Below are 144,179 nucleotides of genomic sequence, written 5' to 3' on the forward strand. Positions count from 1 at the left end.
GCACCTTTCAGAGCATCTAGCCAGCTCACCACCCTCGTACATGGGAAACCAGTCCCCTCTTCCCCATCCTCAGGGTAAATCTGTGCAGCCACAATGGGAACCCTGCCATTCTGGCTACTGCTGATGGGATTAGGAGTCCAGAGACATGGCACCCAAGCTACACCAATCAGATATTCTACCCAAGTGATTTAGAATTAAAGCTCAGAGGTGTTAACCAGTCTCTGCTGTCCACGGAATTAAGGGCGTATGAGCGCTGGTGTGGACATTTCTGATCACGCACCTGTGGCAATGCAGAGAAAGCCCATCTGGGGAGAAAGGGGGAAATGAAACAGGTATGTCAAGTGATCCTTGACATAGATCCTGCTTTTGGACTCATGGAATCCATAAGATTATCCTGCATTCACAGCCTTGATTAAAATGACTATAATATCATACCAGTATGAAGGCCAAAAAGTTGACTATACACATGACAAAAGGACACAAAGCAGCGAGAGAGAGTAATCAGGTTGTGGGGCAGGTAGGATTAGGAGTGGTAAAATATTTTATAAAAAATGTTGACATTTGAGTCTACCTTAAATGACAGGTGAGATTCTAATAGGAAGAGATGGGGTGAGAGCATTTGTAAGTGAAAGGAACCATATGAGGGATAGAAACTTGGGGTGTATGTGCTGAGATGAGTGGGGATGACTGTCTTCTCGTGACAATTCAAGACCTCTTTGAGCAGCTTCTGTCCTCGCATGAGCCGTGACACATATCAGCACATGCTAGGTCCTTTCTCCACTTAAAAATAATCACCAGCGAGTGTCGATCCATTCCTGTTGATCTCCGTCTAAGCTACTTTGCTTTTTAAAAAAATTAAAGAGGTCATTCAGAAAAACTCCTGTATTTCCACAGAAGACACCTACTCCAAAAAGATGTGAAGTAACTAGTAATGCAGTGCTGTAATTTTCAATATAATTTTCTTCTTTTCTTGTTTCAGGATAAGTGGTAAATAAACATTTTGCAACAGTTTGGAAATCTGTTTCTCTCTATTGACCCTCTTCTCAATATCTGTATGTATGGCCTTCAGATGTAGCAGGCCACCAGTTACTTTTCTGGGAAAAAAAGTTATTTTGCCAAATTTTAAACACACACCACAAATGGGACTGGGGAAAAAAGTGTATATATACCTACTGTGGTTTAAAGTACTATTTTTCACGAAATGTTAAATGTGAACCTACTTCTAAAACTTAAAAGAAAAGAACTATGCAATTATAAGCCATTGCGTAAATAAGTTTATTATATATTTGTGTATGTTTGTAAGCCCACTGATTAGTGAGAAGAATAAAAGTGAACTCAGGAAGAAAGTTCTGGAAACAAAAAATGAGAACTTGTACTTTATAGCTAATCTTGTTTACGTTATTTTGGGAGGGATCTGGTTTTTATACTAAGATAACTTTTAGGCAACCAATGTTTTAAACTTGAAGGTAGCCCATGTAACTTTCTTAACTATTGACTTGTTAATAGTTTTAAATATTATTTGTTCCCAAACGAGTGTTTATCATAGCCTTGTATTTAGAACTTATGTGAGCTTGAAATCCTGTTCTTCTTTCACCAAGTGTCTGACACAGATATAATCCTATTACAACAGATGCCATTGCAACATTTTCTGTATCACAAGATTTTCATATTATAGCCATGACTCTTCCTTAAAAGAATGTAGTCTGGATAAAAAGACAATTGGGATAGTGTCCTGTACATAATCTTAATGAGATTTGACTTTATGCCATCCAGTGTACAAAGTGTCTTCCTAAAAATGCAAATTGATTTTTAGCACAGCAGATGACATTTCAAAATGCACTTGGGAAATGCTTTCTTCAAGGGCTATGAGCAGCCAAGTAAGGGGTAGCGAGCTGTGACCAGGCGCTGTGCCGTCTGCTCTGTGCTCCTCCATTCTGACTCAGAACCTCACATGTGCACCTGTCTGCTTCTACGTGGTCCTAGAGTTAGTGGTCTTCTGAGTGGTTCCTTGAGCAGAGAATAGCTGTTTGTCAAAAAAATGGGGACAATCAACTTTAAATAGAGAAGGGAAGGTAGGAACTAGTCATTGGCATGGTTGGTTTGTGGTTTTAAACCTGAGGACTTCTAACTTTGTCAGCTAAGGATGACCTATGGGGAAATAGTAAAAATCCCTGGGAAACTGGTCTCTGAAAAAGAAGTCTGTTTGGTGAAAGTTGTAGTTAAGTTGGATGCAGCAGACTCCTGGTTGTCCCCCAGTACCCCTTCTCTTCTTCCTTAGAAGTGGGACCCCCATACTGAGTTTGGCACATGGTCCCTTGGCACAAAGATTTCATTTCCCAGTCTCCCTTGCAATGAGACATGGCCATATGACTAAGTTCTATTCAAAGGAGTGTAAGTGGAACTACCACATAAAATGAATGAGAAATGTCCTTGAAGGATGTGGACATGCCCTCTTCAGCCCTTTCTTTCTTCTTGCTGAAATGGAAACCAAATCTAGGATAGTAGAACTGTAAGAGAGGAGTTTGGATCTCAAGTGACTTCACATAGCCTCACCCCTCTCCGCACCCCAATCCTGGGCTATTTATCTTTGGACATCTTTAAATGTGTAAGATAAACATTTATCTTACACCAGTTATTTTGGTGCATGTCACTTTCAGCCAAATGCAATATTAACTGATAAAATGGGTAAGAAAAACATAATGCGAAAACTGCTCTGGGTCTAAATGTAGCTTTAAAATAAAAAGTAGTTTCTGATGTAGTTTCTCTCATTTTTCCTCTGAAATGTCTATGAAAACACAGGAAAAGATGAAATCTGCAACATTAGAAACCAGGACTGAGGCAATTTATTTGAGAGAATTTTAAAATAATGCCTTCTTTTGTCTATTCATATATTCAACAAGTATTTTTTTTTAAATACCTACCATGTACGAGGCTGTTCCCACCTGGGGAGTATAGTTGTGAACAAAAGAGATAAAGTCCCTGCCTTCATGGAGCTTCTATTCCAGTGGGAGGAGACAGTCTACAAACAAGATAAACAAAGAATTATGAGTAAATAGGGGTGGAAAAGTGGAAGGAACAATGTCTGAGAGCTGGTCAAGGGCCTGATAATGTGGGCTGAGTTGTTAGGAGGTCACATTTAACTGGACTTTAAGGTCCATTTTGAAAAGGAAATGTCTCTGTAAAAGTAGATAGGGAGACCTCTTGTCCCTCCACTCCTGCTACACTACCAGTACCATGCTGTTTCAAAGTCATAGCTTCTACCCCTTTCAGAGAATTGGGCAGCCAACCCTCTGTTGTCTGGGTGTCTTCCACCAAAATGCCTCTTCCTGTTTCCGTATGCAGTCAGAGGCCATCACCTCCAGAGAACACATCATCTCGCTTAATCCTTTGGCAGGATGCAAATTGGGGGTAGCATACACTGGCAGTGCACAGTGAATCTTGGGAGGGATCATCTTTATAAGTAAAGCACTACAGTTTGGATGGAGATGGAAGAACCCCAGATGCACTGGATGCTGCTATAACTTTTGTGATGCTGTTTCATAGTGACAGTTTAAGCACCAGGCAGTGACAGCAGGAGAAAATCCTGTCTCTGTCCAAGAGAGTCATAGTAAGTGCAAATATAGTAAATTTCACACAGGTAGGCCATAATTCCAAACCACATAGTTGTTTAAATAATCGAGTTACTTGGATTTAGCTTCTATTTCCATCTTTATTTTCTTTCAAAAATGTTATATAAATAACATCAGTTTACAAAGAAGTAAAATCTGATACAGCTTTCTTCATATACTGGGTTGGTCTAGATGTATTCTGTGGATTGTTTACCGAGGATCAACTGGTAAGTTATAAAAATGTATGAAAATGAAGAAGGATGGCTTGAAATAGACATATGCTGGAGCATATTTGGCCAGAGGGTCTATTTTAGAAGAAAAACCTGAGAATCACATTGTTTTACATGTTGTTAGTAATATTTCAAAGCAAGCCACTTAAAATAGGTCCTGAGTGCTAATACTGGAAATGATCTCATTTTCCATATGCTTTCACGTGTCTTCATTTAAGTGTACATAGTTGTACCTACAGTTAACATTTTTCTAAATTTGAACTCTGCAAGGTATATAGCCTTGTGATTAAGAAAACGAATTCTGATACCAGACCTGGATTAAAAATTGTAATGCCCACCATTTCCTTGGACAGGTGCTTTAATCTTTGTAAACCAGTTTCCTCATTGGAAAAATGGAGACGATTCTTGTATCAAGGGCAATAATAAGAATTACAGTGGTTAATGTATAAGGTACCAAGCACGTTATAAGTCATATGGTAAGGCTCATTAAATAGTAGGTATTATTATTATTATAGTAACTATCATTTGTGGGAGAAACTGTTGGGGATCAAAATTGTTTATTGAATGCAAACACAGGCAACCAATAGCAGACTTATTTCTCTCCTTTATAACCACTTACTTGCCTAAGGACTGGGAGTTCAGCTCACTGCTCACTGTCACCCAAATCGCACATTAATTTATCAAATAAGGCAGTCTAAAACTCCATGTGTATCTTCCTGTAAGGGCCCGGGTCTGTTGAAGTGAAAAGTTAAAAGTGAAGGCGGGACAGTTGCCCTTTGACCCACACTCCCCCATCGGTCACCTGCTCATTTAAATGGTGCGTCCCCTCGGGTGCCACTTGATAAAATCTTCTCTGAGCGCTCTCTGTGGACTCGCCAGAGGCAGCTGGACGTTCCAGTTCTCACCTGCCCAGGTGTCCGTGGCGCTCGGCGATCCGAGCCACCCTGGCCTGGCACCTGGTGAGAACGCAACGCGGCGTGGGTGTGGGGGTTGTCTTGAAGTCCCACTTCCAGGGCTCTGCTGGCTGCGGGGGGCGCGGAGGCTGCCGCCGGCGCGTACCCTTTTTCCTTTGCGGGACGCTGCGGGCCCGCGGGGACCGACACCTGCCGGACGCGTCTAATTACCCCAGGGCGCCACGCCCGCCGCGCTCGCGGCGCCCGGGAATAAGTGAGCGCCGGGCGCGCAGGTAAAGTTCCAGCTCCGACTGCGCGCCGCGGGACCGCCAGTTTGCGCGCAGGGACCCGGCGACCGCGCGGCCATGGAGGCACCGCGGGGCATCGGCACCTTTGCAGTGTGGGACTACGTAGTGTTCGCCGCGATGCTGCTCATCTCGGCCGTCGTCGGCATCTACCATGCCTTCGCGGCGGGCGGCCAGCAGACCCCCAAGGACTTCTTGATGGGCGGCCGCAGGATGACCGCCGTGCCGGTGGCGCTGTCCCTCACCGCCAGCTTCATGTCGGCGGTCACCGTCCTGGGCTCCCCGTCTGAGGTCTACCGTTTTGGGGCCATATTCAGCATCTTTGCCATCACCTACTTCCTTGTGGTGGTCATCAGCGCGGAGGTCTTCCTTCCGGTGTTCTACAAACTGGGAATTACCAGCACCTACGAGGTAAAGTGTGAAGGGGGTCTGGGGAGAGGCGGGGAGAGGGTGGTGGACTTTTCAGGCCCCTGGAGGGATTTTCCTGGTGGCAGACTCACCACCACATCGAAGTCTCTCCCTTTCCGAGTCCATCATCTCTCCCGCCCTCCTCTTTTAGGGAAAGATGTCCTATAAAGGTTGGAAAAAACCTAGGACTTCCTCTCATGAGCTCAGTGAAAAAGAGAGGTTCCCAAAGTAAACTGAGTTATTTGAACAAGTGCTCGCTAAGGCTCTTTCAGCTTTAACATCTTTGGTTCCAAGTCAAGGGGAAATATTTTGTAAACTTACTATCTTGGGGGCAGATATGTCATTCAACTCTCAGCTCTTTCTTGAAATGAATCCTCTCTTCATCAGGCTCCACTCACTTTTCCAAGATAGCGGAGAAGCCTGTGTTCTCTTCCCACCCTTCCCTCTCTGTACACACCTTCCACAGAGAGGCAGACACCTGAGTTTAGCTGCTGTTATCTCTTGTCCCAGTGTCTGAGACCAGATTCTACACTTAACTAGCTGGATAACCTGGGGTGACTTACTTAACCTTTTGTGCCTATTTCTTCATCTCAAAATGGAAATACCACCACCTACCTCATCCGGTTGTTGGGAAGATTAAATGAGATGCAAATGTAGCGGTTAGAATAGTGTTTGACACAGGTTAAGTGCTGAATAAGTGTTGGCAGTAAGTATTTGGGTAGTGATGGTAGAGGTGGTTACCTTGGAATCCTTGGGGAAATTTGGCTACAAGGTTCTTAAACAGCTCTTCCTTCTCTCCTTCTTTCTCTTAGAAAGATGGTTGAGGAAAACCGTCTTTCCAGTTGCAGGTCCACTGGTTACTGGTTTTCTCAAGTTGTCTGCCGGAAAGGGTTTTGTAAAGATAGTGCAAATGTTTGGTTTAGTTTAAAGAGCTATTGAATGGGAGTGTCAGGGGAGGATAAAAGCTCAGGGGAGTGGTCTGGCCCAGTTCCATGAGCTCCAGGAACAAATCTGCAAAGTTTTCCCTCTAATAAGCCATTATCCAGAGGGCTCAGAGCCTCATTCTCAGCAGCCAGCTTTGTCCTTGAAATTATGTAGTATTTGCCCCAACCCAGAGGCACTGGAAGGTGGTTTCTTAGTGAGGCTGGTTCAACTGGTGCTGGGGACAGAGCCCCAATGGCACAAGTGTTGGTGACAAATTGCCTGGGCTTTAGTGATGTCTTGCAGGGTGAGGTGGCCCTCGGGCAGCATTGCCTTCTTTGCACTCTGGTCACTGTGTTTGGGAAAGTTTAGTCATTACCCCAGAAGTGAGCAGGATGGAATTTCTGTATTTTGCTCAAAGGTTCCATATTGACTGCCCTAAACTAAACACAGTCTTAGTTCCTTTTTTTTTTTTTTTTAACCCTTATAGTGTTTTGAAAAAAGTTTATTTAGCATTTAGTAATGATGGGAAATCAAGTAAAATTCCAGATTCTGGGTTCTTTTGAAACTTAGAAGACTGGTGACACTGGGCTCATAGTCCCTGTGGCCATAAGAACCCCAGTTTATAGCCATTGCTCTCACTCCCTCTTAATTTCTGTGTTGAGGCCTCCTCATTGTATCTGCATGGTTGCTTTCTGATGATAGACAGATCTATCTGCATTCAGCTTTTTATCAAAAATTCAGAAGGGAAAATGGACAGGGGAGAAGGGAGTTCCTGTTTTGAGGTGATATGAGAGAACATACCTCTTAGTGGACATGAGAAATATTTCAGCCCATTAATAAATGAACACCTGGTCCATCCACTTGTGTATTTTACCAGATGAGATCTGTAGGCATTTGAGTCTGTGAGCTCTGATCTGCAGTTAACCAACTCCAAAACCCAGAAACCGTTTGAAGACCCTGGCAAGAGGACTTCAGTCTCCATAGATGAATGCTTCACACATAATCACTGACCCATACCTCTTCGGGGCAGCAACATTAACTCAGCCAGAAACTGATTTTCCACAAGTTTCCAGTGGTGGAGGCTAAGTTAGCAGGGTTCCAGCTAAAAATGGCAAAAGGCTAATGTTTACTGAATGCTTAATACAGGCTGGGCACTGGGCTGCCTGTTTTACATGCATTATCTGGCTCAATACTCAAAATCACCCTGATAAAGGAGATACTGTGAGAGCCCCACTTTGCAGACAAAGAGACTCGGATTAAGAAGCTAAGCTACACAAGAGAGTGTGAAGCAAAGTGAACACGTGCCTGAGGCTGTGCAGTGGTGCATACTGACTGCTTCTGAAGGGTCTGGGGAATTATAACCCGAGCAGAGCTTAGAACACATGCAGGACATGTGGAGTGGTGGGCACACTGGAGTTGTCTATGACCAGTGGATGCCAGGCAACTGGGGACAGAGAAATTAGGTAACATGCCATGTCCCTGATGGTGGGTCATGGAAAACACTTTCTTGAGGAATTTTTTGTTTGTTTTATCCTGAGAGGTAGAACCAACTCTACAGAGTAAGAATCCCAGCATTGAGGTACCCTGGTCTACTTACTCATGTATGGAATCTCTCCCTAGTTATAGTTTGTTAGCTACAATTAGCTGTTCAGAAGCATTTTTGATATCTATTTATTACCATTATTGCCTTCAAGGTATAGTCCTGATAGGTGTTTAGCAACGCGCATGCCCACAGATAAGAAATATCACACAGGAATCCAATTTCATTCACAGCTTCTTTCTTGAGGATCTTTCTGTATCCAGCAAAATCTATGTGTTTGAACTAAGTTGCCCAGACTCTTCTTCTTTTTTTTTTTTTTTTAATTCAGTAGAAGTCTTAGCATTCCTAAGTTATTCAAAGCACTGAGGACTATGAGAGATCTTGTCTGACCATAGGTATTACCGGATCCAAACCTTGTCCTGCTCGCCTGTGGACAGTAAAATCAATCTACTGACACCAGGTTGTGGTGAAGGAAGGTGCAGCGTTTGTTGTAAAGGTGCCAGACAAGGAGTCGGGGGAAGATGATGCTCAAAAAACCTGAACTCCCCAATGGATTTTAGTGGAGCATTTTTAAAGGCAGTTTGAGGGATAAGAGGGTCACAGGGTATATGATAAGCTTGTGCATCATTCTGGGATTGGTTGATGGTGAGGAAACAGGACAGTGTCACAGGGGTTAACATTATCCATCCTCAGGCTCCAGTAGGTGTGGGGCCACCTGCTTATGGTCATCAGGTATCTAACTTCTTCCATTTGGTGGGAGTTTTAGCATCTTGAAAACAACTCGGGAAATGTGTATCAGATACTGTTATCAAGGTACTTTGGGAGGAACCAGAGGCTCTGTGACTGCCATATGGCTGATTTACTGTTTAAATTGTTACCAGTTTTCCTGGCCCAACTGCTACATTTGTCTCTACAAGGTCACATCCTTTCAATCATTAATTTTTGAGCCAGGCTTTTGTGACTCAGGGAAGGCCTGGGGGATGACAGCTTTTCTACGAACAAGAGGCAGACAGAGGACTTGGGGGCAGGGGTCTGTCCCGGGAAAGTCCATTGGGTCCTGCTCAGTTACATGGGCACCTACTGTTATACTGTAGTTTTGTCTAGAAATCCTAGAGCTTTTCTCTGAGCTTATTGATCAGTGACTTAGTCTTCAGATATTGCTTAGCAGCCCAGTGATGTGGACAAAGAATGTCCCTGCCATTTCAGTAAACAAAGAATGTTGTAGCCAGAAAATTATCAACCACTGCAGCCACCCCCCATGGTGCGCCCTCAGAGGAATTTAGGAAGGAGAAAAGCAGGGTACTGATGCTAGGTAGTTAAGATGTTTATGAAAGGAATGATTTCAATAAGCCCAGAGCCTTGCATCTTCCCATGCATAGAAAAGCGTTAAAATCACTAACTTGGGATCTGTTTTTTGTGATTAGCGGTAATCTTTTGATGTTCAACTACATGTATGTGTTTGTTTTCAGCAAATACTGCTATATATCCTGGCTCCTTTCTTACCTCTTTGGAACAGTCCCACAGAGCTGTCCCAGAGCCTGCCATCCTGGGCCATAGTCCTCAGTTAGGCTTTGCAGTAAAACATAAGTCTCAACTTTTAGGTTGTGCACTTTTTTCAGTCAACATTGAGATGTGATAGAACTTCTTGGTTCTGTCTTGAGTTAGCCTTATGTGAGGAGGGAAATACATATATATATATATATATATATATATATATATATATATATATATATATATATATATATATATATATTTGGTTCAACTTGTTGATTTCTTGCCTCCATCACATTTTTCTCTGCAGTTTTCTTTAGTCTCCAGCAATTTGGATGCATGTGCCTAGAAAAGACCTTTTCTAGCAATTTATGTATATTTATTTTTAATAATTTTACTAAAACAACTTGGAAGAAAAAACAGTGTCCTGTTTCCAGGCTTCAAGACACTTCTTGGGTCTTCTGAAAAGTCTTCTAAAATATACTTGGATGATTTTGACACATGTTATTCACTGAGATTCAAAATCTCAAGGCCTAATGGGGATTTGGATACCAGCTTCTTAATGTCTTACTTTTAAGTGAACAGTTTACAACATTTCCGCATCCATTTCCATCATTTGGTAGTGTCCAAAACCCTGCAAAGTAAGAGGGGAAAGAATTATTACTGTGAGCCACATTGTCAGAAGGAGGAAATTGAGATTTTGAGTGACTGCCCCAAGACCGTGAAGTCAGGAATGAGGCTGGAACAAGGACTGCGACTCTTCCCCCAGTGCTCTGCACTGTACGCTTTTTACTCACCATTTATTTTGGGAGGTCTCGCTGTGTGTCAGTGCCACTCATTCACACTGGATGAATCTTAGCCATGTGGTTAGTTCACTTGTTATTTCAAATAACATAGCGGTTGCATGCACAGATTTTGACATCAGATAGTTCTAGATTTGCATTGTTCCTCTAACAGTTACTAGCTTGCAACCTTGGTGTAATCTCTGAAGCCCCAGTGCCCTGGTCTTTAACATGCGCTTATGCATAGTAACTGCCTCATGGAGTTGTTGGGAGGATAGTGCATCCAGCAAATACTCTGTAAGTTAGCTGGATTATGAAGCAAAAATATCTGGTATCTTTTCCTCTGAAAAGATATTTACCTAATGTCAGTTTTTCCTTCCTCTTTTTTTCTGCTAGATAAAAAGACTATTGTCAGCCTTAAAATTCTATGTGTACTAATAATATCTAAGTTAAAGAATGTCTTGGACCCTAGCTTCCTTCCAGCTCTGAAATCCTAGGATTCTAACTCTGTAATACATTATGATATATAAAATGGGAGATTAGCACCCTACTGACCTACCTCGGAGATATTGCGAGTTTGATTCCAGACCACTGCAGTCAAGTGAATATTGCAATAAAACGAGTCACATGAATTTTTTTGGTTTCCCAGTGCATATAAGAGTTATGTTTACACCATGCTGTAGTCTATTAAGTGTACAATAGCTTTATGTCTATAAAACAATATACATACTTTAATTAAAGAATTACCTTATTGCTAAAAAATGCTAACCATCTTCTGAACCTTCAGCGAGTCATCATCTTTTTGCAATAGTAACATCAAAGATCACTGATCACAGATCAACATAACAAATATAATGATAATGAAAAAATTTGAAATATTGTGAGAATTACTAAAATATGACACACAGACATGAAATAGCAAATGCTGTTGGAAAAATGGTGCCAATAGACTTGCCCAATGCAAGGCTGCCACATACCTTCAGTTTGTAAAAAACACAGGTTCTGTGAGACACAGTAAAGTGACATTCAATAAACCGAGGTCTGCCTGTATATCGTAAGATACCACAGATGTCAAGGTTGGCTCTGAACAGGAACTGACTTGAGCTGATTTAAGTTAAACATTTTTATTGAAAGGATGTGGGGATAGCTCATAGAATAGAGGGAAAAGCTGAGCAAACAGACTGTAAAAAGAACAGAAGCCAGGGCAGTCTCTTCAGGCCACCCTGTCAGGATCGTCTGCTTCTGCTCCAATCATTTTCTGTCTCTGTCTCTTGCCTCTAAGATTCAAATCGCCATTGAGAAGAGAATCTGATTGATTGAACTTGGGTCATGTGACCAGCCTTTGGTCAGAAGAGGCAGAGCGCCTTGATTGACGATTCCATCACAATAGCCTGAAGTGGGAAAGGGTTGATTCCCTAAGTGAATCAAGGGAAATGTATTGAGTAGATACCAAGAGAAAGGGGAGGACAATGCTGCTCACTATAAAAATGCAGAATATAATTCCATCTGTATGACATTCTAGAAAAGGCAAAACTTGGTGATTACAAAAGTTTAGGAGTGGGGGAGGGTTTGACTACAAAAGAGTGACATGAAGGAGGTTTCTGGAGAGGATGGAACTGTTCTGTCTGTGTTAAAATCCACTGAACTGCACTCTAAATCAGAGTACAAAACAAATTTTCTAAAACAAAAATTTTGCTACATGTAATTAAAAATAATAATAAAATAGAAATGCAGAGTACAAATTAGTTATGAAGTTGCTTTAAATTTCTAACTCCTTTACTTCTTAAGCTGCTGATTTTTAAAAAGTATCCAGAGGTTTCATGTATTAACCATTTTTTCCTTTTTTGGAAACAGTATTTAGAACTTCGATTTAACAAATATGTTCGTCTCTGTGGAACATTCCTCTTCATTGTTCTAACAGTAAGTAGCTTTCAGTTCAATTATTTTATCTTTTTTCATCTAAAATGTTTTTAAACAAGGCATCTGGGCCAAGCTTATTTGGTAAATACATGAAAGATATAAAAAGAGATATTGAAAATAGGAGGAAACAAAAAAGGAAAAACGCTTGTCACTACGTAGCATTAATCCTTAAGATCATTAAACACTGTTTTAGCAAATTAATTACTTCCCAGGAAAACAGTGATTTAAGTGAACACTGAATATTTTACTGATCAAGCAACAGTTTGTTGCTTTAGGAAAATATGCTTTTCCCTATTACACCTCCCTCTGTCCCCACCAAAGCAACCATAAGGGCATTACTGAGATGACAGAGATATTTGAAGGAACTATAGTAGCTGATAGTAGGAATTGTAATAAAGGGAAAGCAATTTGTATGTTTCATAGTATTTTTGCAACTTGTTGAGGAATAGGTTTGAAAAAATTAATTGAAATAGGAAGACATTAGGAAATAATTTTCTTTGTTTGAAAGCATACTTAAAAAAAATGAATCTGTGCTGTCTTTAAAAAAATTGTACCATAAGACTCAATTGAAGCAGTTGCTGAGTGTACAACAACAGAACCAAGCACTCTGGAGGAGTTTTTAAAGCCAAGTATATAATCCAGTGATTCAAGAATATGCAAGTATACATTCACTGTTTGGCACAAATGGAAAGCAAAGATTTGCCAAGCAATCAGTGACAAAGACTGCTTCCCACTCTTCAGCCAGACTGCTGGAAGCTTGGCACGATCATTGTCACGTGATTGATATCTGACATTTGGCAGCTAAGTGCTTTAGGGATGAGTTTGATAATGGAGTTAGAGGAAGGAGTTTTCATTCTCATCCCTATTTAGAATTCTGTTTCTCCAATCAAAAGCTACCCAAGCATTCGCTGCAGCATGAAAGAGTGCCTTTGTAAGTTATTTAACTCAACTGCATTTTATATCTTTATAAATTACATAGCTTAAATTATATCAGTCCTTAATACTTGCAGTGTAAAAGGAAAAAGCCCTTTGGGGTCTGGTAGAGAGAGATTCTGACACAGAGCTGAGGCTGGTAGCTTGCATTCAACAGTTCAGACCCTCTTTGGATTATTGTTAGAAACGCCAATAAAAAAGTGGCACAAGTGGTAGGAAGGCGACCTGTGTTCACATTTTCGAATCTTTAACTTGGACAGAATAATGACTGTGGGAAGCTTGTTCATTCTTGCAAAAAGAGGGGAGCTTTAAGATCTGCTGTTTGAAGGACTTACTTCCAGAGATCTCCCATGTAATTTAATCAAACATTCAAATACAACATATGTCTTTTCATAATATGCTTTGTAGAGTAGTCATAGATCTAGCTTCTGTGTGATACATTAGAAAGGTTAAGTGCAGTGAAAATGATATTCTGAGAAAAAAGACCATGTTTGTCTTACTAACTATTGTACCCCAGATTAATAAATATTTGTTAAATGTATGAATGAAAAATGGTAAAATAATATTAAAAAGATGGAATAGAGTTTTCATTGGCTTTCAGGAGATTTTAGGGCAAAATTGCACTTTTAATTAGTAGGCGTGCAAACTTTTAAAAACCAGTTTCCAAATTTTTTTCACTGTTTTCCCAGTTATTTCTGCAATGATTAACAATAATTTGAAAGCATATGAATGAGGGATTGTCCACTTTTAAATTTATATTCTTTCTAATGTTTTTAGATCTAGAAAAATGTATTTCAAGCTTGAATTGATGGATCAGTGACTATCCACACTATGCATTGCATTAAAAGTCCATATTTTTACACAAAATTGGTCATAAAAGGTTTTTGTAACCTATGATCACCCCATAAGTGGAAAAGGAGAGTCAACTTCACTTAAATAACATTTTTCAAGTTACAGGCAAATTTTGTTAAGTGTATTGAAGCTGCTGTTTTAATTCATAATCAAATTTATAAAAAAAAATTTCATTTTATAATTCATACCACTTATTTGATTTTCTTTCTTCCCACTAGATTCTGTATACTGGAATCGTTATTTATGCCCCTGCCCTGGCTTTGAATCAAGGTAAATTTTAGAGTTACCAATGTGTCACTCACATTTGGGGGTTCATTTTTAATAGAGCTTACTCTTATCTTATTCTCTCTTTGGGGAGATAAGGAGGTAGAAGAATGCTTCCAGTAACCTGTATCAGCTTGAGGGGGGCGCGGTAGGCTCAGTGTCTACACTAGCAGCTTCTTTGGGTTCCTGGATCGATAGCTCCAAAAGGTCTGTAGGTTAGTAAGTAGAAGGGTGGACTTCACTCACTGGTCATTGTTTCTCTGGGATGTGCCAACCAGCCATTCTCCATTCCTTCAGAACAGATGCCCCCTATAGTCTCAATCACAAATGACTGCTACTTCCTCCCTTTGTGGCTGTAACCTGGAACCCATCTCCAAGAGGCTTCTGTGTTAATTCAGCCTTGGCTCAGTCTCATTGTAAAATTTGGCAGGGAGAGAAGCTTTTCTTTTCCCCATTTCTACTGTGGCCAAAATACAAGAAAAAGAAATCTGTGAGGTTTGAAATATCAGATTGCTCCTAGTGACAAAAGTGACAGATGGCTATAGTATCCTTATAAACAAATGTGTGAAGGCTGTGCTGATCAACAAGTTACTCTCCTCGATTTGGATAGATAATAGCAGTGAGACAGAGATTGTTTATTGAGGCAAAGGTGTGTGTTAGTCATACTCTCAAAAGGCTTCAGGGAAACACTACATCCTTTGAATTCTTATCAGTCAGAAGTGACTTTATCTCTAACACTTCCTTGTAAAATGGACAAGTGGACTCTGTGATGGGAAGAATGTGGTGCAGTTCCCTAAGTTAATAGAAAATGGAAAACCCAGGCTAACTCCACATTCTTGATTTCATGGTATGTAGATAATAGTTGTTGCCTACATTTATCAAGTGCAACAGTATCATTACAGAGTGTGCCCTTGAATTCTGAATGTCGGGCATGTTCCATATTAGTATTACCAGCATCATGAATGGATCACTTCATATGTAAAGATATGAGCTATATACTGCATAGGTTACCTGTTGGCTTTAAGTGTAATTAAAGATGTTGGCTTGAGGGTTTTAAAGTACAGTTTGGGGAATAAGAAAGCACTGACTTCAATCTGTGAAGAAATCAAGGACTCTGTTTTCATCAGTATGTTGAGCCACTCCTTAGGAGTAAACTAGGATCTGAGAAATGGCATTTTGACTACTTGAACATCAGTTGTCCATCCTTACTGTACCAAGGCAGCAGGCACAGGCATAGACAGGGTACTTGGTGTACAACGGATGCTCAATAGAAACTCATTTGGCGGAATTGGAATTTAACATTCTTTAGGTACAAATTTTTAAAACTTTTGTTTAATTATGGAAAACTTAAAACATGCTAAAATAGAATAGTATATTGAACCTCAGTGTACTGCTAACTCTACACTAATAATTATCAATTCTTGGCTTAATTCACTCCCTGTTTCCCTCACTAGATTATTTTTCTGTAAATCTGAGATATTTCATCATTTCATCTGAATTCAATACGTCTTTTAGAGTAAGCATGTGTTTTTTTTATTGAGGTATAATTAACATAAAACATTAGTTTCAGGGATACCGTAATGTTCAATATTTGTATATATTGCAAAATGATCACCACAATAAGTCTAGTGAACATCCATCATCATACATAGTTACAATTTTTTTCTTGTGATGAGAGCTTTTAAGATTTACTCTCTTAGCAAATTTAAAAATATGCAATACTAGTACTATTAACCATGCTGTACATTATATTCCCGTAACTAATGTATTCTATAACTGCAAGTTTTTTACCAGGATGTGCTTTTTTAAACACAACTTTACCTTCATCATTTCTAAAACTTTAGTTCCTTAATGTCATCAATATGACGTCAGTGTTCAGATTTCCCTGATTTTTTTTCAGTGTCTGTCAGAATCAGGACCCAAATAAGTTTATGTAATTGTTATTAGTTTCGTTTGTCTTGTTTCTCTTTCTTGCATTTTAAAATAAAAACCACATTTTTATTGAGATATAACTTGTATATTATAAAATTCACTGTACCTAAGTGTATAGTTGGATGAGTTTTGAAAATTTTGTATACTTGTGTGACCACGACCCATCTTGATATAGAGTATTTCCATCATCAAATCCCAGAAAGAAAAAGTTTTTTGTGCTTCTTTCTAATAAATCTCCAAGCAGTCAGTGTCTGATTTTATCACCATAAATTAGTTTTCCCTGTTCTTGGATTTTATATAAATGGAATTATATAGTGCCTTTTTGCATCTGGTTTCTTTTGCTCAAAAAAATGTTTTTGAAACATTCATTCATGTTGCTGCATGTATCAGTAGTCCATTTTTTTTTCTATTGCTAGAATTTTATCATATACATCTACCAAAATCTTTTATCCATTCTGTTGTTGATGGATGCTTTTTCCAGTTATAGGCTATTTTGCATTAAGGCTGCTAAGACTATTCTTGTACAGGTTTTGTTTTGTCTTGCTTTCCTTTTTGACACATTTTCATTTTTAGGGGATGAATACCTGGAACCAGTGTAAATACCTTTTCTGACCTAGCACAGGGTAGATGCACATGTAAAATTTAAGAGAACTGCCAAATAGCTTTTCTAAGTGGTTATACCATTTTGCATGCCCATCCTATCCTACAGTGTATGAGAATTCTAGTTATTCCATATCCTTGTCAACATTTTATATTTTTCTTTTCAACTGTAGCCATTCTAGTTGTAGGATCTATTATCTTTTGTGGTTTTAATTTGCATTTTGCTAATGACTGTTGATGTTGAACTTACTGTTTCATGGAATAATAAAATGAATACAAAAAGACTAATAACCTAGAAAAAAAAGACTTGAACTGACACTTTACAAAAGCAAATATTCTTCCAGTCCATTACATGGTATATTTATCCATTTACATAGGCCTTTTACAATTACTCTCAGTAATGTTTTTCAGTTTTTGATGTTGAAGTCTTGTACATATTTCTTAGATTTATTTCTAGGTAGTTGATGTTTTTGGTGCTGTTGCAAATAGTATTGTTTTATTATATCATTTTCTAATTATTCATCATTTGCAAGTGTATAAAAGTATAATTGGCTTTTATATGTTGATCATCTAGCCTGAGAACTTGCTCAATATATTCACTAATTCAAGTAAGCTTTTGGCAGATCCCTTAGGAGTTTCATGTTGTTTATGAATAGAGACAGTTTTACTACTTCTTTGTCTATCTATATGTTTTTTCTCTCTTTTTTGCCTTACTTTACTGTTAATGTGGGAAATTATATATAAACCAATTTTCATTCTTGGGATAAACCTCACTTGGTCATAACCTTTTTATATATTGCTGCATTTGATTGGCTAATATTTTGTCTAGGATTTTTACAGTTTATGAGGAATATTGGTCTGAAATTTACTTTTCCTTTGTCAGGATTTTTATATCGGTTATACTGGCTTTATATGATTTGGGAAGTGTTCCTTCCTCTATTTTCTGAACGAGTTTATATAAAACTGTCTATTTCTTTCCTAAATGCTTCAAAGAATTCGTAATGAAGGCATCTGGCCTGATGTTTGTTTGTTTTTATAAAAAGGTTTTGGTTTATGGATTCAGTTTCTTTAATAGAATTACTAATATTTTCTAGTTCTTACTGAGTCAGTTTTGGTCAACTGTGTCTTTTAGGATTAATTCATTTTATCTAATTTGTCAAATTCATTGGCATAAAATTGTTTAAAGTGTCCTCTTGTTATCTTTTTGACATTTGTGGTATCTATAGTGCCATCCCTTCTTATTATATCTAATATTGATATATTTTCTGTGTTTTTTTTTTCTTGATGTATCTTGCTAGTCCTTTTTTGACCAGTTTTTGGCTCTGTGGATTTTGTTTGCTTTCTGTTTCATTAATTTGTGCTATTATGTTTATTGTTTCCTTTTCTTCTTAATACTTTGGGCTTAAATTTTCTAGCTTTTTAAGGTAGAAACTTAGATCATTGATTTTAAATCTTTCCTATTTTATAATAGAAACACTTAAAGTTATAAGTTTTTCTGTGAGTATTGCTTCATCTGCATCCCACAGATTCTGGGACATTGTGTTTTTATTATCATTCAGTTAAAATATTTTCTAATTTTTCCCTTGTGATTTCTTTTACCCTCAGGTTATTTAAAAGCATGTTACATAATTTTCAAATATTTAATGATTTTCAAACTTTTTTTTTTTTTTTTTTTTTTACTAATTTCTAAATTGATACTGCTTTGGTCAGAGACCTATTACGATAATTCTTTGAAATATGTTGAGATTTGTTTTATGGCCCAGATACGGTCTATCTTGCTGAACATTCCGTATACTTTTATAGTAAAGAATGTGTATTGTGTAGTTGTTGGGGATAATATTCTACAAATGTCAAAGGTTCAGTTGGTTAATTTTCCAGGCTCTTGGTTTTACTGATTGCATCACCATGGGGTCATTTAATGTTCTCCAGTCCTCTGTATTTCTTGTGAACTAGATCTAGAAGCTTTCTCAGACTTCATTTCAACTTTTTGGGGAGACTATTTCATACAGTTTCATACAGTTTTCAGCTCTTTTGAGTAAATATCAAGGAGCACAATTGTTGGATTATATGATAAGAGTATGTAAAAAACCATCAAACTGTCTTCCAAAATGGCTGTTACCATTTTGCATTCTCAATCCTTGTCAGCATTTGGTGTTGTCAGTGTTCCAAATTTTGGCCATTCTAATAAGTGTCTAGTGGTATCTCACTGTTGTTTTAATTTGCATTTCCTGCTGACATATGATGTGGAGCATTTTTTCATGTGCTTATTTGCCATCTATATATCTTCTTTTATAAGGAGTCTGTTAAGATCATTGGCGCATTTTAAAATCAGATTGTTTGTTTTCTTATTGTTGAGTTTTGAGTTGTGTGTATGTGTGTAATTTGGATAGCAGTCCTTTATCAGATGTGTCCTTTGCAAACTTTTCTTTCAGTCTATGGCTTGTCTTCTAATTCCTTGCTGTTGTCTTTCACAGAGCATATGTTTTTAATTTTAATGGTGCCCAGCTAATCAATTATTTCTTTCATAGATTGTGTCTTTGATGATTTATCTAAAAAAGCATCATTATACCTAAGAAGTCTTGGTTTTCTCCTATGTTATCCTCTAAAGTTGAATAGTTTTGTGTTTTACATTTAGGCCTATGAGCTATCATGATTTAATTTTGGTGAAGGGTGTAAGGTCTGTGTCTAGATTCATTTTTTTTGCATGTGGATGTCCAGTTGTTCCAGCACCATTTGTTGAAGAGACTGTCTCTGTCCATTGTATTGCTTCTACTCCTTTGCCAAAGATGAGTTGACCATATTTATGGAAGTCTATTTCTAGTTTCTCTATTCTGTCCCATTGATCTATATTCTATTTGTCTGGTTTTTTGTTTTGTTTTGTTTTACCAATACCATACTCTCCTGATTACTGTAGCTTTATAGAAAGTCTTGAAGTTAGATACAGTCAGTCCTTCAGCTTTGTTCTTCTCCTTAAATATTTTGCTGACAAACAATAAATTGCTAGAGAAAGGGTGTGGAGAAAAGAGAACCCTCCTACACTGTTGGCAGGAATGTAGATTGGTGCAGCCATTATGGAAAACAGTACGGACATTCCTCAAAAGACTGAAAATAGACTTACCATGTGATCCAGCAATCCCACTCCTGGGCATATATCCAGAGGGAACTTTAATTCAAAAAGATACATGCACCCCAGTGTTCACAGCAGCACTATTTACAATAGCCAAGACATGGAAACAATCTAAATGTCCATCGACAGATGACTGGATAAAGAAGCTGTAGTATATTTATACAGTGGAATACTACTCAGCTGTAAAAAAAGAATAAAATAATGCCATTTGCAGCAACATGGATGGACCTGGAGATCGTCATTCTAAGTAAGCCAGAAAGAGAAAGAAAAATACCATATGATATCACTTATATGTGGAATATAAAAAAAAAGACAAATGAACTTATTTACAAAACAGAAACAGACTCACAGATATAGAAAACAAACTTATGGTTATCAGGGAAGGAAGGTAGTGGGAAGGAATAAATTGGGAGTTCCAGATTTACAGATACTAAATAATATATATAAAATAGATGAACAACAAATTCATACTGTACAGCATAGGGAATTATATTCAATATCTTGGTGAAAAAGAATATGAAAATGAATATATATATGTTCATGTATGACTGAAGTATTGTGCTGTATACCAGAAATTGATACAACATTATAAACTGACTATACTTCATTAAAAAAATTAAGATTAAAACAAATAAAATAGGTAAACAACAAGTTTATGCTATGTAGCACAGTAAACTATATTCAATATCTTGTAGTAACCTATAATGAAAAAGAATATGAAAATGAATACATGTATGTATATGTATGACTGAAACGTTATGTTGTACACCAGAAATTGACACAATATTGTAAACTGACTATACTTCAATGAAAAAATACTGTATAGAGTATTCAGTCTTTTGCCTCTCCATATAAACTTGACAATCAGTTTGTCAGTTCTACACAGTTTGTCATTATCCACAAAATAACTTGCTGTAATTTTGATTGGGATTGCCTTGAATCTATAGGTTAAATTGGGAAGAACTGACATCTTGACAGTATTGAGTCTTCCTATTCATAAACATGGAATATCTCTCCATTTATTCAGTTCTTTCATTACATTCATCAGAGTTTGATAGTTTTCCTCATGTAGATCTTGTATACATTTTGTTAGATTTATAGCTAAGTATTTCATTTTGGGGGGTGCTAATGTAAATGTTAATGTGTTTTTAATTTCTAATTCCAGTTGTTCATTGTTGGTATAAGGAAAGCAACTGACTTTTGTATATTAACCTCTATCCTGCAACCTTGCTATAATCATTTATTAGAACCAGGAGATTTTTTTTGTCAATTATTTTAGACTTTCTATAAAGTTGATCGTGTTATCTGTGAACAAAAAGAGTTTTATTTCTTCCTTCCTTGATTTATACCTTATCTTAGTGGAAAAGTTTCAAGTGTCTCACTATTAAGTATGATGTTAGCTGTAAGTTTTTGGTAGATTATCTTTATCAGGTTGAGAATGTTCCCCTCTGTTTCGAGTATACTGAGAGTTTTTATCATGAATGGGTGTTGGATTTTGTCAAGTACTGTTTCTTCCTCTATTAATATGATAATGTGATTTTTCTTTTTTCAGTCTGTTGATGTGATGGATTCCATTAATTGACGTTTAAACTCTTTGAACCAGCCTTACATACCTGCAAGAAATCCCACTTGATTGTGGCATATAATTATTTTTATACTTATAAAATTCAATTTGCTAATATTTTGTTGAGGATCCTTGCATCTATGTTTCTGAGAGATATTGGTCTGTAGTTTTCTTTTCTTGTAATATGTTTTTCTGGTTTTGGTATTAAAGTAATGCTGGCCTCATGGAATGATCTATAAAGTATTCCCTCTGCTTCTATCCTCTGAAGAAGATTTTAGAGCATTGGTATAATTTCTTCCTTAAATATTCAGTAGAATTCACCAGTGAACCCCTCTGGGCCTGAGCCTTTCTGTTTTGGGAGCCTTTCTATTTATTCAATTTATTTAAAAGATACAGGCCTATTCAGATCTTCTGTTTCTTCCTGTGTAAATTTTGGCAGATTGTGTCTTTCAAGAAAGTGGTTCATTTCATCTAGATTATCAAATCTGCGGACATAGAGTTGTTATCTTTCCATTAAAAATAATATGCCCCTCCACCTCTTAGGTAAATGGTAATAAATTATATAGACTTTTCTATAACTTGGTCTCATTTTAGTAACACACACAACTTGTCTTTCAAAGACCAATAGAATAGTGTGTTTATTTGAACCTTGATGACAAATATCCTACAACCCCATTCAGTCTGGATAACCACTTTACAATATCAAGGGAGTGTCTTAGCTTAATTATAATACAGGTGCTTTTTCATGTATTTGATTTAGCCAAGATTGGATCATGTGTGGTATCTAAGGGTAGAATCCATGTCTATTTAACTCATCAAATAAAATTTTAATATTTTTATTGAAGTATAGTCAGTTTACAATGTTGTGTCAATTTCTGACTCCAGTATTTTGTACATTTTTTGAGATTTGGACCTAGTTTTAGGAGAGTGGGTATAGAAGTAGGTGCCCAATAAACAATATAGCTCCCTCCTAATGATTTTTTGAGAAATATTTTTACTGTATATGTTTGTTTCTTAGTTATATATGCATTTTTCTCTTCTACAGCCACAGGATTTGATCTGTGGGGTGCAGTGGTGGCTACAGGGGTGGTCTGCACATTCTACTGCACGCTGGTACGTCAAGCACATTATTTCTCCTTGTTTTGCAAAATTGAAGATTTCAGTAGTCATGTGCTGCAATCTGGGTTGTTCATACCTACTCTCCTACCTCACATAGTATAACATTTTTGTAAGAAATATTCGGTCCAGGTTAAATTTGATCCTTTGTAGAACATTGGTCATAACTGAATTTTTTTTCTTTCACCTGAACCATGCAGGGCTCCCTAATTTTTGTCTCCTAATTCTCCCTTACTGTTGCCATGTGATAGCTGTGCTCATATTATCCCTTTGCTTAGAAGCCTGAGATGAGCGACAGTCAAAGCATGCAAGAACCAGTATGGCATAGGCACTGATAATTGTCACGGATGCTCATCCTTGGTAGTGGTGCAAGTCTTATGCAATTCCTAATATTCTGGGTCATCATCCTTTAGTTGAGGGATCTTTTAGAAGACAAAGTCCTCAGGGAGGGGCTGGTTCAGCCAAGGTCAGAGGGACTGGTGGGGGACACTTGGGAAGTCTGTGACAGTGGCTAGTACAAAACAATTTTAGTTTTTAAACAACTGCTATGTGCATACTGAGTGAATATCAGCCCTGCCTGTGGGAGAAATCTATGATATTGCCATTTGCAATTTGACTCTGAATTTTCTTCCGAACAGTATCCCCACACCACTCCACTTCACTCCAAAATATATATATATATCTATCTAGCCACACTCAACATGCCATGTATTTTGACCTCCCTGTGCTCTTGCCCATGCTCTTTTCTCTGCTGGGAGGACCTTCCATCTTGAACTCTGCTTATGTTTGAAAGTTTTGTCCAAGTATTGCTTTCCTGAATGTCTCCTTGGGTGCACTTCATGGCCAAGATCCATGTTTTCCTTATCTTTGTCTAGCATAGTGTATAAGCATGTAGATGCTTAATAATGTCTAGTAGAAGCATTAATCCTAATACATTTTCCTCTCAAAGGGTGGTCTTAAAGCGGTTATCTGGACGGACGTTTTTCAAGTTGGGATCATGGTGGCCGGATTTGCATCTGTGATTATACAGGCTGCACTGATTCAAGGTGGAATTAGCACTATTCTAAATGATGCCTATAATGGTGGAAGATTAAACTTCTGGAAGTAAGTTGCTATTTACTTCTTGGTTACTAGAACATTCCTTTTGCTTTTTCTGTAAAAATAACCTCTTTACTGAAATAGTAAATTTACATTACAAAACAAACAAACCACTAAAGATGTGGTACAAAAATTTGAAGCTGGCAAGTAAATGTGTAAGGAGTTTTCACCAGGTCTTTAAGGGGTTACAACAGTCACGAAATACTTAGTTACATGGTATAGAGGATAGTGCTTCCTTCTGAGAAGGGATTGATAGCAAAAGAGTATTTTCTTCCAGATATTAAAGTCTGGAATAGGTTGAAAAATGGGGTAGGGAGTTAAGAAAAGATACAGTAGAGAGATAAGAAAAGGAAACCTCTTAAGAGAAAAATGCTCAAAGTGATTCCATTTTGACAGTTCTTTGGTTCAAGTAGTCTGGAGAATTTCTCTTTTAGTATTGCCCTGGCAATATATAGCATTTTATGATTAATACTAAATATATACAGTATTAGTATTAATACTAAATATATATTGTATATATGTATATATATGTGTGTGTAAATTTATAATCTACATTATGTAATACTGAATATTATTTCTAGAAAATTGACTAGAAAGGTTATTGCTGATGCCTCATGTGTCAGTATAGCAGATGATGTAACATGTCTTACAAATCCTTTCGGTTTTCCTAAAGACTAATGGAGAAACTGGATATTCCATCACAAATATACCACACAATTTAAAAGAATATTTAAAAACACTTTCTCTTTTGGATCAATAGCTTCGTCCTTATACATCACGTTCAGTGTGCAGAGAGGGCTCACATTGGCATGGACCAGCTCATTCTCTCTTTAAGCAGCCCTGCTTTGAGACAGGCAAGCTGAAATCACTGGCAAGAGGAAAGGAAAATCACTTTGCACTTGGTGGCTCTCTTCTTGGTTTTCTGAAAATAGGTGCTAATGTTTGAGAAGAAATTTTTCAGAAATTGGACAGGGTCAATGTGTTAACTTGCAATGAATCAACTTCATCTGTTCTCAATATATATGTATTATTTTCCCTTTTACCTCAGGATTCAGACCCAGTTGGCCCAGCTTTGGCATGATTCCATCCTTTAGCTAGGGCACAGCAGAACATTTTGACTGACCGCTGTCTAGGCTATTTAATAAAGAAGTGGTAGTTCCCCCAAGGCAAACCTAGATTACTGCTACCAGAAGAGAGGGGAATGGAAACTAAGAAGCAGCAACAACCAGTGGCCACTTGGGAGACCTTGATTAATCACAAATCTTTTCCTAATCAGCTAGGTTGAGGGGAGAGGATGTGGAACCAATCATTTTTCTTTAAGATAATTGTCACTTAATACAAAGGGTACACATATTGCTGCATTGAAATGATAACTCATACATCAATAAGAGATTCTAAAAAGTAGAAGATTAGATATTTTTATGACCCTCACTTTGAAGGTTGCCAACCGTTAAGTAATAATGAAGAGCCTTATTGTATATCCCTTATTATTCAAATATGTCTTGAGAATATGGTGGGCAAAAGATCTGCTCTGGTTAAGACAAATGAAGAGAAGGATTTTGTCTTGGTATTTTTCTGTATGGTCTAGAGTTGGCATATGTATTCTATATTGCCAAAACCACCAGTTGGGTATTTTAAATCTTGTCTTTTGGATGGAATGCATTATAAATATCAATTGTCTATCTGGTCTAATGTGTCATTTAAGGCCTGTGTTTTCTTACTGATTTTGTGTCTGGATGATCTGTTCATTGATGTAAGTGGGGGTGTTAAAGTCTCCTACTATTGTTGTATTATTGTCAATTTCTCTTTATTATGTCTGTTAACATTTGCCTCATATATTGAAGTGCTCCTGTGCTGGCTGCATGTGTATTTACAATTGTTGTATCTTCTTGGATTGAACTTTTGATAATTATGTAGTGTCCTTCTTTGTCTCCTGTAACAGTCTTTATTTTAAAGTCTATTTTGTCTGGTAAAAGTATTGCTACCCTGACTTTCTTTTGACTTCCATTTGCATTGAATACCTTTTTCTATCCCCTCACTTTCAGTCTGTATGTGTCTTTAGATCTGAGGTGAGTCTCTTGTAGGCAGCAAATATACGGGTCTTGTTTTTGTATCCATTCAGCCAGTCTGTGTCTTTTGGTTTGGAGCATTTGGTCCATTTACATTTAAGGTAATGATCAATATGTATGTTCGTATTGCCATTTTGTTAATGGTTTTCAATTTTTTTTTGTATGTCTTTTTTCCTCTTTCTTATCTTGTTCTGTTCTCTTGTGATTTGATGACTATCTTTAGTGTAATATTTGGATTCCCTTTTCTTTTTTGTGTGTATGTCTATTATAGATTTTTGATTTGTGTTAACATGAGGTTTTTGTATAGCAGTCTGTATGTATATGTCATTGTTTTAAGTTGATGATCTCTTAATTTCAGTGCATTTTAGATACCCTGCATTTGTACTGTCCTCCCCTCATGATTACTGTTTTTGATATTATCCTTTTTATCTAATTATTTTATGTATCCCTTAACTGCTTATTGTGGATACAGATGATTTTACTACTTGTGTCTTTTAATTTCCTTACTAGCTGTGGATGATTTCCTACCTTTACTGTATGTTTGCCTTTACTAGTGAGCTTTTTCATTTTGTAATTTTCTTATTTCTAGTTGTGGCCTTTTCTTTTCCAGCTAGGGAAGTTCCTTTAGCATTTGTTGTAAAGCTGGTTTGGTAGTGCTGAATTCTTTTAGCTTTTACTTATCTGTAAAGCTTTTGACTTCTCCATCAAATCTGAATAAAAGCCTTGTTGGGTAGAGTATTCTTGATTGTAGGTTTTCCCCTTTCATTATCTTAAGTATATCATGCTACTCCCTTCTGGCGTGCAGAGTTTCTGCTGAAAAATCAGCTGATAACCTTATGGGAGTTCCCTTGTATGTTATTTGTTGCTCTTCCCTTATTACTTTTAATATTCTTTCTTTATCTTTAATTTTTGTCATTTTGATTACAATGTGTCTTAGTGTATTCCTCTTTGGGTTAATCATGTATGGGACTCTCTATGCTTCCTGGATGTGGGTGACTGTTCCCTTTCCCAGGTTAGGGAAGTTTTCAGCTCAGGCCCTTTCTGTCTTCTTCTTATGAGACCCCCATAATGTGAATATTAGTGTGCTTGATTTTGTCCCAGAGGTCTTTTAAACTGTTTTCATTCTTTTTTCTTTTTTCTGTTTTGCAGCAGTGATTTCCACTGATCTGTCTTCCAGCTCACTGATTCGTTCTTCTGCCTCATTTAGTCTACTGTTGATTCCTTCTGGTGTATTTCTCGTTTCAGCTATTGTATTCTTCAACTCTGTTTGATTTTCTTTATATTTTCTAACTCTGTGTTAAAAATTTCTAACTTCTTGCTCTGTGCATCTGTTCTTCTCCCAAGTCCTTTGATCATCTTTATGATCATTACTCTGAACTCTTCCTCAGGTAGATTGCCTATCTCCCTGTCACTTATTTCTTCTTCTGGAGTTTTATCTTGTTCCTTGTTTCCTTATGTCTGAAACATATTCCTCTATTACCTCAGTTTATCTTACTTCCTCCACATAACTCACTGCCTTTTGGCTCTCAAGTTTTATTAGCTAATACAGTAGCTGCTTTCTCTATGGAAGAAAGGGCTAACATCCTTGAAACTCTTAGACTTTGATATTAAATGTTAAAAAAATGGAATAGAGGCTCTCATCTGTCCATAGGAGTTCTGGCATATGCATAAATCAGAGCACTTTACTTGACTGATCTCAAATGTGAGATTTGAAATGGATTTGCAGAATTTCATAATTTTCAGAAAGTTTCCATGAAAGCAAATTTTGCAGAAATTTTTCAAGCTTCTACTGTGTATCAGAGGTGAACAGAATCATTCCTTCAAAGGTGATACATTAAGAAGAATTAAAAGCTGTATCAAATGTGGAAGTTAAGTTTTCTTTGTAACAATATTTTATAAATGTCATAAAATGACTTTCAACTATGAGTATTTAGTTTGTTCACATAGCATTTTAAGAGAGCATGATTATAATGACATGGTAGTTTTAGAAAATGAAAACCTTTACACTGCATTAATTGACTGAATCTTTTTAGCTTGAATATAAAGTAGAACTATGACATACATTTGCTAGGATAGGAATTATACATGCAAAATGCATCAATATTGTGTTCATTTCAGTACTATGTCTATTGCTGCAGTGTACTTAGGAACCTCTCCTCTCTTTCTCTCTTTTCAGCTTCATGCTCTTCACTGATTACAGCATGGCAGACTTATTTAAATAATTTCCTATGGCCATGGAGAACAATTTATATAAATTCTCAGAATGATTAGAGCATTTACTTTTCCCCCAATCCCATGCAAAATTTCCAAGTCTCTTGAAGTATCAATTTTTATTTTATTGAACCTAAGTTAGGAATATTTCTACCTTTTATATTACTTAATCACTTTATACATTTTATATATGTATTTGTATTTATGTAGGTATACATTGCTTGCTTCCAAAAATATACTAGGAAGATTTCAGTAGTTTTTTTGCTGACAGTTAAGATTTGTTTTCTGTTTCTTTTCTTTTAGTCTTAATCCTAATCCTTTGCAAAGACACACATTCTGGACGATTATTATAGGAGGGACGTTCACGTGGACCAGCATCTATGGTGTCAACCAGTCCCAAGTGCAGAGATATATTTCCTGTAAAAGCAGATTCCAGGCAAAAATGTAAGCCAAACGATGGTATATGAATCTTCAATCGCCTTGGCTCAGGTTTGAGTCTTTTGTATCATGAAATTCTAAGAGATAAATTATATACTTACAAAAGGATCACATAGAACAAAGTGGTACTGTATGTTTTAAATCAGATATTTTAAAATATTTATATGAATTACTAAGTAAAACAAATCTTATCAAATAAATAGGCATTTATTGTGCATCTGTTTGTATTAGGAACTATGGGGAATAAAAAAATTTTAAATGTATGGCTCTTATCATGAAGAAACTTAGCATCAAATTAGGAAAATACATACAAGTATATGAAAAGTGAAATAACATGAGAAATGTATAAAGATTCCGTGAAATAATAGAACAATAGAGGAAATGTTCCAGAGAATTATGTTGCCAGATGTGCTGGTGCATTTTATTTTCAGACACAGTCATGGGTTTATAACCCCATTCTAATACTTGCTACTTGAGTGATTTAGTCTCTCTGAGCTTCAGTTTCTAAACTTGTAAAATGTGTATAAGATATCAAACATCTCATAGAGGTATTGTAGAATTCTGTGTTTGGCATGCATGTGGTAGGGGTCTAGTAAATGTGAATTTATTTTTTCACCTCAAATCATGGGATGTGGAGGAAGGGAATGAGTAAGAGATTCTTGTCAATAAGGCAGAGACTGAAGGATGATCATACATGGGCAGGGGGAGAAGAATTGGAGAGCATTCCAGGTAGGCAGAGTGATTTGGATAAAGCACAGAGGTCAGAGGGGCAACATGGTCAGAGAACTCTCCATCCCATCTTGGCCTGAGCAAAGAGTATGAAGAGTGACTAGTTCTTTTTCAGGAGACCTCAGATAAGCTTGGTGACCAACATTCTTCATACTGATAAATAAGGCTAAGTTGACTCATGCATTTATGGGCTTAAAAACATCAAATAGATTAATAAGAGTAACAAGGTGGTTGGGGTAGGAGAATGGGTGGCAATTCTAGTTCTTTTCAAAGGAGAATATGAAAATATTGTAATATCACAAGTCAGAACTCAACATATTGAGAGTAAATTGGTTTAGACATTACCTGTCTTTGAAAAATTCCACAATGAAAACTCTATATGAACATTAGTACAATAACTAGATATGGAATCCCCCAAAAGTGAGCTTAGGAGTTCTGGTGTTTTAAGAAACTTGGAAAGAATATAATTTATATATCCAGTAATCCATCTGTATTAGAGCTGAAGCCTCTCCCAAAATAATTGTGCACATGTGCTTCTTTGGGAACATGAAACTCAAAAAGTCCAATTTTATAACTAAAAAACAGTGTTATTAGCTTTCTTAATGAGAAACAATTTCCTTCGGACTAGCCCATTTTCTCCCAGTTTCTAACACTGGCTCCCTGGGAAGAATAAATCCCAGCCCAATGGCAAGACCTACTGACACTGATTGACTGGGGGCAATGTCAGATGTTGATAAGTGATCTATCTGAATGATATTAAAGTAAAATAAAACAAGATAGTAAAGTATTAAACTCATATATAAGTGAGGGGTGGTATCTGATCAGAAAGGTGTCTTGAGTATATTTTCTGATGATTTGCAGATGAGATACAGTTAATCCTACTATTTTTAGACAATAACAAAACATACATACAGTAAATCTAGTCAGTCAAGGGAAGAGGCTAGCAATCTGTTGCTTGGCACCTATTGCAGGTTCTCCCGGATGTGGACTCTGAGATGGAGTCCGCTTAGGAAGTCACCGCTGGAGAAGAGAAGGAAGGGAAGGAAGCAGGATTGGCCAGAGGGAGAAGTTGGACTGTGATGCAGTCTCAGCAGAGGCCTCAAGGGGCGCTCTAGAGCTGGGGTGACCCTTCAGACTTGTCCTAAGTTAGTGTGAGGGGACTCCGCCTTTCAACCTCAGAATCCAGCAGTCATTTTATGCATGCTGCCCCGGGGGAGGGGCTATGAGTTGGTGAGGGTGGGGCACACTTTTCTTCAGGCTAGGGCAGCTCATCACAGTGTCCACTACAGCAACCCTGGGGAAAAAATGTAGCCACCTCAGTGAGAGCAATGTTTACTATTCAACTGATTATTAAGGTGAAGCATCCAATGACTTTAACACTAATAATATCAATAAGCACCATTTAACAAGTGTTTATTACATGTCTCTGTGCTATATTATATATATATATATAATATATATATAAAAAATACTATTTTATTTACTCTTATAATTCAGGAGGTAGGCATTGTTACCTCCAGGTGTATATGAAGAAACTGAGGATCAGAGAGGCTAAGTTACTTGCCCAGGATCACATATGGTAGGGAGAGCCAAGATTTATGCTCAGGACTGACTCCAGTGCCGTTATGTAAATCTTTACAGTCTACTGGAGCACACACCATGTATTAAAATGCTGAACCTTGTTTGAGGAGATTCCTGTCCAAGGAACACAGGTTTGCCTTTCACACTTAATGGATGGCATTACAAACCACATTTAAACGAGTGTGATAAGTTTCTATGTAGATGCTAACAATGTTTCGCAGTTTATAATTGCATTACTTTTAAAGGGAAAATGAGGAATAGTCACTGCTCTGTTGACTATTAAGATCTTTATTTCTTTGACAAGAAGTTTTAAAGTAGTGTAATTAGATAAAATTATAAAGCTAATAATGCCCATGGAACTCTGACTAGGAGGAAACATTTGTTCAATGGCAAACCCCCATCAATTCAAAGTATTTCCGAATCCATTGTTGGCTGACATCATAAACAGAAGGTAAGGCCAGAATAAAATAAGTAGCATTTCTGATAACCAAAAGAGAATGTCTATCTATTGAATATATCACAAAGTCCCTCCTGTTTACATAACAAGTTTCCTCATCTTTGGGATGGAAATTAAAATTGTCATGTGATGGTTTGTTTTCACGTCTTTAGGTCTCTCTACATCAATCTTGTGGCACTCTGGGCAATCCTCACCTGCTCAGTGCTTTGTGGGCTCGCGCTGTATTCCAGATACCATGACTGTGATCCTTGGACAGCCAAGAAAGTGTCTGCACCAGACCAGGTCCAGTACCATGTCTTTCTTATATGTGCAATAGTGACATGCAGAAAGCTTATTAGCTGGGAGGAAAGAGTATTCATATTCTTGTAAAGAAATATCAAATGTGCACAATATAATCGTCTTTAGTTTCTATAAGGCATTTGGAAAAAATTTATTTTAGCAGATATGGAAATAGCAAGAATGAAGAATGTTATATCCAACATTAAAATATTGAAACGCTTGGGAAATTTTCAAGGCAGGTATTAAAAAGAAATAGCTCAAGGCTGGGAGTAGAAATATAAACACAGTTTTAAAAAAAACTCCATACACACCATGGTACAGCAGAACATTTTGTAGTTATCCTTAGATTGTTCATTTATAAACAATTTACCTTCTGATTTTTAAATAATAGAGAAATGAATCTAATAAGTGAACATTTATTGAGCACCAACTATGTGATGAGATTCTGTGCCAAGACCTTTGTATGCTTCATTTCTTTTAGTTATCACAACCCTGTAATTCTAATTTTAAAGATGAGGAAATGAATGAATGTCAGAGAGGTTATATGACTTGTCCAAGGTCACATAGCTAATAAGCAAGAATAGCTGCAAGCACACATCTGATACTTACCATGGGCCAGGCACTATCATAAGTGCTTTATATGTATAAATTTCAACTCTTAATCCTCACAGCAACACTCTGAAGTAGGTGCTATGATTGTCTCCCTTTCAAAGGTGAGGAAACTGAGGCATAGAGAAGTTAAGTAACCAGCTGGTAAACCTGGAGCCAGGATTTGAACCCAGGCAGGCTGCCACTAGAGTCCTAACTTTGAATCTCTATGCCATATATCATCTTTCATAAAGTGTAGCTAGAATTCAAACCCAGGACTGCCAGGCTCCAATGCTTGAGTTCTTGTTCTTAGAACTCTTGCAAAATTATTTTCTAACAATTGATTGTAAATCAGGTGCCCAGGGCATGCATTAGAATGATCATAGGTTGAATTTTCTGTTGGTGTAAATGCATAACATACTCCCAGGAAAATACAACTTTGTGGGATTAGAAAGTGAGAGCATCCTTCATGTGCATATCTCAGTCCTGTCTTGAACTGTGCCCTCCTGTTGATAAACAGATCTTCCTGTTTGCTCAGAGAATCTTAAGAATCGTGTTTACTCTGCTGATGGAGGCACTCTTTTGTTATATTCTCTCTAGTCAAGACTGTTTTGTGATTTTTGTCAATCTTTGTCTTTGAAGACCGTAGGGATTTAAAATTTTTTTAAAATTTTAATGTATCTTCCCCTTACTCTGAGCAAAAAACCAAAAAACAAAACAAAACAAAGCAATTTTTTTTAAGGTGCAACCTCCTAACCTTGAGACTTCTCCTCATCATAGATTGTATGCAGGGGTGTCTTGCATGCATGCACTCACCATTTAGAGAGCATGTGATAAATTTTTGAAAAAGAAAGATGCTTTCTCCTAATTGAATGATTTCACTACTGATTGTTAACCAGTTAATTAAATTAATATTTCCCCGGGGATACAATGCCAATAAGGCACAATCAGTAGATCGGGTCAGAAGCTTTACCTGAGAGAACAAAGGTAAGTTTCTGCTGCGCCCTGCGATAGCTCACACTGAGGAAGCAGGTTTGGTACCTAGATATAGTTGTACTGCTTTTCTAACAGTCTTACCCAGTTGATTCTACCTATATCTGCAGGGACCATTCAGATTCTGAAATATCACACCGAAGATTTTTGGAAAGTTGACAAGAGAGTAGAGGATTTTAGATCTCATTATAACACTAACGATGGAATTTTTACTTTTGCTTATGTATAGAATACTGCTTGAAGTTAAACTTTTAAGATATCCTGGGGAAATTGCATGTTGATCTCATAGAGAGAGAAGTGCTATTCTGTTTTCCTAAGAATGAAGAATTAATAAGCTTTAGTTAAATGAGATCAAAGAGGCTGATAAGAAAGGGCATATCATCCACTCTGAACTATTGAGAGAAGGAATCAATGATGTTTCAGTGCAAAAGAGAGGACATTTTCCTAGAAAATTATCCACTCAGGACTCTGGTTCAAAAATCAGTTTCTGCCATATAACACAGTGCTGAAGTCTGCCATATAACACAGTGCTGAAGTCATACACCTTCCCATCCTTATTTAATATTTATTTTCTTAAAAGTAACTGATCGAAAAGCAAGTATCAGGAGTTGTTTTTTTTAAAGAAGCCAGTTTCAGGAATTTCGTGAGGTTAGTCTCCGCTCGTCACTATGTTTCATACAACAATTGACCCTTGAACAACACAGGGGTTAGGGGCCCTGACCCCCCGCACAGCAGAGAATCTACGTGTAATTTTTGACTCCCTCAAACTTAACTGCTAATAGCCTACTGTTGACAGAAAGCCTTACCAATGACATAAATAGCCGATTGACACATATTTTGTATGTTATGTGGATTATATACTGTATTCTTACCATAAAGAAAGCTAGAGAAAAGAAAATGCTGCTGAGGAAGTCATGAAGACGAGAAGATACATTTAAAGTACTGTACTGTATTTATCCATACTATAAGTTTACCTTGTCTGTTTGCAAGATGAATCATCTGTCAGGACCTATATCAGTGAGTCTTATATGATACGAAACACTGCAGATGTTATACTCTTACCAACACTAGACATCAAAAGAGAAAAAATAATATGAAAGAGAAATTCATATTTATTTACAAGTGTAACAATTCATGCATTGGTAAAGAAGCAGCAATATGATTGCTTCATAGTAGCCTAGTGTAATCCATACAATTGCTTTATGGTAGCCTAGCCTATACACTAATGAATGAATCGTTTTAAAAGTTTTATGATATACAGTATTACAGTCATATTCTTAATACAGCATTGGAAACACTGTTACTTTTTTAAACTACTTATCTTTGATAATAGATTGATACATAGTTTCTCCCATTATGAACTATGGTGGCACACTGTACTGTAAAGCAACTCTTTGAAAGCAGTTATGAAACAGTAAAAAAAACTACAATATTTTAATATTAAATATCACTCACCTTATGCCTTTGTAAGAATAGGCTATCCACTTCAATACAAGTCTTGCATACATGTTCTACACATACATTTTTATATATTTATTGTAAAAAAAATCTACATAAGTGGAGCCACACAGTTCAAACTCATGTTGTTCAAGAGCTAACTGTATTTGCAACTATAATTACACTTTCAATCCTGAACAGTGATTGAAGTTCACAAAAACAGCTTTGAGTCATCAAGTAAAGTTAAATTTAAAGTGAATGCTTTTTACTTAAGCACAGAGGTATGCCAATATTTCCTTTAAATTGATTTACTGTTCCAAAGAATGAAAATAGCTACCTATTACCGGGCACTAACTATATTCCATGTACTACAGTAAGAGCTTATATAGGTTATCTAATTTAACTTTTTTTTTCTTTTTGTTAGTGGAGGTACTGGGGATTAACCCAGATGTCAAAATGAAGAATAAAGTATGTTAGCAGATTTCTTTAAGTCAGATATTATATTTGGGACATTTGGAAACAGAGGTTAAAGACCTTTCCATTCGAGATGATATTTAACCCTTAATAAGATCCTACAATCTATGAATTTGAATATTCATGCTGAACGAAGAAGTTGAGCATTTCTTGTACAATTTTAGCAGGTAAAGAGTTTAATTTTATGTATTTTGGAAATTTCAGTTATGTGGAATAGCTTCCTTTAGTTCTTGAAGAACACAAGATAAATGAGGTGTTAATTAATTTATTTCGTAACAAATAGTACTCAAGAGTAAATGTTGGAATTTTTCAGCTCATGCCTTATTTGGTACTGGACATTCTGCAAGATTACCCAGGAGTTCCTGGACTTTTTGTGGCCTGTGCTTACAGCGGAACATTGAGGTATGAACAATGACTCTAATAATACATGGTTTCCCTATTGGGATCTTTCTTTTGTTGTTTGATATTTGGGAGGAAAAGCTGAATTCTGGATATGAGCACAAACGGCCCCAAAATAGGTAATTTACTCCATGTATCCTGTCTGTCGGTCTGTTATCTCTAGGGGCTGGCAGTCTATTATCATCAGTCTCCACTTTTAACTTTGGCCCCTTCTATCTAATACATCATCACATACCTTGTAGGGTCATAATGACAATGATCAGTTGATGGTAGCTTTTGTTGATTACCAAAAGTGGATACCTACAGTCTTGGTTTAAAATATACATGTAGCTATGGCATGATCAAATGGAGAATTAGAATTAGAATTTCCTTTTACAGGCTGAATAATATATACTGTCCAAAGAATCTTGTTTTGTATTCGAACTTCTTCATTGTACTTTCTTCCTATGTTTGCTCCAGGGAACCCTTATTATTAATGTGTACGACATGTGTTAGTGTGGATCCATGAAATTAATTTTATTGATATTTATGGTGTATGTTAGTGAGGACTTATGACAATTCTTTCTATGCACAAAGAAAAATATGTTTTAAAATCATTTTGTAGTAATACTGCATGAACTTGGTAGATTCTTTCCATAGACACTAAGGATTCATTTCAAAATGGAACCAACAATTTAATTTGTTCTGAATCATTCTTGGATGGCAACAACTTCCAGAAAGAGGATGATGTAATTATTTAAAAAATAATATAGTAGAAATCTGGTTACATTTCAGAAGTGACAATATATATTTTTCCCTTTTCTTATTCCCAGTTAGATTATTATTACAGTTTAAATATTATAAATAAAAAATTTGATTTTCCCTTACAGCACAGTGTCCTCCAGTATTAATGCTTTAGCAGCAGTAACTGTGGAAGATCTAGTCAAACCTCACTTCACATCTCTCTCAGAAAGGTCTCTCTCTTGGATTTCCCAAGGACTGAGTAAGTTTTCATTTCACAATTCCATTTTAACTCTGGGAGATGATTTTTTAGAGATATCAAAAATTCTTTCCTATAAATGTTATACAGTAAGAACTTCTGAGCGTGAGTGTGTGTGTATACATACATGCATATATATATATGCCTGCCTGCGACTTACCACAGTCATGGCCATATTTGCAATCAAGATTTGGGACATACTTCAAACAATTAGTTGTCAGGCAACCATGAAGAACAATTTCCAGAGGCCCTATTTGGCTGTCCTTCTTTCTTTACCTTCCTCCTATCCCAAATCTAAGTTAAAATTCCTAGCCACAGTTAAAATTCAACTCTCTTCCTCTTTTCCTCCCAAAATTTAAACCACAGTTTAAAAAATATCCTTAGTTTGAAACCAAGAGCTATACTTTTTCTGTATAACCTAAGAGGGCACTGCAAGTTTAAATTTATAGACATAGTCCATGTGTATAAATTGAAGATAAAGGAAAAGAGCATTATGGTTTTATCTCTTCTATCTGCACATGTAGACAATCGGGAGATAGTCAATAAAATTGTACAAGAAATGCTCAACTTCTTCGTTCAGCATGAATACTCAAATTCATAGATTGTAGGATCTTATTAAGGGTTAAATATCATCTCGAATGGAAAGGTCTTTAACCTCTGTTTCCAAATGTCCCAAATATAATATCTGACTTAAAGAAATCTGGCTAACATACTTTATTCTTCATTTTGACATCTGGGTTTAAGTGTTTTGAAATGAATGAATAACAAATTTTTTTTAAAAGAATCTTTAACTTCAACCTACTAGCACTAATAGACTGTCAAAGAAATAGTAAATAATATTATATTTTAAACCATAATTCTCTATATAATTGCCATTACTGTAGCCTGGAATAAGTACTTAATTTATATTCTTCAGTGTCTCCTAAATTTAAATTGCATTGCATCATTTTATTATGTATCTGATTTTAATCCTGGAGCATAATTTTAGAATGATACTATGCTTCCTAAAGAGTTTTTAGATTGGTTCATTATGGGATTATGGAAGCTGTGTGGTTTAGTAGAATGAATGGAAGCTTTTGAAGTCAGACAGATGCAATCTTGTTTCATCAATTTACCAGTTATTAGCCTTGAGCAAACCCAATAACCCCTTTGAGCCTCTGTTTCTTTATATGGAAAATGGGAACAAAAAAAAAATTCACCTTCCAGGTACTAAGAGGTTTAGAGATAATCCATGTAAAACAAGAGGCAGTAGCTGGTGCTCAAGGAATGATGTTGATAATGATTAATAGCAAATCAGCTCTGCTAGTGTAGATGAAGTTTTCATTCATTTTGAAGGGTTGTATGAAAGTGTCACCTTGAGGTATATTACAGGAAGGACATCAAAGAGAAGAACATGGCAAATGGTTTGAATGTTTCCGATAACTTTGAGTACAAAAACCCACAATAGTGACTGTTCATGAGCTACCAAATAGATAAGAATCAAGCTAAATATGTTGAAAATACTATTTAAATTAGGGCATTCAGAGGCATGAAATATCATTGCAACAAATATCATTGCAAATATCTTTGCAAAAATTAATGTAAGGTTTTTCCATTCAGGTGCAAAAAAGATTGTTTACTCAATATACTTAACAAAATTGTATGTGCTTGTATAAGTAAGATAGAAATAATGTTAAGGAATGCACTAATTTTATGATGAGCAAATTTCTCATTTATTTTATTTTTTGGATTTTGAATTTTATACATGGGAAATGATATTAACTGTTTTCAGGTGACTTTTGCTGAAGGGAAGTCTTTAAAATAAAAATTGGGGGAGGGGCGTAAATTTTCTTATCAAAATTTTAAAAGTAAAATGTGTACTTGGAGAAAATCTGGAAAATATCAAAAGCCAAAAGAGAAAAAAATCCCATAATCTGACCACCAGTGGGGTTTGAGAATTTCTATAAAGAAGTTTTGGCAAAACAGTTTGGTGGAAGGGGGACTATAATACTTGTCTTGAAGCTGCCTTTCTTTGCTGGTTTAACAGGAAAGGTTTGTGGATGCTGATGGAGATTATGAGAGGGCTAAAGATCCTGAAACACTCCGTGGTGTGGATTTCCACTTCCCAAGAGAAATGAATGCCTAAAGTCATAAGACTCTAATTTCTGATGTTTATTATGCTTCTGCCCCTCATCATGTTATACAGAGTAGAGCTGAATTGTGTCCTGTTTCAGGCAAACTGAAAAAAGAGACCTAAGCCTTCTTTTATAAACAAATGTTTATGGAGGATTAGATTAATAACACAATAGTTCTTAGCTTTTTAAATCCCTATAGTTAACTCTAGGGATTTTTTACTTATATAACTTAATGTAGTTAATCCTGGGACCCAATATTAGAGTTTTCTTTCCTCTTACGCACACTGCCGATCCTGTAGAAAAACACTTTCCTTTTTTGGCTGGCGTTGACGTATGTAGCCATTCTTCACCACAGTCATATTACTCACTTGGAATCAAAGGTGTGGTAGCTTATTCTATTCAGAATTCTAATCCTCTGGGTCTGGATTTTACAATGGCTTTTGCATCATTCATCTAGGTGTGCTGTTTGGAGTCCTGTGTATTGGAATGGCTGCGCTAGCGTCACTAATGGGATCTTTGTTGCAGGTAAAAGCTAATCCTTGAAGCTTTGAGTCATAATCACTAAATAATTCTTCTTTTTCTCCTTCTCCTTCTTCTTTTCTAATGTTAATGTGACCATCCTTCCAGACTTCTCTCTCTCTATACCTACACATAGACATACCAAGGGACAGAGATGACTGAATTCTTTTTAAATTTTTAAAGGATATGGTGGGGAGGATAATAGCTCAGTGGTAGAGTTCATGCTTAGCATGCATAAGGTCCTGAGTTCAATCCCCAGTAAGAAAAAAAATAAATAAATAATAAAAATTAAAAAATTTTAAATTAAACTTTATATTTTGGGGTAACTGTAGATTTGTATGGAATAGTAAGAAATAATACAGAGGGATCCCATATTCCCTTTACCCAGTTCCCCTCAATGGTGTGAGGCTTAGGTTGATGTTCTTTTCCCCCCTTTTCCCTGTGAATACCTGTTGCTCCAGCACCACTTGTAGAGGCTGCCTTTCTTCCACTGAACTGCCATTGCCTTTGAACCTGTGTGAAAAATCATTTGGGCATATTTGTGTGGGTCTATTTGTGGTTTCTCTGTTCTAGTCCATTGATCTACGTGTCTATCCATCTGTCAAGGTCACACAGTGTTGATTACTATAGCTTTATAATAAATCTTGAATTCAGGTACACTGAATCCTTCCACTGTATTCTTATTTTTCAAAACTGTTTTAGCCATTCTAGTTCCTTTGCCTTCCCACAAGTTTGAAATAATCTCTATACCTCAAAAAATCTTACTTAGATTTTAATAGGGTTGCATTAAACCTGTTTAGTAATTGGTAAGTATTAATTATACTATTATTACTAATATTACTATTAATATAACTACTACTGCTTTCCTCGGATTAATGGTTGCACGAATTATCTAGCACACCTAAGCCACAAACAACAAAACTCCTCTTAATGTGCTTTCCTCCGTTGTCTGCATTATTGTTTTTATTTCTTATTGTAGTTGATTCCCCCCTTTGTCATAACCAACCCTGGCCTGAGTATATCCAATGAGATGATCCAGGAGAATCATCATAGCTCCAAGCCATGGAGCTCTTCCTTGCTTTATTTTTCCTGGAACAGGTCTTTTTTGGGGTATATCCCTTATATCTCCAAAACTGGCTCTAGGTCACATTGTCATAGCCTGCTACATGGGCCAAGTGACTTCTTTCACATTCTGCAGTAAAGTCTAACTTCCTTCCTACTGTGCTCTGGTTCAAGAGATGTTGTGAAGTGACTCTTTAGGATCATACCCTGAGCCCATATCCTCCTCAAACACTAGTCTCTGTCATCATATCCTCACTCCTTTCCCTAGTCTATGTGGTAGACTTTTTTTTCTTTTTTTGAAAAAGTACCTCAGCCTATATTCTCTAAAGCTGTTCCTGACTGGATTTTTTAAAAAAAATTATTAATTCTTTGCTATCAGGCCCCTTTACTCTGTGGACACAGCAGAAATGGTTCTGTCCACTATCAAAAATTAGCCCTCATTAATAGCCATTATTAGGAACATACATCTCTTGGAAATTTCAGCCGTTTGCGTCTCCATTCTTCATGTTGCACATTTTTTTCACTATCATGATTTTAGCATCTATATACGTCAAAGCAAAGGTTGTAATTAACCAATTAGATTTTGAACCTCTTTCTACATTATTTGATCCATCTTTTAAAAAATTATATTTTTAATTTTAGTCCCATCTTTAGGGAACCAAGGATAACATCGGGTTTCATTGCCATCTCTAGTCACTAGCAATACTTATCCACAGTCTTTATTGGCAGAGGATTTTGAGACTATCAAAGCACAAGGGTGTGATGTGATTGATTATAAATGTTGACAAGAATAAGGTTGGGAGAGGTGGTGTTCGTCTCAACTTATGCAGTTATATAGTTGCTCCCACTGTCTCATGACTCCCTACCTTCTTTATGTTTTGCTTCTTCTATTGAGGGTACCTGAATGAACAGATAGAGACTGAGAAGCAGAAGCTTCCAAGTTCTGATTACCTCTTTGTCAATGACAAGGCTGCCATGATTTTTAGGAGGAGGCGAAATACTTTAAATCCTCATCCTGCTGAGATAACTTTAAAACACTTTCAGCTTTGGATTTGAGATTTGCTAACTGATGGCTTTTTATTACTTTTGTAGGCAGCACTCAGCATATTTGGCATGATTGGTGGACCACTTTTGGGCTTGTTTGCTTTGGGTATTTTGGTTCCCTTTGCCAACTCAATTGTAAGTATAAAAAATAAATATGTGAAGAACCTACTTTCCCAACTATAGTAGCAGCTCTACAATTTTTTCTCAATTGTAAAGATATGGTTCCTTTGATATCTGGCATTAGTGACTTGTCTTGATGACTTAAATTACTCATATTGACTTTGCTGGGATACACAGTGAATGTACTATGGACTGGGACCCTGCATGGGTGAAGCTAAATGAAAACTGCCAGAAAAAAAATATAGATTATAAATATTATATAAGTAAATTGCTTATTATAACATAATTATATTCTATAACTAAAATATAGAATATTGTATAACATAACTAAAGGATATATATTATTAAATAATACATATTATGAATATTATATAACTAAAGGAACATCATTTTCTGTGCATTTATCTTTTTACCCTTCTTAAAAATTAATCACTAGAACTTAAGAGACTGACAGGCTCAGATATGAAAGATTTTAGGGCAGTAGAGCTGAGAATACTTGTGAATAGCCAGGGTACACCAAAGAGAAGCAATAAGATAGGCTGCTGACCAGATAACATATACTTCTGATATTAAAGACTTAGCTCTAGTCGCATGAGTCTAGACCCACAGGGGTGATCGTAATTGGAAATTGTATCTAGAAAGAGGTATGTTTCTGTTCTTCTACATTGACATATCTATGCTCTGAAGTATTGAATTTTGTTTGGAATAAATGAAGTTGAAATTATGTCTCTGAAAGCCAGGAAAAACTCCACTAGTTTAGTCCTGCCACATGCTGAAGTTCAGGAAAAGCTGTAACGTGTGTCTGGTTGTTTCAGATAGATGTAGGGTAACTGCAGAACTACGACTTTACATTTAGAATTACATGTTCCTCCTGAGGCATCAGGAATTAGTAAGACAGATGCTAATGAGGGCTATTATCATTATTATTATTAATAATAATTCTTAATGAAGTGTCATCTGAAAAGCCAGTTTGGTAGAAATTAATCACAATGAAAGAGAGTTGTTTGTGTCCACCTTAGAATGGTGAAGCTTTGACTTAGACTCTTTGCATTATGAAATGCATAGTGGTTTGTTGAGTGCCTGAAACATAAAAAAAAAAAAAAAAAAAAAAAAGACAGACTTTTGGTTTTTGACATTTATTGCCACCATGAGTTGCTTCCAGAAATGCTGTAGGTGACTGGGTCCAACATGCCCTTTTTCAGGGGAAGTAAGATATTATTATTCCTGTCATAGGAAGTACCTCTTTTTATCATATCCACATTTTTCACCAGCAGAGTATCTGTCTACTGTTACTCTGGAATAAGCTTCTTCCCTCTCTTCCTCCCTTCCTCCCTCTCTTCTTCCTTCCTTCCCTTCCTTTTCTTTGCTTCTGTTTCTCCCTTGCCTCCTTTTTCCTTCCTTCCCCTCCTTTCATTCACTCATTCATTTATTCATTGAATATACATGGACAAAGCACTGTCCTGGGAGTGGAGAGCACTGAATATTTCTGTTCTCGTGGCATTTATAATTTCGTGGATCCTTGATCGAGCCATGCACAGTGCTGAGAGTAAGCAAGTCTGGTCTGTCAACAGCTAGCCACACCACTATTCCAACCTTACACTATTCAAAACCATTTATTGCATACCTGCTATAGTTCCAGCACTGTGGCAAGTGCTGGGCACCAAAAATAAAGAAACCTTATTCTGCTCCCAAGAGTTCACAGCTTAATGAAAGAGCTCACAGTCCTTGCCCCCAGCACAAATCCTCTGATCTAGTCTGCAGCATTCTTGTTCTCCTATCAACATGCCATTCTTTTTTTCTGCCCTATGATTTTGCTTATATTTCACCTCTTCAGATATTCTCCCCTGTCCTCTCTATGTAGAGCTGGAGGCACAGGCAGCCCTATCTGATCATTGTTCTTAAAAGTAAGGGGGGAAATTTCACCACAGAGGTAGGGGCTTCCTAGCTCAACATTTGCTTTCATCCCCATCATTTGGAACTATGGAACATTCAAAGACTGAAAACTGGTGAAAAGCCAAGAGCAGGTAACCCAGGGTTTCCAAAGATTGGAAAACCAAATGTCTTCAGAGAGGACATCTCCAGTTATCTCTCGAAATACTTGGTTTGGTTGTATGTACCATTGCAGTCATTTGCGAAAACTGCTTGCTATTTCCCCCCTAATTTTCCTGCAGCACAGTTATACTCATGCATGTTTGTAGTATAGGAATAAACCCTGTGGATGCGTTCTTCCTCATAGTCTGTTGCTCATATGGTGTCATTTTTTTCACAGATAAAATAAAAATAGAGGAAACAGTTAACCTGGAGTCAACTGTTGTTATTGGGGTGTACAGAGACAAGGAGGCCAAAACAGAGTGCTGGCCATGGAAACAGAGTGGAAGGAATGGAATTATGAGATCGAGGCAAAGAAAAATGGGCAGGAATTGGTGATTGGCTAGACAGAGATAGGAAAAAGGGAATGGGGTAATGGAGATCCCAGGGCTCTGGGCTGAGGGACCAGGGGCCCATGCTGCCCTTGGCAAAAGGCAGAGATCTTGCAAGGGAGATTAGTTTTAGGAGGGGAGCTGATAAATTTGGCTTGGGCCACGGTGAGCTTAACCTCCTAATGTTGATTTCCATTACAAAGCAAACTGTATTACTGTTCTTTTAAAATCACTCCTGTTTTGCAGGGAGCACTTGTTGGTCTACTGGCCGGGTTTGCCATTACTTTGTGGGTCGGAATTGGAGCTCAACTTTATCCTCCACTTCCTGAGAGAACTATGCCATTAAGGCTTGAAACCTATGGCTGTAATAGCACATACAATGGGACAAATTGGATGACAACCACAGAAATGCCATTTTCTACCAGTGCTTTTCAAGTACACAACATTGAAAGGTATTGAATTGAGCTTTATGTCATATTTATTTAAAATGTGTTTAACAGGTAGAGAACCCCAGCTGCTTTTTGTCTTGCCTGTAACACTATGATTTTGCCTAATTCTGAAGTGGATAGAGCCCATGTGGCTTTCTCACTATTATATTTTGTTCAGAAATAGCAAAAAAAAAAAAAAAAAAAAAAAAAAAAAAGAAAAAGAAAGAAAAGAAACTTCTACCTTACCTACAGATCGGAGATGACTTGAATAGTAACCAAAAAAATGCTACCAAATACCAGCTCTAGTTGGATGGAAAATTGTCTTTGTCAACTGAAAAACTTTTAAAATGTAAAGCAAAATTATAAAAGAAACATTGCACAGGTAGTCTTTGAAGCCTTTCCTGACTAAAAGCTACATTTTATCTAAATATGTCGGATAATTGCTATTTGTTCAGTTTTATAGATTCCATATCTTTAGAGCATTGGCAGTGAGTTGCAGCCACGATCATCCTGTTAGACTTTTCTGTTATGCAGTACAGTTTTAAGCCTCTGGATACTGGTGTCATCTGATTTAATAAAATGATGTAGACTTGCTGGTAGATCATTGTTTCACTGTATAGTGGATGTAAGGGTGAGATTATCCTTAGGGGATATATACATTTCTATCCTTAAAGCCCCAAACCTATGGATATATTCAAGGAATGCAAAGATGAGGCCACTTCCCCCAAAGTATTGTCCCAGTTCCAGCTTGCCTAGAATGAAACCATTGGAGAATCATTCCTTTAGAGTCAAAACATGATGTCTCCCTCTTAATATGGACACACTCCTGGGAGAAGGAATGTGACTATATGTATCAACATTATTAGCGATTCATATCCCAGAGGGAATTCAGCCATGAGAACACTTGTCAGTTGGAGTTCAAGGCTGGTAAACTCTGCATGAGTAGAGGGAAAAGGTAGTTTCAGAGCCCGAGGCACATATCGGGGGAGGTTGGACTAGGTGGCGTGCTGTGGAGAGAGGGGCAGGGAAACACAGAGGGTAGTCTGGACAAGCATGAATGCACTCATGTCAGGTAAGGGGTCAGGAAGTCATTAGGGAGTGAGAAAGGGAGAAATGATTAATGGAAAGGTAAGTGGGAAGGTGTTCAGGATGGATTTTTTGTTACACAATTTTGCTTAGCATTTGTCCTGATTATGTAAATGTCTGTTTTCATTTAAAAGACTGAGGCAAAATGGTCATTTGGATTCCTGAAACAAATAAATTAGCTGAGGCTTACCATGTGTCTGGTACCATCATAATCACTTTTATATGTCAGCTTGTTTATAAAATAACTCATATCATTCTGAGAATGAACTGTGTACCCAGCACTGGGCTGACCATTTATGTAATATCCATAGAAAGTCTTCCCCTCTCATTCACTGTGGTTTCTGCCTTTCAAGCAATTATAATTTACCTGAGAGAATGTGCTAATATACACAAAACAATGAACTCACACATAATAAGTATAGTAACTAGCATATGGTAAACAGCTAATGAAAAGTTGAAAAATGCTTGCTAAAAGAATGGAGTGTAGATGAGCACAGACTTCAGGGATGTATTAATGCTTGAAGAATGCAGAAGTTGACCAGAGGAGAAGGTTGGAAAGTCATTCTTGTCACAAAAAAATGACCAAAAGGGAAGTTGGACAGGAGTATAAGCAATTAGACAATACACTGTGAAAAGTGGTTTTCATAAGCTATCATGGGAGCCAGGAGGAGGAAGAGTCTAACTCTTCTGGGGTGGAAGATGCTTCTTAGAGGAGTGTTAAAGGAGCTGGAGTTTATCAGATGAACAAGATTGGGCAGGGGAACCAAAGGAAGGAGGAGTGTGTGTTGCAGAATGAAGAGCAACATATGCAGAGACATAGAGGCTGGAAGTCACATGTCATAGTGGGAAATCATGCATAGTTCAGTGTGGCTAGCCTCCAAAGAGTGAACACACAGCTAAAGATGAAATAAGATGCCCTTTGGTTGCCTAGATACTGGGTTTCAATTACCCAAGTTCGGTTTTTATTTTTTAAGTTCCTAACACTTGATGGGTATATATTGATAACTCTTTGTACTTTTAATTTGCATTCCCCTTGTGATTAATGATGTTCAATATCTTTTTTTCATGTTTATTGGCCATTTGGATAACTACTTTTGTGACTTGTCTATTTAAGTCTCTGGTCCATTTTTAAATGGATTCTCTGTCTTTTGTTTTTGTTTTTGTTTTAAGAATTCATGATATATTCTAGATATAAGATAAGTTTTAAAAGTGTTTTCCCCCTACCCCATGACTTGCCTTTTTACTTTCTTAGTGATACTTTTAGTGGTCAGACTTTCTCAATTTTAATTAAGTTCAACTTATCAGTCTTTTCCTATATGGTTAGTCCTTCGTGTGTCCCATTTAACAAATCTTTGCTTACTCGGAGTTCATAAAGATATTTCTCTAATTTTTCATTTACAAGCTTTCTTGTTCACCATTTCCATTTGGGAAATGTAATCCATTTTGGAATTTATTATCAGTGATCAAGATTCATTTTTTCCCATATGGATATTCTATTATCCAAGCACCATCTATTGAAAAGATCCTCCTTTTGCCCCATTTTGCAATGCAATGGCAACTTTGACATAAGCCAAATGACTGCTTTTCTGTGGGTCTGTTTTTTGATTCTCTAGTCTGTTCTATTTTGCCTGTCATTGGCCCAATAGGCTACATTATCTTAATTTCAGTAACTCACCTCTGTTTCCCTTCTTTCTGGGATCGTGGCCCCTCAAGTGCTAATTGCCTTGACCTCTCTGGTGTCTTCAGTCTCCCAGTTTTTATATATTGTTCTTGGCAGGTTGGGAGGTCTACGCTATCAAAGCTGAAAGTGGAATCCTAGAGCAGTTGTTTTAGAGGCTGGTCAGATCATGTCACTCCTCCACTTAAAATACTACAGTGTGTCCACTGTCCAGAGAGTAAGATCCAAACTCATCCAAGTCCTGCAAAAAGACCTCTGCCTCTAGCTCTCATCTTGCTCCACTCTGTGTCTTCTTGACTGTGCTTCAGTCTGCTGGTGTTTACCTCTCTCTGGGATGCTTTCTCAAAAACTTCTGTTATTCAGATCTCAGTTCCAATGTCACTTCTTCACAAAGGCTCTCCCTAACCACTCCTTGCATTGTAGTTCCTCCTTCCCACCCTGTTAATGTCATATTACCTTATTTCATTTTCCTTACGTACTTTCCACCAGTGGGAATTATTACGTTTATTAATTTGTTTACTTGTCACATTTCTCTATTAGCGTGTAATCTTGATCTACCTTTTTTTATGGCAGATTTTCCAATGTCAAGAACAATGCCTGGGACACTAAGCAGAGCTGAATAATTGCAGACATTTATATTACAGGCCTAGGCCAGCACTAGAGCGATAAAGGAGGAATAATATACAGGCCCAATGATGAAAACTAAACAAGAGGTTCTACTCTACATGAAAAATGTGAAAGTGAATTAGAAACTCAAAGAGATCATGGGATTATTACAATATATATAATAAAATTCAAAATATCTTTAAAAATAATTTTTATAAATGAATATGAATGAATGTTAAAATTAAGATGTCAACATCTTGGTGCCGTATATTATACATTAGAATAAGAAATAATCATATTATGTGTCTATATAGTTTCCTTTCAATATGACTTCAGTAGATTCAAAATAGTTTAAGAATTCTTTTGCTTTATTTAGCAATGTGTAAATCAATTTATTAAAAGCAAATTCAAAGAGCTAAAAAAAAAAATGGACATTTAGTATTATAGTACATGGTCAAGGTTAAGTCATGCCTTTAATTCCTGATCCAGTAAGTTAAAATTGGGACAGCAGATTTGGACATTAAAAATGTAATTAAATATTATATTTTGACTTTGCCATGAGGCTTATGGACACATACTCTTAGTTGATATTAGCACTGCTGAAATCTGACAGCTATGCTTTCTTTCTCTATTAGGACCGCACTAATGGATAACTGGTATTCTTTATCATACCTGTACTTCAGCACTCTTGGAACTTTGGTAACGTTATTCGTGGGAATACTTACCAGTTTGTCAACAGGTAACTATCTAAACATTAGTATTGCTGTGTTTACCTCTACATTAGTTTTTTTTTTTTTTTTTGCTGTATCTGTTTTATAGCTATTTCTGTTACTTTACTATAATCCTAACAATTAGTTGAATTATCTGTTCCATTTTACTCATGGGAAATTTTAGGGCTTGGACTTGAAAACAAAAGATCTATTTCTGTTTGAATGTTCGAATGCTGTTTCCTAGCTGCGTGGACGTACAGCTGTAGGTCTGTGCAGCTACTGTGTAGCTGCTCTGAGCTGTAGCTGTCCTGGGTGTGAAATGAGGGCAATGGTAACTGTGTAACTGACCTGCCTGTCTCACAGGTTGCTGTGAGATAAAACAAAAAGGCTTGCAAAAGTTGCGTGTAGCTACTACAGTGCTAGGGATTGTATACATACCTTTACAACAGCCCTGTGCCGTGATCTTCCCGTTGTCCTGCACTGACTCTTTGTAAACTGTAAAGAAGTATACACGTGCAGGGAATAGTAATTATGATCTTTATATCTAAGCATAATGTGAAAGCTTTTCTTTAAATGTCCATAAACTGTAAGAAATAATTGTAAAGGAAAATTAAACTGATAATACACATGGTACACACTGCTCTCTGGGATTGCCATAGAACTGTTACCCTGAGACCTCCTTTGGTCCTCATTCCATGAATTCTTTTAGTTTCTCTCCTGTGTTGGATTCCCTGCTGCCTGTATCCCATTACTCCTAGGTCTCGTTTACTCCGTTAATTGGATGGAACACAACCTATAACACATTCTTGAGAAAGGGTGAGCAAGAGAGGAGATTTTAGAAACATTTCATGTCTTAAAAAAAATGTCTTTAGTTCTCCCTTGTGCTTGATTGATAATCCAAGTGGAGAATTTTAGGTTGAAAATAACTTTCTTGCTCCCGGAGGATGTCTTACGTTTCTTCTCCTTGCCGTGTTGCTGTTGGGGAGACCAGTGCCCTGCTGACTGCTGGCCCTTTGTGTGTGACCCATTTCACAATGACTGCCTTGCCCTAGGCCCTCAGGAGCGTTCCCCTGTGAAGACCCATGTCCTTCAGTTCTACGGCACTTTCCTATTTTATTTATTTTGTAATTTCCTGCCATTCTCTGTTTCCTCTTTCTGGAAACTCCTGTTAGTCAAACGTTTTAATCTTGGACAGTTTCTCTAATTTTCTTATCTTTTTTCTCTTATTTTCTATCTTTGTGTCTTTTAGGTCTACTACAAGGAATATTTTTTCAATTACTTTTCCAATAATTCTCAAGGGAGCACTCTGATCCAGTTTTGAGAATAGTCTGTAAGGGAAGGAGGGCAGGTAGAAGGCTATTGCAGTAGCCCAGGTGACCGATCATCACGGTGGCTCGGACCAGGGCAGTAGTGTGGAGTTGGGGAGAAGCGCTGGGCTCCCTAATTTCCTACGTTCCCTCACACATTTACATTCTGAGCAACCAAACTGGGGGACGCAGCTTCACTGTCCTCTTTTATCAAATGTGTTATAACTAGTCAGAAATCCTACGCTTTGTCTAAGTATGTCTTTGTTGGCTTTGTGCTATAAATCTACCAACACTGTGCCCCTTTAGAGAATCTCACCATCTCTCATTGTTTTTTGGCACCTGGATAGCACTGTTTTTCAAACTTCTATGATACTTGTGTTTATAACTAATATGTTAGTAATTAGTGTGGCTATTGATGATATTAACATATAATTATAATTATTATATGCATTATAACTTACGATTATTAGAAATTTATAATAAAGTTTGTAGTGATTTGTTATCTTGCAAACGGCTGTTTAAACTATTCTTTCTTTACAGAAACGACTATGCTTTTTCTCATAAGTAAAATCACCAGCCCAGCAGGTTTATTTGCTTGCCGGTTTTGGTATGTTTTAGACAAATTTTAAACTTCTTTCATCAGCAACCCAGTTGCTCAGATCTGGAATACACCTAACCAGTCTCCTTTTACTATCTGACCTTTGGTCATTTTTCAACTCATTTTTTTTTTTTCCTTTAGAAAAACAGGGTGTTCAAGTACTCCCTTTGAGTACTCTCGTTTTTCCCCTTAAATGCTGTGATTCTGATAACCATATACAGCTATGTCTTTTCTTTTGCTTTAAAAAGTGAACGTGACAGGCATTTAGTGATGAAGAACATTTCCACTTCATTAATTTTATATGACTTATTCCCACTCCACAGTAGCAGTGAGCTCCTTACCAAAAACAAAAAAACAAAATCTAGAAACAAAATCCTGATGTTCCTTGGGAAATATATTTTAAAAGCTACTGTACAATTCTAGGAATATGTAAGAATTTAGGCTAAACAGACTTGGTTGGTATTTCAGCTTCCCCTAGCCATGTACTGTGCGCTTTGAGCGTGTCTCTTCGTTGGTAAAGTAGGGTAAATATTTTCCTAAGTAGGCTATGAGCTATGGGTGCAGGGGTTGTTTTATTCATCTCTGTCCCTCTAGCACCTGGTAGAGTCTCTAGTACATGGTAGGCAGTCAGCAGTGTTGAATGAATTAATTTAAAGTTGAACCCATCTCCAGGACATTAGCAGTTTCCATAATTAAAACTCTAGTATTTGTATGAAAGTGGTGATTCTTAAACTTTAGAACACATAAGGATCCTCAGAAATTTGGTAAGAATTAGAATTCAGTGGCCTTGCCCACAGAGGTTCTAACTGGGTCAGTCCAGGTTGGAGACCTGCAGTTTTTTTGTTTTTGTTTTTGTTTTTGTTTTCTTATTGAGGACTTGCGTTTTAAGTACGTGCCCTCGGTGATTTGGATAGAGGTATTTGGAGAACCACTTATTGAGATACACAGTTTTCAAAGCATTCTCTTTGATCCACAAATAAAATACTAAACCAAAGAGTAATTTTTGTAAAGCAGAACTTTAGGGAAGAGAGTTTGGATCAAGTACCTAACTTTATAGTGATTTGCATTTAAATGATTTATTCAACAACTCACAATTTCCTGCATTTCTTACACACATCTATATTCATAGACACCAAATTGAGGAAAGGCAGCTTCACTATCTGAAGCAGAGGCAGATGGTTTGATTTTTTATTGGTAGACCAGTTTTCCTACCAGTATTGGGCCAGATGACTCTTCCTCTAGTTGGGCACCAGATGAGGCAGTTGGCTTACTATATTCCATTTATATGGAGGCATCTCATTTATCTTTAAAGATTAGACTCGTATTTATCACAGTGAGAGGCTTGCAGAGTCTGAGACTGACTGAGGGAAGGGAAATGGTGAGCTAACTCTCTAGCACTATTTAATAGACTCTCTTGCTCTGTGGTTCTGTAAGTACATAGAATGAAGTTAAACGCCTGTATGATGGACCTTCGCTGGGGAGATGCACATATCTTTTTAACAACATAAATAATGTATGTTTTTCAGGAGGAAGAAAACAGAACGTAGACCGCAGATTCCTACTAACCAAAGAGGACTTTACATCCAATTTTGACATCTTTAAGAAAGTGAGCTGGCTTTCTTTTTCCTTAAATTAATAAGACTGTGCCTTTATCACCAGGATACAATACTAGTTAGTCCTCAGACTCTCTTTCAAACTCTGATGATAAGGAAGGTATTTGCCTTCCTTTCTTAAATGATCTGTTTCTGTGGTTTTTCTCTGCCTCAGTAGATTACGAAGCTGATTTAGAGAAAGAAAATCAGTAGTAACAATTATTTAGAGTTGAATGAGTTAACACTTTTTTTTCTAATCACCATGTTAACATTTTCTTTTAGAAGAAGCAAGTTTTAAACACTAAATCTCATCCAATAGAAGATGGCGGAAATGACAATCCTGCCTTCAACCATATTGAATTGAACTGCACAGATCAAAGTGCCAAGACCAGTGGGACTCGTTTGTGAAGCAGCTGTGACACTAAGTGATCTTAAACAGTGTCCCAGTTTTCTGTGTTTTCTAACATAATTGGATCAGGTTTAGGTTTTTCTGTTTTGTTTGGTTTGGTTTGGTTTATCATGAGCATTTGGGGGGAGATCTTTGGGGGGATAAATATTTGTTAAAGCGAAGTCCTGACTTTACTTACTACACTCACTAGTTGATGCTACTCTGGAGGTAAGAGTTTCAACATCAGCATTTCCCTCTCTCTTTTATTTCAATGAAGCTTGTGAAAGTTATGAAAGTTGTGACTTCATGTGTGCTTAAAAGGTAAATACACATACTTGATGGTCAGAAGCATATTCTTAAATTTGGGCATTATTAAACATATTTCCATGCATTTGGTGCTAACATATACATTTTGGGGTTCACCAAAATCATAATTAATATTGAAAAGGACATTTCTCCCTCCTACCACATACTCCATTCTTAGGGAGCAATGAAGTGACAGGTCTGTGTTGTCTAGATCTTTGCTTCTCATCAACCCTATCAGCCCACGGCACATAAAAACCTTGAAATGGATCCTGGCTCAGGACGCATCCTGTTTGGGACAGAATCTAGGCCCAGTGATCAAGGCCTTCTTGGTGCTATGCATGTATTTTTGTGCCTTTTTTGCTTGTTATCTAGAGCTCCTGGCCATTGGCTGCTTATTTTGCTTTTCTTAGACTCTGGTTCTTATCTGCATTCCTAGTTTCTGACCCATGAACTTTGGTTTTGTTGTTCATTTTACCTTTGCTTGCCTTCCTAATTTCCTGTTCACTCTACTGCCTACATAATTATATCTGGGCTTGCATGTGTCTTGAGACACCCACTGTGAATCATGCTACCCTGGATCCTGGTTCACATCTCAGCCTATAAACTCCCATGAGCCTTATACTGACTGAAGTGCTTTCAATGTAGGTACTTATAGATTTGGTGACCCAAGACTATTTACATAATTTAGAATGGTTAAGCTCCATGGAATCGGTTGATTCCACTGAATGCTATTAAGCTAAATTTTCCAATGTCAACTAACTTGCAGTCAGTTAAATTTAAAGGTACATATGCCTAGAAATCTTGAATTCTAGTATTTCAGTTGGTTAAAGAGCTAAATTACAAAGGCAAATACTATTATTTTTCTTTAGTGTCCTGGAATTACTAAATATATGCCATGTTTTTTATGTTTTAAAATTTCAAGTAGCAATCTCAAAGTTTATTTTGTTTATTTTGCTAAATTTCTAGCTAAGACTCTGATTACAGACTTTCATCAGTAACTTATTTTTTTCTACAGTACACACATTAGATATTGGGTTTTTTTAGCTTTACACTGTTTTAAAATAACATGTGAAATATTTAGGTATATTGAATATTTTATAATTAAATAATTTTTTGCTTATTTTCTAATATTTAGGTGAGCATGCTCTGTACATTTAGAGGTTGCCGACTGAAAACATTAAGAAATGAAAAAAAGTAGAAAATAGCATTTATCTAAAGCAGGGAGATTTATATGACATTTAAATTTAATGATATATTCACATATTTTGTATGTGTATAGTTGTTATTTTTAATCAATATATTTGTAAGCATACAGCAAACTTTGTAAACCTTTCTATAATTTTTTTAATGAGTAGGGACATACAATCTTATTTGTTTCATGTGTGTGATTTGAACTATTGTTATTTATTTAATAATTCTAAACGCACATGTGTGTAGAATGCTTCAATTTTGGAAATCAAAATCAAGTTATTTAAATAATTTTTTCTTTTATCTGACTGCCAAGGAATTATGCAACGTATTTTTAATGAAAGATATAGTAATTCCATTCTTGTCCACTTTCTTTTAACAAAGTATATCTTTGTGACATTAGAAATTATTGATATTTTACTTTTATAAATACCTAAGATTAAGTGGGGAGGGTATAGCTCAGTGGTAGAGCACATGCATTAATATTCATAAGTTCCTGGGTTCAATCCCTAGTACCTCCATTAAGATAAATAAATAAATAAAAGTAACCTAATTACCCCCCCAAAAAATTTAAAACAAAACAAAACATAAGATTACCAAATAGAATTCTTAAGAAATCAGAGTTATGTTATATTAATTATTAAAAATCATTTGTCTTAGCTAAATCTTTGGGTAAAATCAAACAGAGGTAAAATGTTAATATAATGTAAATTAAATAACCTAATGTTCTTAATTATTTTGAATCACAACAAGGCAAATGGGAAGGAAAAGCCACATAAGTTGCCTATCTTTTTTGTTACTAAAGAGTTGTATGACCTTGAATTTATTCTTAATCTCCTCTAATGTTGGAACTTCACACTAAACACATACCTACCTCACAGAAATAATGTGAGCATAAAAGATCAGATAGCACTTTATTAACTCAAATAGTGTTACTTAAAATTTCAATATGATTGAGAATCAAAATCTGAGACAAAGGTCATTTGCTAGTTTTAAGTAAAGGAGAACCATTAATAATTTGCAATGTAATGAAGTGGAGATAGTTCCTTTTAAAAATATGTACCATAGAAATATTTAAAAAATCAGAAATCAGCAGGATTATTCTAAAAGAAAGAATGTAAACTTTAAAGAAAGCTATAGAACAATCATATACACTCCATAGGGAAAAAAATTTTTATTTAGAATGTAAAACAGTATGCATGTATATTCATCTGTTTAGTTGCTTATGCGGTATATTCTCTCTAGAACAGTAGTTCTCAAGGGGTAATTTTGCACCTCAGGGACATTTAGAAATATCTGGGTACATTCTTGGTTGTCACAGGTGGTAAGAAGGTGCTACTGGCAGCTGGTGGATAGAATTTAGAGATGCTGCTAAACGTCCCATGGTGCACAGGGAGCCCTCTTCTCCACAACAAAAAGTGATCCTGCCCTAGATATCAGTAGTGTTGACTTCAAGAAATTCTGCCCTAGGAGTTAGGTTTCAAATCTTGAAATCACACGCCTTGGTTGTGTTCCTTTAGGGCAATTGCCTTGACTCTTCTATCTGTTCTTATCTACAAGTGAGGATTAAAGTATTGATAGCATATGGAATGTTATGATGCAGAATAATGATCATATATTTTAAGGACTACAGAATTGTGAGTAATTATGAAGACAACTCTTAAGAGGGTTCATTTCTTAACATGATTTCCAACATTGACACACATTAGGATGAAGGAAATATTCAACCTATGAATATGAAGGTTTTCATAATTATATTTCATTTTTTAAAACCCCAGAAAGTATCATTTATTGTTAACAACTGAATGTCTGTCCATGAATGTAGATATGTGGGGCAAGGGTAGGGTTGAGATGGAGGAAGTAACTCTCTGTGTTGATTCTTATAGAAAAGTCTGAGTTCTTTCCAATAATGATTGTTGATATGGAGTCAACAAAGTACATGAAAATTCACTGTACAATTTAGTCACTGTAAAATTCATTTTTACATTTGTGTGCCCATTATGAAAAAACTTGAGGGGATTGAGCATTGTAATGTGAAATATGGTTGCATTTGGGATTTTTCTACTTGATTGAACTCTGCAGGTGTCTTTACAATTGTCTGTTCTTGGGGGATAAATGTCAAATTGAATATAATTAATTTTATCAGCTTTTAAATAAAATTATTTCTACTCTGTTTACCACATAGAGGACTCTTCCTACCTACTATTATAAAAGTGTAAGAAAATAAACATATAGAACTTTTGTCACTGAAGTCATTAACACTGGATCTGAAAATAAAGGTAACATATTTAATACTGGAAAGTTCTTAGCCATTATCTCTTTGACTATTCCCCTTCTCCCATTTTCTCTGTTCCATAACTATTTAACTCCTATTAGATGAATGTTGTAACTTTTTATCTCATCCCCATGTCTCCTAATCTGGTTCGTAGTTTTCATCTTTTTATATATATATTTTTTATTTTATTTTCTGCTGTTTTTGTTTTCGAATCTGCTACTTAACATGTCCATTGAATTTTCTATGTCCATTTTGTATCGTTTCAGTGACTTTATTCTTTAATTTCTAGAGTTGGATGTGCTTTTTCAAATTTTCCTATTCTTTTAGTCCTAATTTTTTAATTTTTTCATTGTTTTTCCTAATCATTCTTTTCTCTCTATAATAACTTTGATCATGTTTATTGCTCTTTCCTATTGTTATATTACCTGAAATTCTCGGATGCTCATTCTTCTACTTGTCCATTTGCTTCCTCTACCACATGGTGGTTTCTTTCCTTATGTAGCTGATCATTTTAACTGGAAGTTTATCTTCAGCAGGCATTGTATTTTTTTCTAGTGAGAGTCCCTGGCTCTGGTTAGAGAGAGTCTCTACAGAGAAGTTTTAAATTAGCTTTTGCTGTGCCCTAGTTGTTTCAATAGCTTTCAACCAATTTTACATCATTATCTCAGGCAAGGGAACCTCTCTTAAGCTCGCAATCTCAATTTTTATCTTATATCCTTGCATGGCACAGGACTTAGGTTTGATGCTTCAGGTACTGTGTCTGTTTTTCATCCAAAACTTTGATAGAGGCAAACTTTCTTTAAATCCCCCTTTAATCAATGAGGCAGTTCTTTAGGCTTTTGGTGGTACTTGGAATAGAGTTCTAAATTCACCACATTCCATAGGCAGAAACCCCATCTTTGTCCCCATGAGGACATAAGAACTCAGCAGGACTGCACCTCTGTAGGTTACTTGACATCTGCTGATACTATTGCAAGGGTTTCCATTTTCTTTTCAATATTGGGACTGGTATTCTCCTTTACAGTCTTACAAGTCTGACTGTGTATTAAAATTTTTGTTTTGTGGTATTTTATCCAGAATTTCTGTGTGTTTATAGCAGGAGGGGCTCCCGTCTCTATCAATATGGATCACACATTGTTGGAAGTTCTTTTATTATTATTCCCTTAATTTGCTGAGTCCTACGTAGGCTTTGGCAACATGAGGGGATATTCATCATACAAGGAAATTTTAAATCAATGTGCAAAATAAGATAATCTGTTATAAACTGAATACATGAATGCTGAGGTACATAGAGAGTCAGTATAGTAGCTTTATTGAGCTGTAATTCACGTACCATACAGCTAGTTCATTTAAGGTGTACAACTCAATGGTTTTTATATTCTCAGGTGTGAACAACTATCATCACAGTTTTAGAACATTTTAATCACCCTCAAAAGAAACCCCAGTAGCAGTCACTCCCCATTTTCCCCAACCCCATTAGCCCTAAGTGACCACTAGTATATTTGCTGTCTCTATTGATTTTTCTATTCTAGACATTTCATATAAATGAAATCACATGAAAATCAAAAGACCGCAGTATATGGCTTCTTTCACATAACATAATGTTTTCAAGGTTAATCCATGTTGTATCATATATCAGTTCTTCATTCATTTTCATGGCCTAATAATATTCCACTGTATGGCTATACTACATTTCATTTATCCATTCATCCATTGATGGACATTTGTGTTGTTTCCACTTTTAGGCTATTATGAATAATGCTCATCTGAACTCTGTGTACAAGTTTTTGTGTTGCATGTGTTTTCATTTCTCTTGAGTATACACTAGCAGTAGAATTTCTGGGCCATATGGTAACTATGCTTAACAATTTGAGGAACTGCCAGACTGTTTTCCAAAGTGGTTGCAGCGTTTTACATTTCTCTCAGCAGTGTGTGAGGGTTCTGATTTCTCCACATCCTGACCAACACTTGTTAGTTGCATTTTTGATTATAGCCATTTTTGTGAGCATACAATGGTACATCACTGTAGTTTTTGATTTGCAGTTTCCTGGTAGGTAATGATGCTGAACATCTTTTTATGTTTCTTGGCCATTTGTACATCTTCTTTGGAGACATATCTATTCAGAGCCTTTGCCCATTTTTCATTGGCTTATTTGTCTTTTTATTATTGAGTTATAAAAGCTCTTTGTATATCCAAGGTACAAGTCCTTTATCAGACATATAATTTCTAAACATTTTCTTCCACTCTGTGCAGCATTTTCTTTTAATTGAAAGCCTCCAAGCTACAAAGAAAAGTCACTTGAGATATAAACAGATCTCAAGTTTAAAAGAGAATATAAAGCCTTCTATTCACACACTTCAGACAGAGTAGGAAACATGATGTTTCCATAAAGACAAAATACAGTACAATTTAAAATAGGGCCAGTTGTGGAGGTAGATGGAGAAACAAAAGGAGATAGGTGAAGGAGGTGGAGAAAGGTAAATACACAGAATTACCTTACTGCTGAGGCTGTGCATTGCATTATTATATTATGCTGGGTGGAAGCCAGGAAACCCAGGCAAAGGCAAAAGTGCAAAAGACGGTCGGAGAGAGTCAAGGTACATCTCGGTTTACACGCTGTTGGTGAGGCAAGAGGCTGGCTCAAGGAGGCCATCTACAGGGGAAGTGATATTCAGAATAAGAATATATTCAGAAAAATTAACCAATAATCTTCCCCACTCCCTGAAGCATTTAATTACCACCTTAGCTCTTCTTCACATTCAAATAATCAGGCATCTGATGTTTATAGCTCAGAAAAGGGATGCTTCCACAAATACCAGAGTGAAAAAAAGAGATTTCTTCTTGGCTTTTGAGTGTTGACTTAAGTTGACAAGGATAAAATATCTTGGAAAGTAAGAGCTAAATTCCCATCCCCCTAGAGTAGAAATGGATTTCTGATGCTGGGAGGGTTTAGAGGAAGTGATGAGAGTTAATATATTAATGAGTCTCTGAGGAAGGGTCTCTGAATCCTACTCTATGTGGTGAGCCCTGGGATGGCTGTAGCAAATCACTTTAGGTTTGTGGGATTAGTTAAAAAAAAAAACCGCAAAACCTGTTCTCCATCTCCTGATTAGAGCTTAGAGCCACAAGACCCTGGTAAATACACGCCAGAATGGTGTGTCTGGGCAGGCATATGACCTTGGGGCTTTAGAGAGACTTGACCACATTTTAGAAGCAAAGAAACAGAAATTGTTGTATGAAGTGTGTAGATGAGTAGGGCTTTAGCTTCACAATTTTCTACAACCTAATGCAGTGTTAACAGCAGCGCGGAGGTAAGGAAGGAAACCAATGTGGGAATCAGCCTCGAACAGGCTGAGACCTGCTTAGACTGACAATCAAGTATTTTATGGTTTCTGAACCAAACATGAATATGACAAGCTTAGGCAATTAAAAAAAAAAAGTCCTAGGGAGGTGGGGGAGTGGGGACAGGAAGAAGTAGTATTCTCTTTTTATAGCAAGTAGTCAATACTATAGCTTGAAATGGCTTTCAGTCTCAATGCTTTTCTCTCTCCTTACACTTAGCCGTCTGTGTTCACTGCTGTATTCTTGGCATCTAGAACAGACTCTGGCCCAACAAATACTTTGGAATGAACAAATGCATACAATTTCTGCCTCTTAGCGTTTTCATCCTCCTTTTCTTTTGTTTTTAAATGAGCGTCACAGGTTTGATTCCCTGGGAAGCAGAGTCTAAGATGGAGTTTAGTGTGCTTAAAGTTTATCAGGGAGCGTCTTTATCATCCACACCTGTTGAAGGAAGACAACAGACAGTTTTGGGCAGGGGTGGAAGCTGAGCTGTAATGCAGGTCCAAAGACCACCTCCTCAGAGACTCTGAAGTGAGGCGAACCCTTCAGAGTTAACCCTAGTTGAGCCAAGATGGCCAGGCTTTCGTATTTCTGCATCAATTAGTCGTTGATGTGGGCTGTCACGGGAAGGGGCGTGGCCTTGGGTCAGGTGATCTTCTTCAATAAAGCAGTCCGGACAGGCGAGCAGCGAGATGAAGGCTGCTGGTAGTGCTCTCCTCGGCTGGGGCTAGAAGTCCTTCACAGTCGGGGGATCTTGGCAGCGTACCACTGTGTCTACTTCATAAGGTAACTGCATTTTAGAGACGTCAAGTCGTTTGTCCAAGGTCATACACCTGGGACCTGAGCTTAGTTTTGTCTGACCCCAAAATCCATGGTCTTAATATTTTTTCTTCTATCATACATTATTGATGTAAGCTTACTCCTAAATTGGTGAAGGTGGGGATGGAGTTAGGAGGATTTGTTGTCAGGCTTCTAGACTGATACAACGTGCAGGTCAGGGTGGAGGTCCTGACCCAGGCCTTTAAGAAACGCCCAGTTTCTTCTCTGCTCAGCTAGAAACCTGCAGTGACAGTGCTTTGTACTGAAGGATATGATTAACTGATAAGTGCTACCATTTGAAATCGCTGCACAGCTACCTTTTCACTAAGGTGGAAGTTTCTAAAATATTATACAGTCAGATAAAACTAAGTTCAGCTTGCATGGTAGAGTGTATTAAAGTACTTCAAGTTGTGGCAAAATACTGAGTAGGTCATGGTTTTCAATGCATCGGTCCCAATCAGTGGTATCAAGATCACCTGGGCACTTGTAGCAGCTGACTTTCTCGGGCCTACCTTAGACCTGCTGAGTCAGAAACAGTGCTGGTAGGATTCAGGTGATTCTAACGCATGCTGGAGTTTGAGAACTACTGGGCTAGATGATTGTGTTAGTAGAAAAAACAAACTGGACTGTATATAAATGATTCCTTTTAAAATGGTTTGAATATTTCCTCTGTTTGTTTGCTGGATTTGCTTTACATGTTGGAACTCAGTGCTTCCAAAAGATCACAGCTTCCTAATAGGTGAGGTCTGAATTCATGAACGTTGAAGATTACCTCCTTGAGGGCTAACACGTAGGCAAGCTGAGTGTAGCAGTGCATAGCATCCCACTGATAACAGCTTTCCTATTTACCCCTCCCTCCTGGGGTGTTAATAGGATCCAAATCCAATACTTTTAAGTATTTAAAATCACTCAAGTCATAAAAACATTATTGAGCAAGTTTCCTTAACTTTTTGTTAAACATTTTATAAAATTGGTGTCTAAAACCAGTCAATGGTCATTTCGGGGAAATTACAAATGTTCCTGTTGGGAAAAAAATAGCTGGACTTCGATCTGAGTGGCTTAACTTCTTCACTAAGGTAGAGGATTGTATGCAGTTGAGGTTTTACATTTGCCTCTTTCATGCTGAAGCTTGTTTACAGGAAAGGGAGTTTACATTGATTGCATGCTCTAAGCACTAAAAATTTGACTGTAGGCATCACACTCTGTTAGGCATTGGGGGAGGGGAAGATGGGTTCTTGATTTCTATCACGTACAAGCTCTCTCTGAGGCTCTAAGACAGATACTCGTGCATTAACTAGCTGAGGGATAATACACAGGGAAATTGTCTGAATGAGTGGGGCAGATTGCAATAGGAGAATTCCGGGAAGAGAACTTGTTGGGAGACACTTGTTGAAAAGTTGATGTTCAAGTGAGACCCTACAGCTAGAGATTGATCTGAATAGGCAAAGAGAGGAAATATGTTTTGCTAGGGAGTGTGGTGCATGGAGGGAGAGTATAAGCAAAGCTTTGGAAGGAGTAAAGAATCTGCCCTTCTGGGGGATGTGAGGGGATCCTGGCTAGAACAGAGGTTGATACTGAGGTGAAGAAATGTTGTGTAAGTAGAGTGGCCAGTTTCAAGGACCAGGATGCAGAGTTAGGACTTTTACCAGAACTTCCCTTTGAATCCAGGAAGGTCTGGTACCTGGCAGGGGTATTTGCTATATTCTTAATCTGCCTCTACCGTACATTAGACTATATTTATAGTGATGACAATGAATCATCAAAGGAAGATAAATGGGTTTCAATTTCCTTTATTTAAGGAACTCTGGAAAGTATATTTATAGAGAATTTTATAGAAATTTATTTCTAGAGAGATTTGAATTTTAAAAAATCAGCTAAAATAAAATTTTGCTAGTTCCAAGATAAACTCCCCTGTTGTTTGGATAGTTTTATATCTGCATAGCCAAGATTTTAATGAAGATTATAGTATTGAAGTGGGATATTTCTAATACTCTAGTCTTATGAAGACTCATAAGATTAGGTATATTAGAAAATCCTCAAATTATGGCATCCTCATTATGCATGATATTTAAAATACTCCACCATCCACACTGGGAAACAGAGTTCATCAGAAACATGCTAATTTTTTGCTGGTTCTATTGGTTGTTTTTGCATGCATTCATCCAATGAATACTTGATTTCTTTTTATTTTCTCAGTTTAATTGAGATATAATTGACATACAGTGCTATGTAAATTGAAGACATAAAGCATAATTTTTTATGCTTTATATTGTGAAATGATTACCCTAATAAGTTTAGTTAACATCCCTCATCTATATAAATACAAAAGAAAAGAGAAAAAGTGGTTTTTTTCATTGTGATGAGAACCCTTAGGATCTATTCTCTTAATACTTTTTAAATATATCTTGCAGCAGTGTTAACTATAGTCATCACGTTGTGCATTATATTCCTAATACTCATTTATCTTTTCTTGAGATATAATTGGCATATAGCATTATATTGGTTTCAGGTGTACTACATAATAATTTGATATTTCTATATATTATGTATATATTACTAAATGATGGCCATTAAGTGTCTAGTTAAGATCAATCACAATTAGTTATAAATTTTTTTCTTGTGATAAGAACTTTTAAGATCTATTCCCTTAGCAAATTTTAATGTTCAATATGGTATTAATTATAATCACCATGCTGTGCATTACATGCCCATGACTTACTTATTTTATAACTGAAAGTTTGTAACTTTTGTCTACCTTCACCTATATTGCCCATCCCCTGTCCCCGCCTCTGGCTACCTCCAGTCTATTTTCTGTATCTGTGAGTTCAGTTGTCTGTTTTGTTTTTTTAGATTCCACTTATGAGTGAGATGATATGGTATTTGTCTTTTCTCTGTCTGACTTGCTGCACTCAGTGTAATACCATCAACATTATCCATGTTTTTGCAAATGGCAAGTTTTCCATTTATTTTATGGCTGAATAATATTCCATTGTATAAATACACCACATTTTCTCTATCAGTTTAAGTGCCGATGGACACTTAGTATATTCCCATGTCTTTGCTATTGTAAATAATGAACTTGGGGATACATATATCTTTTTGAGTTGGTGTTTTTTGTTTCCATCAAATAAATACCCAGAAGTGGAATAGTTGGATCATATAGTTCTATTTTTAAGTTTTTGAGGAACCTCCATACTGTCGTCCATAGTGGCTGCACCAGTGTACAGTTCCACCAACGTTATACAAATGTTTTAATTTCCTTTTCTCCACATCCTCCCTGACATGTGTTATTCCTTGTGTTTTTGATTATAGCCATTCTAACAAGTGTGAGGTGATACCTCATTGTGATTTTGCTTTGCATTTCCCTAACAATTAGTGATGTTAAATACCTTTTCATGTACTTGTTGGCCATTTGTATGTCTTCTTTTGAAAAGTGTTCAGATTATCTGCTCATTTTAAAATTATATTGTTTTCCTATTGAGTTGTATGAGTTAATTATATACTTTGAATATTAACCCCTTATCAGATACATGATTTACAAATATTTCTCCTATTCAGTAAGTTACTTTTTCATTTTGTTGATGATTTCCTTTATTGTGCAGAAGCTTTTTAATTTGATGTAGTTCCATTTGTTTATTTTTGCTTTTGCTGCATTGTTTTTGGTGTCAGATTCAAGAAATCATCACCGAGACTGATGTCAAGGAGCTTACCACCTATGTTTTCTTCTTAGAGTTTTATGGCTTCAGGTCTTATGTTCAAATCTTTGATACATTTTGAATTGATTTTTGTATATGGTGTGAGATAATGATCCAGTTGCATTCTCTGCATGTGGCTGTCCAGTTTTCCCAGTACCATTTATTGAAGAGACATTTTCTGTCCCCATTGTATATTCTTGGCTCCTTTTTCACAAATTAATTGACCATATATATGTAGGTTTATTTCTGGGCTCTCTATTCTGTTCCATTGATCCATGTGTCTGTTTTAATGCCAGTACTCACACAGCACTGTTTTGGTTACTATGACTTTGTAATACAGTTTGAAATTAAGAAATGTGATGCCTCTAGTTTTCTTCTTTCTCGAGATTGCTTGCTTTGGCTATTTGGGGTCTTTTGTATTTCCAGACATATTTTAGGATTGTTTGTTCTGTAAAAAATTCCATTGGAACTTTGATAGGATTGAATTGAACTGTGAATTGTCTTGGATAGTATGGACATTTTAACAATGTTAATTTTTCTCATCCATGAGCATGGAATATCTTTCCATTTATTTGTGTCATCTTTGATCCACTGGCTGTTCAGCTGCATGTTGTTTAATCTCCACATACTTGTGAATTTTCCAGTTTTCTTCTCATAGTCAATTTTGTGGTTGGAAAAAGTTCTTTATATTATATCTGTCTTAAATTTGTTAAGACTTGTTTTGTGGCCTAACATACGATATATCCTGTAGAATTTACCATGTCTTCTTGAGAAGAATGTGTATTCTTCTGTTTTGGGATGGAATGTTCTATAAATGTTGGTTAAGTCCATTTGGTGTAATGTGTTCTTTAAGGTCAATGTTTTCTTATTGATTCTCTGTTTGGATAATCTATCCATTGATAAAAGTGGAGTATTAGTCACCTACTATTATTGTATTGCTGTCCTTTAGTACTATAGGTCTGTCGATATTTCCTTTATATATTTAGGTGTTCCTATGATGGATGCATAAATATTTATAAATATTGTATCTTCTTGTTAGATTGACTTCTTTATCATTATGTAATGACTTTCTTTGTCTCTTATTACAATCTTTGTATTAAAATCTATTTTATTTCATGTGAGTAACCCAATTTCTTTGGGTTTCCATTTGTGTGGAATATCTTTTTAGATCCTTTCATTTTCAGTTTGTATGTGTCCTTACAGCTGAAGTGAGTCTCTTGAAGGCAGCATATAGATAAATTCTGTGTTTTTATGCGTTCAGCCATTGTATATATTTTGATTGGAAAATTTAGTCTATTTATAGCTTTGTAATACAGTTTGAAATCAGGAAATATGATGTCAATAATTTAATTATTGACATTCTGTACTTACTGCACTTGTTAAATGTTTTCTGGCTTTTCTGCAGTTTCTCTTTTTCTGTCTTTTTCACTTGCTGCTTCCTTTCTGATTTGATGGTTTTCTGTAGCAGTATACTCAGATTGCTTTCACTTTTTGTTGTGTATATCTACTATAGGGTTTTGCTCTGTGGTTTACATGAACCTTACATACAACAAATTATATTTGTAACAGCCTATTTTAAGTTGATAACAACTTAAGTTTGATGCATTCTAAAGCTCTCCATTTTTACTTCCACCCACTCATGTTTTTGTGGTCACATTTTGCATCTTTTTATTTAGTGTATTCCTTAACAAGCTGTTGTAGTTACAGTTATTTCTACTACTTTTGTCTTTCAAACTTTACACAAGCTTTATAAGTAACTAACCCACCACCTTACAACATCTGATTATTTTGAATTTTACTATATATTTACCTTTAGAAGTGAAGTTTATACTTTTATATGTTTTCCTGCTACTAATTAGCACCCTTTTGTTGCTGCTTAAAGGAGCAGCTTTAACATTCTTGAAAGTCTAGTGGTGATGAGATACTTAAGCTTTTGCTTGCCTAGAAAATCCTTTATCTCTCCTTCAATTCTGAAGGACCCTTTCCTGGGTAGAATATCTGGATTGGCAGGGGGTTTTTTCATTCAGTACTTTGAATATATTATGCTACTCCCTTCTGGCCTGCAAAAGTTTCTCCTGAAAAATTTGCTGATAGTCGAACATTTGCACATAACAAATTGTTTTTCTCTTGCTGCTTTTGAGATTCTCTTTAACTTTTGACATTTAATTACAATATTTCTTGGCATGGTTCTTTTTGGGTTTATCTTATTTGAGTCTCCTTAGGATTCCTGGATCTGGATGTCTGCATCCTTCCCCAAGTTAGGGAAGTTTCCAGCCATTATTTATTCAAATAAGTTTTCTGCCCCTTTCTCTCCCTTCCGATTCTGGAACCCCTATGATGCAAGTGTTGGTCGGCTTGATGTTGTCCTGTAAGTCCCTTAAGCTATCGTCACTCTTTCATTCTTGTTTCTTTTGCTGTCCTGATTGGACAAGTTCCACCACCCTGTCTTCAAATTCAAATTCATTAAGTTCAGACAAGGGTCTGCTATTGAATCCTTGTAATTTTTCACTTCCGTTATTGTATTCTTCAGCTCTTTGACTTCTATTTGGTACTTTTCTACATTTTCTCTCTTCATTGAAATTCTCACTTTGTTCATGCATTTTTCTCCTGAGCTCAATGAGTATCTTTATGACTGCTACTTTGAAGTCTATCTGAAAAATCACTTATCTCCACTTCATTAAGGTCTTTTTGTGAGGTTTCGTTTTTTTCCTTTCATTTGGAACATATTCATCTATTTCTTCATTTCCCTTGACTCTCTCTGCTCTAGCTTTTGTTTGTCTGTCAAACCTTAGTGATTGTCCAAACAGCCTACTTATTCTTTTTAAAAAATTTTTATTAAAGTATAGCTGATTTACAATGTGAGTTTAAGGTGTACAGCAAAGTGATTCAGTTATACGTGTACATATATATATGTGTGTGTGTGTAAGTGTGTGTGTGTTTTCTTTTCAGATTATTTTCCATTATATATTATTACAAGAAATTGAGTATAGTTCCCTGTGCTATACCATAGGTCCTTGTTTATCTATTTTATATATAGTAATGTGTGTTTGTTAATCCCCACCCCCTGATTTATTCCTCCCTACCCTTTCCCCTTTGGTAACCAGTTTTTTTCTATGTCCATGAGCCTGTTTTGGGTTTGTAAATAGAATTTGTATGATTTTTTTTAGATTCCACATATAAGTGATGTCATATGATATTTGTCTTTCTCTGACTTACTTCACTCAATATGATAATCTCTGGGTCCATCCATGTTGCTGCAAATGGCATTATTTCATTCTGTTTATCAAGAAGCCTACTTATTAGTGTCTCCCAGTATTTCAGGTTATGCCAAGACCTCTCAGTGTCCCAAAGGGGAGGATCTCAGTCAGCAACTAGATTCAGGCCGATTGGAAGCCAGAACTTCAGGCAGTAGCTTTTTAAAGTATGCAAATATGTACAGTCCTGTAAAACCACAGGGGTAATTCCCACTGGCCACCAGAGCCAAGCAAACTAGAGGTGCCTCCTGGGCAGCAGTCACCTAAGTTGGGATGACAGATGAGTGTACACATTTCTAGGAGACACTGATGAGCTGGAGTAAGGCAGAGGGAGAGTGCAAAGACTAAATCCACTAGCCTCTTTCCCCTGTGAGCACTTTGGTAGGCTCCACTCAGGCCAAAGCTCCTGGATAAATAAACCTCTTCCACAGAAAGACTGGGGGTGTGTGCAGCCTTGTCATATATGGCCTTTATTATGTTGAGGCACTTTCCTTCTGTAGCTGATTTGTTAAGAGTTTTGTCTTTTTTTTTTTTTTTAAATCATGAATGAATGTTGAATTTTGTCAAATGTCTTTTCTGCATCTATAAGATTATCATATAACTTTTCTTTCCATTAATATTGATTTGTGCGTGTTAAGCCATTCTTGCATCCCCAGGATAAATCCTCTTTGATCATGGTGAATGGTCCTTTTAATGTGCTGCTAAATTTGGTGTGCTATTATTTTATTGAGGATATTTGCATCTATATTAATCAGGAACAACAGCCTGTAGTTTTATTTTCTTGTAGTGTCCTTTTCTTGCTTTGATATCAGGGCAATACTGGCTTCATGAGTTTGGGAGTATTCCCTCTTCTTTGATTTTTTTGGGAGTATTTTATAAGAATTAGCTTTAATTCTTCCTTAAATTTTTGTCTCCTGCTGCCCAGGAAACATTTGGTCCTGGGATTTTCTTCATCAGGAAATTTTAAATTACTGATTCAGTCTCTTTACTAGCAATTTGTTCCAATTTTCTGTTTCTTCCTCATTCAGTCTTGGTAGGTTGTATGTTTCCAGGAATTTTTACATTTTTTTCTAGGTTGTCCAATTTGTTGGCATATAGTTGTTCATAGTAGTCTGTTAAGATCCTTTGCATTTCTGAGTATCAATTGTAATGTCTCCTTTTTCATTTATAATTTTGTTGATTTGGTCCCTCCCTATTTTTTGGTTAGTCTAGAGTTTTCTCCATTTTGTTCATCTTTTCAAAGAAACTTCTTAGTTTCTTACTCTTTTCTATTGTTTCCCTGTTCTCTTATTTATTTCTGTTCTAATATTTCTTATTTCCTTCCTTCTGCAAATCTTGGGCTCAATTTGGTCTTCTCTTTCTAGTTCCTTTAGTCATAGAATTAAGTTGTTTGAGATCTTTCTTTTTTATTAATGTGTGCATTTATTGCTGTGAACTTTTCTCTTAGAACTGCTTTTGCTATCCCAAAAGTTTTGGTAGGTTGTATTTCCATTTTTGTTTGTTTCAAGGGACTATTATTTCACCTTTAATTTCTTCTTTGATCCATTGTTGATCAGGAGAATGTTGTTTAATTTCCATGTATTCATGAACTTTTCAGTTTCCTCTTGTTACTGATTTCTACTTTCATCCCATTGTTTTCAGAGAAAATGCTTGGTATGATTTCAATCTCTTTGAACTTGCTAAGATTTGTTTTGTAACCTAACGTGGTTTATCCTAGAAAATGTTCCATGTGCTCTTGAGAAGAATTTATATTCTGCTGTTGTTGGGCAGAATGTTCTATATATGTCTGTTAGGTTCATTTGGTCTATAGTATTGCCCAAATCTACTGTTTGCATATTGAGCGTCTGTCTGGATGTTCTATCTTGTTGTGAAGTACCCAACAATTATTATATTGCTGTTTATTTCTCCTTTTAGCTCTGTTAGATATTGCTTTACATTTTTAGGTCCTCTGATACTGGTTACAAATATTTACAACTGTTATATCTTGATGGATTGACCCTTTATCATCATATAATGACCTTCTTTGCCTTTCGTTTTAGCATTTGTGTGTGTGTGTGTGTGTGTGTGTATAAACAGTCAGTTTACAATGTGTCAATTTCTGGTATACAGCATAATCCTTCAGTCATACATGAACAGACATATATTCGTTTTCGTATTCTTTTTCACCATAAGTTACTACAAGATATTGAATATAGTTCTCTATGCTATACAGTGTGAACTTGTTTATCTGTTTTGTACATACTAGTTAGTACCTACAAATTTGGAACTCCCAATCCCAATTTATCCCTTCCCATCCCCTTCTCTCCCTGGTAACCATAAGTTTGTTTTCTATGTGTGTCCATTTCTATTTTGTAAATAAGTTTGTTTGCCTTTTTTTTTTTTTTTGATTCCACATATAAGTGATATCATATGGTATTTTTCTTTCTCTTTCTGGTTTACTTCACTTAGAATGACATTCTCCAGGGACATTCATGTTGCTGCAAATGGCATTATTTTGTTCTTTTTATGACTGAATAGTATTCCATTGTATAAATATACCACATCTTCTTTATCCAGTCATCTGTCGATGGACGTTGAGGTTGTTTCCTTGTCTTGGGTATTGTAAATATTGCTGCTATGAACATTGGAGTGCATGTATCTTTTTGAATTAAGGTTCCTTCTGGATTTATGCCCAGGAATGGGATTGCTGGATCACATGGTAAGTCTGTTTTTAGTCTTTTGAGGAATGTCCATACTGTTTTCCATGATGGCTACACCAAATTACATTCCCACCAACAGTGTAGGAGGGTTCCCTTTTCTCCACAGCCTCTCTAGCATTTATTATTTGTGGACTTTTGAATGATGGTCATTCTGACTTGTGTGAGATGATACCTCATTATAGTTTTGATTTGCATTTCTTTAATAATTAGTGATAGTGAACAGTTTTTCATGTGCCTATTGGCCATTTGTATGTCTTCCTTGGAGAATTGCTTGTTTAGGTCTTCTGCCCATTTTTGGATTGGATTGTTTGTTATTAAGTTGTGTGAGCTGCTTATATATTCTGGAGATTAAGCCCTTGTCAGTCTCATCTTTTGCAAATATTTTCTCCCATTCCATAGCCTGTCTTTTTGTTTTGCTTATGGTTTCCTTTGCTGTGCAAGAGCTTAGAAGTTTAATTAGGTCCCATTTCTTTATTTTTGCTTTTATTTCTGTTGCTGGGATAGACTGCCCTAGGAGAACATTGCTGAGATTTATGTTGGAGAATGTTTTGCCTATGTTTTCTTCTAAGAGATTTATAGTGTCTTGAGTTATGTTTAAGTCTTTAAGCCATTTTGAGTTTGTGTTTGGTGTGAGGGAGTATTCTAACTTTATTGATTTACGTGTAGCTGTCCAGTTTTCCCAACACCATTTGCTGAAAAGATTGTCTTTATTCCATTGTGTGTTCTTGTCTCCTTTGTCAAAAATTAATTGACCAAAAGTTTGTGGGTTTATTTCTGGCTTTCTATTCTCTTCCGTTGATCCATATGTCTGTTTTCATACCAATACCATGTTGTTTTGATTACTGCAGCTGTGTAGTATTGTCTGAAGTCTGGGAGGGTTAGTCCTCCAGTTTCATTCTTTATCTTCAGTATTTCTTTGGCAATTCTGGCTCTTTTGTGATTCTATATAAATTTTATGATTATTTGTTCTAGTTCTGTGAAAAATGTCCTGGGTAACTTGATAGAGATTACATTAAATCTATAGATTGCTTTGGGTGGTATTTTAACAATGTTAATTTTTCCAATCCGAGAACATGGGGTATCTTTCCATTTCTTTAAGTCATCTTTAATTTCCTTAGTCAATGTTTTGTAGTTCTTGGCATATAGGTCTTTCACTTCCTTGGTCAGATCTATTCTTAAGTATTTTATTTTTTTGGATGCAATTTTAAAAGGGATTGTTTATTTACTTTCTTTTCCTGCTATTTCATTGTTAGTGTAAAGAAATGCCACTCATTTCTGTATGTTAATCTTGTATCCTGCTACCTTGCCGAATTCTTTTATTAGCTCTAGTAGTTATTGTGTGGAGCCTTTAGGGTTTTCTATATATAGTATCATGTCATCTACATATAGTGACAATTTTACCTCTTCTCTTCCAATTTGGATCCCTTTTATTTCTTTTTGTCTAATTGCTGTGGCTAGGACTTCCAATACTATATTAAATAGAAGTAGTGAGAGTGGGTATCCTTGTCTTGTTCCAGATTTTAGGGGAAAGGCTTTCAGCTTTTCGTCATTGAGTACTATGCTGCCTGTAGGTTTGTCATATATAGCTTTTATTATGTTGAGATATGTTCCCTCTATACCCACTTTGGTAAGAGTTTTTATCATAAATGGGTATTGAGTTTTTTTTCAGTTTTCAGTTTTATTAAGTAGAATTGTTACAATTAGATTGCACATATACAGTATATTGCATGTAAATATATACGCATAATACACTGCACGTATTTTTAAATTTTACATATATGTACTGTTCATTGTTTCTAAGAATGTTTAAAGCTTTAGCTTTTTAAATTTACATAGTTATCAAAGGAATAAAGCCAACCACAAAATAAGAATTAATTCAAAAATGTGCATAGACCCCACTATTAACAGCAACAATATTTATGATTGCCAAGATATGGAAGCATCCTAAGTGCACATCAATAGATGAATGGATAAAGAAGATGCAGCATTCCATATGTAATGGAATACAACTCATCCATAAGAAAGAAGGATATTTTGCCATTTGCGGCCCTTCATTCACTTTTTTTTCCACTTCAAAAACCAGAATTTTACAACTGGCATAAACATTTCCATTGTATCAAAAACAACAAAATACCTAGAAATAAACAACCAAGGAGGTTACCTATGCTCTGCAAACTGTAAAACATTGATGAAGGAAATTGAAGATGATACAAAGAAATGGAAATATATCTTGTGCTCTTGGATTGGAAGAATCAACATCATCAAAATGGTCACACTACTCAAAGCAAGCTACAGATCCAATGCAACAACCCCTGTCAAAATACTCACAACATTCTTCACAGAAATAGAACAGACAATTCCAAAATTTTATGGAACTATAAAAAACCCCAAACTGCCAAAGCAATCTTTTGTAGGTCTTTTTTAGGGTGCTGAATTTTATCAAATGCTTTTCTGCATCTATTGAGATGATCATATGATTTTGTCCTTTCTCTTGTTGATGTGGTGTATCATGTTGATTGATTTGCGTATGTTGATCCATCCTTGTGTCCCTGGGATGAATCCAACTTGATCATGATGTATGATCTTTTTTGTGTTGTTGGATTCCATTTGCTAGTATTTTGAGAATTTTTGCATCTATATTCATCAAAAATATTGGCCTATAGCTTTCTTTTTTGGTAGTGTTTTTGTCTGGCTTTGGTATCGGTGATGGTGGCTTTGTAGAATGAGTTTGAGGATGTTCCCTCCTCTTCAATCTTTTGGAAGAATTTGAGAAGGATTGGTATGAACTCTTCTTTGTATGTTGATAGAATTCCTCATCTGGTCCTGAACTTTTGTTTGCAGGGAGGTTTTTTATTGCTGATTCTATTTCACTTGTAGTGATTGGTCTGTTCAAATGATCTATTTCTTCTTGATTCAGTTTTGGTGGGCTGTATGTTTCTAGAAACTTGTCCATTTCTTCTAAGATATCCAATTTACTGCCATATAGTTGTTCATAGTATCTCTTATGATTTTTTTTGTATTTCTGTGGTATTCGTTGTAATCTCTCCGTTTTCATTTCTTATTTTGTTTACTTGTGTCCTCTCTTTTCTTCTTGGTGAGCCTGGCCAGAGGTCTGTCAATTTTGTTTACTCTTTCGAAAAACCAGCTCTTGGTTTGATTTTTTCTATTGTTTTTCAAATTTCTTTTTTATTTATTTCCTCCCTGACCTTTATTATTTCTTTCCTTCTGCTGACTTTAGGTTTTATTCGTTCTTCTTTTTCTAATTCTTTTAGGTGGTAGGTTAGGTTGTTTATTTGTTTTTTGAGGAAGGACTTTATCGCCATGAACTTCTCTTTTAGGACTGCTTTTGCTGCATCCCATAGATTTTGTGTGGTTGTGTTTTCATTGTTGTTTGTCTTAAGGTATTTTTAAATTTCTTCTTTGATTTAATTATTGACCCATTGGGTTTTTTTGGTAGCATGTTGTTTAGTCTCCATGCTGTCATTTTTTTCTCATTTGTTTTTCTGTGGTTGAGTTCTAGTTTCATGCCATTGTGGTCAGAGCAGATGCTTGGAATAATTTCTATCCTCTTAAATTTGTTGAGGCTTCCTTTGTGCCTAAGTATTCTACCCTAGAGAATGTTCCATGAGTACTTGAAAAAAATGTATATTCTGTTTCTTGGGGATGTAATGTCTTAAAAATATCAACCAAGATCAACTGTTCTCTGGCTCTACAGATTTAGGAGTATCAGTTATCTATTGTGGTCCTGAAGGGCTGTTTTATTTTTTGTTTGTTATTTTTTATTTAAAGTGGGAGCATTCCTTTGTAGAGGCTATGCATCTAATAGTTTTGTTGGGAGGGCTGTTCTTTGTATGGATGGTTGCCATGTTTTTCTTCCATGTGTGTTGGCTATTATCCCTTTGGGGGTGTGGTTGGTGTTGTGGTGATCAGAGCCTGCCCTGATTGTTGTTGAGTGGGGCCTCCTGTTTTGTTCTGTGGTTGTCACAGCCTTGACAGGGGCTAGGTCTGCTCTCCCTTGGCTAGAATAGAGGCTTCAGACCTGTTTCTGAGCTGTGGTGTGTGGTAGGCCAGGTTGGAGCAGTTCAGCTGGGAAGAAGAGTTGGAAGAAGATGTCCACTGAGAAGTGTCCTCTGTGGTATTGTCTGTCATTTGTTACATGGGCTTACAAGGTACTCTGTGTTGATGCTGCCTTTGTCCCCACCTTTGTGTGGGAATGTAGGCCTGCTCTGGTGTCCCCCAGGTTCTGGGCCCCAGGAACCACCAGTGCAGATCTGCCAAAGTCAGGCACCAGGACCCACTATAGCAAGCATGCAGTCACACACCTGAATCTGTGGTGTGCCACAGGGTCAGCGCAGACTCCAGCCCTGCCTCTGTGTAAGATACAGTATGCTGGCCTGTTGTAAATACCCATACTCACCTCGCCATGCACCAGAACTCCACTCACTGCCTGTTCATCCCCGAGGCATGGGTCCACAAAGGGTCTAGAGAGAACAAATCCACCCTCTCTGCCTGGGGTTGTAAACAAACCTCAGTCCTTCCTGTGAAGTTGCAGGGCCACTGGGTATGGATTCAGCTTTCAGCCCTGCCTTGGCACGTCAGTGATGGCTGTCACCAAGCCCCACCTCTCTTCTTGGAGAACACCCCAGCAATGGAGCCACGTGGAGAAAGCAGCTAGGGTGCATCTCATTGCACCCCTCGCCCCTCAATGCACACCAGCAGTGGTGTTTTTTTATGGGGCCCCCTGGTTGTTCTGTTCTGCACCCACCCCTAGCTAGAGCTCATACTGCCCTCCAGTCCCCTGAGGCTGTCTTTGCCCGGGCTCCTCACTGATCCCCAGCAGCCAGTCCTGGCTTACCCCTGTGGCTCGCATCTAGGGCTGGGGATCACAGGGACCCTCTGTGCCAGTTTCCCTTAGTTCTGTCTGCCAAGCGGCTGCCATTTTCTCCTCAGAGCCTCAGAAGCTCCACTTCTGTCCACCCGACCTCCTGGCTGGAGAGAAGGTGTCCCAGTATGAGGGTGCTTTTCTTCCTATGCTGCTCCCTCCCTGTAGGACCTGTCCTGCACCAATTTTTTCTTTTTTCTTTTCTTACTGGATTTTTTTGAGAATCCTCCTGTATGTCAAAGTGAGAGATACTCTGCCAGAGTACAGTAGGTGTTCTGTGCAATTCATTGGGTTTGTAGATGTAATTCTTGGTGTATTTGTGGGAGAGGGTGAGCTGTGAGTCTCTCTACTCTGCCATCTTGGCCCAAACCTTCCTGTTTTTACCATTTTTAATTTAAAACCTATTTTGTCTGTTATAGTTACCCCTGCTTTTTTCTTTCTTTCTTTCTTTTGATTACCATTTGCTGAAATATCTTTTTCCACCCCTTCAGTGTCAGTCTATGAGTGTCTTTAAGGCTAAATGAGTCTCATATTGTTGGATCTTTTTTTCTTATGCATTTGGCCATTCTATGTCTTTTGATTGAAGAATTTAATCTATTTACATTTAAAAAAATATTAATAGATAAGGACATGCTATTGCCATTTTGTTAATTATTTTCTGGTTGTTTTGTAGATCCATTGTTCTTGCTCCTTACTGCTGTCTTTTTATGTGTTTTGATGTCTTTCACTATTAGTATTCTTTATTTATCATAATGTGTGTGTGTTTGTGTGTAAATACTACTGCTTCTTCCCTTGTCATTACCATGAGGCTTACGTATAGTATCTTAAAATTTTAACCCCTTGTTTTAAACTGATAATGACTCAACTTTGATAACGTTCCTAAACTTTACACTTTTACTTCCCCTCTCACATTTTAGGTTATTGATGGCACAGTTTATATATGTTTTAATATTTTATATCCAATAACATTGTGGGTTTTTTTTTCTACATTCGTTTTTCGATTTTTAAACTAGAGTTTTAAATGAATTATGCTCACCACTGTTACCATATTACAGAATCTTTCTTTAACTATATTTAACATTACCAGTGACTTTTGCCTACCTTCTAGTGTTTTTATGATGTTAATTAGCATCCTTTTACTTCCACACAAAGAACTCCCTTTAGCATTTCTTATAAGGCAGGTCTAGTGGTAATGAACTCCCTCAGCCTCTGTTTGTTTGGGAAAGTCTATATCTCTCCATTTCTGAAGGACAGCTCTGCCACGTATAGATTTCTTGGTTGACAGTTTTTCTTTTTCTTTTCTCTTTTTTTTTTGCTTAGTATTTGCCATTTTTTATTTTAAGGTGACTTAACCAATGTAGGGGACATAAGCATTAAAAATTATTTTTTAATTTTTATTAAGCTATACATATAACATTGCATAAGTTTAAGGTGTACAATGTGTTGGTTTGACACACTTTTTTTTAACATTTTTATTGATATAATAATTTTACAATGTTGTGTCAAATTCCAGTGTAGACAGTTTTTTCTTTCAATGTTTTGAATATATCATCCCATTCTCTCCTGGTCTGCAAAGCTTCTGTTGAAAAATCTGCCCATAGCCTTATGAGAGTTCTCTACTCTTTATTCCTCACTGCTTTCAAAATTCTTTCTTTGTCTTTCACTTTGTCAATTTAATTATAATGTGTCTTGGTGTAGCCCTACTTGGGTTCACCTATCTGGGGACTTTTGGACCTCATAAATCTGATGTCCATTTCTTTTCCCAGGTTGGGGAAGTTTTCAGCCATGATTGCTTTAATATGCTTTCATTCCCTTTCTCTTCTACTGGAATGCCCATAATGCAAATACTGCTTCTTTTCATTGTGTCATATAAGTCACATACTCTTTTTATTCTTTTTTCTATTTGCTTCTCTGGATAATTTCAAATGTCCTGTTTTCCAGGTCACCAATTCCTTCTTCTGCATGGTCAAGTCTGTTTTGATGCTCTCTTTTGAATTATTCAATTCAGTCATTGCAATTTTTATCTCTAGGATTTGTTTTTTTGATGATTTCTATTCTTTGCTTGAACTTCTTGTTATGTTTGGCATTGTTTTCCTGATTGTTTAGTTTTCTGTGTGTTCTTGTAGTTCACTTAATTTCTTTTCGGAGAATCATTCTGAATTCCTTGTCTGACAATTCATAGATCTCCATTTTTTTTTTTTAATCCAAATTCCGTTCAAGTTATAGATCATTACTGTCTTGGGGTGGCTATTTTTAAGGGCCATGTGCAGGCTGAGAGAGCCGAGGAAACCAATTGAAAGAAAAATGGAGATGATCAAACCAAGCATTTCCTGGGAGAGTAACCTGGTTTCTTGAGTTATGTATTCAAATTCGGTCCTTTTTTAATCCTGGAGGTACTTTGGTTCTGTCTGTGAGATTTTACGTGATCTGGTTTTGGTGGTTTTTCTGTCACTTGGAGTCAAAACACCATGTCCATGCCATGTCTTACTTTCTAAGATGAAAGATTTCGGCTATACTGCTACTAACATAACTTAAAAATAAAGCACAGAAATAACTCCCAACCGTAATAGCAGCAGGTTATTGAATTGCAGGATTAAATGTGTCAGTGCTGAAAACCGTAGCCTAATCAGCTAACTTTACTGAGCACTTACTCTGTGCGAGGCACTGTCCCTCTTTGTGTTCATCTTCTCTTTTTAGGGCCATATACGGTAGTTGGATATTGTTCCCTTGGTTGGGAACATCACTGAGGAAACTGATGTTCAAAGAAGTTACAGAACTTCCATGAGAACATAGCTAGAGGAGTCAAATCTGGAAACCCAGGTCTCTCTGGTTCTGAAGCAGGGTCCCCTCTGCCCCACAACCATCACCAGTTATACCGTGTTATCTTTTTTTATTATTATTATTGTTATATTTTGTTTTATTTTGTCTGTAATAATTTATCAAATCATTATAAACTTACATACTTTACCAAGTAATTCCACCTTAATCATTTTGTTGTGTCTTATTCATACTCATTTGAAGAACACAGGGTAGATATAATCTCAGATGATCACATTGAGATTCAAAGAGTTTGTAGCCTTGCTCAATATCACACAGCTAGTAAGAGTAGGTACCAATATTCAAACACAGGTCTTCTGACTCCAAGCGTACTCCAATCCACCAAAAGTCTTATTTAAATCAAAATATTAGCTTCCTACAGAAAGTAAACTTGAAGAAATAGATTAGTCAGTTTTAAGCTATTCCTTTGCTTGGAAGCAGAGGTGATCATTTCCATTTTCCTCAAAGCACTAACTTGCACGGTGAAACTAGACACTTCTGTGTCTCCTAAATTGGAAATTCAGTATTTTTTTAAAATTTTTTTTATTGATTTATAATCATTTTACAATGTTGTGTCAAATTCCAGTGTAGAGCACAATTTTTCAGTCATACATGAACATATGTATATTGATTGTCACATTTTTTTCCTGTGAGCTACCATAAGATCTTGTATATATTTCCCTGTGCTATACAGGATAATCTTGTTTATCTATTCTACAGTTTTGAAATCCCGTCTATCCCTTCCTACCCTCCGCCCCCTTGATCTCCATTTCTTTAGGCTCAGTTATTGGAGCTTTATTAGTTTCCTTTGGTGGTGTCATGTTTACTGATTTTTCTTTTTAATCCTTGATTCCTTATGTTGATAATCTGCACATTTTAGTAAGAAGTCTCCAATTCCAGACTTTATAGGTTTACTTTGGCAGAAACAGTTCTTCACCAGTTAGCTCAGTTTGGGTTTCTGGACATGTCTGCTGGTAACACTTATGCAGGTGGAACTTGCTATCAAGGTGTATTTCTAAGTGAGTCCACTGTCCAAGCTGGGGCCTGGGGTGGGTGCTTCTGGCTGAGAACAGTTGGATAGGACGTCTGGCTGTGTCCTCTACCCAGAGGAGGCTGTAGGATGGACTCTCCAGTTGCCCGAGTCCTCTGGTCAGGCTTACTAGATAGTTGGAACTCGGTACTACACTCAGCAGTAGGGGGAACTATGAATTAGCTTCCCTGCCTTGGTGGGGCAGCAGAGCAGTTTCCAGGGCCTGACATTTCATTGTTTGGGGATCTGAATCAGGCAAGAGTGTGCACTGAATTCTATGGCCAGATGAGGCCACTGGTTTTGCTCTGCAGATGGAGAAAGCCACAGGTGATGCCCTCTGTCCAGGTGCCGCAGCAAGCAAGGTTGTTGGGTGGACCGCACAGCTTCCAGTGTGTTCTGGCTAGGTTTCCTGGCTGGCCCTGCTGAATGCTGTATTCAGAAGTGGGCAGGCAACAAACCGTTTCCCTGCCCAGGCACAGTAGGCAAATTGACTCCAAGGCTGGCAGGTCTGTTTGTGGATCTGATTCCAGTCAACCTGAGTACCAAGTTCCCTGGCCAAATAGGGCCATTGGCTTTGCTTTGCTTTGCAGTTGGTCATTTCTGCCTGCTGTACTCTCTACTTGAGTGTTGCTGAGCTCTGCTGCTTCCAGGTGTTTTGGCCAGGCTTTGTGGTTGTGGTGGGGAGGGGCTATGAATTTGTTCCCCTTCTGGGCAGAGCCCAGGATACCCTCAAACTTGGCAAGGCACTTTGTGGTCTTGACACAGTCTGTCCGGCTTCCCAAGTTCCTGGCCCTATGGTGACATAGACTTTGCTTTGCAGACTGTCAGCGCAGCCCGTCATGCTCTGCTCAAGCATTGCTGCGTTAGGTAGCTTCCAGGTTTTGGGGTCAAGGGTCATGGGGCTGAAAGCTACACTCAGCAGTGGGCTGGGCTATGACTCACCTCCCCTGCCTGGGTGGGGTGGACTAGGCTCTGGGGCTAGTAACACTCTTGTTTGAGGACCTAAATCAGGCAGACCTGCAGCCCACTGGGTTTCCTGGTCCTGGCTCTGCAGATGAGCAAAGCCTCGGACTGGGACTACGACTCAGGCCCTGCATGTAGGAACTAGACCTGCCAAGATCCAAGTGCTGGCCATTGCAAGCCCTTCCCCCCTTCTCCTTCACAATTTTATGTCCAGTGTTTAAGCCCCGTGGATTTCCCCACAACCCCTATGGGGTGAGATCAGAGTAGGGGCTTCCAAGAAGTGCCCCACAATACTGTGGGAGGTAAATGTCCACTCCAGGCTCTCATTTCCTACTAGAAAAACTCAAGGCTCAGGGGAGACCTCTAGGAATGGTGCTGTGCTGGTCTGGGGAAGGGGCAACATGATTGGCACTTAGCCATTCCTCTTACCCTTCTCATATAGCCTATCCTAGTGTCTGTGGTGTGGGATGGTGGGGCTTCAGCCTCACCCCTATGTTCTAGGATTTTCACAGTGGTGTCTTGTCCATGAATAGTTTAGTTCTCTTCTTGGGAGAGGGAGGGTAGTCAGGAACTACATATGCCATTATTTTGGTGACATCACTCCCAATACTTCTTCCTCTTCAAGCCAAAAAATATCTTAAGATGTTCACTATGTGTTCCTTGTACCAGAAACACAGAAGATGAGTAAGTGTATTCACTATGCTGGTAGAAAGAAATGAAGGGAGTGAGGAAAGAGAAGAGTTACGTGCTCGAAACATATCAGGAATTGCGACTGCCAGAGGCACTTGTAATAGCAAAGGCAGAATTTCATGGGCAAAAAAATTTCTGGCCATAGAGTTGCCTTGGGTTCAGTTTATGCTCAGACCAGTTAGAAAATAGTACTTAACAAATGTTTATCTCCTACCCTGACCAGTGCATTGGGTGGTCCTCTACTTAGATCTGAATGTTCATGGCCCATTCGAAACCTAAGGAGGAATATGCATTCCTTCCCCTACCCCTGCCACTCTTTGTGCCCCAAAGGAGCAGGAGAGAAGCTATGGATAGGTCAAATCCAAGGATTTAATGGGCCCTGATGCTTAGGGTAGAGCTTGAGGCACAACAAGCAAAAGTCACATTGCTGGGTCGGACAAGCAAGTTGTCTTTTGGGGGAGTACCTGTTTGTATTTTATCTTTTGAGACTGTCCTTATTTCACTCCACCCCTGGGGGGAGGAATTTATTTCACAGACTTCTTAACTATGATTGAAAAGAAAACTCTGCCAATGGCCTCTTGTCTTCAGTCCCCATAAAATACATCTCCTTAGTTGAGGCTCTGCTATGGTTAGTAGAGCTGACCTTTGAATGATGTGGAGGTTATGGGCGCCAACCTTAATGCAGTCAGAAATCTGCGTATCACTTTACAGTTGGCCCTCCGTATCCACGGTCATAGATTTAAGTGGCCACAGTACATATTTATTCAAAAGAATCTGCTTATAAGTGGACCCTCGTGGTTTTAAAGCTATGGTGTCAAGGGCTAACTGTATTTCACTTCCAGAGCATCAGGTCATGAGGAGAACTAGAAAGATGAAACTATGAAACGGCTGATGTTCTAGCTGCTCAAAGCCACTGTGACCAACTGTTCCCATCTAAGGGAACATCCAAGGTCTTTGGATTCCCAATCGGCTCAAGTGAACCTGCAGCCAAAATGAGACAGTGTGGATGGAGGTGGTAATGGGAGCACTCCCATTTCCCTGACTGGCCGAGGCAAGATGGTAACACTACTCCAGGGCAGGTTCTGCAGTCTCTGGGAGGAGGGTAATGACAACAGGCATTGCTTAGATACACACTTTTCCTCCTCTAGACGGACAGTCCCCTTCCGAGGAATAGGAGGGCATACTAGAAGGCAGGGTAATCAAAAGCATCACATGCATCATTGGTTGTAATGCATATTTCCTCAACAAAGGGTGTCAGTGGCATTTTTCAAGCTCTTCTGAGTGATTTCTAATTAGTCACTTGGTACCTGAAGAAGGTTGCATGAAAACAAGATGGAAAAGGTGGGTTAGAAAGAAAAATGTAGTCTCTGGAGGATGAAGTGATTTCTAGGGAGTGTTGTAGTGTTTGGGAGTGACAGATTTTGTTTAAAGATCCCACTGTATGAGTCTTATTTTATGAGAAGCAAACACAACAGAATTTCAGAAGACCCCGCTAAAAATATTCCATGTGCATAAATTTATTTTAAATTTTATTGCATCACATTATACAAGCATTAAACATGGCTTCATGTTGGTGACTATTTAAATGTGAAAATTTGTCATTCATGTCAGTACCTTTTGGCTATTTACAAGTAAGGAATTTCTATGTACTTTATATATCTCTGTATTTGTATGTACATATGTAAGAATACATGACTATACATATGTACACACAGAAATACATCTATGGCCATACACATAGCTATAGATATGTCATATATAATAATCTCCTCAGAAAGATCTGAAATTAAAAAAAAAAAGAAAAAGCTGTAAACAGGGTCTTGTTTGTGTTGTTTGGTGACATGGAATTAGGATCCTATGATGACATTCTGGGAATGTGTGTCCAGGTGTCCGAATACCCTTTTTAGCCCAGTGTCTGTAAAATTCACATGGGATAGAATGCAAAAAAGGTAGCAAACAGGCTGAAAAACAGGCCCAGTATACAAGTTCCCCTTGGTTTTAAAAATGTGAGAATGTAACTGCCGGTGACGTGCATGCTTGCTTGGTCAAGGATGGTCTATGGATAGATAGCATTTGTGTGCCGGGCTGCGACGTGATTTCACAGCAGCGTGTTTCCCAGGCAGTCCCTTAAGGGTGCTGACCCCTCTGTTGCTGCCGACGTGTGCGACATGCACTGCGGTTGCATTTGAGTCATTCACTTGGATGTGCTTTTGCACGGCCGGGAGAAGTAAACAGAATTCAGGTCCTTGGCCTGGAAATGAACTATACCTGGGGAAGAAACAGAAGGTATTAAAATCCTACGTACACATGATAACTTAAAGGACACGATGGTGCAGTGGTCTGTACTAAGCATGAACCAAAGACATTCCAAGACTTTGTAACCCCGAACCGAGTCAGGTATGGTATAAACATCCTTGTGCCCACTGTACAGATGAACAGACTGAGTCAGAAAGGCAGTCTGAAGGAAGGTGACATCCTGCCAACTGTTGGGAAAATAGAGACAGACAAACCCTACACTTGCAAGCAAAATTTAGAAATGCCCTCTTTGGGGAGAGAACAGCCCATAATGATGAGGCCAGAAGACACTCCCAAGTGGTGATGGGTCCTGCCGCTCAGTGCAGCCCCGAGGTGTGAACAGGCCACTGCTGCACCTTGGTGTCTGGGCACTGGAGCTCCTGGGAGCGGTTCTCTTCACTAATGCCCACCTCCTACTCCGAATAAAGCTATCTGGATAGTCACCGTTTCTTCTCTGAAGGCTGGACCAGAGCCAGAGAAAAGGCAATCAGAATGGGTGCAGGGGCCAGGGGCTTGGGGCAAGTTACAGAATCCTAGAAGGTTAAAGCCAGATAGGCTCTTAAAGTATTTAGTCCAACTCCTTTTCTCTTGCAAATGTGAAAACTGAATCCCAATCCTGGGAATGTTCCACCCCAGGTCATACAGATAGAGCCTGGAAAAGCCAAATCTGGAATCCAGTGGACTGCAACACGATGCTTAACAACAGAACAAATTCTCTACAGCACTTCATTTGGTAAATGTCTTACATACATTGCCTTATCTGAGCTGCATGTTAGTTCTGCCAAATAAGTAGTCTTAGAGTGAAGTAATTTTCCTAAAGTCCCATGGTCAAATGGCAGATCTGGGAAAGTGCAAAATTACTACATAGCAAAACATGGCTTGCCTTTAGTGAAGCCAAGGCCTACTCTGGAACTGAGGGCAGGATTAGTACTTAATATCCATATGCCGCTATCATCATTGTGGCCTGGGGTCTAGGCAATTTCCTGAGTCTGCCTCATACCCAACTCAAAATAACGTCCTGGATGCTCAATACAGATCACAGATCTGGGTTGATGCAACTACACTAATTTAACAACAAACATCTGCAGATATCTGCTATATCATCACCTATATGAAAAATGAAAAACATACCTTTTCCCCCTGTATATCTAATTTTTCTTTTGGAGGACAAATTTTGGAAAATATTTGCAAATGTATTCAGACAAGTAGAGAGAGAGGAATGAAGGACAAGGAAGGCAAAGGAAATGCTGTAATATTAGATTCACAGAGTATCAAAACTGAGGGCTCATCTCATCATTGAAGAAACCTAGGCCCAGAGGAGTTAAGTGACTTGCCCAATGACACACAGCTAGTCACTGACTTGCCAGAGAGTTTTCAGAAGAACTTTCTGACAAGGTATGTGGGAACATTATGGAACTTTTTTTTACAGTGTTTTTAAGCCTTAATACATCCAACTTTTATTAATTGAATATGCATTTAATGAGTACCATGAACTTAGTGCTGTGCTAACGAGCTGGAAGAATAAATTACAATCCATAGAGTTTCCTAAAGATGATTACAATTGTGCTGGAGAAGCCTAATAGCTATTTGAAAATCATAAATTAACAACACGTATTAATATTTGTCAATACACGTGCAATAACCGGAAAAGTTTATAAGGAGTGAGTCTCAGTGGCGAATGAGGCTGGGGAAACCTTCTAAGAGGGTATGGTGTGACATGGATCATGGAGGAAAACCATGGGTGATGGAGCGAAGGCCATCTTGGGTGAGAAGAAAAGGAGACTTTAATATCCGCAGAGCAATATGCCCTTTCTTCCTGATTGAAAAGAACAGCCAGCCCGAAGGAGAAGGGAGAGGAAAGTTTATTTCAGGGAACACCTAGGCCAACTCACGATGACCTTGGCTACCGGCCAAAGTGGGGCATAGAGGCAGAGAAGAATTTCGTGCAGAAGGAAGATCAAGTTAAATTTGCAACTAAAGTAAGAAACATGCTGATTTTGGAAGCTTCAAAGGGTTGACTTTGATCCCTATCAGCAGAACAATGGCAAGCTTTGATTCAGGGAGTTGAAAGCGCCCCTCCCAACCAAGGAGAGCTTTCAGACCTACCTGGTCATGGCCACTCATTGTGGTGTGCTTTTCCATTTTTCTTCCTCTCCTTTCGTTCCTTCTGGAGACGCTCCAGTTCTGCTTCATACATCATCTCCTGAATCAAGTACTTCTCTCTTCTCATTCGATCCCTTAGATCTTTGGGGAGGTCTGGGATCAGATATGAAATGAGGTGCTTTATACAAAACACGAGGTGCTAAAAACACAGGGGAGAAGACAACAGAGTCAGGTCTACTGTGCATCCTTAGTTGGAAAGAGCTCTGGGCGTTGGTCAAGAACAGGGATGTGGAGCACCGGGAGTTTCTGGAAGGTGGGATGAGGCCAGGAGACGGAAGAACATCACAGGGATAGGTGAGGACTGAACTTGGTGTGATGGCACCCCAGAGGGAACGAGGTAAAGATGTGGGAAAGAAGGTGGAAAAGCAATGGCCAGAGAAGGCAAGGGACAGCCTGGAGACTGTATTCTGTGGAATCAGAAAGCCCAGGTCTGAGTCCCAGCTCTACCTTTACTCCTCAAGAGCTGTCTGTCTACCTGAGGATAAGGCACTCTGAGCCTCAACTCCCTCATCCACAAAATGGGTTTTATGGTGAATATTTGAAGAAAATACTTAAAAATGCTTCACAGATTGCTAAACACTTTGAAAATCTTGATTGCAAGAATTATCAATGGGCCTAAGGGAAGTGATCATTTCAAAAACAAACCTTTTTTTCTTTTTCTTTTTGGTAAACTGCCACAAATTCTTAACCTGAAATATGAATAGCTGGTTAGAATCACCATTATTTTTGTTCATCTATATGATGGTGACCGCTAAAGTACCAGATGGCAATTTAGAGGGCCTTACAATTCTGAAGTATTAAATAGAGATTAATCATATTCAAATGGTCTCATTAAGTATTCTTAATTAAAACTTGGTCAGTCTGGTCACTCAGAAATGGCATAGCAGCCTGCCAATTAAGAGAATATTCTGTATATTTCTAGTATTTTAAAATAGTTTAATAACAATATATTGAAAAGAAATGGAAAATTCTACTTGATAAGCCAAATAGTAACTTAATACAAACACTTTTTTGGGGATGAAAACTTTCAAGACAGTGGTGGGTTAAAAATGTTTTTAAAGAGAGACTGAGGCATTGATAAGCTAATTCCCAGGGAAGAGCATCTTAAGATCACCTTGTCTTGGTCCTCTAGTGTGAAGGGTAAAACAGTGATGAAGTCTCAGGAAGGTACAGGCATACCTCATTTCACTGTGCTTTGCTTTACTGCGCTTTGTAGACGACATTTTTTACGAATTGAAGGTTTATGGCAACCCTGCGTTGAGCAAGTCTATTGGTGCTGGTTTTCCAACAGCATTTGCTCACTTTGTGTCTTTGTGTCACATTTTGGTAATTCTCACAATATTTCAAGCTTTTTCACTATTATGTTTGTTATGGTGATCTGTGATTAGTCATTGTGGATGTTACTACAGCAAAAAGATTATGACTTGCTGAAGGCTCAGATGAGGGTTAGCATTTTTTAGCAATAAAGTATTTTTAAATTAAGGTATGTACTTTTTAAAACACGTGCTGTTGTAGTCTTAATAGACTACTGTATAGAGTAAGCAGAACTTTTATATATACTGGGAAATCAAAAATTCATGTGACTTGCTTAATTGTAATACTGCTTTATTGCAGTGGTCTGGAACCAAACTCAGTATCTCTGAGGTATGCCTGCATAGAAAGCTTTTAGTCCAAGCCAAGAGGCAGCCTTTACTTGCATTAACCTGGCTTTAGTATATGTGACAAGAAATGAAATTTCCATTTATGGGTACAGTTATAAGAATGCTATTTTTAGTAGCAATTTCCTAAAGAAAAATTTAAGACTAAAAGACTAAAACTTCTTAAAGACTGAAAGTAAAATAGATGATGTATTTTTATTGACACATAATACAGGCAATTTCTAGGTAGATTGTACTTTATAAGTTCATAAGTAACATCATGCTGAGGCACAACCAGAGGTGACTACTTGTAACACTCAGTTCAATGTCTTCCAAACTATGGTCCTTGAGCACCTGCATTAGAATCACCCTGGAGGGCCTGTGAAAAGCAAATTGCAGACATGATGTATCTCTGGGAATGGGTTTTCCTGAATTTGAAGAACCATGGCCCTAGAATATTAAATATAGGACCAATGATGCCTGACTTACCCATTCACAGTCGAACATGGACTTCCAAATATTTCTTAGGAAATTCAAGCATTTTAATTAAGGAGAAGAAAAAGAAGAGAAAAAGGTGACATAGTAAAAGGATCCTACTTTGGGACAGAAGTAATCACATAACTCCTCATAGCATATTTAATCATTATTTCGAGTTACTTCATTATGTTAAAGGAATAAAGGAATTGGTTGAGAAAACTTACCTCAAACACGATAATAAAAGCCAGTCGGGCTGCCAGGACGTGCCAGAACTGCAGCGTGTAGCCGTAGGGCACCAGTGAGTGAGGAGGGTCGCGGTAGTCTCGGTATCTGTAAACATGCAGGAGAACGTCACACTCCAAATTCTGACGTTCCTGACTCCCAAGTCTCTTCCATTCCCACTATGTAGTCCTCACTCATGGGAGAAAAGCTTAAAAGACTCTGGATACTAGACACCTGTTGTTTTCCTTGTCCAGCATCTCTGCTGGTAAAGGCATCTTTCTCTTCCTCTGGGAATCATCCATGTTTGTTGGCTGGGCAGGGTTCACCCCTCCCTGATCCCAGCTCCCCTGCGCCAGACCTGAGCAGTGAGCCTCATCACCAGGTCTTCCGGTAGAATGATCACCTAGTGAATTAACACTAGGCCCACAAAAAGATAGAAGCCTGGAGCTGCCAGTGGCCATCACGAACTGAGTAGAGAGAGCCTGGTTGAGGGTGATGGCAACAAAACAAAGCAGAGCCAGTAAAAAGGTGCTCTCTCGCGGACACTGCTGGAGGCTTGGGATCCAGCCATTACTAATGTTAATATCACTCCTCCAACCTCCAGGTTACCTGAACCAGTGAATTGCTTTTTGTTTAAATCAGTTTACACTGGATTTCTACCACTTGCCACTAAGGTGCCCTTCCTAAAATACACTCCAACTATTTAACTTTTGCATCAGCATCAACTTCCAGAAATGTTTGTTAAGCACCTACCAGGGACTAAGCACTAGCCTAGGAACTTAAATCCAGGTGACTCCATTTATTCTTACCATACCATTACTCTTTTGTGTATGTGTGTGATTTTATATATTTTTATTGAGGTACAGTCAGTTTACAATGTGTCAATTTCTGGTGTACAGCACAATGCTTTAGTCATATATGAATATTCATATATGAATATACATATATTCATTTTCATATTCTTTTCACCATAAGTTACTACAAGATATTAAATATAGTTCCCTATGCTATACAGTATAAACTTGTTGTTTATCTATTTTACATATTATATATATATATATGTTAGTATCTACAAATATCAAACTCCCAATTTATCCCTTCCCTGCCTCCCCCAGGTAACTGTAAGTTTGTTTTCTATGTGAGTTTGTCTCTATTTTGTAAATGTTTGCGTATCTTTTTTTTTTAAGATTCCACATATAAGTGATATCATATGGTATTTTTCTTTCTGGTTTACCTTACTTAGAATGACATTCTCCATGTCCATCCATGTTGCTGCAAATGGCATTATTTCATTCTTTTTTTATGGCTGAGTAGTATTCCATTGTATAAATATACCACAACTTCTTTATCCAATCATCTGTCAATGGACATTTAGGTTGTTTCCACGTCTTGGCTATTGTAAATAGTGCTGCTATGAACATTGGGGTGCAGATACCTTTTCAAATTAGGGTTCCCTCTGGATTTATGCCCAGAAGTGAGATTTCTGGATCATATGCTAAGTCTATTTTTAGTCTTTTGAAGAATGTCCATACTGTTTTCCATGATGGCTGTACCAAACTACGTTCTCACCAAGAGTGTAGGAGGGTTCCCTTTTCTCTACAGCCTCTCTAGCATTTATTTTTTGTGGACTTTTGAATGATGGCCATTCTGACTGGTGTGAGGTGATACCTCATTGTAGTTTAGATTTGCATTTCTCTGATAATTAGCAATAGTGAGCAGTTTTTCATGTGCCTATTGGCCATTTGTATGTCTTCAATGGAGAGTTGCTCGTTTAGATCTTCTGTCCATTTTTGGATTGGGTTGTTTGTTTTTTTCTTATTAAGTTGTATGAGCTGTTTATATATTCTGGAGATTAAGCCCTTATCAGTCTCATCTTGCAAAACTTTTCTTCCATTCCATAGGTTTTCTTTTTACTTATGGTTTCCTTTGCTGTGCAAAAGCTTATAAATTTAATTAGGTCCCATTTATTTCTTCTTGCTTTTATTTCTATTGCCTGGGTAGATTGCCCTAGGGGAATACTGCTGAGATTTATGTTGATGTTTTGCCTATGTTTTCTTCTAAGAGGTTTTAGTGTCTTGTCTTATGTTTAAGTCTTTAAGCCATTTTGAGTTTATTTTTGTGTATGGTGTGAGGGTGCACACCATTACTCTTATCAGACAGGAAAACTGAAAAGTGACTGACTCAAATTTTTCAGCTTTGAATCCAATGTTCTTTTCATTAGCTCCAGAAATGTGAAAAGATCTGGAAGTACTGGTTATTCCAACAGTTCCACTGTGTAGACATGCCAAATTTCCCTTGCCTGAATAAAAGTGGTTGTCCAGGTTCTCATATAAGACAGTACCTAACCTCAAGGTCAGCACGAATTTGCATATGAGGATACAGGATAGTCTCCTATGCAGAGTGTCTCTGAAAAGTATCAACGACTACAAAAATATGAGCTGTGACTATCATCATCATCAGTACAATCATCTTAACTATCATTAGTGTCTATGGAATTATTACTATAATGTATCATGACAGTTTTGTCAGGAAGGTGATACTGACAATGAGTACCTGGTGCTGAAATTAAGAATGAATCTGTTAGTGCCTTCAAACTGTTGGTTCTAGGAGGAGGAGGATTAGAAAGGCATCTAAAACATGGTTCTTTCTAATATATAATTACATAATCTGTTCCTGTCATAGGTCTAGTAACAATGCCTAGAATTTGAGGAAGAAGAACTTTATTCAGGGCTAAAAGTTTGCATGGACTATCTAACCTTCTTTTACTTTTTGCAGAGCACAGCTAGTCAAGAACCAGGAATTATTTTCTGCAATTAAGATAAATATACTTCCTTTGTTTATCTTTAGTGACATATATTTCAAATATAATCCAAGTAAATACTCTAGAAGAAAAATAGCAGTATGTTCTATATTATACACATGGTTGATTATTACACAAGAGTACATATAAAAGGAGGGAGCCCAAATTATTTCAAGAGTCACCTTCATTGACTCCTTAAACTTTTTACATGGTAGTGTTCACTAAAAAGGAAATTATTTTCAGGACCCATTGGTCCCTTTCTGTGTATGCTTCTTCTCTGCTCTTGTCTTTTGCCCTTTGCTCCATCTCGTAGATCCTAAGACCTTGTTTGGCTTTGCATTTAAAGAATTTTGACAAATCTCTTCTTCCTCAGATACCTTCTAAACTCATTGGGTGGAAAAATCATGGTTTTTCCTTGACCTTGCAGACCATTTTTCTTGGTTATTTCCAGAAAATACAATTCAGATGTATCATTCTTAAAATTCATGCTGTAAATTCATAGCAAATAAATGAATTTCTTTATTCAGCACGGCTAAATAAATCAGGACATATTGAATACAAACAGCCATTAAATCTAAGTATGAAAACTAGAAAGCTGAAATACTTCTCATGACTCAATGAGATTAGATTATCAAACATAATAACTATTTGTAAAACTGTACACACATAATATGCAAAAGTGGAAAGTTGGTGATATTAAATTTTAATTTATGGATTTTTAATATTAATGTTCTTTACATTTTCTTTTTGATACTTAGAAAATAGTCATACTGATGGCTATGGTGAGCTGGCAATGTTTTAGATAACTTCTATGCAGGGATCCAGCTAGTGAGATTTATGCATCTATCTGTTCAGCCCATGTATAATATATGTCCATTTGTGGGTCTGTCAGAGTTTGGCTAACTGTGCCCAGAGGAACACAGTGTTTCTACATTGGTGCTTAGGTTCTGAAATCGAGAATCAGAAGTTACGAAATTCTTAGGAAGTTTCAGTTTTCAGAAGCAGCAGGTTTCTGGCTTCCTACTCCCTTAGGTCATTTTACCATAAAGTCAAATTTCTCTCTTTAGTCAGTTTCTTTTTGCTACCCTAAGGGAATTAAAATTTAGCAGTGCCCATGAGATTGTCATCTGCATTGCTGCCTGCAGCTGTCTCCAGTATTATGCACTGAAATTACACTGGAACCATATTTGGGGTTTGCCTGACTAAGATAATCTTGGGTAATTCATGAAGCATCTCTGGACATCAGTTTTCCCTGTCAACAAACTTAGGGTCTGTCTCACCCTGCTCTAAAATGTTGGCCTCGCTTTTTTCTTCTGTGAGCTCGCAGATGACTGTTGCAAAGTGGAGCTCTCAGTTCACGCTCTAGCCTGCCTCTGCTCTGGCCTTTCCCACGCGGCAGAGGTTCAGGGGCGGGACATGCTCAGATGTCATTTGTGCCCCGTGTCTCAGTTTTTGATGCAGCCCAATTTTTTTGCAAAATGACTGGTTACATGTTCTCTGGCACTTGTACAAAGAAAACAGTCCCCTGCCCTGCTGTAGAAACAGCCAGGAAGCCAAGCGTTGAGCTAATTAAATCAGTTTTCACGCTTCTGATCTTTTAACCTAGTACCTTCCAAGGCAGTAAGTAGCCTAGTGGTGTTAATGTTTGGAGGAATTCTTCCAAGTGAGTCAGAACTGTTTTCAGAAAGTAAAACTTTAAAAAGCTCAGCTTCAGTTTTACACATGGGAAAGGAGAGCTATTTATTCTCTTTTGACTTAGTTAGTGCATTCTCTAAAGTTGCTTTTATTTCTCAGGAAATGGATGATTGGCTTGCAAACATTATTTTTCTACCATCAAGTACGTTCTGGTGTCTGTTAATTCATTCCCAGTTTTTAAACTGAAAATAAAAGCATGTGTACACTTAAAACAATGATAAGTGAACCTCATCCAAGTTAAGACACAGAACATGGTCAGTGGCTTAGAAATGCCTCACTGGCAATGCCAGGTACCCCGAGAGGTGACTGCTGTTGTAATTTTCTGTTTTTCTTTATAATTATACTACTTATACAAGTGTTCTTAAATAAAATATTGCTTAATTTTGTCTATTTTGAATTCTATATATATGGAATCATACTGTATGTGTTACTTTGTGATTACATCTTTAATTTATTATACAATTTATTTTTGAGTTCTCAGTTCTATTCCATTTTCTATGTTAGACACCACATTGATTAATTACTATCCTTTTATACTATGTCTAATGTAAGGTAAATCTCTACTTTGTTATTCATCAAAAGTGACTATTCATCCTTTGCATTTCTCTATAACACTATTTTGGCCCTCAGGTGCGTAGAGTTGGCCTAATCACAATTCTTAATTTTTATAACTAATCTTATGGGTCCATCCATGTTCTTCGGTTTTTATGCTTATTTATTTAATACTTTAATAACATAATGAACAGTCTTAAGTTCTCCATGCAACCCAAGAATTAAAACGGTACTGGGTAGCACAAGGAGCTATATTCAATATCCTATAGTAACCTATAATGAAAAAGAATATGAAAACGAATATATGTATGTACATGTATGATTGAAACATTACTGTATACCAGAAATTGACACAGTTTAACTGACTATGCTTCAATAATAAAAACAAAAAATTGCTGGGAATTTGTATCTATCTCAGTGTTCCTCCTTCCTCTATAATCTCCTTGCTTCCTTTATCCTGAACTTCATTTTTATCATTAAGATAAATTTTTGTATATATATGTATATATGTTTGTCTAACTAATCTACTGTTCAGTTTTGTTTGTTTTGAACTTGTTAGAAAGAATTTTATGCTGTATACAGTCTTCTGAGTCTTGCTCTTTTTCACTAGAATGCTACTAAGATTTATCTGCTGTTGTACGTTGCAAATTTATGTCTATTGCTGTAAAACAGACCTTAGTATGAATATATTGTTTTTGTTTTACGCAGTGTATGCTTAGATTTATACTCACAAGCTGATCATTTCTCTATTTTCTTTCAACTTCCCTAACCATGTAAATAAGGTCTTGAAAAACAAAGCTTAAGTCTACTCAGTTCAGCAAATGTCCTTTGGGGTAAAAGTTGGTTGCAACGCTGTGTGTAGCACTCTAGGTTCTGCCTTTATTTATTATTATATTTTTGTTTTTCCTGTGACGAAAATTTTTAAGATCTATTCCCTTAGCAACTTTCAAATGTCATATCAGTACTATTAACTATAGTCACTATGATGTTCATTTACATCCCAGGACTTAAATTTATTTTATAATTGGAAGTTAATGCATTTTGCCCAGTCCCACCTCCAGACTTTGACAATCTGTTCTCTGAATCTATGAGTTTAGGGTTTTTTTTTAAATTAGAAATTATTTTAGATTCCACCTGTAAGTGAGATCATAAAGTATTTGCCTTTTTCTGTCTGATTCATTTCACTTGGCCTAATACCCTCAAGGTCCATCCATGTTATTACAAATGGCAGAATTTTTTTCTATTTTATGTCTGAATAATATTCCATTGTACAAATCTACCACATTTTCCTTGTACATACATCTATCAGTGGACGCTGAAGGTTGCTTCCGTATCTTGGCTATCATAAATAATGCTGCAATAAATATGCAGGTGCAGCTATCTTTTTGAAAAATTTAGCGGTTTTGCTTCTTTTGAACAAATACTCAGATGTGGAATTGCTAAATCATATGGTAGTTCTATTTTTAACTTTTTGAGGACCCTCCATTCTAGTTCCAAAGTGGCTGCACCAATTTACATTCCCATCAGCAGTGCAGGAGGGTTCCCTTTTCTTCACATCCTTGCCAACATTTATTGTTCCTTGTCTTCTTGATAACAGCCATTCTAACAGGTGTGAGGTGATATTTCATTGTAGTTTTGATTCGTAATTCTGATGACTGGCAATGCTCGGTATCTTTTCACGCACTTTTTGCCGATCTGTACACCTTTGGGAAAATATTCAGATCTTCTGTCCATTTTAAAATCACATTGTTTGCTGTTTTCCTTTTAAATTATATGAACTCTTTATATATTTGGATATTAACCCTTTATCAGAAATATGACTGCAAATGTTTTCTCTCATTCAGTAGACTGCCTTTTTTTTTTTTTTTTGGATGATTTTCTTTGCTGTGCGTAAGACTGATGTAGTCCCACCTGTTTATTTTTGCTTTTGTTGCTTTGCTTTTGGTGTCAGATTCAAGAAATCATCACCAAGACTGATGTCAGTGAACTTACTACCTATGTTTTCTTCTAGGAGTTTCATGGTTTCAGGCCTTACATTCAAATCTCTAATCCATTTTGAGTTAACTTTGGTGTATGGTGTAAGACAGTGGTCCAGTTTCATTCTTTTGCATGTGGCTGTCCAGTTTTCCCAGCACCATTTATTGAAGAGACTGTCCCTTCCCCATTGTGTATTCTTGGCCTCTTAATTGACCATATATATGTGAGCTTATTTCTGGGCCCTCTATTCTGTTCCATTGACTTACGTGTCTGTTTTTATGCCAGTTAGTATTACTGATTTGTATGAATGTTTTGATTATTATTGCTTTGTAATACAGTTTGAAATAAGAAAGTGAGGTGTCCCCAGCTTTCTTTCTTCCTCTTTCTGCAGACTGCTTTGGCTATTCTAGGTCTTTTGTAGTTCCATACAACTTTTAAGATTGTTTGCTCTAGTTCTGTAAAAATGCCACTGGAATTTTGAGAAGGATTGCCCTGAATCTGTATATTGTTTTGAGTAGTATGAAGATTTTAATAATATTAATTCTTGTAATCCATGAGCATGAAATATCTTTCTATTTATTTGTGTCTTCAATTTATTTAGTCAGTGTCTCATACTTTTCAGTGTACAGGTCTTTCATCTCCTTGGTTAAATTTATTCCTGGGTATTTTCTTTTTGATGCCATGGTAAATGGGATTATTTTCTTAATTTCTATTTCTGTGAGTTTGCTATTAGTGTATAGAATAACAACTGATTTTTGTATATTGATTTTGTATCATGTGACTTTAATGAATTTGTTTTAGTTCTTAACTGCTTTTTGGTGGAGCTTTTAGAATTTTCTGTATAATATCATGTCATCTGTAAATAGTGACCATCTTACTTTTCCCTTTCTGATTTGGATACCTTTTATTTTTCTAGCCTAGGACGTCCAATACTGTGAATAAAAGCAGTGAGAGTCTCTTTATCTTGTCCCTTATCTTAGAGGAAAAGTCTTTAGTTTTTAATGTTTGAGTATGACATTAGCTATGAGCCTGCCACATGTAGCCTTCATTATGCTGAAGTGTGTGTGTTCACTCTGTACCCACTTTGTTTTCCTTTTTAATCAGAATCAATGTTGAATCTTGTCAAATGCTTTCTGTGCATCTACTGAGAAGATTGTATGATATAAACCTTTTTTAATTGAAGTGTAGTTGATTTACAATGTTAGTCTCAGGTGTACACAAAGTGATTCAGTTATACATATACATATATATGTATTTTTTCTTTTCAGATTCTTTTCCAATATGTTATTATAAGAAATTGAATATAGTTCCCTGTGCTATACAGTAGGCCACTGTTGTTTATCTATTTTATATACAGTAATTGTGTCTGTTAATCCCTAGCCACTAATTTATCCCTCCCGACCCTTTACCCTTTGGTAACCACAGTTTGTTTTCTGTGTCTGTGAGTCTGTGTTGGGTTTGTAAATAGAATTTGTATCTTTCTTTTTTTAGATACCACATGTAAGTGATATCATGATATTTGTCTTTCTCTGTCTGACTTACTTTACTCAGATGGAACTAGAGATTATCATACTATGTTGCTGCAAATGGCATTATTTCATTCTTTTTAATGGATAAATAATATTCCATTGTATATATTTACAACATCTTTATCTAGTCATCTGCCAATGAACATTTAGATTGTTTCTGTACCTTGGCTATTGTAAATAGTGCTGTGAGCACTGGGTGCATGGGTCTTTTCAAATTAGTTTTCTCTGGATATATACCCAGGAATAGGATTGCTGGATCATCTGATAAGTCTATTTTTAGTTTTTTAAGGAACCTCCATACTGTCCTCCATAGTGGCTGCACCAATGTACATTCCCACCAACAATGCAGGAGGGTTCCTTTTTCTCCACATTCTCTCCAGCATTTATTATTTGTAGACTTTAGAATAATGGCCATTCTGACTGGTGAGGTGACACCTCATGGTAGTTGTAGTTTTGATTTCCATTTCTCTAATCATTAGCAATACTGAGCATCTTTTCATGTGCCTGTTGGACACCCTGATGTCTTCAATGGAGAGACGTCTATCCAAGTCTTCTACCCATTTTTGGATTGGATTGTTTGTTTTTTAAAAAATATTAAGCTGTATGAGCTCTTTGTATATTTTGGAAATTAGTCCCTTGTCAGTAGTGTCATTTGCAAATATTTTCTCCCATTCTGTAAGTTGTCTTTTCATTTTGTTTATGGTTTCCTTTGCTGTGCAAAAGCTTTTAGGTTTAATTAGGTCCCATTTGTTTGTTTTTGCTTTTATTTCGTTTAGGAGATGAATCCAAAAAAATATTGCTGAAATTTATGTCAAAGAGTGTTATGCCTGTGTTTTCTTCCAGGTGTTTTACAGTATCTGGTCTTACATTTAGATCTTTAAGCCATTTTGAGTTTTGTTTTGTATATGGTGTTAGAGAATGTTCTAATTTCATTCTTTTACAGGTAGTTGTCCAGTTTTACTAGCATTACTTATTGAAGAGACTGTCTTTTTTCCACTGAGATGATTTTTTGATTTTCAATGTAGTGTAGCACATTGATTTGCATATATTGTATGCAAATCCTTGCATTTCTGGAATAAATCTCACTTGATTATGACGTATGATCTTTTTAATGTACTGTTGAATTCAATTGCTAATATTTTGCTGAGGATTTTATGCATTTGTGTTCATCGGGGATACTGGCCTGTAATTTTTTTCTCTTATGGTGTCCTTATCTGGTTTGGGCATCAGGGTAATGCCGGCCACTTAAAATGAGTTTGGAAGCATTCCCTCTTTTTGTTAACAAGTTTGAGAAGGATTGATACTAATTCTTTAACTATTTGGTAGAATTTACTAGTGAAGCCTTCTGGTCCTGGCCTTTTGTTTGCTGGGGGTGGAGGAGGCGGCTTGATTACTGATTCATTCTCCTTACTAGTATTCAGTTGGCTCAGATGTTTTTTTTCCTGATTCCTTCTTGGTAGGTGGTAGCTTATGTTTCTATGAGTTTTTCCATCTTTTTTAGGTTGTCAAATTTGTTAGTATATAATTATTCATATAAGTCTTTTATGATCCTTTGTATTTCTGTGGTATCAGTTGTAACATCTCTTCATTTTTGATTTTGTTTACGTCCTCTTTGTTTCTTGGTGAGTCTGGCTAAAGGTTTGCTTATCTTTAAGAGAACCAGTTCTTAGTTTCATCTTTTAAATTGTCTTTTTAGTTTTATTTCCACTCTGATCTTTGTTTCCTTTCTTCTACTAATTTTGGGCTTTATGTTCTTGAGGTGTGAGTTAGGAAATAAGAAAGATCTCAAATAAACAACCTGAGGTAGGCATTTATTGCTATGACCTTCCCTCTTAGAATTGCTTTTGCTGCATCCCATATGTTTTGGTATGTTGTATTTTCATTTTCAAATGTCTCAAGGTATTTTCTGATTTCTCTTTTGGTTTTTCTACTCACTGGTTGTTCAGTAGCATGTTGTTTAATCTCTGCATATTAGTGAATTTTCTGGTATTCTTCCTGTAACTGATTTCTCATTTCATACCACTGTGGTGAGAAAAGATATTCAGTATGATTCAATCTCTTTCAATCCTTTAAAATTTATTACGACTTGTTTTGTGACCTAACATGATCTATCCTGGAGAATGTTCCATGTGCACTTGAGAAGATGTGTGCTTTTTTTTTTCTTTTCACTTTTTAAATTTAAGTACAGTTGATTTACAGTGTTTCTGGTGTACAGAAAAGTGATTCAGGTATGCATGTATATACATATATTCTTTTTCAGATTCTTTTCCATTATAGGTTATTACAAGATATTGAATATAGTTCTCTGTACTATACAGTAGGTCCTTGTTGTTACTCTATTTTATATAGAGTAGTGTATGTATGTTAATCCCTCCACTGCTTTCCCCTTTTGTAACCATAAGTTTGTTTCCTATGTCTGTGAATCTATTTCTGTTTTGTGAATATGTTTATTTTTATTATTTTTTAGCTTCCACACATAAGTGGTATCATATGATATGTCTTTGTCTGACTTACTTCACCTAGTATGATAATCTCTGGGTCCATCCATGTTGCTGCAAATGGCATTATTTCATTCTTTTTAAGGATAGGTAATATTCCATTATATATATATGTGTGTGTGTGTGTGTGTATTTATATATATAAAAAAATCAGCGTATTTCTCCATTCATCTGTCAGTGGGCATTTAGGTTGAGAAGGTGTGCATTCTGTTACTTTTTTTTTCTTTTATTTTATACAGTTTTTAAAGGTTACACTCCATTTACAGTTATTACAAAATACTGGCTCTATTCCCCATGTTGCAAGATATATCCTTGTAGCCTACCTTATACCCAATAGTTTGTATCTCCCATTTCCCAAACCCAATACTGTTGCTTTTGGATGGAATGTTTTGTACGTAATCTGTTAAGTCTTTCTGGCCTAACGTGTTCTTTAAGACCAATGTTTCTTTACTGGTTTGTTTGTTTGGATGATTAAGTGTGAAAGTACTCTTGTGTTGCTGTCCATTTCTCCTTTTAGGTCTGTCCGTATTTGCTTTATATATTTAGTGTTCCCATGTTGGGTATGTTCGGAAGTATATTCTCTTGTTAGATTGACCCCTTTATCATTATGTAATGACCTTCTCTGTCTGGTACATCATTTGTTTTATTTTTGTTTTTACATCATTTGTTTTAATGTCTATTTTGTCTGATATAGGTATGGATACTCCAATTTTCATTAGATTTCCATTTGGACAGAATACTTTTTTCTATCCCTTCATGTTCAGCCTGTGTGTCCTTACACCTGAAGTGAGTCCTTGTAGGTAGCATGTAGATTGGATCTTATATATATTTTTAATCCAGCCACTCTGTCTTTCAATTAGAGAAGTTAGTTCATTTAAATTAAAAGTAGTTATTGATAAGTATGTACTTATTTCTATTTTGTTCATTGCTTTCTGGCTGTTTTGTAGTTTTTCTCTGTTCCTTTCTCCTTCTCTTGCTTTCTTCCTTTTGGGTTATGCTTAGATTCTTTTATCTTCTGTGTATCTACTATAGGTTTTGCTTTGTGGATAGCATGAGGCTTACACATAACAACTTGTATTGATAACAGTCTAAGTTGATAACAACTTCAGTTTGATTGCCTTCTAAAGCTCTCCTTTACCATGTTTTATGTTTTTTACTTCATAACCTACATCTTCTTAATCTTGTGTATCCCTCAACTGATTATTGTAGTTAATTATTTTTTTCTACTTTTGTCCTGTAACTTTTACACTAGCTTTGTAAGTGATTATTCTAGTATCTTTTCTGTGTTATTTCCCTTTACCAGGGAGATTTACAGTTTCATCTGTTTTCTTGTTACTATTTAGTGACCTTTGGTTTCAGCTCAAAGTCCCTTTAACATTTCTTATAGGGGTGATGAACTCCTTTAGCTTTTGCTCATTTGGAAAACTTTCAGTTCTGAAGGATAACATTGCTGAGTTGAGTATTTTTGGTTGGCAGTTTTTTTCTTTCAGCCCTTTGAATGTATTGTGCCACTCCCTCCTGGCCTGCAAAGTTCCTGCTGAGAATCTGTTGATAATCTTAGGGGGTTCCCTTGTACAGTAAAACTTTGGAGATAATTGTGGGTTCAGTTTTAAACCACTGTCATAAAGTGAATATTGCAACAAAGTGAGTCACATGAAATGTTTTGGTTTCCCAGTGCATGTGAAAGTTAAGCAGTGTACGATGTACACTGTATTATATGGCAGTATAATATTTTTGCTCTATACTGTACATACTCTATTATGCTGTAGTCTATTAAGTGTGCAATAGCATTATGTCTAAAAATGTACTTAATTTAAAAATACTTTATTGCTAAAGAATGTTAACCATCATCTGAGCCTTCAGAGTCAATCCTTCTGGTGGAAAGTCTTGCCTCAATGTTAATAGCTAATGACTGATCGGGGTGGTGGTTGCTGAAGGTTGGGGTGGCTGTGGCAATTTCTTAAAACAAGACGACAGTGAAGTCTGCTGTATTGAGTGACTCTTCCTTTTATAAATGATTTCTTTGGAGCATGAAATGCTGTTTGGTAGCATTTTATCCACAGTAGAATCCTTTGAAAATTGGAGTCAATCCTCTCAAACCCTGCTTGCTTCTCTTTCAACTAAGTTTATGTAATAGTCTAAATTCTTCACTGTCATTTTGACAATCTTCACCAGTCTATTCTATCTCAAGAAACCTTTTTTGCTCATCCCAAAGAGAGAACTCCTCACCCATTCAAGTTTTATGACGATATTGCAGTTATTTCAGTTGCATCTTTAGGCTTCACCTCTAATTCTAGTTCTCTTGCTGTTTCCACCACATCTGCAGTTGCTTTTTCCACTGAAGTCTCAAACTCCAAGTTATCTTCGGAGGTTGGAATCAACTTCTTCCAAACGTCTGTTAATGCTGCTATCTTGACCTCTTCCCTTGAATCATGAATGTTCTTCCAGAATGATGAATCCTTTCCAGAAGGTTTTCAGCTTACTCTGCCCAGATCCATCAGAGGAATCACTATCTATGGCAGCTATGGCCTTAAAAGAAAGTATTTCTTAAATCATAAGTCTTGAAGGTTGACATGACTCCTTACAGGGGCTGCAGAATGGATGCTGTGTTAGCAGGTATGAAAACAACACTAATCTCATTGTGCATCTCCATCAGAGAGCTCTCGGGTGACCAGGTACATTGTCAGGGAGTAGTAATACTTCAAAAAGAATCTTTTTTTCTTGAGCAGTAGGTCTCAACAATAGGCTTAAAAATATTCAGTAAACCATGTTGTAAATAGATGTGCTGTCATTCAGGGTTTGTTGTACCATTTATAGAGCACAGGCAGAGTAGACTTGGCACAATTCTCCAGAGCCGCAGGATTTAGGGAATGGTAAATAAGCACTGGCTTCAACTTACAGCTGCATTAGCCCCTAACTAGAGAGTCAGCCTGCCCTTTGAAGTGTTGAAGTGAGGCACTGACTTCTCTTCTCTAGCTATCAAAGTCCTAGATGATCATTTTCCAATATAAGGCTGTTTCATCTACCTTGAAAATGTACTGCTTAGTGTAGTCAGTTTCATTAGCTACCTTAGCTAGATCTTCTGGATAACTTGCTGCAGCGTGTTGTGGGGGCTGTTTCTTTCCTTAAACCTCATGAACCAACTTCTGCTGGCTTCAAAGGTTTTTCTGTAGCTTCCTCACCTCTCTCAGCCCTGATGGAACTGAGAGTGAGGGCCTTGCTCTGGATTAGGCTTTGGCTTCAATGAATGTTGTGGCTGGTTTGATCTTCTAAACAGACCACAAAAACTTTTTTCAGATCAGCCATAAGGCTGCTTCACTTTCTTATCATTCATGTGTTGACTGGAGTAGCACTCTAAATTTCCTTCAAGAACTTTTCCTTTACATTCACAACTTGGCTTTCAGCGTACCTCGGCTTTCAATGTGTCTTCCTCACTAAGTTTACGCATTTCTAGCTTTTGACTTAAAGTGAGAGACATGTGACTCTTCCTTTCACTTAAACGCTTAGAGGCCACTGGAGGGTTATTAATTGGCCTAATTTCAATACTGCTGTGTCTCAGGGAATAGGGAGGCCCGAGTAGGAGAGAGACGGGGAAGCAGCGCGTCAGTGGAGCTGTCAGAATACATACAATATTTATCGATTAAATTTACTATCTTATATGGGCGTGATTCATAGCATCCCAAAACAATTATAATAGTAACATCAAGATCACTGATCACCACAACAAATATAATAATAATGAAAAAGTCTGAAATATAGTGAGAATCCCCAAAATGTGACACAGAGCCATGAAGTGAGCAAATGCTGTTGGAAAAATGGCACCAACAGACTTGCTCAATGCAGGATTGCCACAAACTTTCAATTAAAAAACACAGTATCTGCAAAGCACAATAACTTGCAGTGCCATAGAAATTGATACAACATTGTAAACTGACCATGACTCAATTTAAAAAAAAAAGAAAAAAATTGAAGTGCAATCAATTGAGATATGCTAATACGTAACAAGTTGTTTTTCTCTCGCTGCTTTTAATATTCTCTCCTTGTCTTAACTTCGACCCTTTAATTAAAATGTCCTGATGTGGGCCTCTTTGGGTTCCTCTTGTTTGGAACACTATGGGCTTCCTGGATCTGGATGTCTGGGTTTCACCCAGAGATTCTGTCTTAATTGGCCAGTGTCACAGCCTGGTCAAGAGGAGACGTAAAAATTCTCCAGGGGAATCTGAAGCATAATCAAGATTGAGGACCACTGCTGTAAACCTACTCAGTTGGAAAGAGCTATCTGAGCGACACGTCCCCACGCCCGAGACAGCCCAGCTTAGGCTAAGAGCGCCACGCTCACCTACAGTACTTGAGAGGAGTCCCCGAGAACTCACTGCCATCAGACTCAGGCTCAGATCGGTTCTCAAAGTCAGAAATTCGAAACACAGACAAGCTGGCATTCACGTAGCCGACCATACACCTGAAAGAGTAAACACGTTCTATTAGAACTCTGATCACCTCTGCATCCAGTTCACCGAAGGCTCTACTTCCTCGTTCTTGGGGTTGTAGGGCCTTACCCAGCCCTGCCTTGTCACAAGCACTCACAGTGTACTGAAACATCCTGCGTATGTTCAATGAGGACCAAATCATTTCTTTTGTTCTCATCCTTTCTGTGCAGAATCGTCAGGCGGACATCGCTATCCAAGTCCATGCTTTCCCTTTCTCTCTGTGGTGCCCTGTACTTAATTCACAGTTGCCACATAGCTTACACCGGAGTTGGCTGCATGTCTTCTCCTTTGCACTGTAGTGGCTTTTTTGGATCAGAAGAGGTGTCAGATATTTTTGTATCCTAGGACACTCTCAAGCAGTGTAGGAAGACAGTAAATACTGAACTCAATTGATTTGATGAGAGGAAAATTCAAGTGCCAGAGATTCTATCGAGGTCTTGAGAATGGATCAGGAGTAAAACTATGGCCTGAAGCTCCCGGGGTCGCACACCTCTTGAGGACATGGCTCTCATTCTGTGCTGAGGGTCAGCATGTTACTGTACAAAAAACTTGGGCTTTGGGGTCAGATTGTAGCTCTGCTGCTTCCTAGCCATGTAATCTCGGCAAATTATGCAACTCCTTTAAGCAACGAAAGCACCCACCTCATAGGGTCACACGTGTAAAGCAAGTGTGATATAATGCTTAGGCTACAGCAAGATCTTAATAAAGGAGTGGCTATCAGCTCATTTATGTCATGCACCTAGCAGGAGGTCAATAAGTAATTATCAATTGAGTGAATAAATCAAGGCCTTCAAACTCTCCTCATTAACATGTACTGTGTGATCATCAAGTTGCTGAACACCAAACCCAAATGAGGACACAAACATAGCTCTGATTCTGTGTGTTGTCTTGCTCAAGACAATTTACTGGTTTTATTGTGGCCTTAAAAGAAATGAACCAAGCAGAAAGGACCCATTTGTCAAGTCACTCATGGGTGAAACAAAGGGTCAGTGTGAGTGTGTGACATGCCCTACTCCCACTGGCAGGCCTCCCCATCACTCCTTGAAGAGTAATTTGAAATGATTTCCCCCTCATCTGCAAACTGCCTAGAACATGCCATGAGCACAAATCAGGGCCTTGATGAGGGTTAGCTGTCACAGAGAGGGGCCAGTTCTGTGAAATACAGACTACAGCAGGGGCTTCTCAGGAGCTGAGACTTGAAAGAGAAAGGAGAAAGGAGCTCTGGAAACTGGCAAAAAAAACAGGCTCCGCAGGGAAATGGAATATTCATGACTACTCCTACACTCTTCTCTCACAAAGCAGCCCTGAGCTTTACCGAGATTAAAGCTGCTGTCTAATGGCTGCTCAGTTTAAAAAACTCAGTTGAGAACCTGAATTTGAATGAAATACCTGTCTCATGGGCTAAACACCTTATCCTCAAAATAAAGAGGATACACCATTGATCTATTTATTAAGCATGTTCATGTGATGTCAATCATAAATTCAGGTTGAAACTGGTTTTAGTGGGTGTGTACTCCTTCTGGGTGCAAAGCATTCCACACGGAGCTACTACGTACATACATAGTCATGACAAGATGGACGGGATAGCTCAGTGGTAGAGTATTTGCTTAGCATGCACGAGTCCTGGGGTCAATCCCTAGTAGCTCCACTAAAAATATTAAAAAATGAATAAACCTAATTACCATCCTCTCCCCCTCCCCAAATATCTAGTTGTCAGCTGTGTCAGTCCTCTTTCCATAACATTTTCATAACCGGGGAAGAAGGGGAACTGCTAATACTGAACTGTCTAGGCGCTTCTCTAACTCTTTTCACTGTGGGAGAATCTTAGCTTGCCAACATCAAATAGCTAAGACCATCATCAGTTCAAGGGGGATGAGGTTTCCCATGCGCTGTTGTATAACAGCACCCATGGATCGGCTCGGTGGCCTGCTGTTACAGCATAAAGACCGCAGGCAGCAGATTCTGTGTCTGTCACTCAGTTTGCTGGCAGGAGGTCTGTGCACCCTCCCTGTGACACACCACCAGCTCCAAGTGACAGAGGAAAGATGAGGCTACCCTGATGATTAGGGAGAAGTGAGAGGAATGAGGGGGAAAGTCTCAAATGAAGGATTTCCTGTGAATATAAAATAACGATATCAGTTTTCTTAAGGGGCTGGCAGGTGGCCTCTGAAGGCATTTTCAAGAAAGGAGATTCAGAAAATGTCTTATGGAAGGGTTAGCGTTGTTTGAATTAGAATGCATACCTCTTCCACATAACTCCTGAGAAGACCACGTTCATTTAAATCGAGAATTCTGGTTTTAAAACCATTGATTCCTTGTTGCTTCCCACCCTGTACTTTGGGGGAAAAGGATGAACTGGTGATGATTCTATCTGTTTCACGGAGAAGAGCAGAAGCAGAAGTGGATTTTTGAGTTTGCAGATTCCAGACCAAAATCACTGCAGTGTCTTTGAATTTTGCTGCAAATTTTGCTTTTCAGGTTTTAGTCATTGTGATTCAAATAGCATGGGGGTAGGACTGACAGGGTGAAAAGGCAAGAGGAAATTAAGATCTGATTTGTGCATTTAAAGTCAGACTTTAATAGATAGTAAATGACTTTATATATTAATTTATAAACTTACTTATAGGTAATAAATTAGGCTAATGAGATAAGAAGAAGGCGAACTTCTGACTTGTTGCAATGAAAATGTCAGATATGAAAAAGGAAGATTAGACCTCTGTATCATCAGCTTTATCTTAAATACAACTTTGCAACTGGTTATGGTGTTGATCTATTTAATTGTTTTACAGTTTATGTAAATATTTATAGTTCATTAAGATATTTGTGGTTCATGCTGTGAAAATTTGAGCACTGTGATCTTGATCAAGTCTCCAACTTTTTATGATATCACTATTTCAACAGGAAAAACAGCTTAATTTATATCACTAAATGAGGTATATTCCTCACAGTAATTCTAAGGCCTGCATGTGTCCTTGGAGGATGTTCCCAAGCTCTAATCCATGTCTAACAAAGTAGCAATTCCTTCATTGCATTCCTGAGGGTCTGGGATCAAACTGGTTATTTGTGCTTTTTGTTTGCTGATGAAAATTTTAACTCCGATTGTCAGGAAAATGTTACAATACACATCTTTAACTTTACTTCACAATTTCTGTCCTGATGTCTGCCCAGAGGTGATCTTAGTTCTCTAAGCTTTTTTCTAAAGGGCTCCTGGGAGGAGACCCTGAAAGAGGAAGTGACTTCGTTTTGCAAACAATGAACAATCTGATCATGGGCAACTGGAAAACAGAATGTCTTAAGAGCAAAGATGAAAACATTCGAAAAATCCTTGTGTATCCATTGTATGGAGACCATTGTCTCAAACCACAGTATTCCTTTCATGTACAGATCTGGCTGAAAAATGAGAATGTCTTCCCCACTGTGCCACTGAAGACTCGTTTACTGAGCATCTGTGTGAGAAGAGATTAGCTGGAATGCACAGCCAGGAGTAACTGGAGCGTGCTGTCACAGGGACAAGGGGCACGTGACCTGAACTGAACAACCCAGCATGGAGGAGTGAAATTCTCATCAACGGAGAAGCAAGGCGAAGGTGAAAGGTACGGAGGCATGGAGGTAGCCTGGAGTTTTGGAGAAAGGTGGTTGGTTTGGTTGCAGTACTTCTGATTTCAGGTCAATTTAAATTGAAATACGCCGTTTCCACAGCTAGAGTAAATCATAAGTGGGATTTGACTATGACTGCACACACTACTCCAAAAGCCTAGGTCATCTAAAATCTGACAACGCCGCTCCTCTATGAGTTCAGTCATCTCTAAAGCATTTCTAAATTGGAAAAAGAAAAAAACCTGAAAAGGATAATAGAGTAGCTGGCGGGGCAGAAAATAAGATTCATGAAGAAACATACAGAAATATAACTATTTGGAAACAAGAGAACGACCAATGGATTAGAAGATAAAAAATAAGATCTATAAATAGCAAAAGTGGCAGAAGGCTTTTAAGAGAAAGGTTGTTTTAAAAAAAAGGCCCAGAGAGCCCAATAAAACTGAATTAGGGAGGCTATTTAGATAAATTCTAATAACCATAAATACTGTCTTAAATCTAACAGGCTGTCAAAATTCTAAAGGTTTAATTTATTATCAAAAGCACATAAATGTTCCCACTTTATTTTTTCGGTTCCCTCCAGAACAAGACAGGTTTCACCATATTTGAAGTCGGGGAAGAACTGAATTAACTATTGGGATTTAAACCCCAGGGAGTTGACTGTGAGGGGAGCTGGATAACCAGTGATTGGTAGCAGCCCACGGGCTGTGAGTGCAGGGTGGAGAGCCCCGGAAGAGCCTAGGACCTAGCTTCTCACAGCCTCCCACAGTTACTCTGTCTTGTGATCCTGGATTTAACTTCTCTTAATCTCTTTCTGCTCTTCAAAGTGAGGGTAATAATGCATGCCCCACTCCCAGCGTTGTTTTGAGAATCAAATACAAAACAATATTGAACAAAGTTAAGCTTTTTTAGGTTGAGTCAAACAGAGAATGTTAACGACAGTGACAATTAGAAAAGCAGGCAGAGTCCAAGTCTCCAACTCTCTCTTAAAAGGGGCTGGTGCGCTTGCTTAAAGTTGCCAGATCATTAGTGTGTAATGGCCCGATGGTGAGTGTAGTCAAGAATTTTATAGGAGCCTCCTCAAATAGCTGGATTGTAAGCCTTATCACATTCAGTTATCCATGCTTCAGAGCATTTATGTGGGATTAATAATGAAACTGGACCTAGGCTAGGGGTGCATGAATTCAGCTGACTTGATTTGGTGGCACTTTACTCCTTAGGAGCTCATTGAACTACAGTGGCTCTAGAGGATGAATTATTTTGGCTCAGATTAGTTGACCAGGTGGCAGGGCTGGTGGTCTGAATATGCAGTAGCCCAAGTGAGATGGTTTCCGGGGCACTGAAAAGACCTTATGTTCCCAACAGCCATTCCACTTTGACCTAAAGACATTTACATCCCACAATTAGATTATTTTGACATTAGTCAAATAGGGTTTCCCCATCTCCCCCAATTAAAGTATGTTAGGACTTCTTATCTTTTTTTCTAAGGGTGTAGAAATGAAAGCTAGGGGACATGTTACAATTTTTCCCTAGGCTTTATCTGACCGGAAATACAGAGCCGTGGCTTTGTGAATCATTGAGGTGATGCTGCAGAATTGAGCTCTCATGGAACTAAGTTCACCCAGTTTGCCCGTGGTACTATAGACACCGGTCGAGCCAATAGCTGGGAAAGAATCATTCAGTTACTTAGCCTACAAATATTTGTTGAGTACCTTGTGGGTACCTGGCACATGGGTGCCCACTTCCCATGCAAAATTTGCAGAGTCTACATATAATGACACAGGAGGAAATCAGATTATAACTGTCCTCTTACAAATTCATAAAAATGGCATAACTCTGTACTAGATCATGGACCACTTTTTTTTTGCTACACACATTAACTGCTGTTCTCACAGTGGATTCCAGCTAAAACTTGTATGACTGCCCCCCACCCCCACTTAAGGAGATCAGGATGTGTTTTCTTTGGCCGAAAGTCTTATTAAATCATAGTTCCACCTCCCCCACTACAGGCCTTCTTGTCCTGGGCTTGTGTCCCCTGTACTCCGGGGAAGGCTTCTGTCTGAGTGTCCAGCACCACACAATGGCTAGGAAATGGGGAGATTCCATGATGGTTTTATGGCAGACTTACTTTTGCCCAGCTTCTCCTTGGCCCGCACAAGGTCCGTACTTATAAGCGTACACCAGGCGAGGGATAAAGTCAGATGTGATGGCTATGACAAACGCGTTTGTGATAACAGAGAGAATTCCAATGCCTTCAAGAATTCCATACCAAATTCCTATTCAAAGAGAAGTGCTGAATTAATTCCAGACACAACAGGAGAGATAATAAGTAAGAAAACAACTGGGTTAAGTAATTTTCAATAGTCCTTTCATCTTCCCAAACACTGACGCTTGCAACCAGTAGTAAGAATTTGTATTTGCAAACACCTTGGCATTGAAGGGGTTTGTGTGGAAGTGCCAATGCTGATTTAAAAACTTGATCAGGTTCAGACATAGGTAGAGAATTCTGGTCAGTAGTAAGGCACCAAAACACCACATGATAAGATTGGCACACACAACGTCAAGTCTCCACAGGGCTGGGAGCAACTTAGGGGCACGTACAGGGTCCCTCCAGTTCATCTTTATGGGCCCAGTTCCTGATGCACTGACTGCCAGGGTGGATGCTCACTGAATGTATGTTTGTTTCATACAAAGGTTAAAAGACCACTGTGAGCCAAGTCTGTCCACACTCAAGTTGCTTCCACACACATTGACTGAGCACCTGCCTGCTCTATTCTAAGCACTGGACACAGAAATGAATAAAAGACAGTCTCTGATCTCAGGCAGCTCTTGAAAGGCTGCACCTGATTCAACACAGCATCTCTAGTCAAAAACCAAAGGCCATCTCTGCCTTTAGAAAAACTGAGTCATGGTTCATGCAACTCAGGAAACATTTAGGAAAGAGCAAAACAAAGTTAAGCAAATGGAAGGTCTACTTTAAAAAGGAAATGATTTATAGGAAATCAAGTTTTTAGATTCCAAAGTCTTAGAATAGAAATAATCTACTTGAGTGCAAATTCTCCAGCGCTGGAGATTATAAATTTCCAAATAGGCAGCTTTACTTCTTATCTAATATTATTATTTTTGGGGGAGAGGGGGTAATTAGGTTTATTTATTTATTTTTAGAGGAGGTGCTAGGGATTGAACCCAGGACCTTGTGTATGCTAAGCATGCACTCTACCACTTGAGCTATATTCCCCTCCTCTAATACTATTAAAAGCTAACAATCATTCTTTTGTAAGGTTTAGCTGAGTCATCTAATATGGGAACCATAAGTAAAAATCTTAAATTGGTAGCTGTTATATCTTTAAAACACCCCCAAGTCCAACTTACCTATGTCTTTGGCCCTTGAAGCCAAAGGTCGCCTCCACTGTGTGACAAATTTGTAAGCGTCGAGTCGAATTTCAATTATATTATTCAGTAAGGCCAGAAGTGGTGCTAGGGGAAAAGCTGCCACAAAGATAGTTGTGAATCCAAACTGAAGAACTAAAGAACAAAAAAAGGAAAAAGAACAAAGAGGGTCAGTTTTCCATTACTATTTTCAAAAGGATAATAATCTGAGTGTGTTTTCACCCATATTTTTCCTCAAAAGCACAGGGAACATATCTTCCTGAAAGATGGCCAGGACATTTGAAAATGAGGTACTCCCTGAGCCTGGAGGCAGTGGCATCCTCTCATAAAGGGAAGCAGGGCTCCTTGGAGAAATGTTTGATTCCAGAGCTATGGCAGGGAAAAGAAGATTAGCCTGAAATATGTTGTGGTGCCAGAAAGTTAGGAAGTGCTTGAAAAATGACGGGGACACATCAAGAGGACTCAGGACAAATGGGAAGGAGCTCTTGCTGGCCAAAGCTGCAACAGTTTGTACAACCACATCATGTTATTATTGGATTGCCACTCAAAGACTAACTATTCAGGTCCATACTGGTATAAGGCCTTATTCCAGAAAGTAACAAAACAATGACTAACACATACACCATTTTCTGTGTAACAGGCACTATTCTAATTACTTCATGTATTTTAACTCAGTTTTCACAACAACCCTATTATGTGGGTACTATTATTATCCTTATTTTTTAGGTGAGGAAACAGGCACAAAGAAGTCAAACACCTTGTCCAACACACATAATTAAGAAGCAGTTCTAACATGGATGACATGGTTCCAGAGTCCAAGTTCATTTACCTGACCTCTGTGATACTGCCCCCTCCAGGATGTCCCCATCTTGGTCACATTCATACTCAGTGCCTATGCTAAGTGGCTCTTCACCACCAATACACATAGGCATTGCCCTCAGTGTTTCCCTTGGTTCCATTTTAATCCTGACTTCCCTCTTTCCTTGGGGGAGTCCATCCACTCTCATGACTTCATTATCTCTCTGATGAGGATTCTCAGTTCTTTCTTTTTAACCCTGACTCTTCTCAGGGAATTTCTGGTTGTCTGCTGTTATGCTACAGAAGCAGCACTTTCCAAACCAATGTCTCAGTGTCATCCTTAAACTTGCTCCTCCTTTCACATCCCTCTTCCTTACCTCCCCTTGGAGCTATCATGCATAGAAACCAGGTGTTAACTAGCTCCGCCTTGAGAACCATTAGCTTCCAAGTCCCAACATTTAATTACCCTTCAAAAATGTCTCTTATTTCCCCATCCTCTCCCCTCTCCACAAATCAGACTCTGATTTTCTAACTGGCTTCTCTGCCTCAGACTTTGCTGTCAGTGTTTGTGGGTTAAAGCCTATCACCTTCTTACTGAAAATGTTTCAGTAGGTTCTCATTGCCTGAAGACTAACATTCAAGGGCCTTCCAAGCCTCATGTCCAAACATACCTCATGCCCCAGAGAGGTTTCCCAAACAATCCTCTACTCTGGTCACATTACATTTCGAGTTTTATGGAGTTATGTCATATACTTAGTGTTTCTGTTCATACTCTAGTAAAATTCTATTCTCCTTTCAAGGGTAAGCTCAAATGTGCCCTCTTCTGGAGTCTTCTATAATTGTAGTTAATTAATGCTTCCTCTGTAGCTCCCAAAACTCTGCTTACCATCATAGAACTTACTTTGTCCTGATTTTATGGCTCTTTGCCTGTATAGTATCAGGTTTTACATTCAAGTCTTTGATCCATTTTGAGTTAATTTTTGTTAAGTGGTGTAAGATAGGGGTGGTCCAATTTCATTTTTCTGCACCTTTTTTTTCCAGTTTTTTTCAGCGCCATTTGTTGAAGAAACTAGCCTTTCCCCACTGGGTATTCTTGGCTGTCTTGTTAAAAAATAGTTGACTGCATATGCAGCAGGGAGGGGGAGGCAGTACTTCTGGGCTCTGTGTTCTGTTCCAATGGTCTATGTGTCTAATTTTATGCCAGGACCATACTGTTTTTCTATTACTCTAGCTTTGTAGTATAGCTTGAAATCAGGAAGTGTTATACTTCCAGCTTTGTTCTTTCTCCTCAGGATTACTTTGTCTACTTGGGGTCTTTGTGGTCCTGTATATTTTAGGATTGTTCTATTTCTGTGAAGAATGCCATTGTGATGGAGATTATATTGAATCTATAGATGAATTTGGGTAGTACAGATGTTTTAACAGTATTCTTCCAATCCATGAACACGAGATATTTTTCCATTTGTTTGTGTCTTCTTCAGTTTCTTTTAGTAAAGTCTTGTAGTTTTTGTTGCACAGATGTTTCACTTCCTTGCTTAAATTTACTCCCTAGGTATTTTATTGTTTTTGATGCTATTGTTAATGGGGTATTTTAGTTTCTTTTTCAGATATTTCATTGTTAGTGTATAGAAATGCAACTGATTTCTTTATGTTGATTTTGTATCCTGCATTTTGATTAGTTCCAACAGTTTTTTGGTTGAGTCTTTGGGATTTTTGTATACAAAATCATATCATCTGCAAAGAGTGACAGTTTTACTTCTTCCTTTCTGATTTGGATGCCTTTTATTTCTTTGTCTTACTTACTCTAGCTGGGATGCCAGTACTATATTGAATTAGAGTGTTGAGAGTGGGCATCCTTGTCTTGGTCCTGATCTTAGAAGAAAAGTTTTCAATTTTCTCCATTGAGTATAATGTTAACTGGGAGTTTGCTTTATGTGAACTTTATTATGTTGAGGTATGTTTGTTCTGTACCCAATCTGTCAAGGATTTTTATCATGAAAGGATGTTGAACTTTGCAAATGCTTTTCCTGGATTTACTGAGATAATCATATAATTTTCATACTTCATTCTGTTAATGTGATATATTTTTAAACTTAACGTTGAACCAGTTTTGCACCCCAGGGATAAACCCCACTTCGTTGTAGTGTACAAATGTTTTAGTGCATTCTTGGATTTGGTCTGCTAGTATTTTGAGAATTTTTGCATCTATATTCATCTTTTCTGGTAGTTTTGACTGTTTATGTTTCACTTTTATCAGAGTTGTGTATTTTTATATGATATGATTAGCATCTTTTCATTTCAGCTTGAAGGATTTCCTTCAGCATTTTTTGCAAAGTAGGTCTAGTGCGGGGGAATTCCCTCAGGTTTTGTTTATCTGGGAAAGCCTTAATTTCTCCTTCAGAATGAAGGATAACTTTGCCAGATAATGTATTCTCGGCTGGCAATTTTTATCTCCCAGCACTTAGAATAAATCATTCTACTCTCTCCTGGACTGCAGGATTTCTGCTGAGAAATCCACTGACAGCCTAATGGGGATTCCTTTGTAGGTTACTTTTTTTTTTCCCCTGGCTGTCTTTAAGATTCATTATAATATGTGACAGTTTCATTATAAATTATAAAGTGTCTTGGAGAAGGTCTTTTTGCATTGAGATAGTAGGGTGTTCTTGTAGCTTTGTAGACTTGTATGTCCCATGTCTTCCCCAGGCTTGGGAAGTTCTCAGTCTTTTTTAAAATGAACTCTTCCCACTTCTTCCTTTCTTCTGGTACACCAATTATTCTTAGATTTGTCTTTCTGATTGAATCTGATAGCCTTCATAGGGTTTCTTCACTTTTTAAGCATCTAAGTTCTGTCTTCTTCTGACTGAATTATGTCTAAATTCCTATCCTCCAAGTCATTTATTCTTTCTTCCAGGTGGTCTGTCCTGTTACCTATGCTCTCTGCTGCATTCTTCATTTTATTTATTGAATTCTTCAGCTCCAGAAATTGTTTGGTTCTCTTTTATAATTTCAATCTCTTTGGTAAAGAACTCCTTCTGTTCATTAATTTTATTCCTGAGTTCAATGAATTGCCTTTCTGTGTTTTCTTGTAGATCAACTGAATTTCTTCATAACAGCTATTTTGAATTCTTTATCAGTTAGATCATAATATTTTATGCCTTTGAATTGGGTTGTTGAATTATCATTTTCTTTTTGTAACACCCTATTTCCTTGATTTTTCAGTGTTTGACCATATGCATTTTTGCTTTCACACTTGAAGTAGCAAATACTTTCCCCAGTTAAGAATTTGTTTACTTTGTTTCCTTTGATAGGCTGTACACCTGGTAATTTTTACTGTAAGCTAGACATGTAGACTCTAGATCAAGGGTCAGCAAAATACAGCCTAAAGGCCAAATTTGGCCACCTATCTGCTTCTTTTCTTTTTTCACCTACCTGTGAGCTGAAGAATGGTTTTTATATTTTAAGTAGTTATATAAATACTTGTACAACCATTGAAAATATATCCTCAATCTTGTCTCTTGGGCCCCAAAGCCTAAATTATTTACTATCTAGCCCTTTAAGGACAAGTTTATTGATCTCTGCTCTTAGAGATATTCTTTTCTACCAGAAAAGGTTCCTCATGCTGCTCTTACGCAGCTAAAGAAGATGACTACTTCAATCCGGTCATGAGTTAAGTCTGGCTGGTGCTGGGGTACAGTTTTCTTAAAGCTCAGCCCACCTCTTTGGCTGTGACTGAGAACACAGTGGGTCTTTATCTCAGCCCTGAAAGACCACCAGAGGCTCAGTTCTGACTGTGGGAGGCTTTACAGTTAGTTCCTTAGCCTCCTGCCCATCACACCTTCAAAATATTACATAATTAGAGATAAAGAAGGGCTTTCAATAAAGGTAAAAATTTCAAATCAACAGTAAACTAGAATAATCCTAAACTGTTTGCACTTAACAACACAACTTCAAAATACACAAAGAAAAGGCTGACAGAACTAGAAGGAGAATAAGTCCACAATCATACCTGGGAATTTTAACACCCTTTTCTTAGTAACTACTCGATGAAACAGACAAAGTTTAATTAAGAACATATAAGATTTGAACAACAGAATTAAACAGCCTTGCCTAATTGACACAACATAGAATATTACATTCAACAATTGCAGAATATACTTGAAGCACTTACCAAAACAGACAATATGTAGGGGCATAAAGTGAATCTCGACATATATAAAATGACTGAAACACAGAGATATCCTTTGACCACAGTGGGATTAACTTAGAAATCAATGTCAGAGGGATAACCAGAAAGTCTCCAAATGTCTTGATAGTAAACAACACATTTCTAAAAATAAAGGCAGAAAACAAACTAAAATGGTAATTAGAAAATGCCTTGATAATGAAAATATAACATATCAAAACTTATAGGATACAGCAGCTATAAAGCATTATTCACTGAGAGAATTACAGCTCTAAATGCCTAAGTTAGAAAACGAAAAGTTGAAAATCAATGATTTAAGTTTCCACCTGAAGATTTTTGAAAAAGAAGGGAAAATAAGGCAGGCAATAGAAGAAGTAGTGAATGAAAAGATTAATAGACCTCTAGCCAGACTGTTAAAGAAAAAAAAAGAGAAAAGTACAAGCTATGAAATTATAAATGAAAAGGAAGAGATCTTACAAACATTAAAAGTTAGAACAGGATATTATAAACAATTTTCTCCCACTAAATTTGAAAAGTTGGATGAAATAGACAAGTTTACTGAAAAACACAACTAAAACAGACTATTGAAATGGTCACTTGAAGATGCAGAAAATCTGAATAGTCGTATCTATTAGATAAATTAAACCTATAATTAATAACCTTCCTATGAAAGAAATCTCAGGTCTACCTGATAATGACTCATATCCAGAATATGTAACTTCTGTAAATCACTAAAAACAAAGAAACAAAACACAGTTATGGCTTGAATGGGAACTCACAAAAGAGGATACCCAAATGACCAGAAGCATAAGAAAAGGTCCTCAGCATTGTTAGTTGCCAGGTTATTCCAAATTAAAACCACACACTCCTACATATGAACCAGCACGGCCAAAGTTTAAAAAGACTGACAGTAACAAGTTTTAGTGAGTCTGTGAAACAACTGAAGCTTTTATACTGCTAGTGGGAGTTTTGTAAACTGTCTGCAGGTGTCTACTGATGATCCATAAATGCGTACATCATGATGGCCACTCCACTGGAAACTCCACTCCTAAATACATACCAACTCCAGAAATATGTACAGATGTTAACCAGAACACATGCACAAAACGGTTCATAGCAATGTGAGAACCCAAACCTAGAAACAACTCCGGTGTCTATCACCAGGAGAATGGCTAGATGAATGGTGGTGAATCCCTGTTTCCAGGAGTCTAGATCTGCAAACTCACAAAATAGTTCACCCAGTGGCACACTGATGCCTGTGCTTCCACAGGTAAATTTGCCTCTTTTTGACTCAAGCTCAACAGAGGTTTTGATTCTCATTAAAACGCGACCATCTAGGGCATTAATCCTTAGCAGTGCTCAGAAGTACATTCATGATATGGAAGAGGGAGGAGGGATTGGTGCGGGGAGGAGAGAAAGAGGGAAAGTATCTGAAGTGGAAATCAAGAAAGCCACATGTGACTAAAGGAAAGATGGGGGTGGGTATCAGAGACAGACTCGCCTATTTCATGATTTTGCTTCAGGTACACATTCTAGAAATACTCTACAGAAATGAAAATGAAATTCTGTTAACCTGTAGCAACATGGAAGAATCTTAGAAATACGATACTGAATGAAAGAAGCCAGTTACAAAAGAAAATGTCAGGTTCAATTCCATTTATACAGAGATTTAAAAAGGCAAAATTAATCAACGGTGTTAGAAGTCAAGACGGCGGCTAGGGAGGGGTTATAACTGGGAGAGGGGACGAGGGAGCCTTCTTTGATACTGAAAATATCCTATTTCTTGATATAACTCACAGGATGACAAACTTTTTCTGTAAAGAGCCGGCTGTATATTTCAGGCTTTGCAGGCCATACAGTCCTTGTCACAACCACCCAGCTCTGCTGTTGCAGAGCAAAGGCAACTACAGATAATATATAAATAAACAGGCGGTGCTGGGAATGGGCCCAATAGAACATTATTTACAAAGCCAGGCCGTGGACTGGCTTTTGCCTGAGGGCAGTAGTTTGCCAACCCCTCACCTACATAGATTGGTTACATTTGTGTATAAAAATTTGTGAAAATTCATTGATCTGTACACTTGATTTATGTACTTTTCTCACTATATATTCTACTTCAATAACTATATTTTAAAACATAGAACAGAGCAGAAAAGTCATTAAGAAAATTTTAAAAACCCAACAAGAACAGAAGTAAGCTGTTAAGATTCACTAGTTTGCTTGTGATGCTTCTGGGATTTGCTTCTTGCTGCAAAGATACTGTAGTATTTGGAGCACTACTAGTCCTGACCACATAAAAGCTTCTGTTCAAGCACTGTATATACCAACATTATTGTTCATTTCCTTTTTTATGGGAGAAGAGTCCATTAAGAGACCTCTAAGTGGTTAGTCCTCTTAATGAATTCCCTTTATTAAGTTTTATTATTAATGCCCAAATTGATTTCTTCTCCAAGTTATATCTTTCTGCCGTTCTATAATTGAAACTCTAAAAACATCAGAAGATACACAGGACTTGAGTGATCTAAGAAACATTAAGCATCCATTCTACTACTTCTTTAATTTTCAGATTTGCCCAGAAAGAACTGCTTCTTTCAGAAGTAATACATCTTACCCTTCCCTACCCCTGCTTCCACCCCAATGTTACAGAGCTTAAAACATAATTAGAAAAAAAAGAAAACCTATCCACACTCAGTATATCTGCTAAGGGATTTCATTAAGCTTTTCTCCCCTGGAAGATAAGAAGAATAGAAAAACAATAATAATGACATGGATAGCATGATATCAAGTACATACTATGAGCCAGGCATTGGTCTAAGCCCTTTCCATGTATTAACTCGTTAAATCCACACAAAGACACTATGAAGTGGTTACTCATTTTATCCCCAGTATAGAGAGGAGGAGAGTGAGACAGAGATTAAACGTCAGTGCCCAGGGTTTAATAGTTAATAAGTGAAGAGCTGGGATTTGAACTCAGGTAGTCAGTTTCTAAAGCCCATGCTCTCAAATACCTGCTGAAATAAATAGCGTGGGTTTGATTATAGAGAAATTACATTCCTTAAATGGAAATGCAGCATAGCTTATGCACTCCTAGCTTCCTGCCACCCCCTCCAAGAGAAATGACTGTCCCTACTGCACCCCTGCTGCCTCACACTGCGGCAACCTATGACGCTTCACTCACCTGCTCTTTGTACCTCTGACTTCCCCCCACTGTACTCCTTGAAGGTTGGGCCTGTGCCCGATTCCTTCGTGTTTCTCCAGTGCCAAACATAACATCTGCCTGGTCATAACATGGCTCAAAAGATACCAGCTGATTGAGTGAGTCAATCACACCATGAGTGATCGCTCCTTTTTCTTTGGTTCACCAAGTTTTACAACTCATTTTTTTTTTCTGGTGATTTATTGTAAGGGACAGGACACGACGTCATGAAGAATTTGTAGTAACTTGGACTATCTCTATCAGTCGAGCTTCTTAAAGCAAGATACTCCTTCCTCTGTGTTTAGTTCAAGAATCCCCCTCACCCTGCTGGCCTTGACGGTAATGGGCTTATGTCTAGTTAAACGTAGTTAATGATCTAGAATTTACATTTATAGTTAATAGGATAAAATAGGGTGTTTTCATACTCATTTCTAAGTATTCATCGAAGAGTCCGTAGGCGTTCATCGGCTGAAGGTTGTAGTCCTTCTCCCACTGTGGGAAACTGACTTTCCTCTCAGGCCCGTGTTCCTGTCGTACTTTCCTTCTCGTCCACCAGTTCTGAATTAACCTGCACAGCAAGATCGATTTATTTAAAAACGTATATATGACTGTTCATAAGGCTTAAGTAATAAGAGAGAGGAGAGTTAGAATATAGAACTATAGTTGAAAAAATTTTAGGATAGGCTGCCAAGAAATTGAAGCCTTGGATTAGGGAGGAAATAATGGAGACGACACTTCGAGCATCTGTCCTTGCAGTTGAACAGAATGACGGATGGACTTAGCTTCATCATTCATGAAACCGTCTCCTGTTCAGTGCTACCTAGGAGGGCTGGATAGAGGGCTGAGAATATGGTTAAACTGATGCCCCAGTCTGGCAACAGCCAGACCTCTAAGTAGAAGATGACTAGGCCTGGCTGGCTTAATTTAGGACCCATGAGCAGTCTTGCCCTGACCTGAATACTCAGACTGGAGGGACCGAGAAGATCTGAAAACCCTCAAAATGCCTCCTCTCTTGGCACCGGAAGCCTGCAGTCCCACAACTGGACTTGCTTGCTTTTGGCTTGAGCTTGACAGAGGCTCTGATTCCCAGTAAAATGCATCTCCCACTAGTGAGGGTAGTGCATGAATCCTTATTAGTGTTCAGGAGTGCATCTTATGATATGGAATAGGGTTGAAGAAATGGGCAGGGGACTCAGGTCTGTGCTGGAAAAAGTTGAGGGGCATCTGAGAGCAGCAATGCCAAAATGAAAGCGAATGCGAAATAAAGGAAGTAAGAGGACAGGTATCAAAGACAAATCCTGCCTACTTCACAATTTTGCCCTATGTCCACATTATTAGAAGGTAAATATAGTTCCCTTGATGTCTATGACATTTTGAGAAGTTATGGCTTATACTTTATAATATAATGCTCCTAATTTAAAAATGTTATGCTTTATTTTTGAAAAGTTTCCTAGAAAACATCAGACACTTGGAGTAAGTTTTCAAAAAATAAATCTAAGATGAGAAAATTATAGGCATTGGTTCTGACAGGGAGCTGAGAGATGACTTTTCAAAGTGAACCAAGTTCTAGCTGACTGTTCCAGCTAAGTGGTCCTCCCTGCAACCTGAGTTCTCTATGGAGACGCTGCGCTGATATGGAAACCTGTACGTGTAGAGTTAAAGCGGAAATGGAAGTGTTGCTGATCCCTTTAAAACGTAACTGACCAGAAGAGAGCAAACGCAGCTGAATTCAAGGTTATCCTTACAAAGGTGATAAAAGGTTTTTGCCCATTGCCAGCAACACAGACTGTGACTAGGTGATATTTTTACTGGTTAAGATACACTGACTTAGAAATTCTCTAGTTTCTTTTTTGAATTTTTTTGGGGTGGGGGGGGTCTCCTTTCCATAAGTTCCTTTTCTGTTAAGTCTGAATTTAGAGTAGTTTAAACAAAAATTACCATTTCTGATTTATCATAGGGGTTAGGGAGGAGAGATCTGGTTAATGTGTTGTCATCATTTAAAGCAGTTTGGAAGCAGATATTCAGTGTTTAGGGGCCCACAGAGACTTCTGAAAAAATATTTACTTTTGTTCATGCAACTTGTGCTAAACCTTCCAAAAGAGCCAAAGTTTATTATTTTCATGACTCGTTTTTGATTACCTAAGCCTGGAGACTTAGTTCCAGGTATCCGCACAGGCTTACCTGCTGAGTCTGCATTGCTTATCTACTTGCACACCTAGAAAAGCCAGCAAGATGTGCTGCCTCTCAGGTAGAGATATCTAAGGTACTTACGGGTAGCCCAGTTCCATGAAATTATTCCAGGTCTGCTTTAGCACCATTATAATCCCCATTTGCATACAGAGATCAATAAGGCATCCACTAGGGTGGCACTGTGAGGCAAGCAAACAGAAATTCAAGAATCAGTGGACAGGAAGAAAGGCTGTCTGGTTTCTAATCTGCACAAAGTTACCCTAAGGCTGTTTAACGCAAGTCTGTGGGAAACAAGGGATGACGGGAGAATACAGACCTCTTCTAGTCTCCACCTGTTTATCAGCCTCAAGTAGGCACCTGGGTGTCCTGTAAATCTTCAACACACACAGAGAAACAAACCATTAGCATCCTGTGGCCTTCAATGACCATTACATTCAGATTAGCACATCCTCCAGCAAAAATTACTGGTACAGCAAGTAACGGGTCTGCGGAAATTAGGAAAACTCTCCAGAGCTGGCATTCGGGCAGCTTCTGGAATTCTCTGGGGACCATTCTGTCTGGCTGCTGACCACTTCTCGCTGCCTGCTGTGACTTTTAACATGTTTTCTGCTGAATATCCAGTGCCTGTTGTATAAGCAGCAGGCTGGATTTCATGGGATCTCTCTGGATATTAGTAATGCTTTTTTTTTTAATCTTTAAACTAAACTCTTTGACTAGAATTCCATGTGGAAGTAGCCAGACTCATCCACTTCCCCAAAACCCAATATTTAGCCCTTCCCTGGTTCTCATCTGCTGAGACACACTTCCTGGTGTAATGCAGTTCACAGGGCATGGCCTTTCCACATCCTCGTAACTACCAGGCTCAGAAGTTACCCAAGCTTCTTTGGCATCCCACGTCAGCCCCCGTTCCTGTCTGGAAGTCCTTCCCTCTTCTGTGAATCCGCCATCCTCCCCCTGAGGCCATCTGCTCCTGTAGGTATGAGATCTGGGGCCCTGATTCAGGTATAGATGGAGCCCATGAGTTTTAAATCCATCCTTCATGTGGGCAAACTACCTCCTTCCATTTACCTCAGCAAGCAAAGGCACAAGGTGCTTTGATGGGGACCATTCCCTGGAGTGGGAATGGGGACGGGAAAGGAGGCTGCTCTTCTCTTTTTACACTTTGTACAAAATCACCCTGAAGGCGGGCTCCTCTGTCACCCCTGGTTGGTGACCTCTGTCCCTGGCCTGGGGAGGTGCGGAGAAACTGGGTTCTTACCTTCCGAGGAAGAATGCAATGTAAAACGTGGAGCTGTTCAGATTGACAAACTGAAAAAGAAACATTTTCAGGGTGAAGCTGTTCTCCCACTCGGACTCTGTGCGAGGCTGTTCTGTGGACACAAGGGGGGCAGAGTTTGAGAGGCTGCATCTGAGCCCCTTGGCTCCCTCCGTCTGGCTCCCCAGACACATAGGGTGGGAGCAGAGGTGTCCACAGAAGACTGCAGGAGACCCCAGCCTGCCTACAGGTGGTGTGCAATGCAAAGGACCATCCACAAGATCCTCTGGCTAACAGACCATCCCCAACAACAGTTTGGTGGGAAGTGGCTCCTGACTTGTCTGAGAGGAGGGATACCCAGGGTGTCCCGCTGTAACCGGATGCCCAGAGAGCCTGGCGTAGACACAGCCCGGCCAAAGGGGCCCCATTCCCAGCCCTGGCTCCCTGCAGCAGCCTTTTCTTTTGCTCTTAGTTTCCACTTGTGGGTCGGGGCCTGTGTGGGGGCAGGTCCCCTCCTAGCTTCCAAAAGTCCTATGGTCTCGACTTCTACTTCTGGTATGATGTGAGGGGTTACTGGGCAAGAGGGAGTCAGGCCCCTGTCTCAGAATATGGAGAGCATCTGAGCCCCGTCACCTTCATCCACTGTCACTTTCCTTCTCAAGGACAAATACTGAGGAGATGACCACACTTGAGAGCTTTTACTGTATATTAGCATCTGTGTCTTATAATTTCCAGTCAGGTGCCAGTTCTCATCTCCACATAGTTCAGCTTCTATACAGCAAATGCTCTTTGGACGTTGAGATACAAACCAAAAATACAGAGCAGTCCTCCAACCTGAAATCTCATGTCTAATGCACTTATTTTTTCCCCAGGAGCTGCATCCTCACCTCAGACAATGCCATAGAAAATGCATTTAATGCAATAGCACTTTCTCTGTTTCCACATCCCCTGAGCTTCTAATGGCTCATTTACTATTTCACCCCATCAATTCCTTTTCCACGAGTTACAACTCAAAACTGCTTCCTGGGAACATATCTGAGAAGGGAGGGGAGAAAGAGAATTGGACTTAAAATAGTTTAAATGTCAACTTCAGAACAAAACTGTACTGCTGTTGAGGGAAGAAATGACAAAGAATTCTTCTAGGTTTTTGGCGTTATTTCACTTCTGCTACTGAACTCTTGGTTACGCAAGAAGGTCTCCTAGGTCATCAGCCAGCCGGGTGGGTTCCCAGGTGTCCCAGTCACAGATCGACCAGGACTGTATCACCAGCATCTTTTCCAGCCTGGATCAAGATGCCCCTGGACACAATCTACCAATGGGCAATTACCTCTTCTGTGGACATAAACTTCTGTCTTTTGGGGCAAAGAGTGGTGATGATGGAAGATTTCAATGACATAAGAGGAGATACACTAAGTGCCTGCCTCTGTATCTGGCACATAGAAGGGCTCAATAAATGGCATCCTTTATTATAAATAAGAACACTTTTGTGATTTTTTTTCCCTTTTGGACAAGCTACATATGGGAATGCACTAACAGGTTTTGTGTGGGAGTGTAATTTTCTCAAACTGCGTAGAGTAAAATGACAAACATCTCATTAATAAAACTGGGACAATTTATCTTGAAAATGCAATCAAGGTACAGCTTATAGCTGGCTACTAGATTGTTCTGATGCTCTACGGAGTCAGAGTGGCGTTCTTAGGGGTGACCTGTCCAGATGCACGTTATTTTACAAATGGCAGTGATGGCTAGTGGTGAAGGACTCCTCAAAGCAAATAATCTGTGATTTCATATGCCATGAAAACTTGCTATGTTTTTAGTTACATAAAAATTGTAGGCAAAGGCAAATGAACACTTCTCTAAATGATTATAAGTACTCCATACTCATGTATTTTTGTGATGTTATATTTTTTGTGCACTAAGAGCAAACCTACTGGAAATTATATTAGCTCATGAAAGATAATGTTTGTGACAGGTGTTAAAGTTTTAGGTAGGAAAGATTCTCCCAATTCCTAGATTTGTTTAAAATGTCCCCTTGAGGGCAAAGAACTCATCATTGTATGCAATTCAAAATAAAGGGAATATTTCTTTTCAGCAGTGTTTCACAAATGAATGTCTGAGAAGGTATTTTTCAGACCACAATACTGTACTGTGAAATAAACAGGGTTCTACTTACCTAAATTTGTCAGAAGCAGCGCAACTTTTTCATAGAGCTGTAAAGTAAATTTAATACATTTAACAAACTGTAGATGTTCTAAAATCTATAATTATCAAGGAAATAGATAATTCAATCTGAATGAAAATAATTTAATTAACCATCAACAATGAAACAACAGCTCAAACAATGAAAACACTGTCAACAATTGTGTCCTTTAAGGGCAGGAAAGGAATGTACAAGGTCCCATTTTACTATTTTGAAAATCTCTCACTTGTTTTAGGGTGAATAATTCTGTGAAAACAGGCCCGCTGCCACCAATTATCAGCCTGCTAAGCGGTGCTGGGTAAGTCACAACATTCCTGGGCCTCAGCATCCTCAATGTAAAATCTCTAAGACTTTGCTTCTGATGGTAAGAGCCTGCAATTCTATTGTTTCCATGGGCTGCTGTATGTCCTAGATTTTACCATTCATAGACACTGAAATGATCAAATATTATTAGGAACTGCCAAACTTATGGTACTCTGCTTTTCCAGATGCATCCCTAACTCACCCAGTCACCTGGTAAATGGAGGGTCCTAATAGGACAGAAGGGGGGTGTGTCCACGTGCCTGTGTGTGTGTAAGTGCAGGGAGTACAGTAAAGGCACACGCAGCTCTAGGAGGTACCCTAGGGACGGTATAAATAAGAAGAGCAAGCGCTTTCTCTGTAATGAAAGATGATAAATGAAAGAAAAAAGAAAACTACTCAAATGGATTTCAACAATATGAAAATTAAGATCACATTTAGACTAAAGTAGCAAAACTGCACTGGTTAGAACTCCCCTGTGCTGGAACTACAGCTCTACCAGCCGGCAAGCTGTAGGTCATGGGCATGTTACCTCATTTCTTTAGACCATCGTCTTCTTTATATGTGGTTAAGAATGGGTATTGGACACATTCATCTTAAGATCCTTCCTAACGTTTTAATTTCCTTACCCTAGATTTCTGCTAACTACAGAAACAGTCAAAATACTCAGATTGTATGACTCAACTTTCAGCAAGGACTATGGTTTGTTACATTAAGATAAAATTCACATGGCCATTGTAACAAATTTTGTATACAGAAACTTCAGACAGAGTCCAATGTTAATTAAAAGAGATTAAAAGTAAACACACATCATCAAATCCAGAAAATAGGCATTTCTTATAGATCTGCACCTTCAGTTAGGATTGGACAGATATAGCAAAAAGTCAGAAACAGGATATGATCGATAATAATTATTTAAAAGAGGTTTTAATGAACACAAATACCAATCAAGATCTCGATATTTTTATATTCAATTAATGTAAAAATATTCATGATTAATGTCCAAATAATTTTTTCTTGCAAGACCAGTATGGAAAAAAATTTAAGTATTAAAACAACTTATATAGCTATAAAAAAAATCTATATTATTGGGTCATGAAAATATTTCAAATTGAGTAATTTCAGCAGTCAGTAGATTTTAGTTTAGTTCTGAATTGGTCAAAGCTATGTTATAGTCATTAGTCTGTCATTTGTCCTTTATTCAATATTTGCTTTTTAAGGACTTAAAATTTTTAAAAAATACATTCTGATGAAAATCTTTCCAAACTACATACCTGGTTGTCTCCATAATGGAACCTGAAAAGCTTCAGGGCATGAGACAGAAATGGAAAGGTATGTGCTGGAGAGGGATGTCCTCAGAGATGGCTAAGGAGGGTAAGGCAATTGGTCCTTGCACAAAAGAGTCCTAAATGATGATGGTTTTAGAGTCCTTATGTATGCTTTTTGTTTTCGTTTCTTCCCCTTGCTATGGCTTGTCATTTCCTGACCTTGTCAGTCTTCTTGCCTTAGTAACCACTTGTTATTCTAGTTTGATGTTGCTGAGAAATCAGAACACCAAAGATGCTCACACTGTATTAAAATAAAATAAAATAAAATAAACCTTAAGGGCATTTGTAAGGATGATACATGTAAGCTTTAGTGTGTGGACTCTACGTCATCCATTTTGGTGACCCAGAAATCCTTTGTTAAAGAAAACATGTAAAATGCCTACCTGTCTAGCTCCCAGCACAGCTGGTGCTCTGTGGTATCCCTAATTATATATTCTTTCACCTCCCTCTTCTCTCTCTTCATTTTTAGTTTATTTTCTCTTTTCTTGGCTATGTCTCATGAAGTAGAGATTATTGGATAAGTGATTTTCAGTTAAATGAAAGGTTACTTTGACAACATTGACACCTCGTCAAAATGTACAAGCAAGCATGAATTTACAGACCCACTGCAAGTCTGTATAAATTTATTTCTTAAGATATATATATTAAATTTTAATCAGACATTGGATAAAAATACAGTAAGCTTTAATTCATCGCACCCCACCTGGACACAGAATCTTTCACTGCTCTGGCTGTCCGGTTAATTTTCACTATGACTCACTGCCCCTCACAGTGAGTGTTCCACGGTTCACTCCGGGACTAGCTGCACTGTGGGTGGGGGCAGGGCCAGGGCGCGACAAACATCCACTTTCTGTCTCCACTTGACCAGTTACACAATCATCACATCAAGATGATCAGTAAGTGCTCTTTGTTCATTTTTCTAACTTGTGGATTTTGAAACTTTTCTAAAATAATAAGTCCTTCTATACTTAATAATAATAAATTACCTATATTTCATTTCATTAGCTCACTGATTTCAGCATTACGGCCCAGGTTGCAGTATAAGTAAGGGCGAGGGGAACTGTAATTGAGCATCTACTCCATGCCTACCACGGTACTGGGCACTCTACACACATTACCTTATTTCTTCCCTACTACAAACCTCAAGTCTAACCAGGTCAGTCATTACCTTTTGTTCTGCAAATAACAATTTACTGAGAGCCTACTATGTGCCAGATCCTGTTTCAGGCACTAGGAAATAATGGGGGGAAAAAAAGAGACAAAAGTTTCTGTCCTCTTGTGGCTAACTTCTAATGGAGAAAACAGATAATAAATTTTTAAAATAAAATTTTAAAAATAGCATATTAGATGGTGATTAATGCCTTAGAGAAAAATAAAGCAGACAAGGAGCTGGGAAATTGTCAGATGGCAGGAGTGGGTTGCAATTTTAGCCAGGAAAGCCTTATATTAACTAGAAAAGTAACATTTGAACAAAGACCTGAAGGAGGTGCAGGAGCAAGCGATGCCAACCCCACACGGTGGGATGTTCCAGGCAGAGTCGAGCAAGTCAAAAGTCCTAGGGGGAGAGCGTGCCTGGCACATCCAGGAAATGTAGGGGAGGCCAATGAGGAACAGGAGAGTCAGGGTGAGTAGGGAGGAGACAGGGTCAGAGACATCACTGAGGCCAGAGGAGGGAGACCCCAGAGGCCATATGAAGAGACAAACTTTTCTTCAGAGCCAGAGGAATGACACTGTGAACAGAGGCTGACTTACATGTGTGACACTTGCTCTGGCTGCTGTGATGAGCCTAGATTGAGGGGAGCAAAAATGGAAGCTGGGGGGGTGGGGGACCAGTTTGGAAGGCACTGCAATAATCCAGTGGGAGATGCTAGGGACCTGGACCAAAGTAGGAAGTGGGGATGTGTAAAGAGTGATCGAATTCTGGATACATTGCGTTGGTGAGAGAAACAGCGAAGTCAAGGATAACGCCAAGGATTACAGGCTGAGTGACTATGCACGGGGAGGCTGCTGGGGAGGAGCTGATTCTGGAGGGAAGATGGAGAGCTCGGGGTTGAAAGTATTACGTGAGGATGAGTTTGGGGTTCAAGGGAGACAGCTGGGCTGAAATAAACATCTGAAAAAAAAAAGCCTGAAATAGACATAAGCAACAGGTACCACCTTGAAATAGTCCTTGGGTTATCTCAAGGAATGCTTTGGATACTGACTAACTTCCCAGCATTCAGAATCAAAAGAAAACAGGAACCAACACTGCTGAATTATGTCACAGATTCTGAGCTGGGCGTTTAAAATATATTTTTTTCCTCTAAATTACCCCACAGGTTATACAGTGTTATTTTATCAGATAAGTAAGGGAAATGAGGTTTAGAGAGAGCAAATGCCTTGCCCAATCTTACACTGTAGAAAATCCTAGAGCCCAGATTTGACTGAAGCGGTCTGTATCCACAGAGGCGTGCAGCTTATGCCAGGCACTCTGCTGGCAGGGCATGAGTGCTATGTAACTACCAGCCTCTCGGGGGCCAGGTCCCTTTACCAACAGACGAAAACAATCACCTGCAGCCCACATGTTTTATCCATTGACTAGTTACCCTGTAGCTCACTTACCACATTCAGCAGCATGATGATACAGAAATTGATGCACACGGCAGTCCCTGTGGTTGCAACCTGAGAGTTATTCCTGATTAACGCCCACTTAAAGGCAGCGAAAGTGCTGACGGTCACCACCCGGTAAATGACGATCCCGAAGACGGCAGCGATCACCACGCAGATCTGGCAGGAAGACAGACGACACCCAGTGAGCACTGTGGTGGACTGTTTCAAGGAAATCCCACCATCTGGAAAATCCTTCAATGAGTAAAGGGGATAAAGCAACGGTGGTCCTGACTCAAGACACCGCAACAAAGTGCGTACTTTTCATTGTGGTTGATACTTTCTCTTGTCTGTTTGTATTTCTTTGTTATCCAAATAGAAAAACCACAGTGCATGAGAGCTGATAAACTGTGTAAGCTATGGGGTAACACTTATGAAACAGATTAGACTGAGAAAATGAACAGATAATTATTATTCTCTAGAGAAGCTTTCCTATGTTTTACACAAACTCTATGTTTGGCTTACTATGGGTAACATGAACTCAGGCATGAACCCTAGCTGGTACTGGCCAAAGGAAGACTGATAGTAATAATAACGGAACAAAAGACTGCCCATGTCTTAATCCTAGAGCTGCTGATAGATAGGTGGAACCTAACTGAATTTTAGTCAAGGGTGGCAATATGGTGGGATGGACAGTTTGCTGGACTCAGAAGTCACGTCTGAGTCCTGGTTCAACTACGACCTAGCAGTGTGACCTTGGGCAAGTAGCTTGTCCCCTCAATGGCTCAGTCTTGATGCTCTGGGCTCCCCCTCTATAGAACACGGAATACTTAAAATCTATGTCCCCAGGTGCTGTTGTGAGAAATGAAACACAAAGCAACAAATGTGAATGTACTTCAAGAGGGCAAAGCCAGACACAACTGCCTACAAAGCCGAATCTGCAGCAGGGCACGGATCTGAATCTTGATCTGAGCTGAGGGACACTGGGCAAGCTGCCTACCCCTCCAGCTCCCCAGTTTCTTTCCAGATTTTCTGTTGTCCTGTTCTTCCTACTCTGACAAACTAGGATATATATTTACACACACTGGCCATTTCAAAAGAGGAAGGAGGATCCTAACCAACTCTCACTGTTCTAAAATGACATTTTTTCTTACAAATTTGCATTATGTTTTGTTCAGTAATTGACAGGGTCCTACAAAATGACTTCTTTGTAGGAAAAGCTCACAAACCAGCTTCCAGTTAGTGTTCTGCAAACTGATAAGACCATTCGTGAGTCCAGAAATAAATTTTAGGGGGTTATAGCTGGCATTGAAAAATAGACTATAATAAAACAAAAAAAAAATCAGAGTTCATTGCATATTGTAAAGGTGAGCACTGTCTCAGTCACTATATTGTTTTATACACCTATTCGCATAGCATGTACTAGGTTCTGACAAAAAATGTATTTGTTACTCTATGGGCATGGTAAAAAAGTTTGAAAAACACTGCTGTAGGTCCTGTCTCATAATTTTAGTTCCTTTCATTACGGCATAAAGAGACAAACGGAAAGAACATCAGATTTGAGGACTTGAGCTCTTGGCTATTCCTGACTAACCTAGGCTCCTCAACCTTCTGGAGTCCCAGTTGCTCCATCTGTAAAATGGGGATAGCAATGCCATCCCTGCCAGCACAGAAAACTGTTGTGAGGATTAGACAGCAGAATGTGCAAAAATGTATCCAAATGCCTGATATGATTAGTGCTGTTACCATGCTAAAAGTTTGTACTTTATGAAACACAGAATTTTATAAAAAAAAAAGTTTCAAACCATAAAAAATATTCCAGATGCAGAAACGATAAGTCGGCTGCATTTATCGGCAAATGCTTGATACGGTTCTGGCTTTCCCGAAATGGGATTCATCCGCTCTTTCTTGGAATACTTGGCTTCAAACTGGGGCCGTATTTCTTCCTAAAGAACAAACACACATTTTTACGTACTAAAGGGCACTCAGACAACAAGAACAAAATCATTTTACCCTACAGGAAAAGTGAGTCAACAAATGTTACAGTCATCAGTCAATCAATGATGTGGGCTTGGAAACCCAGGTTTAAATGTCTAGAAATTGGCCACTTAAAGAAAATCTAAAGAATGATGATTTAGACTTATTATCATCAAGGCTATGTTACTTAAAGTGATGGTTAAGTGCCTCTATTATCTTATCAAACTATGCTTGAAGAAAGAAAGTGAGAATGAGAAAAGGGACCCACTTGTCCTGTCCCTGGTGGTATGAAGCAACTAATAAACTTTTACTTTTATTACTGGGGAAGGATATGGACACCAGGACAAAGGAAGTTTCTGAACAGCAAAATGTTCAGAATTCCTTTTTTGAGTTATGATGGCAATATGATTCTTAATTTTCTACAATTTTTAAATTTTTCAATTTAGGCAGCTAAAAACATGGTGAATCTGTTTTTTTTTTTTTTTTAAATAAGCTTCTCTAGGAGTCAACTCACCTTTAACCACAGATTTTAAATGTATTCTTCAATGGTATTGAAAACAAGGTAAAATATTATGTGTATGTGCAGTCGAACTGTAATAATTCTACCTAATTAAACTGAAAAAGGAGAAAAAAAAAAGAAAACAAGGTAAATACCTTTCAAATCCAGCTAAAATCAAGATTCCTCTAATTCTAAATCAAACTGAGATTTTATTTCTTGAGTTGAGCCTCATCCAATGTGAAAAGGTTCGGACTCAAAAGCAAGTAAGGGATTAGGAATAATAGATAACCAGGGTATGCTGAAGTGGTTTTGGTTAATTAAGAACTTGTTCTATGTGAGTGTCCTGGAAGACGAGGGAAGATGAGCAGAAACTGGTGCGATGGAGACTAGTTGATCCAGGCAGACATACTCAAGACTCAGATGAAGGTACTGACAGAAAGCAAAGAAGGAGCTGATGAAGAGAGGTGATGGAGGGATGGAGGGATGGACGGTGGGCACAGTCTGGCAGTGGCCTCCCTGTGTGGGAGGAAGGACAGCCTGACTCCCGCTACAGGATGAGCCCAATGCTGACTTCGCCTAGTGGTGCATAATGGGGAAAGGTCAGGGGGAGATACTGTTAGAAACAGCCTCTGCCTCCTTTCACTTATTTTAGCCAGTTATGCTTTAGGATATAAATAGAACAGACCTAGAATATTCTGCTTCTTTGGGAAACAGTTTATTAGGCTCTAAGTGTCATCAAGAGTCACTAAGCTAATCATCCAGAAGCTGAGGCCAAACATGGAGCCAGACCTGTCAGCCTGGGTATTACAGACTGAATTTTGTCCCCTTCCCAAAGTCCTATCCCTCAGTATCTCGGAATGTGTCTGTATTTGGAGACAGGGTCTCTACAGATGGAATTAAGTTAAAATGAGGTCATTGGGGGGACCCTAAACCAATATGACTAGTGTCCTTATAAGACTTTAGACAGAGACACGCACAGAGAGCAGACAGTGTGAACATATGGGGAGTAGATGGCCATCTACAATCCAGGGAGAGAGACCTGGAACAGATCCTTCCCTCATGGTCCTCAGAAGAAACTGCCCCTGCCAACACCTTGATCTCAGACATCTAGTCTCCAGAACTGTGACACAATCAATTTTTGTTGTTTAAGCAACCCAGTCAGGGGTACTTTTATGGCAACCCTAGCAAATTTAACATCTTGGGTTACCCCTGAAGAAGGCATGCAGCACACGTGGGCTCTTCTGTGCAGCAAGCTGAGAGTCACAGGCTAGAAGTAAGAGGCATTTCTACAATGAATTCCCAGACTGAGGACTAGAGCTGCACATGGTTCCTGTACACAGGGATGCTGAGTGAAGGGACAGTTCAGTGCACCAAGCTTTTTAAGAGGGCTGGGAAGACAGACGGCTCCAGACTTATAAGGGATATGTTTACCCTAAGGGTACCCACATCTTGGGTGCACCTCAAATGCCAATTGTGACTTTAGATTGGTTTAATCAAGTTACTTAAATAATGCCACACTTTATAGCTGAAAGGGGAACATTTCTTTAAAAATGAAAAAGTCCAATGGTAAAGTAATCTGTCTTAGGTGACACAGTTGCTTACTGGTGACTCAGATTCCCAGGTAAGAGCATTTTCCATTCCATTTGAAAGTCACTCCTGTAATCACTCAAAACAGAAAACAGAACAGCCCCACCCAGAAGCAAGTCCTCAGTGCAGTCCAGCTGTGACTGGCAGACTCCAGAAGTCACCTGGGCAGCCTCTTCCAACCCAGAAAACTGTTTTCTGGAGAATGAGTGCTTATAAAAGCATGAGTGAGGCCTTATCAAAAGAACAAGGATTGCCGAAAATCCAAGTATCATTTCTAGATTTAAAAACTACCCAAATGTGTTCAAGAGCATGAGGAGAAAAGGCAGCCATCCACAAGGCATGATTTGAAGGGAAAAAAAATCCTCTCAAAATCATCTCCCCCACCAAGTCTATCATAGGGCTAAAATTCTCACTTATGTTTCCAAAAGATTCCTTTTAATTTATAAAAATATATATTTACGCCTCTTGGGAGGAAAATACCCACTAATACCCATTATTATAACTGGTGCATCTGATTCACTGGCACAGCAAGGCTCTGAGGAGATGGAACTCAGGAGAAGGAAGAGATAACAGACAGGAAGAAAGAAAGAGGAGTTCAGGTCTGGAATGACTCTCAAGGGAAAGCAGGGTCCAAGGAGCACACGGTGACCTAGTCCAGCAGGAGTCCTCAAGACTTCTGACAGGAATGCGGCAAGGAGACATGAAGACCAGACATGGGTTAGGAAAGGGCAGTGTCCTGGCCTAGAGGGGATGAAGGGGAGAGTGACATGCTGAGAAAGTGAAGTCTGGGGGACTGAGTTTACCTTTCCTGGACAGTTTCGTCTAGAGTTGGTCCTGCTTTTAGTCACATCCACCAAAGAGGCTGCTTGAGGGGTGATTTCCCCTACGTATTTATCACTTAAGGCAACACCTCTGAGCCTGTGCACGTCTAGGCACTGTCCAGGGTACTGAAGAGCTCACAGAACCATTTCCCTGGAGCACTTAGGTCTGCTTCCATGTGCCTAAAATTGTAGAGCTAATATTCTCCTTCTGATGAAGTAAAGAGAATGGTTAATGTTTAAGGGAACTAAACAAATCTTGCTGTCAATTCTTCTTATGCCTCTACCTACAAGTGAAGTGCTTTACTGAGCCATGGAATTTTACTCCAATAAGGAATCAAAGTGTTGTGTGTGTGTGTTTAACTCTGCTAGTATCTTTTTATACTGCTTGAAATTTCCTGCAAAGACAGGTATTAAAAATGTTTTCTGAAGAAACCTGACTTCTGTTACAGAGTAGAGAGCGATGACTCAAGGGGGATTGTGTATTTCTTGGTGATTTGCTTTTTAAAAATTTTTGAGATAAATGATACAAACCTCCTCTTCTTCCCAGTCTATCAAATCCCAGTCATAAGCAATTACTGCTCTCCTTCTTTTCCAAAACTCCAGGAAAACTGTCGCTGGAATAAACAGAGAAAGACAGATATTTTCAAACAAAACAATGCCTTTAATGTGTCATAGAATAATGAAGCCATTGTAAAGAATGACAGTTGTTTGTGCAACATCCTTAAATATCAGAATTTTTAGCTAAGCTTCATTTAACAAGGATCATTTTCTGAGAATTACTAAGCCTGTTTCAAACAATGAAAACTTAAGAGATTTCATTTAGAATTAAATTAAGCTGATTTGTGAGTCATAGCAGAACAGACTTATTAGAATGACAAAGCTTCTGGAATATAAGAACACAGAAAACTAGGTTACCATCATTTTTTTAATTGATAGAGTATTTATTCCAAAAAGTGAGGGACAGAAAACCAAATACAGAACTTAGCAGTTCACATGTATTTGATTGGCAGTGATTTCTTGTCCCCCAAATCCTCCTCTGGACAAATATCTGTGTAGAAAGTATCTTACTATTTTACTGAAGTAAGCTATTTTGTTGGAGAAAAGTGTCCTATTGCTTCTCTTTTTTTCCCCCCAAACTGTCTCTTTATTGTCATACTGAAGGCAAAAGTGTGTAAATTCTGTTAAGAACATTTTCCAGTGTGTTGGCCTCCCTGCCCAGGTAAATCTGGGAGTGATCCTCATTTGGCCAAAGAAACTTTTTAGTCAATTCAACTTAAAAATATCAACAAAAATGAATTGCTGAGCATTATACAATGACAGAGAGATCAAAAAATAATCAAGACATATTTCTACTGCCTGGGAAGTCACAAGCCAGATGAGGAGACACATACACACACATACTCACCACTCCGAGGATGACTGCAACTAAGGACATCACAGAGGCACCCTAGGAGAGGCAACTGCTGGGTCTGTCTCTACTGGGCCTTGCTGTGTACTTAGACTTGCAAAAGGGAAAAATACATCCTATATTTGGAGTCAGTTTCATGGGGAAAGGTACACATCCAAATGCACATTCCAAACAGCGACAGCTACTTTCTTTTCTACTCCCCCTTGCTCTACACTCCCTCCTCATGAGTGGTATTTGGACATAGAACATATATTTTAAAATAAGTAACTAGAAGGATGGTATAGAGTGATAGTTACGAGCTCTCTGGCTTGTGACCCAGACATTCCTAGATTTGAAATCCAGTTCAGATACTGTTGGCAAATGAATTAACTTTTCGAATTCTCAATTTCCTGCTAAGCCAATGAGTGATGGCAATATAATCCCTATCTGCAATGCCAAAATTCAAAACACTCTAAAATTTGCAAGCCTTTCCCCACACCCAAGTCTGGCACAAATTCATCTTGAGGCCAGCTCTGACCTTGATGGAGGTGAGGCTACTTACAGTCTCTACTGATCCCTCTCAGGGAGAATACACATACGTTGAAAGCAGCCATATTAACATATCTGAATACGGGGTCCTTCTCAGACCTCATGGGCTATTATGTAATATATGGTATAAGCACCACAGTGCCTTTCTAAAATCTGAAAAATTCAGAGTAATAGTTGTTAAGAAAGCCACACCTAAATAATCAAGTGCTTAATTTTAGAAGAGGGAAATGGAAATAAACAGAAGTCTCTGGAGGTTGATAGAAGTGCCAAGGCTGAGCAGCACTTTCCACTGGAGTCCTTCCTAGGAGTCTTGCTGTGTCAGGGGTTCCCAAGACCACCTCCAGGCTTGATGATTCACTGGGACTCACAGGACTTAGCATACAGTAGTACATATGGCTGATTCATTACAGGGGAAAGCTGAAATGCACAATCAGCAAAGGGGAAAGGCACATGGGATGAAGTTTGGAGGAAACCAGGTGCAAGCCTCCAAGAGTCGTCTCCCAGTGGAGTCACACAGGATGTGCTTAATCCCCCAGCAGTGAGTTGTAACAACATGTGAAATGTTAGTAACAGGGAAGTTCATTAGAAACTCAGTACCCAGGGTTTTTAATCAAGGGCTGGACACATAGGCACCCTCTGCCTAGCACATTCCAAAATTCCCGAGTCTCACAAAAAAAATCAGGTAGGTATTCAGCATAAATTCTAATGTTTGGGCAAATCATTTATGTAAAATGGGTTACTCTCAGCAGTTAGGGTGGGGAAAACTATTCTGAAGTTTAAGTTCCCAGATGCCAACATAAGCAGGACATTCTAAAGCAGGCCTGCTATGTAAACTCTTTTCTGCACATTTGCCCTCTGCCTCACCGAATTATCTTGTCCTTGCATGGGGTGCCTGAAACATCTCCTTCCCTGGGTCTTCTGGCCAAATACCACTTTATTGATTTCTCTCTTTGGTCTCCAGAGTCTCTCCTGGCCTTAAAGAGACAGTGCAGCCAACCCTTGAATGTGTGGCTATTCTCCGTAAGAGTCAGGACAGTAGCCCTTAGCCTTAGAGAGGCTTGATGGGGTGAGGAGGGGGTCTATCTACCTGACTCCTAGCTACGAGGCCACACTTTAATCTGGAAGCTTCAATTTCTACTGAAATGAGAAAAGCCAAAAAGAAAGATAAAGAAAGCCTACTCTACCAACTACAGGAGCTGAAACTAGTTATAAATACAAAACTGCTGTGCCTCAGGGTTATCGGTTCATTGCGGGAGCTGGAATTTATTCTGTATCATTCCCTCTGGCTACACATTTCTGGGAGGCCTGGGAAAGTCCACACTTATTCCCAAAGCTGCTAAGAATACAGCACTGCCAACTTTTGCCCTCTGGTAACATGATAGGTATTGAGAGGCTTAATTTGATTCTTCATTTTAAAAATGTCTATACTGGTAGTCCAAAGGAAAATTATGTTTAATGCCAGAAAATAATTTTAAAGGCATTTTTACTTCTTATTTTTGGCAAAAACAAGGAGCCTAAAGATCCTATAGTCTAACTTCTTTCCTTGCCAAAAGATTATGTTCCACTTGTTCGTGGAAAAACAAGAATTGAGCTGTGGCCAGCAATAAAATGAGCAGTGCCTATGAAAGAGAAAGCGATTTTTATTTCAGAATGAAAATTAGGTTTCCTAATTCCTAGGAAAGCAGAATGACTTATTTCATATACACATTCATTTGTTTTTCTCCCCATACTAATTTTTTAAAAGTAAAATTAATACTGCTAACAGATTTCATCTTTTCCTTTATAACTTTCTGAGAATGTTCATTTGGAGGAAGAACAGAGGAGTTTCAATGATGTGCTTTTCAAGAACTTAGAAATAAAGAAACAACATCACCTCCTGAGAGCTTAACTTGTAAAATCTTCACACAACAGAGAGTGGTGGGATTTAGGGCAAGCTGGAGAGTGAGTGTACCATGTAAAATGATAGATTTTTCTCAGTTTTCATTGTACTTTGGCCAGATGTTCAGATTTTTCAAGAGAAACTATAAAAATCTATTTCCATGTGAACTATCTCAATTTCAAAATGTTAGGGTATATTGTTAGGATAAGTGTTATTCATATATTTCTAAAATTGGTGAAAATCAAACAGAACATTTTTACAGGTTGCTAATTTGCAATATTTGGGGTAGGTGATTGGCAGTCATAATGCAAATAACTGTAAATGAGTAACTAGAGAGTTTATGAAACTCTAAATGCCAAGATGAGGGTAATCTCAGGGTCCAGGAAGGACAGGAATGTGACTATGAATATGCTTCATATGTCAATAAGGTAGATAAAAACAAAAGCACAATGGGGAGAGAAATAAAATATACAAAAGGATCCAATTGCAAGATATGTAAAGAAAATACACTGGAGAGAATTAACAGAAGATTAGGTTTTTCAGAGGAAAAGATCAGTGAACCTGAAGACAAATAATCAGGAACAATATAAAAAGGAGCACAGAGAACACAAAGACTAAAGAGACTAAAAAAGGGTCACCAAAGCATAAGTGACCTGTAGGACAATATTGAGTGCCTAACACACATGCAATTGGAGTATCAGACAATATGATTCTGGAAAATTGTCTAAAAATACACAAGACCTGTACATGGGAAATTATGTAACATTGCCTAATGAAATTATAGAACAGTTAAATAAATGAAAAGCTAAATGACATTCATAGATAGGAATACTTGATATTAAATCTTCAGTATTCCCAAACTGATTTGTTGATTCAGCTCAATGGCAGTCAAATATCAGGGGTGGGGGTGGGGTTTAGAAATTGACAAGTTAATTCTAAAATTTACATGAAAATGCAAAGAACCTAAGGTAGACCAAACGACTTTTAAAGAGAATAAGATTTCAAGGCTTACTATTACACTATAATAATGAAGACAGAGTGCTGTTACATAAAAGTACACATATGGATTAAACAAAAAAAATTCCAGACATAGACCCACACATGGTCAATTGATTTTCAACCAAAAAATGCCAAGAAAATTCAAGGAAGAAAGGATAATCTTTCAGCAAGTGGTACTGGAACAAGTGGATATCCATATATGCAAAGAAATGGATGTGACCCTTACCTTACACCATATATAAAAATCAACTTGAAATAACTTAGGGACCTAAATATATGAGTCAAAACTAGAAGCTTTCTAGAAGGAAAAATTAGAAAATCTTAGGGACCTTGAGTTTGGCAAAGATTTTTTAAAACAAAAAGCACAGAATAAAAGAAAAAAAACCCCTAAATTGGAGTATATCTAAAGTAAAAACTCTTGCTTTTCAAAAGACACCACTAAGAACATAAAAATTAAAGCCTCAAAAACAGGGAAAAATATTTGCAAACATATGTATGATACAGGACTTCTATCCAGAATATACAAAGAATCCTTTTAACTTAAAAATAAGAAGACAAACAACCCAGTAACAAATGGGCATTTGAACAAACACCTCACTGAAGATGTGTAGATTGCAAACAAGCTCATGGAAAGGTGTTCAACATCACTAGTCTTCAGGGAAATGCAAATTAAAACCATAATGGGATAACACTATATACCCACTAGAATGACTAAAATGATAAATACTAATAATTCTAAGTATCTGTGAGGATGTGGAACATCTGCAACTCTCATACAATGCTGCTGGGACTGCACAATGGCACAGCTACTTTGGAAAACAATTTTTTATAGTTAGACATTCACTTATCCCATGATCCAGCAATGACACTCCTAATTATTTTCCCAGGAGAAATAGATACAAAGACTTTGATGCAAAAGTGCAAAAAATTTATAATAGCCATTAATTTTTAGGTGTATTTATAATTACTAAAAACTGGATTGGATCTGAATATTTATCAACATTTAGATAAACAAGTAGATAAACAAATGGATAAAATGGATAAACAAATTTCATTATATTCCACGCAATGGAATACTATTCTGTACCAAAAAGAACAAACTATCGACTTATGCAACAACATAAATGAATCTCAACAGTACTAATCTTAGTGAAAGAAGCCAGAAACAAAATGTTAAATGCTGAATGATTCTATTCATATGAACAGATGAAAATATAGAGATAGAAAGCAGGTTTGAGGTTGCCAACAGGATGACTACAGAGGCATGAGGACACTTTCTGGAGGATGAAAACACTCTGTTTCATCATTATGGTGATGGTTACATGACTTATCAAAAGGTACCCTTAAAAACCACTGGATTTTATTTATTTATTTATTTAATAGATAAATTATACCTAAAAAGCTGACAAAAACATCCCATAATCCTATCACTCAGAGAAAACCACCATTAACGCTGACATAATTTCTTCCTGTTTTCATTAATACTTGTGTAACAGAGAAAAACAAATTGACTCCACATTGAAACTTGTTTCTTTAACTTTTGTATTCTGTTGCTTTTGCTACAAGTTAATCACTAAAGGGATGTTGCCTACAGCTTAAAGTATACATAATGGCCCATCTTGGGAAACCCTTTGTTTAGCTAGCAGGAAACGTCCTGACCAGGCCCACCTGTGAATGGCTGCAGGAAAGAAGAAATTAACACATCCCCTCTGGAGTTTAGCCAGAACTAGGGAATCTTTGCAACAATTTATAGCTTTTTTTTTTTTTTTTTAACCTTACCTCTTCATCTCCCCCTCTTGGTTCTATAAAAGAAACTAGTGTCCAAACCCTGGGAAAGATGGTTCTTTGGGACATTAGTCTACCATCTTCTCAGTCTGCTGGCTTTCTAAGTAAAGTTGCTACTCCTTGCTGCAGTAACTCGTCTCTTGATTTATTGGCCTGCTGTGCAGCAAGCAGTACTAGCTTGGACTTGATAACACTTAAATATATCTGAAATCACACTTTATTTGTATACTCTGTATCCTACATTAAAAAATTAAATTAAATACAGCTTTTTGTTACGTTATTACATGTTTTGAAAGATAATTTTTAATGGCTGCTTATAATTTCTTTAACCATTCTACTATTGGATATTTAGGTTATTTCCAGCCTTTGCCTATTATAAATAACTAAAGCAAGCAAAACCTATTTAGGTATAAGGTCTTTATTCTGTAATTTTGATCTTCCCTGACACCCAATTCTGCATAATATTTTGACTGAACACTGGAACTGCCTTCTAAGTGGCTACCTGCTACCTACCGGTCCCCACTGTCACCCTCCCCACACTGCTGCCACAGTTGCTTCCCAAACACAGCTGATGGTGTCAGTCCCCAGCTGACAACTTCGGTTGGCTTTCTGCCTCTAGGATGAAGCCCTGGTTCTCTGTGTTGTTCACATGTCGTGTGATAAGCAGACGTCAGGCCTCCACACGCACACTATTATGGTTGAATTGTGCCCTCCCCACCCAAAATATGTCAGTGTCCTAAGCCCCAACCTCAGAATGTGATCTTATTTGGAAATAAGGTAATTGCAGATTAGTTAAGATGAGTTCACACTGGAGTAAGGTGGGCCCTGAATCTAATATGATTGTGTCCTTATACAAGAAGACTGCCATGTGGAGGCACAGGGAAGTGGTCAGTGAAGGTAGAGGCAGAGATTGGGTGGATGCGTCTACAAGCCAAGGAACACTGAGAATCTAGGACAGGGTCATGGCACAGACCCCTCCTCAGAGCCTCCTAAAGGAGCCAACCCTGTAGACACCTTGACTTTGGTTATTTAGCCTCCAAAACTGTGAAAGAATATATTTCTTTGGTTTCAAGTCATCCAGTTTGTGGTATTTTGTTACAGCACTCCTGGGAAACTAAGACGCATTCCATGCCCCTGGCACACCGAACGTCCAAGCATTCCTTTCCAGAGATTTACCCACACTGTTCTCGGCTCAGAATGTTTGTCACACCTCCCCCTGGCTCCACACCCTTGCCTGGCAAATTTAAGGCTTGGTTTCAGTCTCTCCTCTTGAGTGAAACCTTTTCTGCTTTCCCTTTTTGCCTCAGGAAGTTGGCTGCATGAACCCTCACTGTTCCTTTGTAAATAGAACTTGACACCTGCTATTATAATTACCAATTTTCGAAAGCAGAGATTACATCTCACTCTTTTTTGGGGGGGATACCCAGTGCTGAGTGACTGAATACATAGTCTACGGAGTAATGAAATCTTTTATCTTACAGAAGGTACAAGACATGGTGGACAATACTTTGGAATGACTCCAGAGTTAGGCAGACCAGATCTGGTCTGAAATCAAGACTGTACCACTTACCAGCTGCTGGGTCATCTTGGGCAAATTGCATAACCTCTCTGAGCCTCAGTAACCTCATCTATAAGATGGAGACACTATTTTCTTCCTGGCGGGTTATGAGAAATTGATGAGGTGTCAAATGTGACTGCCCCTACACCCCTAGCTGGCATTTAGTAAATGTATACCTTTTCTTTTTTTGAATATAAAATTATTATTTTTGTTAAATATATACATAAGATTACAAAACCAAAATTAGTGTATCTAAAACAAAAGGTAAATTATTATAAAACTTATTTTCAAAAAATGAGACATAATTCACTCATAAATTACTGGCAGGACCATACACAAAATCTTTGAATTTGCATTTAAATAACTACAATCTTGTTATTTTGATTGGAAAGCGCTGAAGACTTTGATTTGTTTGTTTACTGGGGATAATTTAATTTTTGGCAACACTGAAAGTGAAAAAAAAAAAAAAAACAGAGGAAGGAGAAAAAAAGAAAACAGAAACAAAGAACAGAGGGAGAGAATCTGCTTCCTGGCAAGTCTCCCCAACATCAAACTCCCTAATGACTTTTTTTTCCCCCTTAGGGAGAGAGCTAATTTGGGCCATAATTGTTCTATCCCTTGAATCTTTCGGAACCAAAATGAGCGTTGATGAAAGAACTACTCTGATAAAGCCCAGAGCTCTAGGCTCACAGTAGTACCTCCAGGGTCCCCAGGAAGCCATCACACGCATATGACCACGAACAGAAGTAGTGGAGTTCTGTCAAGATTTCTAGCCCCACAAAAAGGCCCTCCCAGCTGCTACAGATTGGTTCCAAATGGAGCCTTATTGGATCTCTGGTGAACACACAAAGCAAAAGGCAACAAAACAAACACATCAACCCTGTCCCTTCGGAGGGCTTGTAAACCACTTACATCTGTTTCATCATCACCATATCTAGCAATTTCCTGAAAATAAAGTGCATTTGTTTTCCTAAATGTTGTAACTTGTCAATTGTAAAAGATGATCCTGAGACCATTAAACTGAGCTCTGTTGGAACTGACACACTTTTATAGAGCACCACTGTCACAAAGCAGTATATAAACAGGGCTCGAGCTGAGAGTACCATTCCTTTATCTCCAAGTTTGGATCCATGAAGCAGAAGCAAACAGATCCTAGCAGTGGAGGGGAGGGGCTAAGCTTGCCCAGTTTAACTCTTGGCTTTGCCACTTTCTAGCTATTGCCTCAGTTTTCTCATCTGTCACATGGGAATAATAACAGTACCCTCCTCAAAGGTTGCTGTACAAATTAACTGAGATGATACTGTACAATGCCTAGGACACTGTCCAGGATGTAAGCCCTCAATAAATGTATGTTGTTATTATTATAAACATTACTGTTACTGGCTATTCTAGTTTTCTGCAAAAGGCAAGACCCTACCAAGAAACACCTGGGGTAAATCATTCTTTTTCTCAAACTAGCATATTTCTGGGACCAGTACAAGATTTAAGCAATAAGCTGTCAACTAAGACAAAGCAATTCAGAAAATGAATTATTCCAGGCTTGCCTTGCCTGGAGTGGCCCTAAAATGTTCCCTTGTGCCCAAACGTTATTACAAAACATCTATCAGATTCTTAAAGAGTACCATCCAAGGCACTGAGGACAGTCAGAAGCTTTTTCAGCTCCATGCTCTAGGCAGTCACTACTGGTCAGTTGAGGTTGGCAAAGATAAAACAGTACAATCTATTTGTGATCCCCAGTATAAGACATTCCAACTTTCAAGGAATGGATGCAATTCCCTTTATAACGATGATACCGGGTGAGGGGTGGAGATGACAGTCTCTCTGCCTTACAATTATCTTTTTTTTTTTTTATTGAAGTATAGTCAGTAACAACGTGTCAATTTCTTTTTCATTATAGGTTACAAGATACTGAATATAGTTCTCTGTGCTATACAGAAGAAATTTGTTTTTTATCTGTTTTATATATAGCAATTATCACTCTATAAGAATTTTACTTCTGGGTAACTGTGGAAGAAGAAAACATTATTTCAGTCAAAGTATATCTAAAACTGGTAGAACACCGAAGTGGGTAAGGCAGTTTTGGGTATTGATTCTTCCGGAATACCAGTCCCTCTACAGAAGCATTAACTCACTACACAGCAGACAAGCAGCTCAGAGCAGAGCTTCCCAACGTGTATGCCAGGAGTGGATTCTAGGTCTGCAAGAGGTAATAATCCCATCAGTTTTGGGGGCAGTTAGGGCTAGGGTGCTTCGGGCAGCAGTATCCCTGGCCATGAGCGAGCAGGCCCCTTCATGTACGTCGACATGCTATGCAAACATTATCATTTTCTATGTGTGTCGTGACTTGAAAAAGTTTGAGAACCACTGGTTTAAGAAATACGTTTTCCAGAGTCTCGTCTGTAACCATGGAAGAGCTTAAGCACTTATTTCATTTTGAGATCATGATCACTAATACTAATATGTTCTAGAAAAGCCAGACACACATTCTTGACCTGAGAGGTCATTCCCGTAACCAGAACTTTGCTATGGTCAGCTTCCTTTGTCTGCAAGGGGCAGAGATGCAGTAAGGTGTAGCACAAATAGTGAGGGCTTTTGCAAGGCCCACCAAGGCAGGCAGGAATCCCGTTGAAATTAAAAGACTGGACCTATTCAGAGACAGGACATGGAAGCCAGCAGCTTGAGAGACTACAGCCACAAGAAACCCTGGCTCTTCAACCTGATACTCCATTAATAACGTGACTTGGCTACATTCTGCCTTTGCTTCTCTTTAGGGGACTGTCTTGCATTTTTTCCCAGTTGGCTACCAGTTGGCTTCTGCACCCTCTATTCTGATTTTCTACACTAGTTCTTTGCTTCTGCTTATTTCTAGGCTCTAGATGTCTCATAACTTCAGCCTGCGTATAATTCCTCCTGGTCCCCACTGCTACCCGCTGGTCAATCTCTCTCTCTCTTCCTCCCTCCCCCTTTGTCCTCTCTGCAGAGAGGAAGTGTCAGTTCCCACTGCTAACTCCCTGTGTCTCCCCCTATTTGCCAATCCACATTCTTAAGAATAAGACTCTGGTGGCATTGCCAATTCCTGTTTGGACAGAACCCAGGCCACTCACCAACCTACAATTTGACTAATCTTGGGACAAATGCCCACTGGGTGTAAGTGGCTGGAGTTATAGGGCTCAAAATATGTTTGAACAGTGCGGTGGTAGGCAGGATAATTTTCTTTTGAAGCACTCGAGGTAAAGACAACACAGTGTATCTAGAATAAGCCATCTAAAGAGAACAAGGTTTTATATCTCTACTTGTCAAAGAGACCATTTAAACATAGCCATTTTCTCTTAAAGAAATCATTTTGGTAATTTCCTTCTCTTCTCCCCTTTTTCCCCCATCAATTATCCATCAATCCATCCATCCATCTAATAAGTATTAAGCTTTCTGTCTTCAAAAGAAATGCACGAGGTCTCCCATGATCATAATAGTCCTTGAGGACCATGAGTCTATTAAGGGAGAAAGATTGTATATGCAAATCACTATTAGTGCCCAAAGAATGGCATAAACTAGTGCTATGGAAGTTCCAAGGAGGAAGACATCTGCTGGCCAGAGAAGATGCCATTTCAGCTGGGCCCTGAAAGATGGGGCAGATTCTGATATTCATTTCAGACACAAGGAACAACAGGAATCTAAACCTCAAGTCAGAGGAGTTTTGTAACCTCAGAATTCAGATTTTGGCATTTTAAGTTCTAGGAAAAAATGCATAATCATTGTAAAAAATTCAAAACAAACTGAAAATATATAGTGTAAAAGGCCTGTATCTCATCACCTTTCACTTACCCTTCCATGAAAGGAAATATCCTGTCCACAGGTAATCACCATTCATTATATAGTACGAATTTGTCCAGATTCTTTCCCATACTATTATATTAAAGCTTTATAATTATTTG

At 37.9% G+C, this 144,179-nt stretch overlaps 2 protein-coding genes across 3 annotated transcripts in view; one reads left to right on the forward strand and one right to left on the reverse strand.

Annotated features, from left to right (window-relative positions):
- The first annotated feature begins 4,668 nt into the window (after positions 1-4,668).
- SLC5A8 (solute carrier family 5 member 8) lies at positions 4,669-55,688 on the forward strand. Of its 2 annotated transcripts, XM_032493544.1 has the most exons (16): positions 4,669-5,447; positions 12,036-12,101; positions 14,105-14,156; positions 22,419-22,486; positions 23,439-23,593; positions 28,171-28,311; positions 31,225-31,354; positions 35,157-35,245; positions 36,112-36,224; positions 38,793-38,860; positions 41,009-41,095; positions 43,747-43,952; positions 47,934-48,037; positions 49,856-49,922; positions 51,440-51,519; positions 51,788-55,688. In XM_032493544.1, exons 1-15 carry the CDS (start codon positions 5,097-5,099, stop codon positions 51,504-51,506), a joined length of 1,764 nt encoding a protein of 587 aa, XP_032349435.1. In that variant the 5' UTR covers positions 4,669-5,096; the 3' UTR covers positions 51,507-51,519; positions 51,788-55,688. The 2 variants fall into 2 exon arrangements, with proteins under 2 accessions (XP_032349435.1, XP_006193406.1); XM_006193344.3 differs by lacking the exon at positions 49,856-49,922.
- Positions 55,689-81,353: 25,665 nt separating this feature from the next.
- ANO4 (anoctamin 4) overlaps positions 81,354-144,179 on the reverse strand; it is a 309,704-nt gene continuing 246,878 nt past the window's right edge. The window contains exons 15-28 of the mRNA XM_032493545.1: positions 132,622-132,704; positions 129,012-129,152; positions 127,222-127,386; positions 122,966-123,002; positions 120,796-120,907; positions 119,854-119,911; positions 119,619-119,716; positions 117,773-117,915; positions 109,153-109,305; positions 107,909-108,056; positions 102,039-102,158; positions 86,651-86,756; positions 84,256-84,451; positions 81,354-82,122 (exon numbers count right to left, since the gene is read on the reverse strand). Coding sequence (XP_032349436.1) covers positions 84,260-84,451; positions 86,651-86,756; positions 102,039-102,158; positions 107,909-108,056; positions 109,153-109,305; positions 117,773-117,915; positions 119,619-119,716; positions 119,854-119,911; positions 120,796-120,907; positions 122,966-123,002; positions 127,222-127,386; positions 129,012-129,152; positions 132,622-132,704 — 1,556 coding nt within the window. The 3' untranslated portion in view covers positions 81,354-82,122; positions 84,256-84,259. The remainder of the gene's footprint in view (positions 82,123-84,255; positions 84,452-86,650; positions 86,757-102,038; positions 102,159-107,908; positions 108,057-109,152; positions 109,306-117,772; positions 117,916-119,618; positions 119,717-119,853; positions 119,912-120,795; positions 120,908-122,965; positions 123,003-127,221; positions 127,387-129,011; positions 129,153-132,621; positions 132,705-144,179) is intronic.

Source organism: Camelus ferus, chromosome 12 (genome assembly GCF_009834535.1).
Source record: "Camelus ferus isolate YT-003-E chromosome 12, BCGSAC_Cfer_1.0, whole genome shotgun sequence".
NCBI classification, from domain to species: domain Eukaryota; kingdom Metazoa; phylum Chordata; class Mammalia; order Artiodactyla; family Camelidae; genus Camelus; species Camelus ferus.

What these genes read in the sequence shown, in the direction of transcription:
- SLC5A8 (XM_006193344.3), top strand. Translation starts at nt 5,097, where the DNA reads ATGGAGGCACCGCGGGGCATCGGCACCTTTGCAGTGTGGGACTACGTA. An exon ending in AGCAGATTCCAGGCAAAAAT is followed by an intron (nt 28,312 to 31,224) that starts GTAAGCCAAACG and finishes TCACGTCTTTAG; the next exon opens with GTCTCTCTACATCAATCTTG. An exon ending in GCTTACAGCGGAACATTGAG is followed by an intron (nt 35,246 to 36,111) that starts GTATGAACAATG and finishes TTTCCCTTACAG; the next exon opens with CACAGTGTCCTCCAGTATTA.